Genomic DNA, 144,179 nt, shown 5'->3' on the forward strand with positions numbered 1-144,179 from the left:
TACTATAATCTATAATATAATATATAATATTCATTTAATAACATATACATATATGAATATATATATATGCCTATGTGAAGAATGGACCGCAGGAATCCAGGAATCTATGTTCAGGCCAGTTTTCTCAGCCAATGAAGCATCAATACCCTGGGGCACAAGGAGTGATCTTTGGAAAGATCTTCTGGATCTTGCCTAGTAGAAACTGAGACTCATCCCCACCTTTGGGTGGGTCCTTGGTGGGACCAGTGTTGTAAAGGAACTGAGCTACTCCTCACCGGGGACTGAGGTGGTATAGGGTAAAATAATGTCCTGGAGATGTTGGGGGAAATGTTTTTCTATTAGGTCTGGCTACATCTTTGAAGTAAATATCCTTTTATAGAAGTTAATCAATGTTAACTGATTAAAATTAACAGGGTGCTAGTCACAGGCTCCCTAATAATAGGGGAATATACACAATGAGGGCTCAAGTCAGTGGCAGAAAAGAAAGAGCCTCCCCAAACCCCTCAGGGTACCCTGGAACTTTGAGGAGAGATGTAGCCAGGCTGCCCTTGTGAGAATAAACCAGAGTGTTCACACTACCATAGAATTGCAGATTTAGGTCTGGAGTGAACCTTAAAGGAAACTGAGTTTAATTTCTTCATTTTATACATGGAGAAACTGAGTCCCAAAGAGGTTCAGTCACTTGCCCATGGGGTCATACAGCTTGTGTGTGTGTGTTTGTATGTTGTGTGGTTTGCTCTTCATTCTCAAAGAGGACCATGACATCAGGGAGATGATGACATGACTTGCAATTCAATTTAATTTGAATGAGGTAGGGCTGTACAAAGCCACTAGCCTCACTTTCTCCTCCAAAGCCATTTGGGTCCAGTGTCCAGGTATTGATCAGGATGACTGGAGATGGCCCAGGATGCAGTGGGAGACCTTGTTTTTTTTTAAGATAAGGTCTTTTCAAGTTCTCACTTTGAATGAGGCAATGCCCAGTCAGTAAATAGGCCTGTTTAAGAAGTGAGTCAAGGGATGGCCCCTTTAAAAAAATCAAACTGGGAGGGGAAGACCCTCAGGGTTGCTGGCCAAAAGAGAAACAGTTACTATTTACATTCACTTGCCACATATCTAATTTAAATCCAGATTTTCCTGATTCCAAGGCCAGTGCCCTATCACTATACCAATAGTGTCAAACTCAAATGGAAATGAGGACCATTAGATTATATATGGGATCCTGTAGGCTACATATTGACTTAGAAAACCATTTATTAATATTCTCTATATTTTATTGTATTTTCATTTTGTTAAATATTTCCCAATTATATTTTAATTTGGTTCAGGCTATGCTCAGAAGCATTGTGGGTTCCATACTCCCAGTGGTTGTGTATTTGGCACCTCTATACCGTATAATAATACTATCTCTGAAAGGCCTGGATTTGAATTCTGCCTTAGATACTTACTGGCTGCGAATCCCTGGACAAGTAGCTTGTCCAGTTTCCTTGTATCTAAAATGAGGACAATAACAGCTTCTATTGTACAGGGTTGTTGTGAGGACCAAATACTATAATGTTCACCAAGCGCTTTGTAACCTTCAAGGCAAATATAAATGTGCGCAATTATTTTTCCAGTGTCCAAGTTCTACTTATCCATATAGACAAAGCAAAAAAGTAATGCTGAGTTTGATGATGGCCCCAAATTTCTACAAACACAGTAAAAACCAAGGGCATGAAATGTACTAGCGGTTCTAAGAAATACACCATGTAAAGCCCATTTCAAGTAGTTCTTCCAAACTTTGATTATAACCATTTGGGAGAGAAAAAAAATCAATGAAAAAATCTTTAGCTCATAATTAGGAAGAATTTAAGTTGATGAAAAATTTATCAATTTCTATAATGGTTTCATTCCCCAGACTTCTTAGGACCAAAGAATATAAGACATGTGTCTTTCTTTCCTCTCCTCCCCTTTTTTTCTTCCTGTTTTTCCATTTTTTAAACCTACTGTAAAGATTAATCCAAACTATTATATTTCTTCGGTAGTGGTCTAAGCTTTTATGGAAAATCTTTGGTATTTCAGAAAATATCCAACCAAAATAAACAGGTTTTTTTGGAGAGGGAGAGGGCATCTTGAATTGTAAATGTCAGATTTAGCCTGAGTTTTAGCTGGGGTATGGGGGGAAAGGCAGTTAGAGGAAAGCTGACCAATAGGAGCCCAATCCTTTGAGCATGGGTGGGGTGCTCTGCCTAATATTAGCCCACGGAAGACTTGGTAAGTATTTTCTGGATATGTATGATGGTGAATAATGGAGACCCTGCCCCCAATTTATCAGATCTTCTGTGACTACTTCCTTTCTACTGAACGCATCCTGATGAAAGTATCTTTTAAATGGCTACTGAGCTAAAACTAAGGGGACATACAAAAGGCATGAAAAGATGAAATCTCTCTATGGAAAGAAGAAATGCTCCATGGAAGAAAAAAATGCTATAAGCCTCTAGTTGTGGGAGACCCTTCCTGATCTGGTTGCCATGTGGACTAGAACACATGGTACTTTTTTCTTCTATTTCTGTTGTATTCATCTGTATTGGTTTTAGGCAAATGGGTATCAAAGAAAGTTTGGTCTTGTGAGCTTTGAAAGATTGGGAAAGTCCTAAGAGGTCCAGCAATGGGAGTCCAGATATATGCACTAGCAAAGCTAACTCTGAGGAGCAACCTTCATTTCCCACTGGCTTACACCTCTGGACTCCTACATTATGCCCTAGGAATCTCTTTACCCTGAAAGATCACTTCAGCCTTGGAACTCACCTTATTAGTACCCTCTGTCCCTGGAGCCCTCCCTATGATTGGAGAGTGCAGAGATCCTCCCTAAGTCTCTAAGGAGGTTGCCACTTTAGAATAAGCTTTCTCTCCTCACGGACTAACATGGTAGATAAGTGGGCTCTCAGTTTCAGAAGTTTTTGTACTTTGCTTCTCAGTAAATAACCCATTTCTAAAAGCTAATTCAGTCTGGCTGGTTAATTGATATCAACTGATAAACAATGGGAGAAGTTATAGAGCTCTGGGATCCCAACTTGGCAGAGCTATTTGTAATTAGGGGAGTAAGTCCAGAACCTATATATACTACATTAGAAAATTGTAAATCCTTGCTTACTGGAATAGTTAATGGAATTCTTATCTGTATTTTTGGCAATTATGTAAAACCTCAATAATTCGGATTTAATCATCTTACAATTTGTGATGATTCGATGCAGTGATGTGGTAAATATTACCTTTGAATTGTCCATTATTATGCCTGAGTCAGTAGAGGATTTGTCTCTAATGGGTCTCACAGTAGCCCGCCATAGAACTTGGCACTACTATCCCACACTATGTGTTTAGTCATAACATATCCCCTATAATGAGGGGACCCCCAATCAACTGGTTCTTCCTCTCTGCCATAACGGGAAGGTCTTTTCTCAAGCTAAACTGCCAAGTATTCAAACTCTACTGAAAAAAGCACAACTCTGATGGGCTGGCTACTTTGTTTGAATGCCAAACATACATCTGCCTAAGAGACTATTTTACAGAGAACTCACACAAGGCAAACACTCAGATGGAGGTCAGAAGAAGAGATACAAAGACACTCTCAAGGTCTCTCAGCAGAACTTTGGAATTGATTACATCACCTGGGAGACACACTGGCAAAGGATCGTCCAGCTTGGCATACTCATATCAAAGAAGGTGCCGTGGTCTTTGAGCAAAGTAGAATTGCAGTAGCTCAAAAGAAATGTGAGATGTGCAAATTTCAAGACATCACCATTCCAAATGCTCAAAACTATTTGTGCCTGACCTCTGGTAAAGCCTTGTAAGCTCAGTTGGTCTGATCAACCACAATTGGACACACTGTACCAGGAGTCCAACATAATGATGTCAATTTGGTCCTTTTCAAGAACAAAGAACAGCTAAGTAGCAAGCAAGTTCCCAACTCCTGTTACCTCTGATTCAGAGTTGATACCTTCTAAAGTGAAAGTCTTACACACACACACACACACACACACACACACACACACACACACACTCAGTGAGTCCCTGTTCTTTTTCTTTTCTACCCCATAGTCCATATCATCCTATTCCATTGTACCATTGGGAATTCAGTTCTGTTAACAAAAATTCCCTTTCCATTCTGAATTTCTTCCTTTAAATTTACCTCCACAAATCTTTATCAACAGGTCCAACTCTGCCACAGTCATCTACTGGCCTCTTGTTCATTCTTTTTCTTTCTCAAGATGTTTAAACTTCATGGAAAATCTTTCCTATTCCAAAAAACACCCAATCAAAACAAACAGTATTGGGGAGGGGACATCTTGAACTGTAAATGTCAGCTTTAGTCTGAATTTTAGTTGGGGAAGGGGGAAGGTAGAGGAAGGCTTTATTATTATGTAGTGAAGCAACCAGGCAAACTAAAACATATACACAAGTATGTGGCAACATAACAGAGGTTCATCTCCATGGATGTATGAAACTTATCCAATGTGAGGGAGAAGGAAATGTGTCAGGGAGGAAAAACACTCAAAGTTGGTATTCAAATGACAAAATTAAATACCCTAAGGATGAATTTGTTTGAGAACAGGTAATAGGTGCAAGATGTGGGAGGGTATTTTGAATCAGATCCAGATGTAGTAGAGAAGTTTTGGCGTCAGTTGTTGATATCAGGCTTGGGTGAGCATATGGAGAGTTTACTGGAGATACAAACAGAAGAGGAAGGGGCGGGGTGTCTAATATTGCCTAAGGCAGCCGAATAGAGGACCAGTTTAGATCTCTGCAGGCAGTCAAGTTTCATCAAGTCTAAAGCTGCTAGCCTTATCTGTCTGACACAGAGTTAACAGTGGAAAAGTACTATACACTATTCATGTTTGCCTATGTGCTTTTATGGGCATTAAAACCTCTTAGTCTAAGAGACTCCATATTGAAGTCCTATCATTATAACTCTAATGTAAACTTTATAATTATCATACTTTAATTTCTTTTACCATGAATTCCTGCCCTTCCAACTTGCCTCTTTTCTCCTTTACCCTATAAACCATATTCTAGATTCACTTTCTTCCCTTCACAGTCTTTATCCTATTATTGGCTGATTCTAATATGTATTATCCTCTACCTTTGAGTCCCTTGCCATTTTACCTTCTAGCGCTAAAATCTAGCTAAATCTCAACCCTGGATTACTTTCACCATCTACCTTTTTAACTTTGACTTGTGTTCTGTTAAACACTGCTGAAGACACACACTGTTGCTGACTGGGTTTAATACAAATTTATGCTATTTATTTTTGCCTGGGTGGATCTTTACTGCTATACATCAGCCTTAACTTGTTTTTGTTGAATAGTCATATTTGATAGTGCATGACCCCATTTGGCAAAGCTACTAGTGTGATTTTGCCATTTTCTTCTCCAGCATTTTACAGATGAGGAAACTGAGGCAAATAAGGTTAAGTGACTTAACCAGGGTGACACAGCTAGTAAGTGTCTGTGGCCATATTTTAATTCAGGTCCTTCTGACTCTAAAGGCAGTACTCTATCTACTGTGCTACCTATCTGCCCTTCAGTCTTAACTGCCAAACTCCAATCCTGAATAGCCCCCACCATCTAGTTTCTCTGCTCCTACTCATATTCTGATGAGTGGTACTGAACTGGATTCTCTTCAAATTTTTGTTGTTTATTCTTGACTGGGAGTTCACTGTAGCATAGCAATCTGGTTATTCTTCTCTGTGATTCTATTGCATTTTCTTCAGAGCCTATTTCAAATTTTCTTTTTATTCCCTTTCATTCATTCTATATTCCAACTAAACTGGCCTAGTAATTGTTCCCTACAATCAACATGGGTTTGTCCAGACTGTTCTCAGTACATGGAATGTGCTCCTACATTTTCTCTCCCTTAGAATCCCTGGTTTCCCAAAGACACATCTCAGGTTCTACCTCCTAAACTAAGCCTTTCCTAACTCTCCTCCCCTTCCTACTTGTATTAGTTGTACTTTCTTTCTCCTGAAGTTAGGTTGTGTTTACTTATCTGTGGTATGTGTTATAACCCCTCCCCTCAGTAGAATGTAAGTTCCTTAAGGGTAGAGACTGGAATCAGGAAGACTCATCTTGACTTGAACTTCGAAAAGTCATGTCCCAATCTCTTCCCAGTTAATTTAACATCTTCTTGTCAGCCTGTTTTCTGTGATTTGGTCCTGGGCATTCAAGAGCAGAAAGGTAGAGCAATGTATAGACTCCAAGCCTGGCCCTCTCTCCACTGTAAGATCTTGTTGTCAGACCATTACCACTGGACTCTGATGACTCAGGAAGAGAAAATGAGGCTGAAGACTTCTTGCAACTCTGCCTCACTTAAATCCAATTTATGTGTAAATCAAAAGGCGTCACCCATCCCATTTTACCATTTTTACCTCCAAGTCCTATGATGACAGGTAAGTAATGAAGCAGCACGTGGAGATGCACTGGGAGCTATAGTCACAACCCTGTATACAGGCAGAACAGGTGATAGGGTCATCTTCTCACTGGATTGAAGCAGCAGTGAGATTCAGCAGCCCCATGGGTATCTGAGCAGCCTTTTTAAAGGATCACAATGTTCATCTCCTGGTGTGAGGAAGGAGCTAGAAAAGGTGCCCTAAAAATTATCTGCTTCACCCAACGCTGGCCTGCTTACTGATATGGGTGGGGATCCTACTCTGTGATTGAAACACCAAAAAAACATACAAAATCTTTTGCAAAGATGATTCTGCTCACCATCAGTACATAGAATGGGCACACACTTATGGACAATGTGAAATCCAGTAGAACTGAAAGATGAATAGCTCTTGTTGTGAGAGAACTCAGCAGCTATTGCATCCAAATAGCAGCCCTGGGTAAAACAAGGCTGGCAAATGAAAGCCAGCATACTGAAGTCAGAGCTGGATACACATTTTACCAGAGTGGCCAAAGTGAAGGGGAGCACCTACTGGTGTAGGTTTTTCAATAAAAACTAATCTAGTCAACAAGCTTGTATGCCTTCCAAAAGGAATGAATGATAGACTCATGACAATGCAATTGCCATTTGCAGGAAAATTGATGCCATAATCATCAGTGTATATGCTCCTTGATGACGTCAAAGAAAATTTTATGAAGACCTGGAAACCCTCATCATCAGTGTGCTGAAATAGGACACGTTTATGATTCTGGATTACTTTACAGCAAGAATAGGCTAGACGTGACAGGGAATCCTTTGCGAGGAATGGAGTTAGAAACAGCAACAGCAATGATCACTTACTACTGAAGGCTCATTACCTTCTCATTACCAACACTGTCTTCTGTTTGCCTAAATACAACAAAACTTTGTGGATGACCCTTGCAGCAAACATTGGCATTTAATAGACTATGTCATTGTAAGGAGAAGAGACAGACAGGATGTGAGAGTGATGAAGGTGATGTGTGGCACAGAGTGCTGGACTGATCAAAGACTTATCCTCTCCAGTCTAAATATTTACTTTCACCAAAAATGGCAGCCACAAGGAAAAACCATTACCCAAAGACTTAATGTTAACGGATTATAGCACTTCTCTGAAGGGAAACCATTCATTGCTAACTTGGAGGGAAAGTTGAGGCAAAACAGAGTTGGCAAAAGTGAAGCAGAAAGGGAGTGGGCAGCTTTCAGAGATTTTGTGTATAGCATTGCATTTACTCATTTGGGCCAGAACACTCACAAATATCAAGACTGGTTTGACGAAAATGATGGGGAAATTCAGAAGCTGCTAAATGAAAAATGATAATTCCACAGGGTTTACCAGCAGGATAGTTCATCTGTCTCTAAGAAAGCAGCATTTAATTCCATCAAAAGTAAAGTGCAAGCAAAGCTTAGAAAGATGCAGGATTCTTGGCTCAGTAAGAAGGCAGATGAATTTCAGTTTTATGCCAAGAGTAACAATCAAAAGTATTTCTATAATGCCCTGAAAGCTATTTATGGGCCAAAAACCCATGGTACAGCTCAACCACTCAGCACTGATGGAGCCACATTGATTAGTGATAAGGACATGATCCTGGAGAAATGGGCTGAACACTTCTAAAGTGTTCTCAACAGACCATCATTAATCTATGCTGAAGCCATTGGCCATTTACCTCAGGTTGCAGTTAATTCCTTCCTAGCCAAATTTCTAATTGAAGAAGTTTTGAATGTCATTTGGCTCCTCTCATGTTGCAAAGTGTGCTGATTCTATGCTAGCTGAGATTTAGAATGCAGGGGATCCACTACTCTCACAAAATCTGACTGAAATCTTCTAGGTTATATTGCAAGAGGATGTTATCCCCCAGGATTCAAGGATGCCTGCATTGTCCTTCTCTATAAAGGAAAAGGAAAGGGTTGAGAGCAGGATGTCTCTCTTTTAGTCATTGCTGGCAAGATTCTTGCCAGAGTCCTCCTTTATAGACTGATCCTACACCTGGAAGACAGCCATCTACCCAAGAACCAGTGTGGCTTCAGAAAGGGCAAAGGAAAGGTCAACATGATGTTTGCTGCCTAACAATTCCAGGAGAAATGCCAGGAACAGAACAGAAGTCGAGGTCTGTACACAATATCCGTTGATCTGACAAAGGTCTTTGATACCGTCAGTTGTGAGAATTTGTGGAAAATTAGGTCAAAATGTGATTGCCTGGAGAACTTCATCAGTATTAAACATCAATTTCATTATGGCATACTTTCATGGGCTCTGGATAATGGACAATGCTCTCATGCTTTCCCGGTCACCAATGGAATGAAGCAAAACTGTATGCTTGCTTCAATGCTTTTTAGCATGACATTTTCAGCAATGTTGTCATATGCCTTCATCAAGGGCAAAAAATGGCATCAAGGTGAACTACCACACCGACAACAAATTATTTAACTTGACAAGGCTACAATCCAAGACTAAAGTAGAGGGAAAGTTGTTGCATGACTTTTCTTCACAGATGATTGAACACTCATTGAAGCCTCTTGAGATGCAGCAAAGTATGGATCAGTTCTCTGCTGCTTGTACTAATTTTGCCTAACAGTTAACACCAAGAAAACATAGGTTCTCCACCAGCCAGCACTACACCATCCATACATGGAGTCATTGGTTACAGCAAATGGAGAAATTTTGAATGCTGTGAATAAGTTTACTTACCTTGGCAGTATGTTTTCCAGGAATGTTCACATAGATGACAAGGTTGATGTACCCATTACTAGAGCTAGCTCAGTGTTTGGGAGGCTTCAAAGGAAAGTGTGGGAGAGAACAGGCATTATACAACCTACCAAACTGAAGGTCTACAGAGCCATTGTGCTGACTTAATCGTTGTATGCCTGCGAAACCTGGACAGTCTACCAGCACCATGCTAGGCAACTGAATCACTTCCGTTTGAATCATCTTAGGAAGATTCTGAAGATCACCTGGCAAGATAAGGTACCAGGTACTGAGGCCCTTTCTTGAGCTAAACCGCCAAGCATTCAAACTGTACTGCAGATAATGCAACTCTGATGGACTGGTCATGTTGTTCAAATGCAAAACCTACATCTGCCTAAAAGACAGAGAACCCACACTAGGCAAGTGTTTACATGGAAGTCAGAAGAAGTGATATAAGGACGCTCTCAAGGTCTCTCTGAAGAACTTTGAAATCAATTGTGTGACACGGGTAACTCTGGCAAAGGACCTCCCAGCGTGGTGTACCCACAGCAAAGAAGATGCTGTGCTCTGTAAGCAAAGCAGACTTTCAGTAGTTCAAAAGAATCATGAGGTACGCAAATTTAGAGACATTTTCACTCTAAATGTTCATTTAGACTATTTGTGCCTGATCTGTGGTAGAGCATTCCAAGCTCGTATCGGTCTGATCAGCCACAGTCGGACACACTATACCTTGACCCCAACACAGTGATGTCATTTTGATCCTCATAGAAAATGAAAGACAACAGCCAGCCAACCAGCTGCCTTAGAAAATACTTCTTTATAATAGCTGCATAATTTGATTGACTAAGGGCAGCTAGGTGACACAGTTAATAGAATGCCAGGCCTTAAGTCATCAAGACCTGAGTTCAAATCCGGCCTCAGATGCTTACTGGCCGTATGATTCTGAGCAAGTCACTTAATCCTGTTTGCCTCCATTTCCTCATCCATAAAATGAGCTGGAGAAAGAAACAGCAAATCATTCTAGTATCCACGAAAACCCCAAATGAAGTCACAAAAAGTCAGACGCATCTGAAATGATGACTAAAGGCTAACTAGATTGATTCTTGGCTAATGATCTTGAGTAAGCGCACCAGGGAGGCCTTGAACCAATCGCAAAAAAAAAAAAAAAAAAAAAAAATCAGCCCTGACCCTTGAGGGGTACTCCTAGAACTCTGAGAGGGAAAATGTAGCTAGCCAAATTCTGAGGGCCCAACTCCTCATCAGTAGAGTGAGAATTGGGATAAGGATCTTCAGAGCTTACATGGTCTACACACACACACACACACACACACACACACACTCTAGCCATTTTACCTCCTAAACTATAGTTTACTAGATAAATGTATTTATTGAATTTACTTTTCAGTATTTTAAAGTTTTGTTACAGAAAAGCTTCGAACAACTGAACTTTGTGCAAACCAACCACTCTTAGTTTTTGAGACTCATAACTGAAGAACTGAAGGAAACACTAACATTTCAGTAAAACAAAGATAATTATGATGTTTGCTGTATCGATCACCTTCCAGTGTGTAAAGCAAGTACAGAAAATTTGCATTTTCAGAAAAGGAACAAAGGAGAAAAAGGAAAAAGATAACCTACCTACCCCCCCGAAGTTTAAGGCAATTTTTATAATGGGAAAATTTGTTTTATTTTTAAATTTTATTTTTAATTCATTTCATTTTTAATGTCTCAGTCAGTAATTCCCATTTCTTCTGATGCTCAATATTCCATCTTTAAGTATCTTCACAGACTTATGAAAACTGAAAATTTGGCCAAAATGAGAAAAGTTCCTGTGTGCTTTCACGTGTTCATTTATTCCTTGATTTGGTGTCATTGTATTTGGAAGCTCCCTACAGAGAGCAGGTGCTCTACAGAGAGAGAAAGTAGCTATTTGTAGGCCTGCCTTATATGAACAGTAAAAAAGATTGCTGTTCTCCTTGGACACTTATTCAGACAGAGGCCTTCCAAAGATTTGCCAAACCTTATGGCCACTTTCTACTCCTGCCAACTCATATGGAGACAGAAGATACCACCAAAAGGAACCCTGAAAGCATTCCTAATGATTAAGAAGATTGAGAGTGGCCCTGGAGTCAGGAAAGCCTGGGTTCAAGTCTAGTCTCATACACCTACTAATTGTGTGATCTTGGATGGGTCACTTAGCCTGTCTCTGCCTCAGTTTCATTATTTGTAAAATGGGGATAATAATAGCAACTACATGAGGACAAAAAACCCAATATCAAATTAAGTATTTTTCAAATATTAGAAATTATATATAAATGCTATTATTATTATTATTATTATCATACCTCAGCCCAGGTGACAAGTTGTTGGGAATGTTGCAAAAGGGTTCCAGTATGGGTTGGATTAGATGACATTCAGGCTGCCTTCCAGCCCTGACATGCTGTGATTCTGGGGCTCTCACCCTTAAGCCTATTCTTTCTTCTAACTCCATAATTTCTATTTATGGCCTTACTAAGCACTATTTCTCCTGTGTTCAAAGTCTAGAGTTTATCTTTGACTTTTCTCTTAGCTTTCTCTTTCATACCCAATCAGTTACCAAATCCTATTGATCTGGGTTCCACCTTTGCCTTTCGTTTCCTCTTTTTTTTCCTCCAAGACTCACTGTCACTATGCGGGTACAAACCCTGATTACCACCTGGCTGGACAATTGGAATAACCCTTCTTGCATATATGTGTGTACACACACACACACACACACACACACACACACACATATTTGTGTATCTATGTATACTCGAGTTTGTGTATATATGTATCCATATATTTAACATGTATGTAATCAATATATACTAATAAAGATATATATTTTATTTCCATACAATACCAAAAAAATAGAAAAACAACAGATAAAAAAACTGTCATCAAACTAACACACATTTATAAAAGTAATATTCATAGGATTGGGGTTTTTTTGTTTTTGTTTTGTTTTGTTTTGTTTTGTTTTTTGGAGCTGCAAAGGATTTTAGAGTCTCTTTCCTCATTTTGTAAATGAGAAAACTGAGGCTCAGAGAAGTAAAGCTTTGTCCAAGGCCACAGAGGTAGTACCAGAAGCAGGATTTAAACCCAGGTCCTCTGATTCCAAACCCAGTGTTTTTTCATCATGTTGCCCAGAATGGATAAATAATCAAGGGCCATAAAGAGACAATTTACAAAAGAGGAAGCACGAACTGTGAAAGCATTAATTATTTTACCATCTTTAATAGAGAAAAGTTCATAAATACAACTTCAATGTACTCTTCCAGCCTCACCTTGAAACTGACAAAAATATTTTTAAAATAATAAAACCTGGTGCTTATGAAACTTTGGAGAGCCAGAACTATTTTAAAAAATGTTCTCCCCATATTCCAGTGCTTCGCCCAATGCCTGGTACCTAATAGCCACTTAATAATGACTTTGTTGGTTAATGATTTGAAGAATCTAACATTTGTAGATAAAAAGGACAAAGATCAGAACAAAGCAGAAAACATATCATGTTACTAGTATGTTTGAATATATATCCATTGTAAATAGCTCTGGTTATATGGTCATTTAGGCACATGAGAGATTTTCTTTCTTTTGGTTTTTGTTGAGATGGCAAAATTTATAATAGAAACTACTTAATTGAAAAATCCCAAATGTCAACATAAAAATAAAATATGGGCCATCTTGAAAAATTTTACCACATACATGCAGTTATGATTTGTATTATACAAGAATCATTTATTTTGCTGGAATTGAGTAGCATACTAATTTCAGGACCCACCCTCTTTAAATGTTTTTTTTTCCTTCTTTCCCTATCATTTGTTTTGTTTTTATGATATGTGATTTTAACTATATAGGGAACTCCTACCATAAACTTCTTCCACTGAAGCAATTCTGAAATTCCTTAGCAACTAAAAGTATAAGAGACTTACCTGGGCCACTGGGAAGTTAGTTGACTTGCCTGTGACCATACAGCTTCTACGTGTCAAACATAATATTTGATGCCATGATTTCCTAATTCCAAAATCTGCCCTCTGTCTCTTCAGCCATACTGCTCCTCCCTTCAGAGGGTACTCATCTTTAATTTTAACATGAATGGTTTTTAGGCATTTCACTTTCCTACTCATCATCATGGTGTTGGCTGCTTTATTTATGAACACTGGCAGTTGTAGTCTTTCTCACACACACGGAGCTGGAAAGTTACCCTCTGACATTTCTTCAGCAACAATTCTGTGACTGGGCCAGTGTGTTATTATGCACTCTGTGCCTCCATGATTCTTGTTCTGCAAAAATTACACCGCATAGATTACTAAAATGTCAGAAATATCATGTAACCTCTCTTTTATTAAAAGTAAGTCTACATGCACTTCCAACACTGGGTAATAATTTGCATTTCTATTATTTTTTCTCATGCTTATTTCCACTAACCTGCTTCATTCTCCCTTTATAGCTCATTCACCTTTTCTACTCTTTTCTCCACTCTACACTGTATTTGAAAAAGGATATGTTAGAAAACAATTTCTGCAATAACAACTACATACAATAACAGCAATTGGAAAGCAAATAACTTTGAAAGTCTTAAGAACTCTGAACAATGCAAAAATAACCATTACTCCAGAAGATTAATGATGAAGCACGCTACTTGGCCTTCTGACAGAGAAGTGATGGACTAAAGGTACAAAATACATTTTCCAGTATGGCCAAGGAGTGAAAATGTTTGTTTGATTACACTTCCTTGTTAGTTTTTTTAGTTTGTTGGTTTGTTTTACCTTGGTTTTGAGTAGATGAATGGGCACAGAAGGAGTAGAAATAACAATACCAAAAAAAATTTTAAGAGTTCCTGAACATATTAACTACATAGAAGAGAACAAAAGGAAATTCAGAAAGAGAAACAGACAAGCAGGAAAATATTGGAATCACAATGTTAAATTTATTTTACACTTAAAAAACAAGCTGTATATGATTGAGATTCATAGTTCCATATGCAATCTCTCTTTCTGTGCTTCAAGGATATGATCATGTTTGTAGATGGCTGTACAAGTTTATAATAAAACTTGTTTTATTATATTTTTATCATATTATATATCTTTATATATCATATTATATATATCACATATATATTTTATCATATTATAATATGATAAAAAAGAAAAAAGATGTGAAGTTTTTTTCAGAAAAGAAGCATTTTTTTAACATGTTTATCAAAGTTTCTGAGAATGTAATTTCTTTCACTGTGCAACTACCATAACTTGTGCAAACAGAATAATCCAAGACCAGTTCCACCTTCTGGGCAGTCATTAGATCTATTCTGATTATATTTAGCAGTCTTCATTTAACAAATAGATCCTGAGCAAAATAACTCAATGTACCCAAAACAAAAGTATTTGTGGCCTTTCTTGCTTATAAACATAAATATAATGCTGCCCTTTCCCCTAAAAATACTTGAATGAATAAATAGAATAAACCTTTTTCAGTAACCCCCAAATGATCCTGCTACCTGAGGGAGAAACCTTGCAGAAGGTTTGCTAATCATAAGTATAAATTCCCTCCACTTAAAGAAACTCACAGGACAGCTAGGTGGCACATTGGATAGAGCAGGGCCTGGAGTCAAATCTGGCCTCAGACACTTGCTAGCTGTGTGACCCTGGGCAAGTTACTTAAACCCTATTTGCCTCTGTTTCCTCATCTGTAAAATGAGCTAGAGAAGGAAATGGCAAACCACTCCAGTATCTTTGTCAAGAAAACCCAGGGGCAGCTAGGTGGTGCAGGAGAGCTCTGGTCTTGGAGTCAGGAGGATCTGAGTTCAAATGTGATCTCAGACACTTGACACTTACTAGCTGTGTGACTCTGGGCAAGTCACTTAACCCTGATTGCCTCACCAAAAAAAAAAAAAAAGAAAAAAGAAAGAAAACCCTAAAAAGGGTCACAAAGAGCAGGACATGACTGAAATAACTCAAGAACAACAATAGTAAAACTCACAGGAAAGCAGGGGCCTCTCGATGTTGTAGATCCCTTTATTTTGAAATTAACAAAGGACTCTTTTAGAAGTGTTCTAGGGGAGGTCCACATTTAAATTCACCTCTATTGCTATCGGTTTTATTACAATGAATACTTACTTGCAAAGTGAATTCTGAATTCTGATCATCCTGGGAAATAGCAAAAGGATATGCCCTTAGAAGTCTGGGCATTGAATAAATCTCACTGTGTGCTTTTCCAAGGGTTTCATATTGTTTCTTCTCCCACACTGTTCAAATTTTTATCTTTTTGAAATCTGGCTAAAATGAACAATCAAGAGTAATATTGAGGCAGAAATAGAGGAGACAGCTAGCTCTTCACTCACAGGGAATTTTGATCTTGTCAGTAATGTGACTATTCTTTTCCATAATGCAGTTCATATCAAGCTCATTCTGGAAGATGCTAGCTCAGGTTCCCCCATAAATTTGGCACAGGGTGTCCAGAGCCTTTTTGGTGTCCTCTAGACATCTTAAATATACAAAAAGAGCACAAAGAACTGTTCTCTTGTTATCCCTCAATCTCACAATTTAACTTTTTTGGGGGGGCTTCTTACATCTCCTTGAGTTTAGAACAAAATACCAAAATTTAGACTGAGCATAATGTGGGGGGGGGGGGAAAGCAAGTATGGTCTAGCTCCAAATTGCTGACTATTCTAAGTATATAGGCGTCTCAGGTATTTTTAGTATTATGTGGTCTAGCCAGCAAAGACTCCTCCCTTGCCCATGACTTCTGGAATCATAAGGCTGGGCCAGTAAGTCATTCCTCTCCCCAGAATCCATCCCCTCCTGTCTTCTTCCTAAACCTGATGTCTGAGATGATTATCTTGATTTCCAGAGCCTAGGAATAGCTCCAGGCCTAGCTTTCGCTTCTGAAAATCCCAAATGCACTTCTGGAATATTGCTTAATAATCTTTGATTGACATTGGAAACCACTTATAGCTGAAAACATGCAACCATTATCAAATTAACTGAGAGAGCGATCTAATATTTCACTCAGTGAACAGATGTTAGCATAATTGAGTGCTTCACTCAGGTGAATCCATGTTAAGATAATAGCAGCAAACCTCTTATTGTTGTACTATCAATTTAACTCTTTTCAGGAGCCACCTTAACTGTGAAGCACCCATCCCACTAGAAACTGCAGATGCCAAGACAAATAGAGTCCTTCCCTCAAGGGACTTGTTACCTGATGGAACTTGTTACATGTGCCTAGATAAGTAAATTTAAAGTATATGCAAAACAAGTACAATTTCAAAAGTGCTGACAACTGGGAGGGACAGGAAAGGCCCAGTCACGGGGGTGGGGAACCTGTGGCCATGAGGCCATCCTGGATAGTGTATGAGGTAACAGCTGAACTATGCTGCAAGGGAAAGTAAGGTTTCTACGAGGTGGAGGTGAGGAGCTGAAGGCTTCTCAGGCTTGTGTAAAATTTCTGAGGCAGGAGACTCAGTGTCTGTTTGGTCAGCGACAGAGCGACAGCATGGGTAATAATATGAAATGAGACTGGAAAGGTAAGTAGGAGTCATACTGTAGAGGGCTGAGGAATTTGCCTTTTGTTGTAGAGGAAAGAGGAAGACATGGAAGACTTTTGAGCAGAAATGTGACTTGGTCAGAGCTATGTTTTAGGAATATCAATTTGGCAATGATGTGGAGCACGGGTTGAAGAGAAGAGAGTAGAAGAAAGAAATCCAGTAAAGATATTATTTCAGTAGTCTAGATGAAGGCATGAGCTAGAGGCTGTGTGAATGGAAAGAGAAAAGGGAGAGAGGGAGGATAGGAGGAGGAAGGAAGGAGAGAGACAGAGAGAGTGTGCAATGGGGGTGGGGAAGGAAATGGATATTGTGAAAATAGAAATGAAGCGATTGGACAACTGAATGTGAAGGTCTATCAAAAGGTGGAAAAGTCAGGAAGGACTCCAAGGTTATGAATTTGGAGGCAATTCATTAATCTTCATGAGCTGGCAAGGAAGTTACATAATCTTTTTCTTAAACAGGCTGAGCCCACCAAACTAAATTTTTGCATTTTGCATTTTGTATTTTTTTGCATTATCTCCAACTTTAATATTTCTGCAGTTTAATAACATTTATTTGATAATTAGATTTATGGTTAAGTGTGTTATGATTATTAGAATTTTCCAAAATTCTTCAGTATGCTAATTCTAAATAATTCCTCAGCCCATCTCATTAAGTTGTGATTTTGAAATGCTGTCGATTAAAGCAGCCAAAACACTGATTGTAAGACATTAATGTACAATAAGAAATGAGGATTAAAGAGGTTAAAAATATTTGGGGGGGGGGGAAACTGTTCCTTGGTATGCACTCTGGGATGGCAATTACTGTTGAATTGTATCTATACATGTATCTCTAAAGGGAATCGACTGATCTTTGTTATATGAATGTGCCAAAGTAATCGAAATAACAGCTACTGTGGAGTCAGATAAACCTCCAGACTAAGCATCTTCAGGACCCTGTGGTGGAAGGAAATTTGCCACCTGGTTTCCAGGTGACTTGACTTAGAAGTGGATTTATAGGCCATCTCGCCTACATAGTGTTATTATAAAGAATCAATACACTGTAAGTGAAAATATCTGCTTGAACAGTGTAACTAAGTTTTAATAAAAGGCACCTGGGATTTGAGAACAGGAAAAGCTTCTATTGATTAAAACTGACTTTTGGGCCAGACACAATGTGTTCCTGAATGGGGTGATAGGAGGAGGAGGAGTAAAGTTATGTATTGCAGGGATTCTACCTTTATAAAATTCCAGGGTGATGAAGAGAGCAATGTGGATAAACAATGGGTGTCATAGATGATGTTTCCTTTTTTATTTTTAAATGTCTTATTGTTGTTCTTTTCTTTTTTCTTTTATATTTTTCTCTTCCCAATGACTATTTCTGCTGGTAAAGCCCCTCTTTGGAGAGGGAAGGGGAGTGGGAAGGAGAAAGAGAATGAGAACATTTCAACCCAGGCTCTAGGCTGTCTAGGGCTATTTATCCAATAGTTCTTGTTTGTGATTCCCTATTGTAGTGGTCTACCCACTCAGAATGCAATAAAAATAACTCATCTTTTTTTTTAATAAAATTTATTTATTTATTTTTAGTTTCCAAAATTAACTTCCTTAAGATTTTGAGTTCCAAATTTCCTCCCCATCTCTCCCCTTCCTGCACCCCAAGACAGCGTGTAATTTGATATAGGCTCAATATATACATTCATATTAAACATATTTTCACATTAGTCATGTTGTAAAAGAGAATTAGAACCAATGGGAGAAACCATGAGAAAGAAGAAACCAAAGACAGCAAGAGCAAGGGGGTAAATAATATGCTTCAGTCTGCATTTAGACTCCATAGTTCTTTTGCTGGATGTGGATAGTATTTTCCACCATGAGTCTTTTGGAGTGTCTTAGATCCTTGCATTGCTAAGAAGAGATAAGTCTATCAAAGTAGGTCATTGCACACTGTGGCTGTTACTGTGTACAATGTTGTCCTGTTTCTATTCACTTTACTCGGCATCAGTTTATATAAGTCTTTCCAGTTTTTTCTGAAGTCTGTCTGCTCATCATTTCTTATAGCACAATAGTATCCCATTACATTCATATACCACAATTTGTTCAGCCATTCCCCAATTGATGGGCATCCCCTCAATTTCCAATTCTTTGCCATCACAAAAAGAGCTGCTATAAATATTTTTGTACATGTGGGTCCTTTTCCCATTTGTATTCCCATTTATATTTCTTTGGGATATAGACCTAGAAGTGGTATTGCTGAGTTAAAGGGTATGCACATTTTTATAGCCCTTTGGGCATAGTTCTAAATTGCTCTCCAAAATGGTTGGATCAATTCACAACTCTACCAACAATGCATTAGTGTTTCAATTTTCCCATATCTTCTCCAACATTTATCATTTTCCTGTTTTGTCATGTTAGCCAATCTGATAGGTGTAATGGGGTACCTCAAGTTGTTTTGATTTCTGTTTCTCTAGTCAATAGTGATTTAGAGCATTTTTTCATATTACTATAGATATTTTTAATTTCTTCATCTGAAAACTGCCTATTCATATCCTTTGACCATCAAAATAGCTTATCTTTATCTGGAAACAAAACCTATTATAAAAATACATATAAATGAGGAGGAGGTAGAAAAAGATAAATTTACTCTATCCTAATGTGGCCACAGGGCAGTTAAATGGTGTAGTAGATAAATGTCAGGCCTGTAGTCAGGAAGACTCCTCTTCCAGAGTTAAAATCTTACCTCAGACACTTATTAGTTATGTGACCCCAGCCAAGTCACTTAACCCTCTTTGCCTCAGTTTCCTCATCTGTAAAATGAGCTAGAGAAGGAAAGGGCAAACTACTCCAGTATATTTGCCAAGAAAACCTCAAAAAGAGTCACGAAGAGTCGGACATGACTGAAAAACGAGTAAACAGCAAACAGTGGGGCCACAAGTTCTGTCCTGTCAGGTCGTTCCTTAAGGTTGGCCACTGGTGCTGACATGTATCAAAACAACCTGGGCCCATGTCCTCTCCTTGGGAACCTAAACTTCCCAGACTTCTCCTTCCTGTGCAACTTTTGACACCAATGACCCCTCTTGTCAGTTGAGTAAAAACTACATCTCCTATCAGCCCCCTTGCCAATAAGGGCTACATTTGTTTGTTTGGTTTTTTTAAGGTATACTCAAGCAACACAAATCAATACATTAGCTGTTTCTGAAAAAATGACTCATTCCTCCTACAGTCCACCACTTTTTTAAGGGTAGGTGGAAAATATCTTTAACTTGATGATGTTTCTAGTTCTCTTAATTTCCCCACTCTCTTGGGAACCAGGCAAGAGAGCTAAGCTGATGGCCCTTGAGACTACTAAGGTTTTCATTGTACTAGACAGGCTGGAATGAACAATGGTGCTGAATTGTAATAAATGGTGATTAAAGTGCATCAGAGCAATAGGCGAGTTAAACAGCTGTTTGGTAGCCTTTGACTCAGAAATTTCACATGAATATTTACTCCAAGGAGGTTAGGCAGAAAGTCCCCATAAATGCAAAAATAGCACTGCTATAGAATTAAAGAATTGGAAATGAAGCATGCATTCCTTGCTTGGGAGGTTTTGAAACAAAATATGGTACATGCATGCAATGAAATATTATTGTACCACAGGAAACAACAAATATGAGGAAGTCAGAGAAATAGGGGAAGACTTTTATGAACCTGTGCTGAAAAGTAAGCAGAGCCAGGAAAGCAATATATACTATAGCATAAATGAAAAGGACAAAATAATAAAGCTGAATTCTGTGTAGTTGTGGTGACCAATATCTGCCCAAGAGCAGAAACAAGAAAATGTACCATTGTCCTATCACTGGAGATTATGGATGGATATGTAATGTGGCACACTGTAAGATATAGTAGATGGAGTTGCTGTATTGGTTAGTTTTGCTTAAATGCTTTTTGATGTTAAAGGGGAAGGTTTACTGAAGATGGGATTGGGGTAGTGTTATATCTTGCTTGACTGTGTTATAAAAATACAAGCTGTCAATAAAAGTTTTTTTAAAGGATTCATAGCTGCTTGGTAAAAGTGACAAATGGCCAGGAGTTGTAAGTAGTTAAAAGGGATATAGATTTCTTATGTGAGACAAAAGGCAGAGGACTCTAGGTTAAAGAAGACTTGGAAGTAGTTTAATATCCCGGATAGCTTTGAGGGTTAGGATTTGATTTTTCATGGTGATGTTGAGTCATTTTTCAGTTGTGTCTTCATGACCCCATTTGCGGTTTTCTTGGCAAAGATACTGGAGTGGTTGACTATTTCCTTTTCCAGCTCATTTTACAGACGAAGAAACAGGCAAACAGGGTTAAGTGACTTGCCCAAGCTCTTACAGCTAGTAAATACCTGAGGAAGGATTTGAATTTGGGTCCTCCTGACTCCAAGGCCAGTGCTCTATCCATCACACCACCTAACTGCCCCAGTTTTTCATGGTGCAGTGAAGTTAATGCTTGCTCTGGAGTCAGAAGACCTGGGTTCCAATCCTGTTTCTGATACATACTACCTATGTGATTTTGGGTAAGTCATAACTTTCTTAGGCATCAGTTTACTTAGTGGTACAATGGGTGGTCTCTAGGGCCCCTTGAGCCTTAGATCTATAATCCTACAGTTTGATCTGATTTTAGGTCTTTTATCCCAGACCCCCAAGGCTATCCAAATAGACCAGACTTCTAGATGAAACTCTGGATATATATGGGATCCCATACAGTTTTGAGGGGATTGGTCTATCTGGTAAAGGAAAATTATCTTGAATGATGAATGATAAAGAATTTATTAAGTATTTTATCATGTGCCAAGTGTTATGCTACATGCTGGGGTTATAAATACAAACAAGCAAGGAAATTCCTGCCCTCAATGAGTTTACATTCTAATGGGGGAAGACAACATATAAAAGGGGTAGAACATGGTGTAAAAATGGTTGGGAAGTGATATGGAGGCCAGGTTCTGGGGGAAAGAAGGTGTAAGTTCAAATATCCATCAGGTGTAGAATCCAAGGTTCAAGTTGGGGGCGGGGATAAGGAGGACAGAGGAAGGCTGAATCTTCTAGCCTGATTGCCTGTGTAGAAAGGCTTGTTCCATGTCTTCGATGGTCCAGAAAGATGATCAAGGTAACCTTATCTTGCTCTTCAGTGAACAGTTCATCTTCTATCTTTCCTGTTCTCTTTTGGCAAAGATCACTGGGTCATGAATTTAGAGCTGGAAGGAAGAAGCCCAACTCCTTCATTTTACTCATGAGGAAACTGAGGCCCAGATAGGTGAAGTGCATTGCCCAAGGTCATGAAGCTAAGAGTCTGAGGCAGGATTAAAATCCAGTTTTTCCTAACTCAAAGGGAAGGGACAGCATCATAATTAGCAATTTCTGTTCATGGCACAAGGTGTACACCCAGTACAAAAACCATGAAAGGAACCACTGAATCATTTTTTATAATTCATGATATAAAATATTAAGTAATTAAGACAAATTCAGTTGTGTAGGATGGATATTTTGTTTCTAGAGAAACCTCACAAAATGAATTATATAAGCAAACTTTGCTGTCTGATCGTTTCCTATTTTAACCAGTTCTTTCTAACTTGGTGCTGAGCTCAGTTGTTTCTGATGCTCAAGGAGTGCATTTGTAAACTTCATTTTCAAGTTTTCTTGTCTCTAGCATTCATTCCATAAAATTTCCTCCATTTAAACTTTGGGGTCCTGAGGCCATGAGGGTCTAGTTCTATGCAGGGGGCCTTCCAACATTTCAGATTCTAGCATTCTCCTCGCATTCTCAAAACCATGCTGAAGGTTCTAAGTACAATTTAATGGTGCCCAAAATTAACTGAATGAGTTGGGCACAGTCAGCTCTGCTTTGTAACATGTTGAAAACTTGCTTTGTTTGCATATAGTTACCTCTTTTCGTTAAAATTTGTACTCTTCTGTGTTCTGTAAAGACCCTGATGTTTCAGAATAGATTATAATTCTGGGCAGAAGACTCCCTGCCCATCGTCCCTTTTCCATCTCTTGCATCCTTCTGCACATCTAACTTTTCCCTCAGTCATAAACATAGAAGCAAAGAATGCATATGAAACATCATGATTTAATAAGCATTTGTATCCAGGTTTTGTGGCTTGCCTCACTAAAGGTAACTAAAGTCACTGAAAAGGTGAGGTTGATTGGACTCTTAACCAAACACAAAGCAAAATTGCCAAAAAGAAAGAACAGCAATACCTTTTAAAATATTTTTCATTTTTGGCTTTTTCGTGGACTGTGGCAAAATTCAAAATGCCAGTTCCTACCAAAGATGACTGAAAGGATACTGCTGGGAATTTTCTCCAAATAGGGATCACAGAGTATGCAGTCTTGTTCTCCTACGTTTCAAGGACTATCACTGACTTTCTGATCCTCTTACGCTATACTGTGAAGATCAATAAAAGTTTGCAAGTCAGTTCAAAATATGGCCCTCTATGGTGCTTCATGATTGAACTAAAAGGTCTGAAGAAACAGAGAAAGAAGAGAAAGCTGCAAGTGATAGAAAAGGGTAGAGTGCTGCTCATAATTCCTTTAGGGGTCCCGTGTGCCCTAAGTTGTCCACCTGTCCTACAACATAACTCCTTATAAAACCTCGGGTTGATCTCGTCTGGATTCCTGCAGGCATTTACCTTCCATTCACTGGATCATAATAGAGTCATTCAGTTTGATTCATGAAGAATTTATTAAAATACTCTGTCGGGCATTGTGCTGGGCATTAGGATACAAAGAAAAAGTACTTAAGAGACTTATTTTGGCAGGAGAAGGGCACAGATAAATATTATATATTACTGAATATAAATTATATATACTATAATAAGACATACTATATAGATACTGTACTATATATACTATTAAATAGAGTATGTTGTATGTTATATGACATATATAACACATGGGTATATAAATACATCTATATATTCTACATGCTACTTCTGTGAACTTGCATAAGATCATAGGATATACCCATACTTGGAATACGTTGTCTTCTCAGCTTTATGTCTTGGAATCCCTAGCCTCCTTCAAGGCTCAGTTTAAGAACCTCTACTACAAGGCTTTTTCTGATCTCCTAGTTGTCAGTGTTTAGCCTGTCTGTGTATATGTATGTGCATATATATATATGTGTGTGTATGTATGTATATGTATGTATGTATGTATGTATATGTATATGTATGTATGTGTGTGTATATATGTATATATTATATATACATGCACATGTGTGTTATATGAATGTGTATATATGCATGCATGTGTGAGTATGCGTGTGTCTATAAATATATACATATACATACACATACAAATTAAGGAGGCACTTAAACCAATCCTTGAAAGAACACTTGATATTTCATAAGTGAAGCTGAGAAGGAAAAACATTCTAGGTATGGAAAAACATCCTCTGCCGGGTCACAGAGGTAGGCCATGGAATATAATTTAAGAGAAATAGCAAGTAGGCCAATTTGGCTAGAATATACATGACTAAGAGGAAATCACATGAAATCACATGGGAAAGACAGAGGAAGCTAGATATACTAGAGGCCATAAAGAGCCTCTAAAGCTTCTTGATCAGGGGGTGGTTAAGGTCAGACCTGTGCTCTACTCCCATGTGCACGGCTTTAGGCTCTAATTCTGATTTGTATTTTGAACAAAAAGCCAGCCAGAACTAAAGGGTCAAAAAAGTATTAGGAGAATCCTGGAGAAGTCAGTCTTTAAAAAAAATATCATGAGTTATATAATTCTTCACTTTCAGCTAGTTTCATTTAGGACCATTCTATGATTGATGTGTTGCCCTAGACTTGAGGAATCCTAAGAACAGACCAAATGCACAAGTAGTAAAAGTTGTCTTTCAGAAGGGCCTTCGTAAATTCAGTGACTTATTGAATTATGAGAGGGAGAAACAAAGATGGAGAGAAACAGAGATAGAGAGAGATTCAGGGAAAGAGGAGGCAGATGGTAGTGAGGAGTGATGGTGAAGAATAAGGAACTGGAAGCAATTCAGTTGTGTCATGGACAGAGGTAGACAGACCCCTGGTACTCTATAAACATTCTAGCTTTTTTTTTTCCTGAGTTTGCTGAGCTGGGGGAAAAATGATGAAGCTTCCTGCAGTACAAGAGTGATTCTGAGACGTTTTTCTTTCTATTGCTACACTTAAGAATTCATTTATTTATCATCCCTCTAATCTGAATAGCTGAGTGCCTCTCTGAAGTATTCAGAAAGTCTGTGTGAGAATTAAAGATATGCTATACCAATAATCATGTGGTCTCAAGGAATTTCCACACTGTTCAATTTTATTAGAGCTTGATAAAGTGCTTCCCAAGAGGCAAGCAACATCTAAATTATTGAAGCCGTAAGTAGAAATCTAATCTTCTACTCTTTCTTAACAACAAAAAAATCAGTCATGAAATTGGAAGTTTTGTGCAGATAAGTAAAACGAGGTCCAGTGTTCTATTAGCTGCCCTACTTAGCTGCCTTATCTAATGACCTTATTTTTGGCCCCAATGAGTAGAGGAAACCCACTGAAGCAGCCCATTTTGCCTTGGAATGGCTTTAATTGTTGGGAAATTTATTCTAAATATTGAGCCTAAATCTCCATCTCTTACAATAATGGCACCTAGTTGTTCTTTCATAGGCCAATCAAGATTAAGTCTAGTTTTTTTTTCAACATAACTCATATTTGAACTTATGTGCTCCCTAAGTTGTGTCTTCTGTAGGCTAAATATCCCAAATTCCTTTAGGCAGTGAATGGTCTCTAGCCTTCCCGACTTCTTTTCAATGTGCTAAAGCTGGCCTGTCCCAAAATGTGACACTTAGAACTAAACACAGTATACCAAGTGTTGCCTGAACAAAGTGTAACAGGAGATTGATATGTATGCTTTTGAATGCAACCTAGGATAGCATTTGTTGTTTTTACTACCATGTTAGACTATCAACTCTCACTGAACTCATATTCCACTAAAGTCCCCATATCACTTTCATAGTGGCATCTCCCTAATCTGTATGAATTAATGACTATTTGAAGAGTAGATTTTACATTTATTCCAATTAAAATTCACCTTATTCAGTTTATGCTTTTTATAACTTGTCTGTATCCTTTTATATGCTAACTCTGTCATTGTGTGATTTACAGATTTTACAGACGTGCCATCTATGCCTTCATCAAAGTCACTGATTAAAATATTGAGCAGCACAGGTCCAACAGCTTGGAAGTCCACTAGAGTTCCCCTCTCAACCAAGTCATCAATGAACCATTAACATCTACCCTTTAAATCTAGTTATTGAACCATCTTGTAATCCACCAAACTGTACTATTATCTAACTAGTATTTCTCCATCTTGTCCACGAGGATAGCATAAGAACATGCCAAATGCTTGCTGAGATCCTAGTGAATTATTTTTGTCTAGTTTATTCCCCTAATATGCTGATTTCTTGTTTGCTCATTTGTTTTTGTCTGGATCTGTGATTTCTTTGGGGTGAGAAACTCTCAATGAGGAAAACCCTTCTACCAATTCAGAACATAAACTTGCTTTCAATTTATAAGCTTAGTTGCTTAGGGACAGTGAGAGCTTAATTGACTTGCCTAGTGTTACCCTGTCAAAAAAAAGCAAATAGGGTTAATTTGGCATCACCTGTACTTGAAGAAACCATTCCAGTGCCTAGTCATTACTGCTTTCCTCTCTAAGAGCTCACAAACCATTCATTAATAAGGTCTTCTAGGAATTTGCTAGGAATTGAACTCAAGCTTCTTTCCTCATTTGCAGACTTGATCCTGTTCCCACCTCGTTTGCCTTTCTCCAATCTTACAGCATTTCTCTTAGGTTTTTTTTTAAGATTACCATGAGTAGCTCGGCAGTTGTATCCTCCAGGACTTTTTGTGTTCTAGGACACAATTACTCTGGGTCTTGTAAATTGTATTTACAGAGGACAGGAAGATGCTTTCTAACCATATCCTCAATTATTTTGTTTTTTCTCTCTCTGCTAACTACTTTTTTATGTTCCCCAGCCTAAAGACCATTATCCTTGGAAGAGTAAAAAGGAAACAAAATGGGAATTAAGTAGTTCATCCCTCTCTCCACCATCTGTTAACACCAACCTGTCTATCCTCAAGCAAAAGCCCTATGCCTTCTTTGATCCATTTCTTTTTTCTAATATAATTTTAAAATACCCTTGTTTGCTGTCCTTAGCTCTCCCTGACAGCACCAGTTAATTCTGAGCTCCAGCAAACTCCTGAAATTGTTTTGACCTTTTCTTAGGTACTATCTCTGGATTACTACTTCTTTCCATCAGTTCTTCCTACTGCTCCCTATGGGACCAATCTGGACAGGACAGTATGGATAGTTTTTTTTTTTCTCTTTCTCTTTCTCTACCTCACATTTAAGTTTAATACTGTTTTCATTAAGTTCCAAAGATTTCAAGTAGATATCCATTTTCTGGCCATTATTACCTGTATTTCATTCATGGACAATAGTCTTTGATTACCATCTTTTAAGTTGTGGTTCAAAAAATCCAAATGCCGTCTTATCCAGCTGTTCATCTCTTAAATCTTCCTCTCATTACTGAATGTTGTTGTTCAGTCATTTCAGTCATGTCCAACTTATCGTGACCCTATTTGGGGTTTTTCTGGCAAAGATCCTAGAGTGGTTTTCCATTTCCTTCTTATTACTGCATGACCTATAGTCAATTGGTAGTAGTTTTGAAAACACCACCTGTGCCCCTAAAGTCTTTAGTTTTTGCCTAAGACTTAAAATCCTTAGCAATACTTCCTAAATTTTCTAGTCGCATCACAGAATTACTAATCTAAGTATTAGAAGCACCATTTGTTACAAACTATACTTGATCAAGAATCCTGCAGCATTATCAAAGAGGTAATTTTCCAACCTCTATGGTAAGATCTTCAGTAAGGGAGAATTTGTAGTGCACTGGAAAGGGTCAGGGGACCTCAGATTGAATTCTCCTTCTACCTGTGCTTCCTGTGTCACCTTAGGCAATATAGGCCTCAGTTGTTTCATTTGTAAAATGAGAAGGAATGGACTAAATGACCTTTAAGTCCTCTTCTAGATCTGAATGTTTAATCCTATAATATCTAAGATTACTTAAGAAAACACACACATGTAACCTTAGGATGTGTTAGGAAGAGTGCTAATTCAATGTCCCCCTATACTAATTTTTCAAGCAAATAGTGAGTTTAGAGTGCATTATAGTTCACATGGAGTCTGACAGCTGAAAAAGAGGTTCCTGTATTTATTCAGGTACTTTGAAAAAATCAAAATGTCTGAGGCTGGAAACATACCATGGTTATCTTAATTTCTGGGCTGCTGTATATTGCATCACTCTGCCCAGCATGCATTTTTAAAAGTTATAAAACATTTCAAAAAGAAGCCTTGTAGAAACACAAAGAAAAACTCTTTACCAATATCTATATGGCAGACAGAATCAGGGTCCTAGCTCCGTTTTCCTAAGCAGCATAGTAGTTGTAAGTAGCTCCTAATGATGATAGATTTGTTGTCTAAATTTGCTTAGGCCTATATCTGGGAGACAAACTGAGGAATGCCAACACTAAAGCTATTATAATCTCTTTTTTAGCAATATAATCTCAATTTTAGCAATTGAAGGAACATATAACAGTAGTCAAAAAAGAAAAGCTTTTAAGGTTTAAACAATGTATTAGAAGGACACCTATTGCTTTATCAGAAAAATGGCTAAGTAGAAACCCTAAATGGGATTTTCAAAATGAAATTCACAATCAATCATACTTTGAGTTAGGCATTCGAGGAGGCACAGTAGTTAGAGAGCTGGACGTGGAGTCAGAAAGATGAAGTTCAAATCTTATCCCCAACACTTTCTAGTTGTGTGACCCTGGGCAAGCCCCCTTGACTTCTCTCACCCTCAGTTTCTTCATCTGTAAAATGTGTATTATAATAATAGCACCTACTGCAGAGGATTGTTGTGAGGATCAAATGTGATAACATATGTGAAGTACTTTGCAAATCTTAAAGTGCTATATAAATGCTAGATATTTTTTAAAAATTATTATTTTATATTTACATTTTACTATATATGTCTATAGTTAAAATTTTCATAGACTCCCTTAGCTTCATGACAATAAACTATCTATACATACAATCAAAAAAGTGGGATAAAGGGGAAGTGAGACTTCAGAAGTGTGGTAGTCATTTGGTTAATATTGTGAATATAGTGCTCCTTTAGACAGGGGAAGAATGGCCTGCACCTTCGTAGACTTTCTGGAATTTCAAGTTTTTGTTCATCTCCTGAGGCAAGTAAATACTACTGCATGTTTGGTTCAGCCACAAGAGTTTATGAAGATTAAAATTAATTCTATAAACTACAATTGATAACAGAATAAAGAAATTCTCTTGGAAATAGGCATCAGTCATAGGGTAGGGAATAGCAATAGCTCAGTAAGTGATGGATATAATTAATTGCAGTACTTTTCCTCTTTGACTGTCCCCTCTAGTCTTACCTTCATTTCCCTGTGGCCTGGAAGGAGAGAAACTACATCTCTGGCTGCAGTTAAAACTGCGACATCGGGTCATGCCTCATGGGCTTTGTTAGGGCCTCTTTAGCCTCACTTTCTGTCTCTTGTTCCTACCCCTGGGATGCTGGAGGGAAAGGCTCTGGGAGAAGTGCTATTTCTCTCCTCTCAGTGTTTCCTTTTTTTCTCCCTTCCCAGGTTCTTTCTCAGTCCAGTCAAAACAACATCATATTTCCTTGCCTCAGGAAATTAGTGAAAACTCCAAACCCCAACAGTCTATGCAGGTCTGGGCAATTTCCCCCCACCTTCCCCACGAGGTTGAATTACATGAACAAGGTTATCGGACCCTCATGAATAGACAGTTGTAGCAGAAGGTATACTTTCTTCCTCCACCTCCCACACAACTGAAGTAGAGATCGGCGCACGAGACAGTTTTTAAGAGGAAAACCAACAAACAGATTTGAAAGGCGTGGGTGTTGAGGAGGGATGATTTCTTGAGATGCTCAGATTTGTGGAAGAAGATTGGGTGGATGATGAAAATGTGCTGATGGAGCCCTGCAGGTTCAGGCACAGATACACAGTGAGTAAGTACTTAGTGAAATTGCTTCTATTATCTAGACTAGAAGTGATCACAAAAGAGATACATGTATTTAGAGTGACAAAGCTTACCTGTAAGTGACTGTCAAGCTAAAATAAAAGCCACCATTTATCTTGAGTAGGAGGACAGAGGCTTTTGTTTAGGAGTGCCCTGTGAAAGTCAAAGTTAGGTCCTGACCGAATGTGGGTTGGAACCTGGCATACTGAACATGATGCCACCACAAAGTTCTGGAAAATGTATTTGATTTAATTCAATTCTACAAGAATTTGTTCTATGTTCTAAGCTATGAGCCTACAAAGTTCCTGGCCTCATGGAGATTATGTTTTACTGGTGAGGGGTGAGGTGAAGAACTGGTAGTGTGGCATGTACACAGAGTAAGTACAAATCAATTTTAGGTAGGGAGGTGCCTTGGAGAGTACTAATGAGAGGAGGAACCTCAAAGGGCCTCACAAAAGAGTTAACACTTGAACTATTTTCTTTTTCAATTCAATTTTATTTTCAGGATGAATTTTTTCCCTCCCACCAAGAAAGCAAGAACAAAACAAAACCCATTCCGAACATGTATAATTAAGCAAAACAAATTCCTACATTAGCCATATCAAAAAAAAAAAAAGAAACAAAAACAATGTGCCTCAACTTGCAATGAGTCCCATACTTCTCTATCTGGAAGAGGGTAGTATGTTTCATCATGAGTTCTCTGGAATTACAGCTGTCCATTGTTGATCAGACTAAACTGCTTTAAAGGAAGCTAGGGATTTTAGGAGGAAGAAGTGAGGAGGGAGAGCATTCCAAGTATGGGGGAGAGCCCATACAAAGGCAAAGAGGGAGGAGATAGGTTTTCACATGTAGGGAATAAGAAATGGCTACTTCGTCTGATATAGAGTTCACAAGGGGCTACAATGTGTAAATAGTCTAGAAAGATAGGTAAGAGGCAAGAGACAGGTAAGAATCTAGAAGTAATTGTGAAGGGTCATAATTCCAGGCAGAGGATTTAATATTTTATCCTAGATACAATAAAGAACCAGTGAAACTTCTTAAGCAGGGGAGTAACATGTTCATACCTATCCTTTAGGAATATCAATTTGGCAGCTGTATAGAGGATGGTTTGGGAGAGGGGAGAGGCTGGAGATAGGGAGTCCAATTGGGAGGCTATAATCTAGGTAAGAAATGAAGAGTGACTGAACTTGGGTGATAGCTATGTGAGAGAAAAGAAGGGAAGGAAACAAGAATTTATTAAGTACCTACTATGTGCTAGACACTGTGCTAAATACTTTATAAATATTCTCTCATTTGATTATCACAACCACCCTGAGAGGCAGATGTTCTTATTATTCCCATTTCATGCCTAAGGCAACTGAGACAGACAGAAGTAACTTGCCTAGGGTCACAAAGTTAATATGTGTTTGAGGCCTTTCTGACTCTAGGCCTAGCACTCTATCCAAAGTGCTACCTAGCTGTTTGTAAAGAAGAGAATAGACATGGGAGATGTTGTGGAGTAAGAATCCACATGACTTTGCAACTGATTGTATAAGAGGATGAGGAAGAGTGAAGAGTTGAGGATGATTCCTAGGTTGCCAACCTGGGTAACTGGAAGAATGGTAGTACCTTCAATAGAAATGGGGAATTTAGGAAAAGTCATGAGTGTGCTAGAGAGGATGATGAGTTCTGTTTGAGCTATGTTGAGTTGGAGATGTCTATGGGATGTCCAGGTAGATAAGATATTAGTGGTAGTGTGGGATTGGAAATTAGGAGAGAGATCATAGGATCACAGATTCAGATCTGGAAGGAAACTTAGGAGTCACGTCTTTAAACTGCTTCATTTCACAAATGAGGTGATGAGGCCCAGAGATTTTAAGTGATGTGCCCAGGATCATAGTCCAGAGCTGGATTTCAAACCAGGTTCTCAGACTCTAAATCCAGTACTCTTTCCACTATACCACAAGGACTAGATATTTAGATTTGGGAGTCATGAGTATGGAGATGATAATTGAACCCATAGGATCTGATAAGATCCCTTGGAGAAACCAAGATAGAATCTTGAAGTATTATCATGAAAAGGGGGTGGGACATGAATAATGATCCAGCAAAGAAAAGTGAAGAGAATAGTCAGGGAGGTTAGAGGAGAACCAGGAAATGTATCAGAAAACCCAGGGAGAAAAGATTATTTATAAAAAGAAAATGATCAGCCATCTCAGAAACTGCCTAGAGGTAAAAAAGGATGAGACTTGAGAATGCCCATTACTGGCTTTGGGGACAAAGTAGGGAATACGAATGTAATGTAATTTACTTGGGCCATAAAAAATTATGAAAAGTCAGTTTTGGAGAAACCTGGGAAGTCATGTATGTATTGATACAGAGTAAAATGAGAAGAACTAGGAGAACAATTTATACAATGGCAATAGTATAAAGACAAACAACTTTAAAAAACTCATTAAGAACTCTGATCAATGCAATGAACAATCATGATTCCAGAGGACATGATAATAAAGAATTAAGAGAGTTGATGGACTAAATGTACATTTTTATATATAACCCAAGTGGAAATTTGTTTCGCTTGACTATGCATATTTGTTTAAAAAGGGCTTGGATTTACTTTTTTCAATAGGGATCAAGGGTTGGTATTGATAAATAAAATAAATGCTTATAAATTGAAAAAAATTAACAAAAAATAGAAAAGACCTTTAGATTTAGCAGTGAGGAGATTATTGATATCCTGGATAGAGAGCAGTTTCAATTGAGGTTGGGGATCACAAACCAAATTGCAAAGGTTTAACAACTGAGTGGGAGGTAAGGAAATATAGGTGAATAGTGTACCAGAACTTCTTAAACTGTGGGTCACAACCCCATATGGGGTCACAAAAAATTTGACAATAGTAATGCACAATGACAAAAAATTAATTCAAAATCAAACACAGAATGTATCTGAGGTAATTCTGGCAGCGTTTGCCCATATTGCATCAGGCAACTTCACTGTAGCCTTAGTTCTGAACACAAAGCATGCACACTTTGCATTAATTGCACATGCCATCAGGCCACACGACACCAACAATTGCTGCAGAAACATGAAAAGGGGTCACGAGTAGAAAAAGTTTAAGAAGCCCTGGTGTAGACAGCTGTTTCTAGGAGTTTGACAGTGGAAAAAGAGGAGGATAAGGTGATTGCTTGAGTGAATGCAGGGTCAGGAGATGGGTTTTTTAAGTATAAGGGAGATTTGTAGGCAAATAGGGAAAAAAGAACTAGATAAAGAAAAATTGAAGCTTATGAGAGAGAGAGAGAGAGAAAGAGAGTATGATTAAAGGGGCAGAGGAGATCAGAGAGGATGGAATCAAGGGAATAGGCTGAGGGGTTGAACTTAAAAGGAAGGGCTGCTTCCTCCTCTGAGGCTGAAGCAAAGGATGAGTGTGGTGGAAAGATGTTAAATATGCTCAGAGTGTAGACAGGGGGAGAAAAGGGAACTCCTGTCAGATGACTTAGATGTTCTCAGTAAAGTGAGATGAAAACTTTTGCTGAGGAAGAAGAGAGGAGGCACCACAGGTGCCTCCAGGAGAAAAGAGAATTTTCTAAATGGATGCCTGTGAACAGTGTGCTAGGGAAAATAGGAAATATGAAGACTGCAGTGCAGTAGGGAGGGCCCAACTGAATTAGATTGCATTAATGTCTAGTGGATCCAGCTACTGGGATTTTGTGATTTGTGCCAGCAGTTTAGCAGCACACCAGTAGAAGGCAGAGAAGACAGATACTGGGGGCAACCATGAGTTGGACTTTAGAAAGGGATAGATGTAAAATAAAAGGTCAAGGCTTCAAAAATTTAAAGGGTGAAGAAGACAATAGAACTTAACTGTGAAAATGTCCAAGGGTATCCTACTAGAGAACAGATGTTGGCCTTGGAGTCGGGAAGAACTGAGCTCAAATCCAGCCTCTCATACACATTTGCTAAATGATCTTGAGCAAGTCATTCGACCTCCCTGAATGGTTGATTTAGCCAATCTAGGTAACTCCCTAGGACTTATCTATTAAATCATTATCAGATTTATTCTGCTTTGGTGGAGGGAAATCCCCAATATTCTCTACTTGTGAAAATGGTCATAGAATAGTTTCTGCCATAAAGACTATAGCTATGGTTCTTCTCTCTTAAAGATGCAAAAGAAATAAAATCTTGAGATACTGGCAGTTTAACTGTCATTCTGGATGGACTAGTATCTGACATGGCAGAAGTACAAATAAAGGGCAGTAAAGATAAAAAGAAGATAAAAAGAACCTGTCTCCTGAAAAGTGTTTTAACTCTTATGAAGGAACATTATAAAGAGAATATTTGAAAGACTTGTCCTAGTATCCTGTGAAAGCTAAATGGTGGGACTGTATTCCCAGAATTGAAAAGTCAGCATATGCAGTATATGTAGTGATGATTAATAGTGATTTGGGCTGTGATCTCAGCTCATACATTGTAATTTTTCATATCTATTGTAAAGGTTGTTATATTGTTAATCATTCACATAGCCAATAACCCTAAAGATTAAACCCAAAAAGAGACTCGATATATGTGTGTATATATGTATATATACATATATGTACATATATATTCACACATATGTATATATACAGAGAGAGAGAGAGAAACGGAAAGAAATTAATGAAAGTTTATGGGACACAACCCCCATTGCCTGCAAAATTAAAAAAAAAAACACAAAAAAGTTTAAGGAAAAAGAAGTTTTTCCAGTTTAGTAAAGAATATGTTTAAGGTAGAATTCAGAACTAATGTGAGGTATTTGAAATTATAGTAATTAATAAGAGATTATCAAGAACATACCTTGTGATTTTCTTAGAACTAAGTATAAGAATGAATTTGAAAATGGACCAGTAACAGGTAAAGAGAGGGGTGATTATGTTATTTAGGTATATGTGAGGGGGTTGATCCCAAACTCCCATTATACTTGTATACCTGAATCTAAAAATGTGTTAATCCTTATGTAGAGAGTATTTTAAAACTTTTGTTTTTTTCAATTAACATTGATTTGATTGCTGTCCTCTCTCATCACCCTTTGGAAAGGAAGAAAGGGAGAAAAAAGAGAGGGACCAAAATCTTGTAACAAATATCTTAAACAAAACAAACTCCTGCATTGACCATGTCCAAAAAAAATGTATATAAATGTATGTCGCATCCTCTATCTTAAGGTCACAATTCTCTTATTAAGAGGTGGGTAGTATGCCTCTGAAATGGTTGCTCATTGCATTGATCAGCATTCTTAAGTCTTTCAAAGTTATTTTTACAAGATGGTACTGTATAAATTGTTTTCCTGGTCCTGTAGGGTGTATATTAAATGAATTGTCCAATCATTTCTGATATATGCAGCAAGTATTAAGATGTAGCAAGAGAATTCTCTAGACCATTTGAATGTATTTGGCAAAGTGGTGTTAATTTCCCTGTACTGTGTATTTGGTAGCACTTGGGAGTAATTTAGAAAAATTGCTCAAGCTGAAAAGTTGGCATTATTTTTCTTGAGCAAAACTAAACTGCTTATTATAATTGGGAAAGTTATTTTTATTACAATGGAATATGCATCAAGCCACAAACGTAGTAGTAAAAGGAATGATTAGAAAAAAAGACAGAATTATAATAAATAGTGCAGGTCATAAATAAATTAGTTTACCACATACTTAGGGTGGTGAAATGAATGTTTGACTGGAGTTTTTGTGAAATGTTTCCATGAAGCCACTGAAGACTGATATACTCAGGAATTTTGTAAAAACTGATTTATTTTTCTATGAATACATTGATAATCCTTACACAAGATGCATGGAGATAAATACTAAATATTTAAAATGTATATCTTAAAAATCCCTTAAATATATTGTACAACAAAATATCCACTCACCCACATGTAATTTTACTAATAATTCTAGAGTAATTTTTATTTTTATAAGACCAAGCCTAAAAAAAGTACTTTTGATAAGAACCATAAAAATTTAAAATAGACAAGTAATGGTCAAAGTTGTCCTTTTTTTTACTTTCCCTAAATGGTTTCATAGTATTAGAGTTGTTTAATTATTCCTTACCTCTCATGAATTATTTTAGTCGCTGCACTTATCCCCTTCAACAATTTAGTCATCAAAAGCCAATCTTGACCTTTCTCTTGGACCTTGCTTCTTGCTTACCTTTCTCATTTTACATGATATCATTTGACCTATTTTTCCTTTATTCATCTTGAACTTTATTCCTTTTCCTCTCCCACTTGCTATACCTTCCCTTCTTACTTTATGCCTAGGTCTGTGTAGCTAGTGAGACCTTAAATTCTGTCTCAGTTTTTTCATCTGTAAAAAAGTGAGTATAGGGCAGGTTGGGGAAAAACAAAGTATATGCAATTTTAAATAGTGATTATACCAACGATGAATTATTTTTGTTTGTTTTTTTTTTCCTCCATTGGTGTATATACTATACTAGTGGACAAAATCATACTAAACCTTATTGTCCACACATTTGTAAAATGCATTCCTCAATATTGATTAAAGATATGGATTACGTTAAATTCATTTAACCATGTTTGAAGAGAACAAGAATTGAATCCCCATTGTTTCATGGGTTCAGTTTTCATGTCAGGATGATGGTCAATATAACACTCCCTTTATACATTTTTTTTCTTCAAATAAAGTGCAGGCATTTTAAAACAATATGAAAGTTTATAACTTCATGTCATGCCTCATGTCATGACTAAAACCCAAAATGATGATAAAGTAAGTTGACTGATATCTTTGGAAGACTGAAGAGTAAATACAGTACAAAGTAATTAGTAAATAACCCAAGTCCAATATTGATCATGGGTTGCTTGATGATACTTGGTATAATAATGAAGGAATTACATTGCTTTCATCCCAAAGGGGTTGTGGATCCTGCTGAAGTGATCATAGTAAGCAAATACTCAAAGAATCTATAATTTCTTTAGTATAGGGAATCTCCCTAGTTTCAATATTGAAACTCCATCAACATGAAATTTAACCCTCTTAGTAGAAAACTCCTAGGGTGCTCACTAAGGTACAAAAAGTCCTTTTATCCAGAGTTATACAGCTAATAGTTGACAGTTGGCATTGGATTCCAGGTCTTTTTGACCCCAAATGCAACATTTTACCATGCTTTCTTGAGAGTAAATATAGTAAATGAAGGAATACCTGCAATGTGCTCTAGAATAACAACTGTAATTTGGAGGGCTTGCACTTTGTCTTGACACTTTAAATATTCTTCAATTTAACCATTTATTGTCCAGTCTTATGATGTACTCTTAATGTTTCTCAAAATGTCCTACTCAACAATTAGAAGATCCATGCTGGTCGATAGTCACGGCAATGTACGATTAGTAATTTCAGGAGCCCAACTAGGATATGTATGGAGGTCAAACATGGGTACCATCCATGTGAAGATGCCAAGCATCACTACAGCAACACCTACAATATTAATGCCCAAACCAGCTTTAACCTTAAACAAAAATAAAATACAAAAGTTAATCCCTTGTAAGGTAAACCAAGATGATTTGAATATCATTTTATGATTTTCCATATTGGGTTTGTACATAGCCTCAAGGAGAAATGAGTCACTGTTCTTCAAATAAAAGAGAGTTTCTTCCTCCATTGATACAGGATGTTCTAATCTGTTCTAAAGAAATCATCATGGAGTTGGAAGTGACCTGAAAATGATATCTGGGACTTTGGCTAAGTCATCTCTGAACCTTTCTTAAAGAAATTCAACAACCTTTCCTGGTAACTCATTCTAATGTTTAATAGCTATTGTCATTAGGAAATTTTTCTTTTCCTTTTATAACCACATTCATAATAAGTGTTTGTGGCCTTTTGTTAATATATTTAATGGGATATAATTTAAAGGCATAGTCAACCAAAGTCATGACATAATTAGCTGTAATATAACTTGGTTCTATAATATTTGATAAATGTTATTTAGGGAAATATGGGGCTTCAATGTTCCTTTCTCCATGCTTAGTAATGCCAATTGCACTAATCTTTTTAAATGATGGTTATATTTTTAATCTTTACATCATCTTTAAAACTTCTCTAAATTGTTTATTTAGTGACCCAAACCAGACATAGTAGGAATGTGACTATTACTTACTATTCAAACTTGCCTTGTAGTTATTGCTTGCATCCCTCCCAAATGTTCCCACACATAATGCTCATTTTAAAAAATGTATAGGAGTAATATAGATCAAGGGCTAGTAAATTACTGTGGAAAGTGGTTTTTTACATTTCTTCATCTGAGAATGTTTTTTCCATCTTTAAATACAATTTTAAAATACAATAACCATTCAAGCAAAAGGCTGGCCTGATTTGATCCTTGGATAATATTCTGTTGACCTCTGGTGTAGATGGTGATAAAGTGGCTCTTTTACATTTGTGGTCCATTGTGACACCTACATCAACTTATGGTACATAGATACATAAGATATTTCCTGTATTGCACACCTGCAACTTTTCTTGTTTTCTTAAGCATAAAACTTTTTTAATGTTAGACCATTCTGTCTTTTGCATTTAATGAATGCAAATATGTACATATTTCCTTTAAAATCATTCATTGTTATTGGCCTAAGTGTCTGGATCACTGTGCCAACTCTTAGAATGAGAGCTTCAAGAGGCAAGAAAAAATATTCTTCATTTTATTTACTCTGAAAACATGCAGAGCATCCCTTAATGAATGTAGATTAACAGCATATATCCTTTACTTTTAAAAGTTCTCCATTTTTAAAAATTTAAGTATCTTTCCAGGTTTTATCAGCCATTCAGAGGATGTATGTAATACCTAATCTGTAAATTCTATTCCAAACTCCATGAAATCATTTACAATATTAAATAGCTGTGACTTGAGGTCTGAGAACTCAATAAAATAAGTTCTTCTCAGGCCATCACCTTAAAAAAAACAATCTAGTAGTTTTATCAACTAATAATGGAATAAGAATCACATCCCCCCCCAAAAAATAGAGAAATAAAAACATCCCAAGTGTATGTCAAGATCTTATTCTTTGTAATCACTTACCATGTCAATGACTTTCAGATGGCCATAGGAAAAGACAATAGCATTAGGTGGATTAGATATTGGTAAAAGGAATGCAAATGAAGTACTTAGAGTAGAAGGTATCAAAATATAGAGGGGGTTCACATGAATAGCTTCAGCCTATTGAATAAGAAAAATGAAGGGATATGAAGGACATATCTCAGACAAAACAATGAAGCAAAAACTAAAATGAATAAATTCACCAAAATAATCTTTCCTGAAAGCAGGTTAAATATATATTTATAAAATAATACATGTACATTTTACAGTTATAACTTTAAAAAATAAAAAAAGATTTAATCTGTACAGAAGGTTCCTTCCTTTCTCAGTAACAGTTTGACCAATGCAAAAATAATTTGCCATCACATTTTGCTTAGTTTTTTGTCCTTTTCTAGATCAGTGAGCTGCTTTCTAACTTTTTCAGGCAATGGGCCACTTGGGCATAGGACTCAACTACTCTCCTTTGTCACTACAAAAAAATAAATAAAATGATCACACAGTTGTGCCCCCTTGGTAAGACAATATAGCAATATCTCTTTGGATCTTAGTTGTTGTCGTTCAGTTGTTTCAGTTGTGTGTGACTCTCTGTGACCCTATTCGGAGTTTTCTTGGCAAAGATACTAGAGTGATTTGACATTTCTTCTCTGGCTCATTTTACAAATGAGGAAACTGAGGCAACCAGGGTTACGTGACTTGCCCAGGGTCACACAGCTAGTAGGCCAGATTTAAACTCAGAAAGATGGGTCTTCTTGACTCTAGGCCCAGGACTCTATGCACTGCACCACCTAGCTGCCCCATCATAACAACGAGATTATTTCAAATCAGAAACCAAAGTTGAGGTCACTTTCTAATTCATAAATAGGATGTATTCCCAAAAGTTTGCCAGTCATTTGTTTCAAATTCAGACTACATTTTCCCTCAGCAATAGTGTTTTAAATGGTCATTTGGTTTATTGAACACACTTCTCCCCGCATTAAAAACCTATTTAACTCATTATGTACATTTTACATTGGTAATATTTTATTGGTAACCAGAACAAATTACTTAATAATTACTAAATAATTACTAAATAATACATTAATAAATTTTATTATTTTCCTGTGGAAAAATTCAAATTTTAAATAGGGTCACAAACACTGGAAGTTGAAACCTTACTGGGCTTCAGTTTTCTTATTTGTATAATGTGGGAATTGAACTGGATATTCTGTGACATTCCTTACACCTCTGAATCTGGTGATTATTTTTTAATCTCACCTCCCACCAATGTGGCATGGAAGTAGGGAGAAAGAGACGTATAAAGATTAAATTCAATTAAATAAATCTTTGGTTACTGCCTGCTATATGCAGGGTGCCAGTAACTTGTTGAATATATTTCTGTATCTTAATAAAAGAATGCGTATTTTTAAATGAGTCATTCCCCAACTGTTCTAAATTGGGGCACAAATGACAGTTGTCTTCTCTCCCCCATCCAATACTTGGTGAAGGCTCCAGGCCATGGCTTCCCTTATTTGTAAGGACAAGTTGTTTGTAAGTCAAATGTTCATAAGTTAGGGACTGATTATAGAAGAATTGTCATGGCAATATATTCACCCATATTATTTTGTTCCCCACATAACTCTCCCTTCCAATTTTGAGAAGAAAATCAATAAAACTATTTTACTCACATAATTTTTCCCTGATTTGACATAGTAACATAGCAGCTACCAGACACTGGTGGGCAGTTTTAAGAATACCAATCAATTTTCACAACTAGAGGAAGAGGACTCCCCATGTAAAATACTTCTTTTCACTGTAACCCACTTGTCACACTAGGAAACATGTTTCAGATACAAATGAGTGCAGTTTGTGCTTGGCAAAGGGTTAAGTGAAAGTAAGTTGTACCTAGTTACATGTTGGGGAAGAAATGAGGAAGGGCAAGTGAGCATCTTGCATCTGTTCCTAAGGTATTCACCCTTTCTTTCTTACGCCTTTCTTCCTTGTTTCTTTTCATCTTCCTTTCCTCCTTATTATCTCCTCTGGACTAGCAAAAACTTCACTGTTTTCTCTGGACCAAAAGGTTTAAACACAAAATATATGCTCCTTTCAGTCACTTGGCAATCACTTTATATTCTCCTTCAGAGAAGGAGGGAGGGAGAGAGAAATGTGGATTAAGGTACATTTGAGTGAGAGATTTTAGTGTTAGATCTAAATTCCAATTAACCTGGTCACTGAATGCTAGATAACTTTTAGACTCTGATAAAAGCTTGTGAGAAACCTGGAAGATTAAGATTTCTTATTGTAGCAATAAAACTAAAAACCAGGTGTTCCCATAATCTCCCCCTACTTGTTGTGGTGGACATGAAAATAAGGATATACAATGAGAAAATAACAGATCATTATGTTATATGTGTGTGTTATATTAAACTCCACATGTATAATTTAGCAAATATATAACATGTTTACATATGTGATAAATATATAATATATTTAATAGATATAAATAGTATCATTACTACTAAAGACAAGTGGGCAGATCACCCAGAGTATCTATGAGTACCACAGTGGTTCCACACTATGAATTAATAAATGAATGAACCAGTGAAGGAACAAAAGAAAAAACATTTATAAAAGATTTAACATGTACCAACCTCTATAGTATATATAAGGATAAAAAATATGAAGACATACCAGTCTTCAAAGAACTTACATTCTAATATGTTGAGACAAAACATATGTGGGAATAGTAACTAGGAAAGGGCATTTTGATTCAGAAACTTACAGGGATGTTGAATGGAGGCACAGGAGAGTAGATTGGCATCCACTTTCCAGTAGCAATGGCTACTTGCTTTGATTATAATCTTTTCTTTCACAAGGTCTTTCAAAATAAATCAAATACTCACCAATGGTGCTAGTATAGGTAGGAGAAGGGTGATGGTAGCTGGATTGCTGACTACTTCTGTTAAAGAAGTGACAAGCAAAGAAGATATAAGGATGATTGACCAAGCTGGTAATGAGCCCAGAGGTGTTAGTTGTTGGCCAATCCACAAAGATAATCCCGAATGCTACAAAACAAATAAAATTGTTAATATTTAGTCCTTATTAATAATTCCTCTTTACATCCTTAGGAACATTGCTTTGCTGGGGAACTTACTGTCTATAAAAATAAGTATATTTTTCCTATCTTGTAGTAACCTCCCAGAACACCTAGATCTGTGGAATAACCATAGTTCTCTGTGGTTTGACCCTTCTGAAGGAGAAAAAGGAGAACTCATTGACTCTTATTCTAACTGTACCAATAGGTTTCATTTTTCATTTGTTTGTAAAAATAAGTCAGTTTGTGGGAGCAGTTTATGGAAGGAGATTTTGGATGCTACCCCAGACTGTGGAAGATTAGGTTAAAAGAAAGCAAAAGGGTAATAAAAAAAAACTTCGAAAGCCATATAGTGGCAGTGGGTATTGAGGAGTGCCCATAGAGGCTGTGTAAGTACAGCTGTGTAAGTAGAGAAATAATTATAATTTGGGAGGCTGTCTCTTAGAATCTGCAATCATATACATTTCTTTTGGAAAGGTTACATGGGCAAATTTCCTTCAAAGCTTGGTAAAGGGGCTATCCTAGAAATGTGGAAATTTGGTTCTATCTTGGGATTCTTATACCAAACTAGAATCTCTAAGTCTGGCCAAGAGAGAAAGTAAAATTCAAGAACCCATCCAGTTCCTTAGAGTTCCTCCCAGATTGAATGTTCTAGGTCTAGGTCAAACAGTCAGCTCATATGATTAGAATATGATTGAACCAGGCTCATTTCCACAGTTTAAGAAGTGAGGGAAGTTCACTACATCACATTTAGGATGATACCTCAGTAGCTGGAAAGAACACTAGAGGTCATCTAATCCAACCCCCTCATTTCACAAATGAGGAAACTGAGGCCCAGGCAAGTTCAGTGACACACTCACACATACAGAGGAACTTTTAGGAATTTCAAAATCCAAATATGAGGATGCTCTAGAATTGGTACCCAGAAGAAAACTGCTCCTCAGCATAGACTACAAAGCAACATTTCTAATACCTGTACTAGTAGAAATTTTTCTTCCTGCTTGATCAATATCCAGTTACTCTATAGAGAAGCTAAAAAGTAAGTGGAAATCATATTGACCCCTTATTGATTACCATGAGTATTGAACGATAGAATCGGTATTCTTAAGGGGTTTTAATTTATCCCCAAAGTAAAATAATACCATTTTAAACTCACTTGTGTAAAATGAATTCCATCATTTTGCACACATTTATTCATTCTGTTAGAGTGAAGCCTCCCTACCTTGAAGACAAACCTGCCTCAAGAGAAGGTCCCTTTTTATATCTTATTTTCCTATGAACTGAGTATATTTTTCCTATGTCTTCACTATACTAATATTATTTCATGGAGTGAGACTTTTAATCTCAACTGAGTTATTTCCTTTTGTCATGCTGGAACACTGTAAAATAAATGTGTTATGCTTATAGTCTGTAAAAATCCTTGAACTCTGATCTCCTCTGTGTTGTACACTAGGTATGCGGCTATTGAAATCTACATTATGAAAATGACAGGATGTCCTTGAATGTGGTGAACAATTGAGTCTCTGTGCTTTTTTTCTTTCTTTTTTTTGGAAAGGCAAAATTTGCCCAGAATCTACTACAAAGTTTATTACCTCACAGCCGTCAGCCAGAGCAAACCCACCACCCACAAGAATAGCTATGTCCCAGGGCATGAATGACTGGAATTCTTTCCAAGTAATCAGCGGCGAGTAATCAAAAGCAACTAGAAAAAAAAAAAAAAGAATTTGACGTTCAAATATTGTTTGAAAAATAAACATGACATGACACTTAAAGGTAACCTTGTTTTCAGCACTGGAAGAAGTCATAACAGCTACTGTCCAACAAATATAGAAGGCTTCTCTTCTATTAATAAAGAATACTCAAGGGGAAATGTGATTTGTATTTCTAGAGTAGGGAAAAGGCTTGGATTTTGAGCATGTTGTATGAACCGTGCTTAGTTAGGAAGCTGTATTCTAAAAGGTAAAAATGGCATAAGTTGGGGCTTGGGGCAGGAAGACTGAAATCCCTTGAATGTTATTTCTGAAGAAATCCAAAATCACCATGTATGATTAAATTCCAAAACTATACTGTAGTGTTTGTTATGCGACTTTCCAATGGATATTCTAAGCAAAATGACCTTGCTTAGGATGCCTCACATGTCTTGATTTAATAGCTAACTAACATTTGTCTCTAAGGTTCTACTCTAGGTATATTTTGTACATATCTATTGATATGCATGCTGTCTTCCCCATTCAAGTGTAAGCTGCTTTAAAAGGCAGGTACTGTTGTTGTTTTTGCTTTTTTCTTTTTTCCCTCACAGTTTAGCACAGTGCCTAGTACATAATAATGGCTGAATAATGCTTGCTGATTGATCTAGGAAAAGTTCTGCTCTCTTCTGAAGGATAGCATGGAAAGGGTCAGTGCCACATGTGTCATATTTACCAGAATTCCAGTTAAAGGAAAGCATGGAGAAAAGAAAAAATTAATGCATTCTAGTTACAAGTAATCAGAGAAGACAATAAGAATGTTTAGAAAACTTTTGGCATGCAACATGCATCTGCTCTCTGATACCTATTGCCTCAGTGTGTCAAACACTAGCTTCACTCAGCATAAAGTGGTATGCCTATTTGTCCGTATGACTATAATGGCACAGGTGATCATGTAGGTAGGCACACATTTACCTTGTAACCAACATTGCTGCATTCTGATGAATAAGGAGGAACTTCTGACCAAAGAAGAAGGAATTAGTTGTTGAAACAAATGATATGCATCTTGGGAGGAAGCATCATCTCAGAAACCAAGGTAAATAAGGAGGTTGCTCAGGGAAGAAGGTGATTGTTAAATTTCATATTTTAAATTGCATCCTAGATTTTAGGACAGATGATTTCAAAACCACCAGAGTAAGGAATAGATTGGATCCCATAGTCAAAAATTCTATGGGAGAAATCAACTCAAGGGGAAAGAAATACTCTAAAGAGAATAAAATTTTTTTTTAAAATAAATTTATTTATTTTTAGTTTCCAACATTTACTTCACAAGATTTTGAGTTCCGAATTTTCACCCCATCTTGTCCCTCCCCCCACCCCAAGATGGCATGCATTCTGAATATCCCTTCCCCTAGTCTGCTTTCCCTGCTATCTCTCCCCCCTTTTTTTATCCCCTTCCCCTTCCATTTTCCTATAGGGCAGGATAGATTTCTGTATCCCATTTCCTATATTTCTTATTTCCCAGTTGCATGTGAAAACATTTTTTTAAAACATGTGTTTTTAAAACTTTGGGTTCCAAATTTTCTCCCTCCCTCCCTCCCCACCCACCCTCATTGAAAAGGCAAGCAACTCAATATAGGTTATACATGTGCAGTTATGCAAAACACTTCCATAGTAGACATGCTGTGAAAAACTAACTCTATTTCCCTTAATCCTATCCTGCCCCCCCATTTATTCTATTCTTTCTTTTGACTCTGTTCCTCCTAAGAAGTATTTGCTTCTGATTACCCCCTTTCCCAATCTGCCCTCCTCTCTATCATCCCCCTACTCTTTTGTCCCCTTCCCCCCCCCATTTTCCTGTAGGGTAAGACAGATTTCCATACCCAATTGAGTGTGTATGTTATTCTCTCCTTAAGTCAAATCCTATGAGAATAATATTCACTCATTCCCTCTCACCTTCCCTGTTTCCCCTCCACTGTAAGAGCCTTTTCTGTTTTTTTTTTGTGAGATAATTTACCCCATTCTATCTCTCCCTTTCTCCTTCTCCTAGTATAATCCTCCCTCACACCTTAATTTTATTCTCCAGATATAACCCCTTCACCTTCAATTCACCCTTTGTCCTCTATCTATTTATCTATCTATATCTATATCTATATATCTATATCTATCTGCATATATATACATACATATAATTTTTTCCCTCCAACTACCCTAATACTGACAAAGGTCTCATGAGTTACAAATATCATCTTTCCATGTAGGAAAGTAAACAGTTCAACCTTAATAAGTCTCTTATGATTTCTCTTTCCTATTTACCTCTTCATGTTCTACTTGAGTCTTGTATTGGAAAGTCAAATTTTCTATTCAGCTCTGGTCTTTTCATCAAGAATGCTTGAAAGTCCTCTATGTCAGTGAATGACCTTTTTTTCCCCTGAAGGATTATACTCAGTTTTTCTGGGTAGGTAATTCTTGGTTGTAATCCTATCTCCTTTGCCCTCCAGAATATTATATTCCATGCCCTATGGTCCCTTAATGTAGAAGCTGCTAAATCTTATGTTATCCTTATTGTGTTTCTACAATACTTGAATTGTTTCTTTCTGGCTGCTTGTAATATTTTTTCCTGGACCTCGGAACTCTGGTATTTGGCTACAATATTCCTAGGAGTTTTCCTTTGGGGATCTCTTTCAGGAAGAGATCGGTGGATTCTTTCAATTTCTATTTTGCCCTCTGGTTCTAGAATATCAGGGCAGTTTTCCTCGATAATTTCTTGAAAGATGATGTCTAGGCTCTTTTTCTGATCATGGCTTTCAGATAGTCCAATAATTTTTAAGTTCTCTCTCCTGGATCTATTTTCCAGGTCAGTTGTTTTTCCAATGAGATATTTCACATTGTTTTCTAATTTTTCATTCTTTTGGATTTGTTTTACAGTGTCTTGATTTCTCATAAAGTCACTAGCTTCCAATTGCTCTATTTTCATTTCTAAGGAAGTATTTTCTTTAGTAATCTTTTGGACTTCCTTTTCCATTTGGCCAATTTTGCTTTTTAGGGCATTCTTCTCCTCATTGGCTTTTTGGATCTCTTTTGCCATTTGGGTTAGGCTATTTTTTAAGGTGTTATTTTCTTCAGTATTTTTTTGGGTCTCCTTTAGCAAGTTGTTGACTTGTTTTTCATGATTTTGTTGCATCACTCTCATTTCTCTTCCCAGTTTTTCCTCTACTTCTCTTACTTGCTTCTCAAAATCCCTTTTGAGCTCTTCCAAGGCCTGGGATTGATTCATATTTTTCTTAGAGACTTTGGATGTAGGAGCTTTGACTTTGTTGTCTTCTTCTGGTTGTATGTTTTGATCTTCTTTGTCACCAAAGTAAGATAATATAGTCTGACTCTTTTTGCGCTGTGTACTCATGATCCCAGTCAATTACTTGAGTTCTAAACTCTTTGTTAAGGTAAGAGTCTGCTTTCAATGTGGAGAATGTACTGTCCCCAGCTTTGGGGGTTTGTACAGCTGTTTTCAGAGGTACTTGTAGGGACCTGTAAATTTTCAGTTCTTCCAAGGTGGTATGATAAGGGGCAAGGTGTTTCCTCTCCACTGCCACAGCAAGCTCCACCAGGCCAGTGCTCCTCCTCACCCCAGAACTGCCCCTCAGAACTGTGACCCAGATCCAAGCACTGGTAAAGCAAGAGATTCCTGCCTCAGCACTGGCAGAGAGATCCCTGCAATCCCCCTCTGATCAGCCACTTGATTTCCCCTCAGTCTGTGGGCCAGAAGCTCAGGAGGCAGTCGCTGCCCCAAAGGCCATGCTCAGGACTTGTGGCTGAGACCTAGCTTCTTCTCTCACCACAGTCACAGACTTTTCTCACTGACCTTCTAAGTTGTCTTTGGCGTTCCTGGGTTGAGAAGTCTGGAAACCACCACAGCTTCCTGCAGTTCAGTCCTCTGAGGCCTGCTTCAGGGTCGCTGTGGCCTGCCGCACTGTGCTCCTGTCCCCACCCGGTGAGACATACCTTTCCAATCAACCATCCAGGTTGTCTTGGGCTGGAAATTTGTTTCACTCTGTCTTTTTGTGGGTCCTGCTGCTTTAGAATTTGTTTAGAGCCATTTTTTACAGGTATTTGGAGGGGTTTGGGGGAGAGCTCAAGCAAGTCACTGCTTTCACTCTGCCATCTTGGCTCCACCCCCCCACCTCCCCACCCCCTAAAATTCTAATGAAACTAAACACCAGTGAGTCAGAAGCAGAGGGTAGGGAAGGATTGTTTAAAGAATCGATTGTATGTGTTCAGGAACTTCGATAAACAATTTAAAGTTTTAAAAGAAATGTATAGATGATGGGAACAACAGTAGGAAACTGAGGGTGAATACAAAGTAGTAGCATGATCCTGTAAGAACAAAGTCATGAATGTTAAAACCCAGGAAAAAACCCCGAAGCTTGGGCATACTAAGGAAAGAAAAAAAAGTTAGGGATAGGACCATGACTCAAGATAAATGAAACGATAACAGACAATGGAGTGAAAACAAAACTACACTACTTAAATGAGTTGAATATAAGATATGGAAATTTAATAGAGATAAATGTAAAGTCCTATATTTTGGTTCAAATATCAACTGTGATGTGAGAAATATGACTAGGAGATAGTTCATGTGGGGAAATGGCCAGAAGAAACATCAATATGCTAAGTAGAGATGTGAATTGGCCCAACCATGTTAATTAGGGATTTAGCAAGAAAAATGACTAAACTTTTCATATCCTTTGACTAGAGTGGTGGTTCTGTGAGTGGATAGAAATGACACTGAAGATATGTCTCTTCAGAGAAGAGACTAAAAGAGAAAAGAGACTACAGAAATGATAAAATGTGGATATTCTTTGCAAATGTGAAGTAAGTGAGATAGAGGAGTTAGAGATGCCATTGAGATAAGTCTGAGAGTACATTTTAGGTTTTGTTTGTTCCCTAAGGAACTAGGAGCAAGGCGTCAGGTGTCAGAGGGGCAGGTTTTAGTTCAGCATTAGGGGAAAGTTCGTAAAAGCCGGATCTCTCCAAAATGTGGAACATGCTCATTTGGGAGGTAGCAAATCCCCATTCACTGGAAGCTTTGCAGCAGAAGCTCATTAACTATTTGTCGGGGATGCCATAAAGGGCATTACTGTCCATGGATATGGTCCCTTTCCAAATCTGAGAGACCTCTTTCCCTACAAGAAACCTGTACCTCAAGCATTTGTAAGAAGGATCTCCTCCAAAAAATGCAGATGACAGCACTTTGGTTCCCCTGCAACCTGTGAGAATGATAATAACCTGGTTGTGGGGGATGACTGTGAGCTTAATATAATCACTTAGTTAAAAATTCCCCATGAAAGATCTACTTTTCATTTCCCAAAGATAAAAGATTCTGGATCAGAGATGAGGATTGGCCGCAGCAGGGGTGGGGAACCTGTGGCCTTGAGGCCACATGTGGCCCTCTAGGTCCTCAAGTGTGCCTCTTTGAATCCAAACGTCAAGTTTGTGAAGAGGCCACATGTGGTCTCAAGCCCGCAGGTTTCCTACCCCTGGGCCAAAGTGTTTGAGTCTGTATTGGAGGGGCTCTGCCGATAAAGAAGCACATCTTCCTTACCAACATCCCCTGGGTATTTACTTCACTTCCCATGAGAAAGAAGCCAGTTTGGTAGCCTTTGAAAGCACAGGAAATGTCTGTGAGCCTGAGAAAGAAGACACTGCAGTAGCTTCTGGGGGGTCCATCAACCTGATTGGGAACCCCGACCCAAAGAATTAACTACAAGATAACTTGCCACGTGGGGTGAATTATGACCTCTCTTTGGTAAATTAATATTTAACAAGGGATCCAAGAAGTGATAAGCTAACAAAATCACCATGTCTGCCCTTCCCCAATCACCTGCCATAGCATCAGAGGAGTGAAATGTGTAGCCCTGCTTCTTTCTGACTCCTCTACTCAATAGCATATCTGAATTTCTTCTTCATCCATAGTTCTAATAAGTACTCTGACGAGTGACTTGCTGGCCACCACCGGGATGACAAACAGCAACATGCTTTTAGATTATGCTGCTGATGAGGATGCCTCAAAGCTGAAGTTTTCATCTCTGCTGAAGATCCCCCTGTTTATACTAATCCTAGAGTCCTTATTACTCAACCACTCATTTAGCAGATGCCTAGAGTGCACTTTTTGGCAACCTATGGCAGCCAGGGAACTACTTATTTGTAGGACTGGAATGTCAAGATAAATATGTGTGTATGTATATATATATATATGTGTGTACATATATGTGTGTATATATGTACATATATATAATATGCAATGACCATCTTAAAAAAATACCTTTCAGTGGAACTGAACTCTGAGTAATTAGTCTTGATTTCAGATAAGAGATGATGAAATGTGTCTCCCTCCTTTTAGCAAAGTGGGTGACTACCGTTTTGGAACTTTGAATGTCCTGTCAGATGCAGCTACTGTGGAAGCCAGTTTGACTTGACTGTTCTTCTTTGGTTCAAAGGAGAGTTCAAGTGTTCAATGTGTGTGGTGGAAAGTTGGCAGGGGGAGAGAGGGTTGGTTGGTAGAAATGACTGATATAAAAGCAAAGGCATAAAAAAAAGTTTAAATATTTAAACAGCACTTGTGCACATGTAAAAATGTTATACTAAAGAGGTATATGTATATATGTGTGTATGTACATACACACATATGCATATTTATATATATATATATATATATACACATATTTCTAATTTGAAAAAAAGAACTACTCCTTCTCCCTAAACTCCTATGCCTGCCCCTCCTCCATATACCTATAGGTTTTTAATATTTAAATATTTACCTTGGCTTCTGTTTTTTTTCTTCATTTTATTTCTTTATACACACATATATACATGTGTATATATACACAGATATACATTTATATGCACTTCACCTTCGTGTGCCTACTGAGACTTGTTGGGCCTACGTATTTTTATTTTTTTGACAAAATAGATTAGATTATCCATAAACATGACACTGATATAATTCAGAATTTAAATAATACTCAACTGATTTCTCCATTAGGTGCAGTTTTAGTCAATTTCTTGGCTGGAATCAAGAAGAAAAAGATGCCTATGGATAAGGCAACAGTTGAATCTGTAGCAAAGCCTGAATACCTAAGAGAAAGTTATTAATGCATTTATTAAACATAGCATTCTAAATTTACAGGAACCAAATGCCAAATGAATTATCCTCTAAGTAATTGTGAAGTTATTTGTGACTTTATGAACCCTGCCATAAAAATCATTTGCATCCCACCAAATCATTTGCATACAAATGGGCACCCCAAAGTCTCAGAATTACTGCTTAATGTTAGTGTACCAGTTTTGGTTGGAGTTAGGAACACACTGGATTCAAGCTTTGCTTCTGACACATTATAGCTGTGTGACAAATGACATGACTTTTTAACTTTTCAGTCCAAAACAAGTGACCAGCCTGCATCAGTAAAGGGAGTTTCTACACTGAAATTTCCCTGCATCGATGAAATCAATGGTCTAGACTAACCCCTAACCCCCAAATCAGCTTGTTTGTGTGTGTGTTCTGGAGTATTATGTCAAAGTGGATGACTTTGTGGATCTCTGGGAATGTTGGTGTGGAAAGACAGATTTGTAGGAGGAAGGTGTCTGGGGCAGGCATCTGCCTACAGTTCTTAGTTATGTCTTCAAATTCCCTATTTAAATAATCAATATTTGGTGATCCAGTGATGTGTAGCATGACGGTGCAAAATCCATCCCGTAGATCTGTTTCCCATTTCACACCAAATATATTTAGATTCAGTGAATTAGGACCATGATGTTAGGGAGTATAAACACTGTATTTTAGTGCCTGTGGATAAGGAAAAATAGCTGGATACAACAGACAGTGTGAAAACATAATTGGTGTACGGTTTAGCATTTAGAAGCTTGTCTCTGGATTTGTGGAATGGGTAAATAATGGGGCCAACATGCTCTGCTGGTACTTTCAGCTGAAATTAGTTTTAGCTTTGGCTCTGGTCTCTTCTCCCACCCTATCCCCTCCATGTAGCTGTATCAGCATCAGGGGAGAGTAATTCAGAGCCCTGATGGAAGGGAAATTTGAATGACACAGTTCATAACCCATTCATACTCTCCTGTATCTAGTCTGTAGGCAAGCACATGAGGGACAAATGGTGGTATGCTTATGAGGGTAAGTGGGCCCATGTCAAATTTCAATCTTGAATTACATAGCTGAATACTTTCTCCTTTGAACTATTGCTATCTTTTCTTAATTATGGTGTCAGCAGATTGAAGTTGGAGCACGTGTAGACAAGGCCTGGCAACCTGTTTTATAACCATCACCTGCCTTCCTGCCAGACTCCAGTGGAAGCAAAATATGAACATTTTTAGAGGCACTGAAAATAGCCTCCTCTCCAAAGTAGACTCCTACTTTTATAGGGACCATAGTTTAATCATTTCAACTGGTGCCTGGCTTAGTTGCTTTTGGTCTCAATTGGTGATTTCAACAGTATAGGGAGCTCTAGTAACTGGAATATCAAAAAGTTTAGTGAGTTAGAAGCAAAATTTGAACCAGATGTTTCTAACTCAAAGGCTGACATTCTAAGCACTTTATACTCTCAGTTGCTATTAACTCATAGAAATTCATTTCCCCTTATAAAAAAGGCACTGGATTTGGAGTTAGAGGACATAGATTCAAGTTCACCTATTACTTAATACCTGTGTGACTATGGGTAAGTCATTTAATCTCCCTCAATCTCAGCCTCTTGGTAAAATGAGGGGATAGTTCTAGATGGCCTCTGAGGATCTTTCAAGCTCTGAGTCTATGATTCTATGAAATACTATTTTAAATATAAACTACAGGGGTGATTTTACGTGGCTGTAATACAAATGAAGGAAGGGGGTGGTATGTACAATGGAAAGACCACTGTGTCTAGAATCAAGTGAACCTGGGTTCAAATCCTGTCTCTGACACTATTTATATAATCTTGGGAAAAATCACAACCTCCCTTAGGCTAACTTTCCCCATCTACAAAATGAAGAGGTTGGACTAGATGCATCTGTGGCCCTTTCTAGCTCTACATGATACCCTTAAGAAAGCAGATCCCAAAACAGATATACCTTTAGAGCTATTTGGCAGTGCCAGCAGCATGGCAATCTCCAAAGACCCTCAACTCTTTGAAAACCAGAAAGCGACATAGTAGAAAGTCATGTGTAATAAGCATAGGTCCCAACATCGATACCTTTTCACGATGCTACCTTTAAGTGTGTATCTAATTACATATAGGTTAGGGAAATAGTACGGCCAACCTTCAAGTCAGGAGGACCTGGGTTCAAGTCTTGCCTATGATACATATTGACCCGGTGACCAAGAGCAAATTGCGTAACTGCTTAATGCCCTAGACAGCTCTATAAGACTGCAATTTGCCAGTGAATGGAGGTTACACACTGAGAGTTACCTACACAGATGAAATCATAGGCCCAAACCATATACTTGTGTGTGTGTGTGTATGTGTATATAGGGAGGGTGAGGGAAAGAGATGGAAGAGATATTATTTCACTATCCCATAACGTGGCAATCCTCAGTACCTATTTTATCATCTAGATGAAAATCATAGTCATCCAGATAAAGCATTTTCTTTTTCACTATAATACATTTTCAAAAACAAGTCTGACTTGCTTGAAAACAAATTTATTTTCTTTATTGGCTGAGCAAAAAGTCATCATGGAGTGAGTCACTCTATTGAAGTCACCAGCATCTACAGCAATAGTCATGCTGGGTTTCTTTATTTCAGTTGTAATTGCTGGTTCTGTATTTTGCCAAGATAGACTAGGTTTCCCTGTAACCTCATTTCGTTTAATATGAAGTGACACATTGAGTTCTATCCAGGTCCACACAGATGGGATGGAAACACTAGGAGGTACCCAATAAGACACAGTATTTGGATTCTGGATAACCTATGAATAGCTCCAAACTCTATATAGAGAAGTTATGTCATTTTTAAATAATCATATATAATGAAATTACCTTATTTTACAATATGTTTATGTCCATGTGTATATATGTATATATAAAGCTATCATTATATTTCCTATGACTATCATATTGATAGGATTGTTTTAATATAGCACAAATAGACATCAAACCCTATGAGGTTTGCAAGAAGTTTATTTGAGTCACCGAATTGATTTCGGCTCATCTTCATTTACAAATTATTTTGTATTCTTGACCTTTTCTTCCTTACGTGTCTCCATCTCGTATCGTTGTCCTAGGTCAATAGTCTTAACACATGGGTCAGGAAGCAATACCCTGTGATCCCAATCCAGCCTGCCATTTGTTTTTGAACAGTCCACATATGTGGGCCATTGTTTACCAACCCCTGGTCTGAGACTAGATCATATTCTGACACAGAATCGGGAAACTATTTGAATCCCAGCTCCAACACTAACTAGCTATATGGTATTAAGTAAGTTACTTCCCCTCTCTGAGAATCTATTGCTTTCTCTTTAAAATGGGAATCTTAGGATCATTAATGTAAAAGGTAAAGGGACTATAGGGGTTTAAATCCTTCAATTTAAAGATAAAGACACTACAGCCTAGAAATCAAATGATTTGTGTAAGGTCATAAACTAAGCGGTAGAGCAAAGGTTCCAGTCTAGATTCTGAATCCAAAGCCAACATTTCTACTGTACCATCCTACTATAAAAAAAAAAGAGGAAAGAAAAAGAGATGGACTGACATTCATATAGAAATTTACAAGCACTAGATGTAAATTCTCATTTGATCATCACAACTACCCTGTGAAGTTATACTTAAATGGATTTATGATCTCATTAATGTGGGTATTCCCTTTTATTATGCAAATTATAACCCACCTATGCCTACCCATTCTGTGTGACATCTATACATGTCACTTAAACTCTCTGAACCTCAGCTTTTCAACTGTAAAATGTCATTCTTCGCACCTATGCGACTTAACACAGTGCCTGGCTCATAGCAGCACTTCAAGAAATGCTTGTTGACTTATTGATAAGTAATCTTGTATTTTGAACTAATCAACAAGATTTATGCTTTAAGTGAAGTTTAGATTAGGTGATTCCTAAGGTTCCTTTGAACTCTGAGATTCCAGTTCTTTCATAGGTACTAAAAATCACAAAGAGTTTAGCTAAATTCACGCATGTGTATTTCTAATAGGTTATCAAGGTGTCTTTAAAAGAATTTGGAGTAGAACTCGGAATGTTAGAGTTAGAATGCACCTTGGAGAATCTACCCCAATACACTCTCATTTTGTAGATGAGTAAGGCTCCTTCATATAGAGAGTGAGTAAATGGCAGAACCAGGACAGGAACCCAGATCCTCCACCTCCATAACCACCTCTTTTCATTATCCAATGACCTTTTTTTTTTTATTGGAGATGTCAGCAGTAGTGAAGTGAAGAGGAATTAAGACCTGTATTCTAGTCCAGGTTCTTGAGAGAATCATCAGTGATGAATCAAAAAAGACAATTTGACAAAACGTGGCACTTACTGTGAAAAAAGTGAAGACCAACCAGGAATAAAACCAGGATCTCGGCTAAACCATAACAGGGCCATTATGATGAAGAGGATCAAGGTTATAATTTCTTGAAACCTGTTGATAAAGTCCAATATTTGACTTAATTGTAACATGTGTACACTGCTCCTGAGTTATCATCAGGTTCTGTGGTATTCTCAAAAAAAGTTAAAAACACTGGGAGAGAGGGTTTTTTGTTATTCATCAGCCTAGTTAAGCTCTAGAATGAAAAGCCCATAAGGCCATAGACTTTGTCTGAAAGTGCTCCCTCATAGAGTGCTTAATAAATAGTTGCTGAAATGATCAGGGTCTGTGTACATTAATCAGCACATTGTCGGTTCACCTTTGGATTAAGATCTATAATGTCATTGGTGTCAGGAACTCCTGAGTAGCTACACCCTCTACCAATGCTGAATGGAAACTTTGCTATAGTTGTAGTTTCAGTGGTTCTCAAAGTGTGGTCCAGGGACCTCTTGAGGTTCCCTTTCTGGGGGTCTTTGAGGTAAAAACTATCTCATAATAATACTAACATGTTTTAATTTCTAATATAGTGGTTGTCATTTTCAGTTGTGTCCAACTCTCTGTGACCCTTTTTTGGGGTTTTCTTGGCAAAGATACTGGAGTGGTTTTCCATTTCCTTCTCCAGCTCATTTTATAGATGAGAAAACTGAGACAAACAGGACTAAGTAACTTGCCCTAGAGTCACAGAGCTGGTAAGTGTCTGAGGCCAGATTTGAACTCAGGAAGATGAGACTTCCTGACTCTAGGCCTGGCTCTCTAACCACTGCACCACTTAGTTGCTTTCTAATATGGTAAATATCTATGTCTATATATCTGTATCTACTGCTATACACAAATCTAATATATAGAGACATAACCTTACATAAAACAAGAGTTTTAGAGGGCAGGATCCTCAATAACTTTAAAGAATGCAAATGGATCCTGAGACAAAAAAGTTGGAGAACCACTTTGCTAACATAGTCTTAGAGAGCTGCATGAGTCACTGAGAGGTTATGATTTGCCCAAGTATTCGTGATTCTAAGGCCATTCTTCCACCCCAGGGTTCCATCCTTAGCTTTATCCTATCATAGACTCTTTGGTATTCTGGTGAAACCTATAGACTCCTCAGAATAGTGTTTTAAATTATGTAAAATAAAATACTTCAGATAAAAAGTAAACCAATTATATTGAAATAGAATTTGTTTTAGAAAAGTTTGCAGACCCCTGGTTAAGAGAGGTTTTCTATATGCCTCTTTTGAGTGCATATAGAAATACATCCTTGCAGGCATATATACACGCCATGAATTTCTTTTCTTTCCTGCTACATAAACAATAACACATCTTACCTCATTGGTCCAAGTTTTTGGTACTCTTCCTTAATAACATTAGCACAGGCTTGTTCTTTCACTGTTTTGGTCTTGCCACACTTGAACATTTCTTTTAAACTAGAATTAAAGAAGTATTTTTTAAAGCACCAACAAAACAAGGACAGGGTTCTTTTACCCATACCGCTGTCATCTGAAAACACCTTTGTGAGCTTTGTAAAATAAGACTCTACTCCCCTGTTATTGATCGAAGAAAGTCCACATCCTCCCCACTAAATCACCCCTCTACTGACCTCTCATCTATCTACAAGGCCCACTTCCAATCCTAGCTCCTCTGTGAAGCTTTCCTTGATCACTGTGAAGCATTTTCTTTTTTAATGATTTTTTTTGGACAATGAACACCTTGTTCTATACTTTCTAGTTTTCTAATTCAGTATTTTATTGTGGATTGCTTGTCCCTAATTGTTTCCTGTGTACATATGTCTTACCACTGAAGCATGACTGTAAAGTCCTCAAGGGCAGGGATTTCTTCGCAAACTTTTTATTCCCTAGACCATATTACTTGACATAATGCTGCAATGTATCTAGAGGGCACAGTCCATATTTGTTTGACTTATTGCTCCTTAGACCAGATAGAAGGGAGGAAATAAACATTTATATAGCACCTATTACAAGTCAGGCACTGTGCCAAGTGTTTTACTATTATTATCTCATTTGATCCTCACAACAACCCTGAAAAATAGGTACTGTTATTATCCCCATTTTATAGCTGAGGAAACCAAGGCAAGCAGCTGTTAAGTGACTAGCCTAGAGTCATACACCTAGTAAGTATCTAAGGTTAGATTCGATCTATCAGGCATTCTTGACCCTAGACCAGCTAGCTGGACCTTACATGATGATACAAAGTACACAGATGGCGTAGGCCATACTTACTTGATAAATACAGCAGCAATCCTGCTGAATTAACCAGTCCAAATTCTGCTACAGAGTTGTTCTGCTCCACAAACCTTGTCCAAAACATGGTAAACTCTCAAATCCAGTAAATATGCCCCCCAGAGCATCAACACAAATTAAAGTTTTATCCTATAAGCTAGATAGTCAGGAAAAAAAGATGTATCCTAACAGATAAGTTCGACTCTGATTAACCTCAAAAGCAACACCACTACCAGGTCTGTACACCAAAATTCAAAATCAAACAAAGAACAAAAGAATTTCTATGAACAAAAATATTTATAGCAGCTCTTTTCATGGTAGTCCACAATGGGAAACTAAGGGAGAATAATCTAATTTGGGAATGGCTAAACCATTGTTCTTTGGGTGCAGCCTTTTGACTGAGTCCAAGTTTTACAGCACAAGTACTTTTATTAAAGGGATTTGTTCTGTGAAGTTTGGGTTCAGTCAAAGGGCCACATTTGTTATTATAACTGCCTGAGGTCACAGGTTCCCTACCCCTGGGCTAAACAAATTGTAGTATATGGATTTAATGAAACCTTATTGTGCTATAAGCAATGATGAAATGGACAAGTTGAGGGGAAAGCGGTAAGAACTTCTGTGAAACAATGCAGAGCAAACATAACTAGGAGAAAAAAATTTACACAATGATAACAATATTATGGAGAAAAGCAATTTTGAAAAACTCCAGAACTATGGTCAACACAATGATAAAGCACAAATCCAAAAAAAATGGAGATGAAATATACCACTTATCTTCCAACAGAGAAGTGATGAACTTAACATAGAAAAAGAGACATACATTTTCAGACATGGCTAATGTGGGAATTTATTTTGCTGGATTATGTAGATTAGTATTGAAGAATTTATTTTACAGGGTTTAAAAAATTATTTAATTGGGTGAGTGTAGTGGGAAGAATTGATTAATAAAAATACTTGCTAGTTGAAAAAAAGTTTTAAATTACTGTACAAAAATCAAAAGCATTCCTATTGTATTTCATCTCAAAATACCCCGTCCTATGAGGTCTCAATCACAGTATCTCTTGATCTTAGCTCGTACCCTATTTTGTCCCTAATGATGATGTGTCCAATGGGGCCAGGTGGTTGGTGAGGCAATGATCAGAACACTAGAGAATAGGGAGTAAAGAGGTCACTTACTCTATACTCCTTCCAATTTCTAACATATTACCCCTTCCAAAAAAAAAAAGAGTCTTTAAACTATAATTAGTGGGCATAATTGACCATGGAGTTGCTTTTGATTAAAAACCATTTGGGAGATGTTGAATTTTTATTATTATAAATAATGAAAATAATATATAGCATGTCATCACAAAGATGAGCCTGTCACATGGCACAACTGAGAGATAATCAATGAATGGCCATTGTGTTCTATTGGTATCCACACAATACCGAGAGACTTAGAAGAAGGCCCCCTAGTAACTTGGATGAACCACCCTGTGGAGGATTTATGGGAGGAATTAGAGAAAGGTTGTTCAGGATAAACAGATATGAATGACTTGTGATTTGTATCATTGCACAGAGTACCCACATCTACTGAATCACAAATATATTAAAAGAGTGAAGTTAAATCAATAACAAAAAATTGTACGTTGTCATATGACAAATACTTATATTGCTAGAAAACAATTCATAGACCACTTGAAAAGACAACTTGTGATAAACCTCATTTTGATATTCATATCTCTGTAGGGAAAATACAGCTAAAAAACAAGCATTCTTCCTGTGAACAGTTATCTGAACATGAACTTTGTTGCTTTATTCTGGGGCAACACAGAGTTAAGTCAAAAACCAAGTTGGCTCTCCTGAAAATGAAGGTTAATGCCTTCACAAAGGAACTGATGAAGCAAATGACAATACGTCAGCCTCTCCATTTAAATAACTTCAGTGGCACTGATGAACGAGATTCCTTTCCCAAATATGTTTGAGTCATTTATAATGGGTGAGTTAACTGTGTTAACAGCCAACCCACTAATCAGGATGTATGGTACCCTGCCAAAAGAGCAGCTTATCATTTCTGTTTTTCGATCTTTTGCCTCTGGAGGTGAGAACCCTGGCAGGCTGAAAAGGACACTGAAAAATTAGCTTAAGAATGAAACTGTGCATCATCCAACCAATAGTGGACAGTGAGGGGAACTATTTAAACATGCCACTGATCATGATTTATGGACTTTAATTTATGTACTTCATGAGACATTTTTTACTCCATCACAGTGAATACGTTTCAATGCATCTGCTCTTTAGGTCTTCTTCATTTCCCCTCCTAGCACTACGTTATTTTTAAATGACAATTGCATTCATATTTTGTAAAGTTGTCGATTGCCATACCAAACATATGAAATTATTGTGGCTCTTAGGTGAGACATATTCACCCCTGAATTGGGATTCTTATTCCATCTACCTCTTATAACACTTACTATAAAATTATATAGGCTCACCAAAGAGCCAGATTTCCAGTAGAGCCATTTAGTATGTAGATGTCCTCTCCCTGCTGTTGCTCACCTGCTGATCTCAGTGACATGCCACACACTTGCTTCCTTGGGGGAGGTTGCTACATACTGTGTACACAATCTGGACAAATACATTTTTAATTTTTCCAGCGCTATCCCCCACCCTCTGATAGAAACTGGCGGCTCCGGAAAGAACCCGGGAAGGGGAGGAGGGAAAGAAGAATGTCAGCAGGCAGGCAAGCCATGAAAATCTGGGCGAGGGGCTGCCTTGTGCCAAGGCCTTTGTGAACACAACTGTTTGCAAAAAATATTGCTACACACCAATGGGCAGCCCCTACAATCAAGTTCCTACACTACTGGTTTAGAGTTTCATATGCCGTTTTATTGATGAGCCTTGAAATAATTTGAATATAATACTATTCTCAAAATGATTTTTAAATGTTAATTCACTTAAAATAATTTATGAAAGTGTAGGATGGTTATTTTTTTCTTTTACTAAAAATGTGTTTACAACTTAGGTCTTTCTGAAAAAAGATTCCTCATTATATATTAAACAGGAATAACTTTGATCCATTTAATAGAGCTTGAAGTTCTCCCTATGTTAAACTCGGTGTGTTTGATGTTATATTGGATTATTTTAAAAATGTTTTTTCCCCAGGAATTATGGAATGGACAGTTCTTTGTTAATATGGAATGGCTTATCTTGGGAAGTAGTGAGCTCCCCCATCATTGGAAGCGAGGAAGTCTTCAAGCAAAAGTGATCATTTATTAAGTATGTTGTGGAGGGGATTTTTGCTTAAATATAGGTTGAGCCAAACAGCTTCTGGGGTCCTTTAAAACTATATCATGCTGTGACTCTTATCATAATTAGCCATCCTACCTTATCCATAAGTAATATATATTCATTTCTTCTTCTATTGAAATGATATGCCAAGTGGGAGGCTGACACAGCTTACATAGCATATTTCTTACCTAATTTTCCAGAAACAGCATATATGACATTTGATAAATTAAATTCTCATATAACAAACAGAATTAAAAATTCTCTTAATTTTTTTAAATGACAATATGTCTAGTTTCATAATGTCAAGACAAAGTAGATGTATGCTTAAACCTCTCTATAATAAATGGTAATGCTATGAGACTTCTTTATAGAAAAGAGCAGCATAAAAAGAGGGTATTTGGTTATTTTGATAAAAAAAATATTCCTTAAGATGAGGTCCAAGATTGACTGTACTTAGACCAGAATGCACTCTACAATAAATAGTGTTAATGCAAGATTCCTGTGTGTATTTGCATGTGTCCATGCTTTGTCGGTGATTCATTCACCTTTTGTTATGCCATAAATAGCAAATATTAACTTACTTGAAACCAAGGAAAAACCACTGAAGCCAGATCCAGGATAGGAATAGAAGAATAATTGCAACAGGAAAGGAAAGCAAAAACCAAGATCCAAAATTGATGCACTGACATCCTGGGTAGCGCCTTGGGAAAAAAAAAAAAAGACATGTGCAAGATTAACATCATAAGAGAAACAAAGGTGAAACCTCAAGGATTAATACCAGTGGACAGCTGGTCTACCATTTTCTCCTTTGTTGCTAGCCAAGGGAGGCCCCCTTGTCCCTTAGACTATCACTGAGAACAGCCTGGCACAAAATTATTGCTATGCCCCAGTAAAATTGGGTCTTCGTAGAATTTGATTTTTGTATCTGTACCTAAGATTATGAGAACAGCTCCCATAGTATATGATGAAATAAAACAGAGGAGAGGAGATTTGAGTAGTTACTTATACAGGATGCCTGTCCTCATTAGACAACAAACATCTAGTTCTACTTTAGCTACAAACAGATCCTGAGAAGTTTTATTCATATTATCCATTATCCCTTCTTTATCCTCTTCATCCTCTTCCTTTCTCTTCACTTGTCCATAGAAGCAACTTTCACTCTCCTGTCAAGCAAAAGTCAAACTCTTTCTTTTATTTCTCTCCAGAATAACTGGGGAAGGAACACAGAAATTATATATACATGTCAGTAGATAAACAGATGTGCTTACACACATATATATACACACATGTATATATGTATGTATGTATAGATATACATATGCATATATAATACACATATATACACACTTATGCCTGTGTGTATGCATATGTATTTATTCAGTTGTTTTTCAGTTATGTCTGACTCTTTATGACTCCATCTGGGGTTTTCTTGAAAAAGATACTGGAGTAGTTTTGCCATTTCCTTCTCCAGCTCATTTTACAGATAAGGAACTGAGGCCAGTAGGGTTAAGTGATTTGCCCAGGATCACAGGTAGTAAATGTCTGAGGCGAGACTTGAACTCAAGAAAATGAGTCTTACCTGACCCCAAACCCAGAACCCTATCCATTGAGCTACCTAGCTGCCCAATGCATCTGTATATGCCAATATATATATACATACACATATGTGAACACATACCTATGCAGGGATACATCTATGCACACTCATGAATAGATACTTATGAAAACACATGTATACATATCAAAATATACGTATACATGCGTGCATGCATATATAATTTCTGTGTTTCAATAGTAACCTCATATCCATTGTCCCAAAGAAAATATTCATAACAATAAATATAACTTCCTATTACTGCTCTGTTTTATAGAGCTAGGAAGATAAGTGTTAGGATATCTGTGAAACTCATCTTTTTATGAAGACTTTTAACTATAAATTAAAGAACCTAAGACTTTATTTACATCCAATATCTCTTCATCTCTTGTGGGCTGGTCCCCGCATGGTACAAAGACCTTGAAAGCTAAAGATAAGGAGTTAGGAACTCTAGATTTCTACTTTTCACAGCTGTTTTCTATGCATTTATGAGAAAGTCATTTATCTCTGGGATCAAGACCTCTCATTAAAAAATGAATAGAGAAGTCGGGAGCCAAGATGGTGGATTGGAGGCAAACCAGCTGAATTCTCTAAACATCTCCCTCCAAACAACTTTAAAATAATACCTCAAATTAAATGTTGGAGTGGCAATAGTAACAAAAGGTCAGGGTGAGACATTTTTCTAGTCTAAGAAAACTTAGGTCAGCAAGAGAAGTTTTTGACACCAGGGCGGAAGCCTGTTTGGAGGACCATGTGGAAGCATCAACATTGGCTGCAGCAGCGGCTTCAGGAGCTCTCAGCCTAGAGATGGCAAAGGAGTTGGCCAATTAGTCAGAAAGAGATTACAAGACACCTTTTGTTGGCACTAGTTGCATCTGGCACTTACTGGCAACTCTATTGCCCACATTCTGTTACTGGTCACAGTTCCATGACAGAGAAGAGCACTGGGGGTCAGTCACAAGGGAGCAGAGGCACTGGTCACAGTTCCAAGGCAAAGAGAGTGCTAGTACTTGTGACCGTAGGGGACCAGAGGCCTTTCCTAGGTAAAGATAGAATGGAGATCAAGAGAGCAGCGACCATACCTCTCCCAGATTCACATCACATTGGAAGCACCAAAAACTTGCAGACCCTCAGAACTATCTCTGAAAACAGCAGCATGACAAAGCCTGAAGCTTGGCATAGTGCCCCCCAATCCCAAGTGAGAAGATCCCTTTAACAGGAAATTCATAGTGAAGAAATAGACTGAGAAAATGAGTAAACAAAAACAACAAAAGAATTTGACCATAAAAAGCTGGCAGGGAAGACCAAGACATAAACTCAGAAGAGGACAACAATGCAAAAAATGGCTACAAAAAAGCCTCATAGAAAAATGCTGATTGGACCCAAGCCCAACAAGAATTCCTGGAAGAGTTAGAGAAAGAGATAAGAGTGGTAGAAGAAAAATTGGGAAAAGAAATGAGTGATGCAAGAAAATTGTAAAGATAACAAACAGCTTGGGAAAAGAGGCAAAAAAAAAAAAAATACTGAAGAAAATAACACCTAAAAAATGGAATTGACCTAATACCAAAAGACACTCAATAATTCACTAGAGAAAAAAAGTCCTTAAAAAACAAAATTGGCAAATGGGAAGAGAGTTACAAAAACTCACTAAAGAAAATAATTCCTTGGGGCAGCTAGGTGGCGCAGTGGATAGAGCACCGACCCTGGAGTCAGGAGGACCTGAGTTCAAATCCGGCCTCATACACTTGATACTTACTAGCTGTGTGACCCTGGGCAAGTCACTTAACCCCATTGCCTAGCCCCCCCCTGCCAAAAAAAACCCAGAAAATAATTCCTTAAAAATTAGAATTAGACAAGTGGAAGCTAATGACTCCATGAGACATCAAAAAACAATAAAACAAAGTAAAAAATGAAAATAAAAAATAAAAAATGTATATTTCATTAGAAAAACAATTGACTTTGAAAATAGATAAGACAGATAATTTAAGAATTATTGGATTTCCTGAAAGCCAAGATCAAAGAAGGAACCTAGACATTATATTTCAAGACATTGCCTGGTAAAATAGAAATTGAAAGAATCCACTGATCACCTCCTGAAAAAGATCCCAAAATGCAAACACACAGGAATATTATAGCCAAATTCCTGAGATCCCAGGTCAAAAAGAAACTATTGTAAGTATCCAGAAAGAAACAATACAAATATTGTGGAGCCACAGCCAGGATCACAAAAGATTTCATGGCTTCTACATTAAAGGAGCAGAGAGCTTGAAATATGATATTCTGGAAGACAAAGTAGCTAAGATTACAATCAAGCAAAACCTAGCCAGAAAAAAAAAAAACTCAAACTAAGTATAATCTGTCAGGGGGAGAAATGAATATTTAATGAAATACAGGACTTCTAAGCATTCCTGACGACAGAACTAAAGTTGAATAGACAATGTGATATTTAAACACAAAACTCAAGAGAAGCATAAAAAAGGTAAACATAAAAGAGTAATCATAAGGGTCTCATTTTTAGGGCAATTAAAAGGAGTTTACATAGACAGGGGGCATAGGTGTGAATCAATTATACTGGAATGATCTCCAAAAAAATAAAGGGATGAAAAAGAGGGATGTACTGGGAGAAGGGGGAAGGGAGAAGTAGGATGGGGAAATTTTTCTCACATAAAAGAGGCATACAAAAAAGAGCTTTTATAGTGGAAGGGGAAATGGGGATGAGGGGTAGAGGACAATGCTTGAACCTCACTCTCATTGGAATTGGTTCAAAGAGGGAAGAATATTTAAATACACTCAGGTATATATAGAAATGTAACTTACCCAACTGGGAAATGGGAGGAAAAGGGAATAAGAGAGGGGAGCAGTAAAGGGGAGGACAGATTAAGGGAAGGAATGGTTAGAAGCAAAACAGACTTTTGAGGAGGGACAAGATAAAAAGAGACAAAGAAAAAAATGGAATGGAGGGAAATACCTAGTTACTAATCATAACTGTGAATGTGAATGGGGTGAGCTCACAAAACAGAAGTGGATAGCAGAATGGATTAGAAATCAGAATCCAACAATATTTTGTTTACAAGAGGAACACTTAAACCAGAAAGACATATGGAGAGTTAATAAAGAGCTGGAGCAGAATCTAATATTTATTAGAATCAAATATTCGACTTCAGCTAAACTTAAAAAAAAGGCAGGAGTAATAATCAAGATCTCAGACAAAGCAAATGCAAAAGTCAACCTAATTAAAATGGATACTTAGGGAAACTGCATTTTGCTAAAAGGTACTATAGACAATGGAGCACTATCAAAAATTTTTACAGCAAGTTTTTCTGATAAAGGTCTCATTTCTCAAATATATACTGACTATAGAACTGAGTCAAATCTATAAAAATAGGAGCGCAATTGACAAATGGTCAAAGGATATAAACAGTTTTCAAAAGAAATCAAAGTCATCTACAGTTGCATGAACAAATCATCTAAATCACAATTGGTTAGAGAAAGGCTAATTAAAACAACTGTGAGGTACTACCTCACACCTATCAGAAATAACAAAGGCTTGAGGGAAAAATTAGTCACACTAATGAACTGTTGGTGGAGTAATGAACTGGTCCCATCATTCTGGAGAACAATCAGGAACTAGACCCAAAAGGCTATAAAACTGCACACCCTTTGACCCAACAATACTAGTACCAGGTCTATGTCCCAAAGAGATCAAAGAAAAAGAAGAAGGATCTTTATGTACAAAAATATTTATAGCAACTCTTTTTGCAGTGGCAAAGAATTGGAAATCAAGATAATACTCATCCGTTGGGGAATGGCTGAACAAGCTGTGGCATGTGATTGTGACAGAGTACTATCGTGCTGTGAGAAATGACAAGGGGAGTGGTTTCAGAAAAAAACATGGCAAGAACTATATGAACTGATGCAAAGTGAAATGAGAACTGGGAGATCATTGTGCACAGTAACAATTTATAATGATGGTCAACTGTGTGAAAGACTTAGCTGCTCTGATCAGTATAATGATCCAAGACAATTCCCAAAGGACACATGATAAAAAAAAAATGCTATCCACCTCCAGAGAGAGAAAAGATGAACTCTGAGTGCAAATTGAAGTACCATATTCTCACTTGATTTTTCTTGCTTTTTAAAAGTACGGCTAATATAGAAATATATTTTGCATGATTTTACATGTATAATTGATATCATATTGCTTGCCTTCTCAGTGGGTGGGGAAGTGGTGGGAGGGAGAGAATCTGGAACCCAAAATTTAAAAAGAAAAGAATGTTAAAAAATAATGATGAATTAGAAAAATATTTTTTTAAAAAATGAGTAGAATGTTGACCTGAGAAAGATGAAAAGATTAACTTGCAGCTTTATAAAAAGCAAGAATTACTAAAGGAATAGTTAAGATATACATAGCACATTAAGGAAAATAAACTTTCAGAAACCTCACCTGAGAACTGCTTATATTTAAACAAAGTAATTTTGCTTGTGTTTGGTATATTGCATCATTTACCTTACTTGGAAACTTCAATAATCTCTGATTTTGCCCCTTCCTCTATGCATATCACAACCTTCTACAAATTGGTAGACAATCTTCAACCATAACTGCAGTAAAAAAATTTACTATCCTGGTGGGGTTTTTTGTTTGTTTAAAAGTGGACCTGTGCTTCCATTAGTGTAAGGAAACTCTCTCTTCCAACGGCAACTAGTCTGGTCAGTGAGAGGATAAGACACTTGACTAAGGTCACACAGCTAGTATTTGTCAAAGAAGGGACTAACCCCCAGTTCCCTGACTTTGAGGTTGGCTCTCAAACTTTTGCACCATGACACTGCAGCTGAAACTAGAATAATACTCCAAATTCAAATAAGCTAGTTATTTGGATCAACAAAGATACAATTTGTCACCAAGTTCCTAGTTAAATTCTCGGTTAGATCTACCAAACCTTATGTTTAGCTAGTATACACTCTAGGGACCTAGTTACTTCCATTCAGTAGTAAAGCAAAGGAGCAGGCCAGTATTCCAACTTTAGTTTGGGGATGGTGGGGTGTTGTGAAGGGAAAAAAAAAAAAGAAAAGAAAAGCTCTGGTTTGACTCCAAGGGGTTTATTGGAGTTTACTGGAATAGGATAAGAACTAAATCTATTCTGTTTTGTTTAGCTAACAGAACTGCCTAAAAATGCCACTATTGTGTACATCAGTATCCCTAAACACAGTTTCCCTTATCCTTTCTTCTCTCTCTCCCTTCTTTCCTCCCTCCTTTCTTCCATTTGTAGATTCTACCTTGATACCAGTCTGTAAGCTATACTACAAAGTTATTCTCACCTGTCAGAACCATGTAGGATTTGGTAGACTCAAAAGAAATATTTCAGAACCATTACCTTCACGGATAGTCCATCAAAAAGCTCAAAACAAAAAAAAAACTAAACTAAACTTGCTCCCTCCCTTTAATCCCAGACTTGAGGAATAGGAAAATTAGCTAGACTGTGTTAACAGTTCCCAGTTCTTAGAGAAGGGTGCCAATTCTGGGTCCCATGTTAAACACTACAAGTTTCATTTCATTAACAAATCATAATGTGTACATCCAAAATAAATCATAGGACTCATGAATATCAGTAAATTATAGAATCTCATTATAAATATATATATATATATATAAATCCCATTATATATAAACTAGATGCCAGGGACAAACATATTGCTCATTTTTTCCACAATAAGAAAAAAGATTCACTATATATCACTGAGTACACAACAGATATGATTTGGCCTGCAATATAACTGAATCAATGGTGCAGGGCAGTGCTTTCTAACAGGAGTTTTCTATATTGAAGCCAAGACAATAATCCCTTTCAGAGGAAGTATGGAATAACAGCTTGGCTGTCACAACTTTCAGGTCTGACATTAAAATGATGAGGGACTTTAATACCAACCAAATCCCAGGAAATGATCCCTTAAGAAAGTATATGATCATGGAATATTTCAGCTTGATGTCGGATTCTGGCCATTTGGTTCACTATAAGCACATGTCCATACTGATTACCATCCTACTGATTAATGTGTATGTTGACTATTTCTGGGCCAAAGAGACTTTCTAGCTTTGTTTTTCTGCAGTTTCAAAGGTTTGTTTTCAGGATATTAACAAAGATTTGAATGGGTCTTGTTTATACATACACACACACAAATATGTATATGTATATACACAGGTATAGATATAGATAGGAAGGGGATGGATGCTTCAAAGATACTTCCCTGGATTGGGGAAGGGGAAAAAAATAAAAACAAACAAACAAACAAACAAATAAAAAGATATTTCCCTGAGACCTCTGTCTGGCCTATTGCATACGTACATGTATACACACACATACCCTTCTTATCCATTTCTCCTGTACCTTGTAGACTTTCATGTGACGTAATTCTTAAAACAGTATCCCCACAAACAATTGTTTTCCCTTAAACTACAGTTATATGAAATCAAAATGGTCTTATCTGGAATGGAATACAATCTGCTGATAATATGTAAATGCCCAACTATTTTATGGCAGCTAGATGGTGCAGTGGATAGAGCACTGGACCTGTAGTCAGGAAGGCCTCAGACACTTAATAGCTGTATGACCCTGGGCAAGTCACTTAATCCTGTTTGCCTTAGTTTCCTCATCTGTAAAATGAGCTGGAGAAGGAAATGGCAAACTACTCCAATATCTTTTCCAAGAAAAACCCAAATGGGGTCACAAAGAGTCAGACATGTCTGAAATGACCAAATAACAATTCAATTTTGATACAATAACTTCTCTCCAGTGTATTTTATACTCATGGATGTCACAGTTAAAGTTCACTTATTGGCAAAAAAATCATAAATGTGCGGTAACTTATTAAGTTATGTCTGCATTGGTATTTCTTTTTTTCAACCTAATGCCTTACTTGCTTAATGGATGCCTTTTGTTAGAGACATTGAATATTCAGAATTTTAAGCAATGCTTCTTTCTACTAATAGACTCTTTTTCTTTTATTAGTTTTGTTCTGATAACAAAACGAACATGTAGGATAAGATTCAGACCTGGAGAATATCTTATCAATATGGCCACCTCTCTACTTTAGGCCTTTGTCATCTCTCATCTGCACTATGACAATAGTCTCCTGGAAGAAAGTTTAGAAGCCATCTTGTCCAATCCCCTCATTTTACAGATGAGAAAACTTGTCCACAGTCACACAGGTAGTAAACAGCAGATCCATGCTTCCTGTATATAAAAAATCTTGCCAACACCAGAGCCCCATCTATTTTATAGCTTTCTAAAAAATTTAGGCTCCCCAGATATGAGCTGACTCAAACCCCCCCAAACAATACAGATAAAAAGTATTGCCTACACAAACTGGGACCTATAGAGAGAACATAGAAGACTTTTTCAATAAACTCAGATAATTCACTCCTATTAATGTTATACAGAAATGCAGCTGTCTCTACTGATTTTCTCGTTACACATCAACAGATGGGATACACAACCAGTAACTATGGTTTGGTTTAACCAGTTATACCCTGATCTTTTCATTCATAACTAAGGTCATTTTTTTTCCTTACTTGAGCTGAATCTATCAAAGAAAAAAATTCATGGAAAAATGTGTTTCTCCCCCTCCCAATGAATTGTCAGGCTTATCTTAACTGGAAACAACTAGCCTATTTGAGACATTATTTAATAAATTCTGTGTATTTGTATTTGACTTTTCCATAAAGCAATTTCACCATCTACTGTAAAGATTAAATAAATAAAAGGTTTTCAGAGTTCCTCTAGTTCCCAAAGAACAGTGTGGTTTCTGTGAGATAGCTAATCATTAATTTAAGCAGATAGTTTATCTATAAATCTGGGGGAGAAAAGTCCATGTGGGAATTCCTCCCCACCCAACTCCCTAACTAGATTATGAATTTCTGAAGGGCCCTTGCTTAATATTTCTTGATCTCCACTTTAAGTGCCATGGATGTAGTAGATCATAGGATCATAGATTTTTATCTGGCAGGAACCTGGCAGCCCACTGAGTCCAACTCTCTCATTTGGTAGATAAGGAAACCAAAGAGAAGAGTGGTTAAGGGATTTTCCCAAGGTCGCACAGCTAGAGTATGAGGTAGGATTTTAACTCAGGTCTTCTGAACTACAAGCTCTATACTCTTTCTACCGTACCATTTATGTGCTGTGTTCAATAAGCATTAGTTGAGTGAGTGAAGTAGGTACCAACTATTTTGAATCTGAGCAAATTGATAGCCACTTTGAGTCCAAAGGGAAGCAACAGATTCCTCTATCTGGTTTATGTGTCAAGAATGAGGTATCTCATCTCTCCCATTTTTGACTCTTTTTAAATAATGGCCCTTTTTGACTAAATGCAGATGGGAGAGAGAGACATTGAATCTGAACACTGAAAAACCACGTGGATCCTCTGGAGACATGGGACACTCAAAATGAAAACCAACTAAATGGGCATTGGTGTTGCTGAAAAAGATGTCAAGCAATATGAAGAGGACAAGATGGTGATGCGGCAGCTGCTTTGGAATAAGGGGTAATCCATTTTAATCTTCAGAAGACAGAACAAGTTTCACTTTTCTTGTCATAGTTTTAAGCCCCTACAGTTTTTCCTAGTGAAGTTAACTTCACTGGGATCAACTTGCCATGGCATTTTATTTGTATGTTGTGACATGGACAGCTAACAAAAAGTTATAACAAATATTCTTGTCACTAAAGAGCATAATAATAATTCAACATTCACATGGCACTTGAAAGTTTGCAAGGCAAGCAGTACAAGTATTAGTATCTTCATTTTACAAATTAAGAAACTGAGGCTGTGAGAAATTTAAGTGACCTGCAAGTAGTCACCCAAGCTAGTCTAAGGCAAGATTCCAGCCCAGGTCTCCTAAGTTAAACCACTACCTCATGATCTCTCTCTGCATTAATGTAGGCTAACACTACTTCTCTTACTTTCAGAGTTAGTTGGCTTTTCTCATTTTAGTTTTTGTTTAGCCTTTTATATGTCAGAAGAGAATTTGTTTATTTCAAGTTGTACATTATCCTTTATGGTGAAAGTGAAAATAGCAAAGAAATAAACACTATAGAATTCTAAAAGTTTCAACTCGCTACCCCAATATTCTTATCATTGTGGAGACCTTTGGTCTTTTGACAGATCCCCATGGTTAGGATAATTTCTGGACTGTTCTTTTCTTTAGAAAACCCAACCCACTATCTTTAGCTCTGGGTGATAAAAATCTTTTACTAATAGCATAGGATCAAATATTTAAAGACAAAGTGAACCTCAGAGATCATCTAGTCCCACCCCCTCACTTTACAGAGGAGGGAAACTAAATTCCAGCGAGATTAAGTGACCTAAGATCGTACAGGTAGTAAATGTCCCATCCAGGGTCTGAATTGGCCTCTTGGCTCCAAAACCCATTGTTCTTTCCACTAAGTCCAATTGCTTTGTCTGTAAAATGCCTATAATCCTACTCTACTTGGCCAATATTATCTCATACCACTCCTTTTCACCCACCCAATGCCAAACCAGTTTAGTTACCTTTCCTTAAACTGCTAATCCCTATTCCTAAAATATTCTACTTCATCTTTCTGCCACTTCAATGCCTACTTATCTCTCCAGGCACCATTCAGAGGTCTCTTCCTTCAGGTAGCTCTTCCTGATCCTCCCGAGCCAGAAGTGATTCTTCCTTCTTTTGAATGACCACAATGCTTTTCTGTACCTCTTGAGTACTTTTAGATGCTGTTTTATACTATATAGTTTTGTGTGTATCTACCCACCTAGATTTAAAGCTGCTAGGACCTTAGAGATCATCTAGTTATATTCTCTTCTTTTTTAAATGAAGAAATTAAGTGACTAGCCAAAGATCACATGAGTAGTAAGTTGCAGAGCTAGGATTTAAACTCAGGTCCTCTGACTCAAAAATAAAGTACTCTTTCCATTATGCTGCACAACTACTACTAGAGCATAAGCTCCCTGAGGGCAATGATTTTGTCTTCGTCTTTGTGTCTTCATATAGCACTTTTCACAATGCCTTGCTCATATTAAGTAATGGTCAATAAATGTTTGTTGAATTGAATTTAATATGCATTTTATATAGAGGCAGTGTAGTAGTATAGAGAGAGACTGCCTTGAGGCAAGGGAGACCTGAAATAAAAAATCACCTCTGACACATGCTTGCTTTGTTACCTCGAGCAAGTCTTAATCTCTCCATGTACTAGGTAGTTGTCTAGCACTATACAAGTTGCAGAGAAGGTGGCAACCTGCATTAGTAAAGGATGGGAGTTCCATATACAAAACCAATGAAATCATAACTCTAGTTCTTATTCATATTGAATATTAAACTGAATTAACTGAATCAATGCCTTAGTTCAAGTTGCCTAGACATTAAGTGTTGTCCTTCATTTCTCCTCCGAGTCTTTCATTCAGTAATTGCATGTTGCTGTTAAGTTTATGTTATTGAGTCTCTGCCTTTTTCTAATTCCCCCATAAGCTGAATTTCCTACACCTGAATTCCTATCTTCCCAAGACTGTATCCTGATATTCCTAATTTTGATCTGGGAAGTCAGCTCTGATCTTAATCTGGTTTAGACCTTTGACCTTCATATAACCCAGTGGATCTCCCTGGAATTCTGATCATTCCTTTCCCACATCTGGCACCTATTGCCACTGTCCAAGGTACCAAAGCTTGCTTAGTCCATAATAATCCTGAAGTAGAAGAATAATAATATTATTTCAATTATACCTAACCAGGTTTTTAAAAGGAAAATAAATTTGTAATGATGAGAACACACTTCTCACTCTAAATTTTGGTGGGTGAATGCTCTGGGGCACCAGTAGTAACTTGGTAACTATTTACATAAAAATGGTCCCAGACAAATCACTTTCCACTTCTGAATTAGAAAGGGTAATAGGTCTAGACTTAGGATTCAAGGCTACCCATTTATATTTACACGTCATTACTGAGTTAGTCAGGGACTTCCTACATGTAGACTCACAGACTCATACTCTACTTACAAATTGAAATGTTCAGCAAAGATCAAGTTGGTGGATGTGCCTGTGATAGTGGTCAGCCCTCCAATGGTAGAAGAGTAAGTAATGGACAAACACATTAGTTTGCACATCATGTGATCTTTCCGTGTCCGATATCTTCCACCTTCTGAGTTCTGTCCAAGAATAACAACAAAAAATTTCCATGAGAGAAGCCTTTATTATATTCTTGAACAATAAGGGCACATCTTTCTCACAGAGATGTGGGGAAAATGCAAGTTCTCTCATTTATCTTTCCACCAATATCACTGTATCAGTGCTAATAACATTCTGCTTAAGACCATCTAATATGTCAGATGAATATAAAAGCTAACCAGCCTAGTATTCTAGTCTTTAACTATAATGACAAAGAAGGGACATTCTATTGGGGTAGAACAGTCCTGCCAAAAGTCATGATGGATATGGTGACGTTCGTGCTGGCATGGAGACACAGGAACACTCAACTATCTTAACCTTTTAATTTCTACTTAATTGGAAGACTGGCCCAGAGGCAACATCTCTCCTAAAATAAAATTCATTTATTTTGCAATACGTACTCTACTTAAGATAACTTTTAGTTTCCATATTTGATACAAGTTTTCCCTGAAAAAAACTTTACAATGGAAAATATTAGAAATTAAATAAAATTTAAAATAACCCCTGATAAGAAGTAGAAATAAAGCCAATATTCAGTATCCACTGAGTGAAACAGCATTTTATCATAGAATTATGAAATAAGAAATAGATATGAATGTATCTATATTTATACATTAAAATATTCATGATGTGTGTGTCTGTGTGTGTGAATATGAAAAAGATCTGTGATTTTGTCACCAGGGAAACTTTCAAGTCTGGCAACTTCCTCCATCAATGCAGATTCCAACCCAACCCACTAGCAGATGACATTGTGGTTATTACACCAAATCCCAGGATGTTACAGATTACGGGAAGAGTTGTGTGATCACTTAAAGGAGTTTGGCCTGTGCATTCACCCAGCAAAGACCAAAGGGATGAAGAATTGCTATTGCCCATATATGAATATTTGCCTGCATGAATACCCTATAGAGTTTGTCAAATAGCATGTATATATGGGATGGAGAATACAGATGGACAATAAACTAGACCTAGGATTAAAAAGGAGGAGAAGAGCAGGCTGTATTGCTTTTGGGGAATTGAAAAGTACTTTTACTGATCCCAAGCTTTCAATAACAGCAAAGGTACATATTTCCAGTTCAAACATTTTATCAGTGTTACTGTATGGGAATGAGACCCAGAATACCATGGCCTCTGAAAAACTAAAATTGAGCAAAGAAGGCAATGGAAAGATGAACCATTGATGGAAGCAGACTGCAACATATAACCAACAAGGAACACCTAAGAAAAAATCGAATTGTATGATAGAAAGAGAAGATAGGTTAGCCATGTGGTGAGAGTGAGGGATGATAGGTAAATGACCAGAATGCTCCACTGGCACTGTTACGAAATCAAAAGAAAGCAAGGAAGGCCTCCAGCATGTTGAGTGGACCACTTGTGCTGGACTGTTGGTAAGACATACATGAGAGTTGCACAAGATGGACAGACATGGATGGATTATAATCTGCATCAATACAGGGGACTCCTGAATTGATGAGATCACAGATTCATTTGAACATTTAAGTGTACTATTTCAATTATACCCGCTTTCTCATTTAGTCACTTCTCTATCTTCCAACTGAAAGCAACCCTAATATACTCCTTCTCCATGAAGATGACACCAAAATCTACACATTCAGCTCACATTTGTCTCCAGTCCCACATCACCAACTGCCTATTAGTAATTAATATTAGTAGTAATTAAGAAATTAGTAAGTAATATTAGTAATTTTCCAACTAGGTATCTCATAGGTTTTTCAGACTAAACACATCCCAAACATAACACGTTATCTTTCATACATACACACATATTCACACCTATTCTTCTAACTTTCCTGTTTCTGTCAAGGACAATCATTATCCTTCCAGTGACCCCAATTGTGACCTCAGAATAATCCCTGATTCTTCCTTCTCCTCAATCTCCCACATCCAGTTAGTTGCTTATTATTGTTGCTTTTATCTCCACAATATCTCTGACATCTGTTCCTTTCTCTCCACTTGTACAACTCTTATTCTAGTTCAAGTCAATACCTCCCACGTAGATAATTATAAAAACGTCCTAGTATCCCTGCCTCAAATTTCTTCCTTGTCTGATCAATCTTCCACATAACTGCCAAAGTGATATTCCCTAAAGTATAAGATTGACTGTGTCACTCCCCTGTTCAAGAAGCTTCAATGTCTTCCAATTTTTAGAATCAAACACAAATTCCTGTTTTTATCAGTTAAAGCCCTCTACCTGGCTCCAACCTACTTGCTAACCCCTCTTACCCCATGAAGCATTAATTTCCTGTATGGACTATATGCCAGCCGAAAGGGTGTTAGTTATTTTTTCTCACACATGACAACCCATTTCCCTTCTTGGTGACTATGCACAGGTTGTCCCCTTGGCCAAGAAAGCCTAGAATGCATTTACTTTGCCTCTTAAAATTCCTAATTTCCTTCAAAGCTTGCCGCACCTCTTATATAAGGCCTCTTCTGATCTCCACACACATACCCTACTGATAGTGACTCTCCCAAAAGATTAATTAATTTTGTATAATTTTTTGTGTGTCGATGTTATTTTTCCAATAGAATATAAGCTCCTGGAGGGTAGGGACTATTTTTTTATCCTTTCATAATGTTGGTACAAAGTATAATGCCTGACAGTGGATGTGTAAGAAATCCCCAATGAATGAATAAATTACCTAATTACCATTCCCTGCAGGACCTCATTTAGAACTTTCTGCAAACTTCTCATGTATTACATTGCGTGATAATTATTTATGTAGGTATTATATTTCCATAATATGTTAATAATTCCATAAGGGCAGAAGTCAGATTTTATTTAAACTTTATATCTCCCCTAATGTCTAGCACAGTGTTTTATACATAGTAGCTGTTAAGAAATATGAAATTTAATTAAATGAATAAATTGGGAAAAAAGTTGCTGAATTAGAAATGTGGGAATAAAAACAAAAATAGCTTATTTCTTACATCTATGGCTCCCACAGTTCATTATGTATGCTTTGTGCCTCCATATTATAAGGTCAGTTTGCATTAGCAAAAGCAAGATGGTGACAGGAGGAGGTAGGGCAGCAAACTAAAACCTAGAGGGTACCAGTCACATAGGAAGTGAGAACCACTGGATAAATTGTCCTCTTTCCCTATCTTATGCCAGCCACTGAGATTGTACTGTGGCATGAAGTAATGGAATTTGTCTCATTGGCCAGAACTCATGATAGTCTTCACCCATATCATAAATTCTCTTCTTCTTGAATGTTGTTCTTTGCATGATATTCTTTGAAGATCTGGGGAATGTGAGTCAGTAAACTATAATGGATGAAACAACTGACCAGGATTCAAGAGACCTAGATTATGGACCTGGATTTCCCATGAACTAGCCATGTGACCCTGAATAAGTCATTTAGCGTCTGAGGCTTGAATTTTTCTCATATGGAAAAGGAGGGGGTTGGTTTTGATGATTTTAAGGCTCTTTCCAACCTATTCTACAGTTGCTAATAGATAATAATCTCCTAATAATCTTCCTGAGTTCAAATCAGGCCTCAGACACTTACTAGCTGTGTGACCCTGGGCAAATCACTTAACCCTGTTTGCCTTGGTTCTTTTCATCTGTAAAAAAGAGCTGGGGAAGAAATGGCAAACCACTCCACTATCTTTGCCAAGAAAAGCCCAAATAGAATCACAAAGAGTTGGATATGACTAAAATAACTGAACAGCAACAAAGGAATTTCAGGAATCTGAGAGTTTCTGAAAAAAATATATGTACCTCTTACCCCTTTACATTTAAAGATGGCTAGGATGGTCAGAACAAAGCAATTGGGATTTAGCATTTTGTATATGCATAGCTATTTGTTTGGAAGGACTAGGTTTTATAATATAGAGAGCTGAAAGGCAGCTAGGTGGCACAGTGGTTAGAAAGGTCAACAATCAGGAAGACCCGAGTTCAAATCTGCCTCAGACATTTCCTATCCATAGGCAAATCCCCTAACCTCTTTCAGCCTCAGTTTCTAATCTGTAAAATGGGCATAATAAATATCACCTCCTTCCCAGGGTTCTTATGAGGATCAAATGAGACAAAATTTGTAAAATGCTTTGCAAACTTTAAAGTGCTATAAAAATGTTAGCTGTAACTATTATTAATTATTATTATTAGCAGAAAAGGACTTCTGAGATCACAACCTTCTAATTTACGAATGAGAAAACTGAGGCTCAGATCCCAGTAACTGACCCAATTTTATTCAGGTAATAAGTAGGAGACTTAAGATTCAGGTACAGGTACTCTCCCAATCCAGTGTACTCTTCACTACTCCTTCCTCACGCTGAAACTGTAATTTAATTAGACTTTTTATCTCTATTTTGGCTGCTTCAAATTCTTAATATTTAGAGTAAGGAAATCATGATACAAACAGTCGTGTCGCTTGCAGTAATACTCTCACTTGTTTCACTGGGGGGCATTTAGACCCATAATATGACCAAAAAATTAGCCATCAATATAACCTTTTCTGCTCTATTCACTACTTTTTCTTTTTTTCTCTCTTCCTCCTCCTCCCATGATGGTTCTACTATGACTAGGCTTTCATGGAATAGTCTAGGAACCTACCATCCCACTTTAACATTGCTTCAATGAGGAAATACAGTCTGCTATGAGAAAGGAATATGGGGTCTTTTTATTGTTATTGTTGTTCAGTCATTTTTCAGTCATGGCTGACTCTTTGTGACCCCCATTTGGGCCATTTCCTCCTCCAATTCATTTTATGATGAAGAAACTGAGGCAAACAGGGTTAAGTGACTTATACAGGGTCACACAGCTAGTTAAGTATCTAAAGCCAGATTTGAATTCAGGAAGATAAGTCTTCCTAACTCCAGGCCCAACACTCTGTCTACTGAACCAACTAACTGCCCCTGTAGTATCTTAGAGAAAGCTTATGTTCTCAGTTGTCATGGCATCCAAGAAGATATCAATAATCTGTACGTCCACTTTACTGTATCTACAAAATCTTCATAAGAATAATCTAAATGCAGACATACTGAGGGCATATCTACCCTGCTATTTCTCTTTTTTCCACCTATATCAGGATCCTACAGATTATACCTCCAGAGGTCCTTTTTTCTCCTATATTTGGAACTGCATCCTTGGGCTGAGCAACCCTAATAGGTGAGTGTAAAATAGATTGAGTGTAAACTCACCTAATCCATAAACCTAGCGTGAATCATAGTCATCCAACTATCTACCTTGGACATCTTGCCATTTGCCCTGCCACCAAGGTACATAATCTATATCTGTCACACCTTTCCCTTCTTCTACCACCACCACGTTCAACCTCTTGCTCTGGGAACCATAATCCAATCAATGCTAAGATTGCTTCTGCAAAAGGTATGACAACTAACTGCCCTATAGCTCTGTTTACTAATTCCTGTGGTTCCTCAGAACAAAACTTCCTTCTCTGTTCACTATATTGGAATATAAGCTTCTTAAGAGCTATTTCCTTTTGGGGCAACTAGGTGGCGCAGTGGATAAAGCACCGACCCTGAAGTCAGGAAGACCTGAGTTCAAATCCAGACTCCGACCAAACACTTGACACTTACTAGCTGTGTGACCTTGGGCAAGTCACTTAACCCCAATTGCCTAAAAAAAAAAAAATAACAAAAAATTAACCAAAAAAAAAGAGCTATTCCCTTTTGTACTTCTATCATCAATGGCTATTACAGTGTTTATCACATAATGTTGTTGTTGTTGTTGTTGTTCAGTTGTTTACTGGACTCTTCATGACCCTATTTGGGGTTTTCTGGGCAAAGATACTGGAATAGTTTGCCATTTCCTTCATCAGCTCATTTTACAGATGAAAAAAACCGACAAGTGTCACCGTTAAGTGACAAACAGGGTTACACAGCTAGTGAGTGTCTGAAGCCAGATTTGAACTCAGGAAGAAGAGTCTTGATGAATCCAGGCTCAGAACTCTGTCTACTGTGCCTCCTACCTGCCCCTTTGTCACATAGTAGGTGCTCAATAAATACTTTTGCATTCATTCTTTCATTTACTGCTTTACTCTTTTTTTGATGTAGCCTAATGTCACATTAGCTTTCTTTCATTTTCTTCTCCAGGGAGAATCTGTGGGTCATCCTTCCATTTAGTTTCATTTTCCTTTTGTTTTTTTTTAAATTGGATTCTGATTTAATAAATATGTTCACTAGGACACTAGACGAAGACTACATATTTAAAGTAATATCAATAGTTAATTTTTTCACAGACTATCTAAAAATTAGGTGATTCTTAGCATCCTCTGACCCCTTTCTCACCATTCTGACACTGTTATTATAGAAGTGAAAATGGTCACATAGGACTGAGAGCTATTTTGTGATTTTCTTTGTTTCACAAGTCTCCATGGCCAAAGAATCCATTACCAAGGTCTGGCCCTACTGGTGAAAAGTCTTTTCATACCCACCTAGGCTAGTCCTCAAAAAGCATATGTGACCTTTTATCTGGAATGTACTTGAAGACTTTTCAGTATAGTAGGATGTCAGAATTTTTGTTCTCTTAACATAGCCTTCAAGAACCCTGGGCAACCTTAACATCACAGTAGGGCATCGGAGTAGAACACTGGAAGAATGAGTTTCCTAACTGGGAATTTTATCAAACCAATGAAATCATAGACTTAGGTTAAAAAAAAACAACTCTTCTGTTAATGTTTTATGACTGTGAGTAATGGAAGTCACTAAGGAATTAAAGTTTCAGATTGCCCAAAAGGCAAGATGTAGGCACATGGGTGTGAGTAGATAGACATATTGTTGACAAAAAAAAAATAAACAGGAAAAACAACATAAAAGATACCATCAGGAAGGAAGATATATATCTAAAAAAGGAGTTGGCTTGTAGTACAAGTGTAGTAAGAACAAGGAAGCTAATACAGTCTGCAATTTCAAGGGTAACTATGTACCATCAAGAGCTCTAGAGGGCCTTCATCCCCCAGCACAATGGCTGAACTTTTTGGAAAGGATTTACTGAAAGCCGTGGACAAAAGGTGTTTGGCTTGAGTAGATGGATTATAACTTTAACCTTTAGAGGAACTAGTCACATAGAGGAGATCAGGGATCTATGAAAGTATCAAATGATTACATTCAATGTTTCACACTAGTGGAAGAGAAATAGAGTAGACAGACACCTCCACTAAGACACCAGCTCAGCACTAGGTAAGCTTCTGGACCCCTACAGCCTCTAGCAACACCACCTTCCTCCCACCTTACCCCCTCAGTACAGCACCAGACACAAGGATTCCCTGTGGGCCTCAGGGCAACATCAGAGTAACACCAGGTAAATAGCCAGGGCCTGCAGCCACTGGCACAAGAAGCCTGAGCCCCTTCCACCTGGGGAGCAGAGATCGAATTTGAAAGAAAGGAAAAAGGCCCAAAAAATGAGTAAAAAACAACAAAAAAATCTGCCCACAGAAAGTTATTATGGTGACAGGGAAAACCAAGACACAAACTCAGAAGAGAACAATGTCAAAACACCTATAGGCAAAACCCCAAAGAAAAACTGGAAGTGTTCTCAAGCCCAGAAAGAGCTCAAAAAGGAGCCTAAAAATCATGAGAGAGAGAAGAAAAATTAGGAAAATAAATGATAAGAATGCAAAAGAATTATGAAAAAAAGAGTTAACAGCTTGAAAAACTGCTAAAAAAGTAGAATTGGCCAAATGAAAAAGGATATTCAAAAATCTACTCAAGAAAACAACTCCTTAAAGAGTACAATTGGCCAAATATAAAAGAATGTACAAAAGCAAACAAATTCAAAAGAATGAAAAAAATGGAAGAAAATGGGAAAAACAACTTAACCTGGAAAATAGATCCAAGAGAGACAATATCAGAATCATTGGACTACCTGAAAGCTATAATCATAAGGAGGACCTCGACAGCATCTTTCAAGTAATTATCAAGAAAAACTGCCCTGATGTCCTGGAACCAGAGGGCAAAATAGGCATTAAAAGAATCCATTGATCACTTCAGGAAAGAGATCCCAAAATAAAAACTCCAAGGAATATTATAGCCAAATTTAAGAACAATCAGGTCAAGGAAAAAATAATGCAGGTGGCCAGAAAGAAATAATCCAAATATTAAGGAGTCACAATCAAGATTACATAGGACTTGGCAGCTGCAACATTAAAGGATCAGAGGTCATGGAGCATGATATTCTAGAAGGCAAAGGAGCTAGGACCACAATCAAGAATCACTCACCCAGCAAAATTAAGCATAATACATCAAGGGGAAAATGGCTATTCAATGAAGCAGAAGGTTTCATAAGGAGAAGACCAGAATTAAACCAAAAAATTGACCTCCAATATGAAGATCCAAGAGAAGCATAAATGAGTATAAAGGGAAAAGAAAACAAGGGATTCAACAGAGCTAAACTATTTACATCCCTACGTGGGAAGAAGATACTTGTAATTCTTAAAAATTGCATCACTAATAGTACAGCTAGAAGGAATATACATAGAGGGCATGGTTATAAGGAGAATTTGAGGGAATGATTTAAACATAAGGGTGATACCATAAAAGTGAGGAATAGTCTACCTGTCAGATCTATGGGTAGAGGAAGAATTCATGACCAACCAAGAGATAGAGAACATTACAAAGTGTAAAATAGATAATTTTGATTATATTAAATTAAAAAACTTTTGCACAAACAAAACCAATGCAACCAAGAAAGCTGGGAAATAATCTGTACAGCAAGTGTCTCTGATAAAAGCCTTATTTCTGAAATATATAGAGAACTAAGTCAAATTTATAAGAATACAAGTCATTCCCCCAATTGATAAATGGTCAAACTATGTGAAGAGGCAGTTTTCAGATGAAGAAATCAAAGCTATCCATAGGCATATGAAGAAGTACTCTAAATCACTTTTGATCAGAGAAATGCAAATTAAAATAACTGAGATACCACCTCACTCCCATTAGGTTGGCTACTATGACAAAAAAGGAAACCAATAAATGTTGGAGAGGATGTAACACAATTGGGACATGCATGCACTGTTGGTGGAATTGTGAACTGATCCAGCCATTCTGGAGAGCAATTTGGAACTATGCTCAAACTTGCATACCCTTTGATCCAGCAATATCACTACTAGATCATGAAAAAAGGGAAAAGGGCCTACATGTGCAAAAATATTTATAAGCAGCCCTTTTTGTTGTGGCAAAATATTGGAAACTGAGGGGATGCCCATCAAATGGTGAATGACTGAATAAGCTGTGGTATATGAATATAATGGAATACTATTGCACAATAAGAAATCATGAGCAGACAGATTTCAGAAAATCCTGGAAAGAGATGTATGAATTGATGCAAAGTGAAATGAGCAGAACTAGGAAAACATTGTACACAGTATCAGCAGCATTGTGTGATGATCAACTATATATGATTCAGATCTTCTCAGCAATACAATGATCCAAGACAAGTAAAAAAGAATCACAAAGGAAAATATATCCATATCCAGATAAAGAACTGATGGACTCCGAATGCAGATCAAAGCATATTTTTTTCACTTACTTTATTCTTTCTCATGTTTTTTTTTCCTTTTTGATCTGTTTCTTCTTTCACAACTGTAACTAATATGGAAATATTTTTGACCTGATAGCACATGTATAAACTATATCAAACTACCTACCATTTTCAGGAGAGGGGAGGGGAGGGAGTGTATAAAATTTGGAACTCAAAATCTTGTAAAAATTAATACTAAAAAATTTCTTGACATGTAAGATAAAAGAAAGCAAAGAGAGAGTTACACAACCTCAGCATAAAGAATAATGTTTTTATTCTTATATGTGTTCATGTACTCACATCACTAATGAATGGTTCATTCACCCAGCATGTAAGCCTTGTTAAAATCAGTAAAAAAACAAAACAAAACAAAAAAACATAATTTGCTCAAGTGAGTTTTTATAAAGTTGAATACAATTTTATGTGTTGTATACTAAATATGTATATGTATATGATGTATATATGTATATATGTATTCATTAGGTAGAGTATCATTAAAATCATGTAATAAAAAAAAAAGAAGAGGATGTTAACCTCTCAGTTCCAGTAAGAAAGTCATGAAAACTAAGTTTCAGATGACTTAGCAGTCTGCATTGATGGAGGGATTTTCTATACCAGGACTTCCAAAAAGATTGAAGAAATCCCAAGTCAGGACCAAATGGGTGTGTCTATCTTTGTATAGTGTGTACATATTGTGAGTATACACATACACATATAGTGTACATATGCATATATAAACACTATACATACTATATATGTGTGCATGTATACACACACTATATATAGTGTGTATATACATATAGTGTATATGTGTACATACATACATATATACACACATGCATATATAGTCACACACATATACACACAAATTAATGCAAAATGCAGCATGCCTTATTTTTTCAACCCCTCCCTAATTACATGAGCTCCTAAAGTATTTTAAAGATTCTTAGCTCAAAACCTTGAAGACCTCTTCACCCTCTCCTCCTTTCTTGCTCCACATGGTTATTAAATTCTGTCACTTCTTCCTTTGTAGTGTTTCCCAAATCCTTCTATCATTTCCCATCTTACAGCCCCAAGGCTTGTTCAAAATTTTCTCAGCTTATACCTGGCCCATTGCAGTAGCCTCCAACTCATCTTCCTTTTCTGCTCTCTCCTTTTCCAAAATGTAGCTCCTTCCCTAGCTGCCAAATGTAAGCTATAAGAACATTGTTTGAAAAGAATTTCTAATTCAACATTTTGTAGACCATCTAGATGTCTGAAAAAAGTTTATAAAAATTATTGAAATTGGGTAAGTGGTATCTCAATGCCCAAGACACTTCTTTAAAACTAAATTGCAGAGAAGGTGCCAATTTGCATTGATGGAGAATGTGTCTCACATGGAGCTCCCTACGCTGATGAAATCTCAGGTCCATTTTTTAAAGTGATATAACCCTTCAGTGTTAAATGATTTTACATCTATGTAGTTGTTAATTTTTTCATGATATTTAGATATCTTTTAGATTCAAAAAAAATTTCAGTTTATATAACTTTGGGTACAAAAGTTTTCAGTTTATCTTTTCTTTATAACGGAAGGGGAAAAAAAACTGCTGTTCTTTAAGATTTTTATAAGCAACAATTATTTCCCCTTATCACATTGACTTATATAGTAAAGCATTATCGTCTGGAAGAAACTAATATCCCCCCTACTCCTACTTCCAATACCATGGTTACCACAGCTCTATTTCTATGCAATATTATTTTTCAGTGGTCTTAGAATATATTGTTTCCTGAGAAACCTAGTGGAGTATTTTTATATTATATATAGCATATTGATTTATTTTGAGAACTGAATTTGCTGGGATAAATTCCTAGGTTTTCTTTCTTCCTTTCTTCACTATCTAAATATATTTTAAGCAATTCTTCCATTTTATATTTGACAGTAGGTACTTCTTTAAACCTAGATATACTCTATTATATCATAAATAAAACTCTCTAGTAACTATAGAAACATTTTCCATCATTAGACTCATAATTAGGCCTTATAACCTGCAATGAAGATTAACAACACTCTCCACCCTCAAAACAGAAAAGAAGTGAATGAAAGCTTAATTAAATTGAGACTGCTTAACAAGCAAAATCTCAGTTAAAAAAAAGGAAAAGAAAATGCTGGTCATGGACTTAATACTATATTTCTTTTTTAGTTTCTCATTGCCGTCATTATGATGCTGCTGAGTGTGTAAAAGACTAATGACACTTTTTTCTGAGGCAGAAAAAAAAGTTGCTGGCTGGGAAATTTTTTTAAATTTACTTTTAGGGCTTTATGGGGCCTCAAGACACCAGCCTGACTTAGGGAAGAAAAACAACTCAATTTGCTCTGTGGATTTACCCAACTACCTGCCTACCTAGCATACTGACTTCACACAAACTTGTTTAGAAAAGAATCAAGTTTAACGTACCTTTTCCGACTCCATCTTGCCTGAGCTTTTCTTTGCATCATTACTGTATCTGAAAAAATAAATTGGTATAGGTCATAATTTTATTAAAATATGATTTGAAAAATATGAATCAAAGAATTTCTATTATTTACCCTGAAACTGGAGTGGCTTTCTCTTTCAGGTCATTTTTTTCAGAGCAATTATCACCTTCTACAAATATTAATTGAAAGAAAGACAACTTAAATAAAGCAGGCATCTGTGAGGGAAGGAGGGGTTGTAGAGAGGCTTAAGAAAGGAGAATTGATAGGAGAATGAAAATAAACTTTATCTAGGAACAAAATAATTTTATCCAGCAATTTAATAAAGCAATCAACTTCTATAAACATAAATTTCCTTCCATATTTTCCTTGGTTTTTGGGAGGAGGCAGATACAAATGTCAGTAAGTAATGTTTTTGTGAGGACATCCCATCATTCAGAAGCAGCCATGGTAATGGCTGCACTGAATGCAAAGAGATTATAAAACCCTACATATAATACTGGGGTAAGTTTAACTCAGGATAGGGGAAGAAGTGTGAGGGAAGGACAATGTTAAAGATCTGCAGATGAAGTGAGGGCATTCCATTAGAAGAATGGGTAGTAGTGATGAGAGTCAAACTGTCTTGCTCCTATAATGGCAATTGTTCCTAATAATTGTCCTTTCTTATGCCTGGAATGCCCCTGCTTTACCTTTTGTTTGCTGAATTTTACTGATTCTTTAAAGCCCAACTCTAATACCACTTCTCTCTCTCTCTCTCTCTCTGTCTCTCTCTCTCTGTCTGTCTCTCTCTGTCTGTCTCTCTCTGTCTGTCTCTCTGTCTCTCTGTCTCTCTGTCTCTCTCTCTCTCTCTGTCTCTCTCTCTCTGTCTCTCTGTCTCTCTGTCTCTCTGTCTCTCTGTCTCTCTGTCTCTCTGTCTCTGTCTCTCTCTCTCTCTCTCTCTCTCTCTCTCTCTCTCTCTCTCTCTCTCTCTCTCTCTCTCTCTCTTTTTCTAGGCAATTGGGGTTAAGTGACTTGCCCAGAGTCACACAGCTAGTAAGTGTCAAGTGTTTGGTCTGAGGCTGATTTGAACTCAGGTCCTCCTGACTTCAGGGCTGGTGCTTTATCCACTGCACCACCTACCTGCCCCTTCTAATGCCACTTCTTTTATGTGACCTTTCCTGCTTCCCCAAGTTAGTAAGAACTTTACCTTTTACTCTCCATCTAGCACTTTATTTTGCTACTCTTTAACGCGCTTACCATATAATGCATATTTTAGTTTCCTTACTTTCTTGCCTTATACACTCATGAAAGCAGGGAAAATATTTTATCTAAACTTTATATTTCCCCCAGTGCCTAGCATGGTGCTTTGCACACACTAGGCAATTAATAAATTATTGATGAATGCATACTGAATGAAACAGTTATGTACAATGGAAAGAATTCTGAATTTGGAGTCACAAGACCTGAGTTCCAATCCCTACTCTGCTATTGCCACCTGTGTAACCTTGGATAAGTTGCTTAACTTCTCTGAGGTTCAATATCCTCATTTGTAAAATGAGAGGTTCAAATAGATGAATTCTAGGGTCCCATCTAATTCTAAATGTGTTGACCTGATCCTGAATAAGAAGATCTTACTTTCATATAGCAATTTACAAAAGTACTTTCTTCACAAGTTTCTAAAGTAGTGAAAGTAACAATAGACCCATCTCAGAGAAGAGGAAACAAAGGCTAAGACATTAAATGACTTCTGCAGATTCCCACTAATAGTAAATGCCAGAGCCAGGATTTGAATCTGCCTCCTGATTGAATATTCTTTCAACTACATATATTATAATTATTTCTATGGCATAAATAAAAGCATTGATTGGCAGTAGAATCTGTTGTACATAAATACAGTATTATTCCTTTTGTATAGATAAGGAGGGTGAATGTAGAAAGTTTAAAGTGACAGAGTCCAATGACAGCTTAACTGGGAATGCACCCCAGAATTCCTGGGTTTAAGGTACCTTGCCCTATTAGATCTTACTGTGGCCATATTGAAACTTGATACCATCAATTTCCAATCCATGGTTGGTAGGTCCACTGAAATCAGTCATCTGTATGGCCTCAATCTCTGCTTCAGCACTGATGACCTGCTGAGCTACAGCCTCTACGATGGGCATCACCATGGCAGTAGTAGAGGTGTTGCTAAGCCACATAGACAAGAAGGCAGTGCTGATCATGAACCCCAGTGCAAGCCTGAAATGAAAGGGCCTTTAGTCTGTCATTGTTCCATCAGGATTGGCTAGCCAGATATTATTTCATTATAAGGAATGCTGGATGTGCATTGAAAAGTAGCATTTCAAAATCGGGAACTGAGAATCCAGTCAAACCTGTGCAGAAACCAAAGCAATGTACAGCACAATGTCACAAGGATCCCTTTTCTAGCGGAGCTCAGAAATGTCATTTCTTTTCAGCGCCTCATGAATCTGAAGTAGAGAGGCATGTTTAATCAAATTACACATGTATCTGAATACCTCTGAACACAGACCATCCCTACCTCTAGTTAGTACTGCCCATGACAACAAAGAACTCAACTTGTGAATTGGGGAAACTGATCACACTGGTCCATTGCTTGTTGTTATTGCTCATCCTTTTCAAAGAGGACCAATGACATCATGGGGTGGTGTCTTGACTCACTCATGAACTGGATTTAAGTGAGTCAGAGTTGCGCAGTCATCAGCCTCACTCTCTCTTCCACAGTCATCGAAGTCCAGTGGTGAGACAAAAGTCAAGACGACTGGCGATGGCCTGCGATGCAGTGGATGGCCTTGGCATCTTCAATGTCCCTTACTTAGAGTAATTAAAATGGAAAGTGAACTCAAAGACCAGCAAGCCAAGATCTCTCATTGTATAGATACAAGAACAGAGTGCCAGAGAGATTAAAAGACTTGTCCATGGTCACACAGGAGAAAGTAGCAGAGTCGGGGGATCCGAACTCTGGTTAGCTGCTTCCAAATCTACTTTTCTATCTGCCATACTGCATTGCTTCTCATTCTTTCTCTTTACCTCTTGGGCATTCCTCTGCTTATTAAAACCTCTAACGAGAATGGACAAGAAAAGGGAGGATCCGGGAAAACAATTCAGTTGTTGTTTGTTAACAATTCTGGCACAAAGTTTGGTAGTGGAAAAGGGTAGGATTTATGATCAAAAAGTAATTTTGGAGTTGTCTGTGAATTCCAGTTATTCTTGTTCTCCCAATTCTCCCTTATGGTGGATAGTCAAAAAGGTCCTATTCTACTTTTTTCAATAGTTTTCCCCCTTCCTTTAAAACATTGTTACACACATTTCTTTAGAATGCTCTATATAGATTTTAATAATAAAATAACACACACACACACACACACACACACACACACACACACACACCTAGCCAAGATCTAACCTCTCACTAGGTAGGCTGTTCCAAAAAAAAAAAAAATCATTTGAAGCACAACCTTGCATAATCTTAGGAAATTGTCTATATGGCTTACAAATCCATGCACATGAAGTAGCCATGCCCTCTTGGATGTGCTGATTACTACACTTGGTGCATAACAGTCTGGCACGATGAAATACAAAATGATACTTCATAATGAAAATGTAAGCCAAAAAATATTAGTGCATTTCACTCGCGATGCTGGCAAGCCATTAATAGACCCTTCAGCAAATGGCATTGAAGAGGAACAATAGCTCTAGTTAAAACTCTTGGTGGTAGAAAAACCCTCCAATTAAGTACTTCTCAGCCACGTAGCTAATGGGGCTCCCCCTGGCAATCAATTAAAACATCTCTGAGTTAGGGTGGGACAAGGAAAAGGGACACTGGTGACAACTCCTTTTTTCTCAGTGGTATTTCACCTGTCCTTTGGGCTACTGCCATTTTCATAGCAACACAAGAAATCCTCAAGAGTATTTCCTTTTGATGGGGAAAATTTCCATTTGAAAAAAAAACAACCATTTTTAAAATTTCAGGGAACAGAGCTGACACAAGTATTTTTCCTTTGAAGAGCACCAATAAAACACATGAACCACAAATGATCCCCTTTGAGCTATTTTAGGGAAGTTACTTTGCTTCATAATTGATAGCACACCAGTGGATCCTAACCTAAAATGGATTTTTGCATTAAATTCAATACCATTTTATGACATTCAAATAAAGAATTAGACTGGCTAAAGAGTATCTTAGAACATAAAGGTATTCCTCCTATGCATTTGAGATTAGAAGCTCTGCTTTCCTTGTAACCATGACCTTCCCAAGGTACGGGCTGTGTTTGTGTATGACTTGCTAATTCAATGAAGGAAAAATAAATAAATTAGCCCATTCAGTGAAGAAAACTGTATTATTTCACATTCTGCAGATGCAACCTGGTTGACCAAGTGTTTCACTTTTCACCTTGGCTTTAAAAAAAGGGAAATTTTGAGCTAAGACTTACTTAACCACTGTTGATCTCTTTCATTTCTTTTGGTCATGATAGCCTAACTGAGTATGATCAGGGACATTCAGTGTTATACCTGCCATGAGTACAGTATAACCAGTCAACAAACAAGGTCTACTTGGTAACAAATTTGAAGGATATCAATCTTGTCTGTTGTGGTTCAGTACTTTTCTCAGATATGGCTTTCAATGAGAGAGAAAAGGTGAGGCAGAGGTGGGCATTTATCCCAACTCCTCTATAATTAGAACTGCAGCGAAAGGAAAAAAGTTGTCTCTCTTTTAGCTCAAATGTATCATATATCAGTTTCATTTCAGCAGAGGGAAAGAAAAAGGGTCAGGAATTATACTGTGACACAAACAATTCTCCGGCTCTACGTTACTTTATGGGCTTATTTGTTTTGCACAAAATGTTCTGTTCAAAATATAGACCTGGGAATAGCAAATGGAGGACTTACCATGCAGGGTTCACACCCACCATCATCACCATTCTTAAAGCTATTCTCTTGTGTAAATTCCATTTTTCTATTGATGTTGCCAAACAGATGACTCCAATTAGCAGTAGGTGAAAATCTTTGAAATAAGCTGATGCCACCTGAAATTACAATTAAGTCTATTATTAGTGTTATCATTTTCTTTGACAATAGCTATATTTAAAAACTCAGTTCAAGAGTGAGTTTTGCATCCCATTTTGTATGATGTTGGAGAGTTTTGTTTTCTCTTTTTACTTTTCACAGTAATTTTGTTTAATTAGATAGACTGCAAATGTCATCACATTGTACAAGAGAAAAGCTCTCACTCACCTCTTTACCTTGACCTTCAATTACAAAATCTTTTGGTTTGATTGGGGCAGAATGGGTATGTGTTTTCATTTTTAAAAATATTGAGTTTGTTCAAAGAGATAATATGGTACAGAGGAAAGAATACTAAACTAGCAATTAAGAAACTTGGCTTCCACCTCTGTCATCAACTAGTACGACTTTTGAGAAATCATTCCTGCTACTTCATTTCCCAATCTTTAAAATAGCTAGAGTGTTTGGGAGTTAGTAAGATGGTTCCAAATCCCACTTCAGAGACTAGCTGTGTGACTTTGGTTAAGTGACTTAACCTCAGTTTCCTTATCTGTCCCACACCTCCTTCCACCAACTTGTCCAGTCTTTTTATATCTTTTACCTCTTCTCTCTGTAATCTGTGATCCAGTGATCCTGGCTTACTGTTGTTCTTTGAACAAGGCACTCAAGATTCTGGACATTTTCAGTGGCTCTTCCCTTTGCCTGGAATGCTCTTCTTCCTTAGTTTTACCTCCTGGTTTCTTTCAAGTCACAGCTAAAATCCAGCCTTCTACAAGAGGCTTTTCTCCATCATCCTTAATTTTATTGCCTTCCCTATTTCTAAGGTATTTTTGTATGTATATGTGAGAGAGTTGTCTGCATATTGTCTTCCTTATTAGATTGTGAATCCCTTGAGAGCAGGGACTGTCTTTGTGTCCCCAGCCCTTAGCACAGTGTCCAACACAACGTAGGTACTCAGTAAATGTTTATGAACTAACTGATTTGGCCCAGATAAATTCCTTAAAACTGTAATATTATGACACCTTCTATCAGAGTTAACCTCATAGGTAGGCAGATTGGGCAGCACCAATAGATGTGATTTATGAGCATGCTCTGCAGGAGACAGTGTCCCAAATATATCCACTCTCCCATGCTCCTTCTTACCTCTCACCCTACCACTGGAGATAGGACAAGAACAATTCTTTGGAAATTTGAAAGTTGTTTTTGTTTTAGAATTCTCTATTAAAATATAAATATTATTTGGATGTATCACACCTTAAGCTATTATCAACCAATACCTTAGCAAGGTAGCTTACTTATCAGTAAAATGGGTGGGAGGTTAGAAGAGAAGGTTGCATCAGAGATTCCTAACCTTAAGTCTGTGAACTTGTTTTCTCAATATTTTGCTAACTGCATTTCAATATAATTGGTTTCCTATGTAATTCAATGTCTTTTATTTTATTTATTTAAAAACATGATTCTAAGAAGGGGCCCATAGGTTTCCCCACACTTCCCAAGGGTTCCATGATGAAAAAAAATGTGAAGAACAGTGAGTTCTTCCATCTCTAGAGATCTAGGGATCCACATAAACCTGAAAATGGGTACCATCCTTTGAGAATAAGAGTTTCAACAAAATGAGCACCAGATAGGAAGCTAGGGGAGAGTTAGACTGGGGTGAGGTTTCAGGAGGGAGAAAAATCTGAAGAGAATTGATTGGAATGACAACAAACATTATTCCTACCTCACAATTTTTTTCAAGAGTTGGCTCTGCCTGGACTACCTTCCCCACCACTATTAGAATCAAATTGATGATATTATATTAAAACAAACTTTTAAAAAATCTAAAGCTGCATAGAAATGCAAGTTATAATTATATCCCAAGACAATGGCTAGCCAAAAACAAATATTTGGTCTGTTAAAAGCCCTGCTACTAATTTCTCTAGGTAATTAAACCATGCAAATAAGCCTTGGCCCATAGCCCAAGATCCTAACAGGAATCAGGTGCCAGAGATAATGGAGAAATTTAATTTCTTCTACCTTCCATTCCATCCCTTATCATATGGTTTTCATTGCAACCTGAGTCAGTAAAATAAAATTAGCCATAGGCAGATGCACTTATTTTCTTAGCCTAAAAGTAAAAGAAGTATTCTGGAAAGTACAAGAAGTAAAAGAAGATAGTGTTCTTTTTCAATTTTCTATGATGGCTTAAATCAGGGGCTCTTAACCTTTTTAATGTATCATGCATCTCTTTGACAGACTGGTTAAACTTATGGTTTAACCTTTTCAGAATAATGTTTGTAAATGAATAAAATAAAATATATGGATTACAAAGGAAACCATAGGTTGGTGAAAATAAGGATGTGATTTTTTTTCTCATCCAAGTTCATGGACTCTATAAAATCTTGGAATCCCAGGTTAGGAACCCCCAGCATTTACATTGAAAAATATATGACAAATGAAAATTTGACGTGCCAAATAAAATTTCTAATATTTTTAAAATTCTTTTTTTAAGATTACCTCCACAAAAGTACTTCACCAATGCATTGTAATCATTCAGATGTATGATATTATGTACAAAAAAAGTTTTGAAAAAGACAAGTCATTTTATAAATGCAAGTTATAATTACATCATAATAGGGAAGTGACTCCTTTTCTTTCAAGTCTAGGCCAGTGGAATATAAACTCTGGTAGGTTCAAACATATTGAAAAGGCTTCAAGTATGATTCCAGAAATAGGGAGGTGTTATCTGAATACCTGCCTAGCTAATTGGGTAGAGATAGAACCAGAAGGGTGGCTGCTAGGAGATGAACTTTGGTCCACAGTGACCCATGAAACAAATAAAAGTACAAAATTCCCCTCACTATTGTATGACCTCTTCTTTTGTGGGATGGCAGAAAAGGGAACTGAAAGTGCTAAGAATCACACATTTTTAAATAACCTATAAAGATGAATTCAATTGATGGTAATCTAAATGTGCAATCTTTGTTCAATAACTAACTGAATATATGCCTGGAGGAACTAAATCACATCCATTTGAATATTCTCTCTACAAAAGAAACCACAAAACACAAGTAAATTAAAGGATGGGTAGCTAGGTAGCATAGTGGATAGAGTGCTGGCCCTGGAATCAAAAGGCCCCAAATTCAAATCCTTCTCCAGATACTTACTAGCTATGATACTCTAAGCAAGTCACTTAACCCCAATTGCCTCAGTTCCTCATCTGTAAAATGAGCTGGGGAAGAAAATAGCAAACCACTCCAGTATCTTTGCCTAGAAAACCCCAACTGAGTTCCCAAAGAGTCAGACATAACTAAAATGATTCAACAATAATAAAATTAAAAGATCATATGTTCTCCCCCTGCCCCAAAAAATGATGAAAAGGAAATGGAGGAACTGGATCATATATCCAAAGGCATCAAGTAATATCTTCTGTATCATCTCATGGCACATTGAAACATCTTTTCTTACATTCATGATACATTCATGATAAGAGAGCTGGACCATAGGATGATAATTGCAATTTAGTAATGTCTTTTGTAGGCAAATGTTTCTGCCTACAAATGACATTGTGTTTATTGTATTGAGTATGGCAACACTATAAAACCTTCTTAATAGTATCTGCAGTTGCTCAGCCAAGACTGCCTATGTAAGAATACTAAAGGACCTTACTAGGAGCACAGACAGTACTAGCCAACTGAAGCAGATAACAAACTTAATGTAGAGATTATAATATTCAATGGAATGAGAAATCCTTGAGTTAGGCCCGAGTCAGGGAGACTTGAGTTCAAATCCAGCCTTGTTAACCTTTGCTATATACAAATTCCCTCTACTTGGAGCTATATATCAATTGGAGGTACTAGAGAAACTTCTTGAATTATAGATCCTGGGTTTCTTATCTAAGTAAGGATCAAAGAAAGGAAAAAACAAAACTAATAAGGTATCCCCCAAATATACAACTTACCTCATTTTCTCATCCCTTTCCCTTCTACCTGGGAATGTAAGGGTTCCAGGATAGAAATGACCAAGGGATAGGGAATGGATAGAGGAAGGGAGGTACAATACTCACCTAAAGTAAAATTGAAGCCTCAAAAACAAGTACCCCTCCCCAACCCATCCCACAAGACACACATCCAGCACTATGTGAGAGGGTTTGTTACAAAAGAAAACAAAAAGTCCAGATATACTAAAGAAGAGATGAGAGGCTGCTGATTACAACCCTGAGTTCAGGCAGAACTCCAAAGGTAATGAATTTCAGAGACTATCGTCTTGAACTTTGATCACTCTCTCCCTCGCCTGCTGTAGCTACACTGTTTAGACAGCTGTCATGCCCTGGTTGACTCTCAGAGACTGCAAGGAGACAGATATATACTGGTACCAACGAATTTCATGCTTTTAATGGGAGACTGAATCCATTTTCTTCAGACGGGTACCCTTAAATTGTACACCTCTCAGCATGAATAAACTCCTCTCAGCAAGAACAAAATAGAAGTACATGTGAAACTTAATTTGCCTTTATCTTGTGAAATGGCAGGTTTCTGGGGAAGAAAATGGGGAAGGTTTTTCTTCATTTAGAAAAAAAAATTGTTTTTCCAACACTGTGTAAGGCAAAATGCTGCTGAATAGAAATGGCTTGTTCAGAATGCAAGAAGGGGCTGTACCTTTTAGTGACCTGTAGGGAGTGACAAGTAACTAATGTCAATCAGCAAATAAGTGTGTGACTCACATTTCCCCTTGCTGACTAAGATGGCTACAGAGGTACAACTCACTCCTCTTTGTTTTAGAGGAGTGAATCTAGCTGCAGTGTGTGAGGCTGGGGGAATAGATAGGGTGGTTTGAGGACTCATATGGGAAACTTTTCAATGCTTCACGTAATCATAATAGGAGAATTAGGTGACTCAGTGTATAGAGGGCCAGGTCTGGAGTCAGGAAGACTCATCTTCCTGAGTTTAAATCTGACTTCAGACACTTGCTAGCTGTATGACCCTAGGCAAGTCACTTAGCCCTGTTTGCCTCAGTTTCCTCATCTGTAAAATGAGCTGGAGAAGTAAATGGCAAACCAGTCCAATATCTTTGACAGGAAAAACTTGTCAAAAAATTGACAAGTTGACCCAAAAAAAATTGACCCAAAAAATTGGGTCGCAAGGAATCGTACAAGACTGAAAACGACTCCACAACAACAAATAGTGAATAGGGATGGGATCTTTGATTACTTTATTACAGAGGACTCCTTCTACCAAAGCAAGCTGGAAACTTCTCCACAAATTATAGTCTTAGAGAGTTATCTAGAGCCTGCAGAGGTTAAATAACTTGCCCAAAGTTACCTAGTCAGAATGTGTCAGAGGTTGGATTAAGTGTTCCTGGCTCTAAGACTAGTTATCTAGCCACTACATCGTGTTGCCTAATAGCTTATAATTATATAGGGATTTACAGGTTACAAATTGCTTCTTGACAGCAATCCTGGAGAGCAAGTAGAACAAACGTACTATTATCCCCATTTCAAGGATGAGGAAACTGTGGTTCAGAGAGGTGAAGTGATTTACCTGAGGTCACATAGTAACTATGCAGGGCTGTGACTTGCCAGAACTAGTTTCTTATTCAATTCTAGCTTCTTTCTTAACTCCATCATTCTATGTCCTACAAATGCTAACAGCAAATAGAGGAAGCAGGAGATGACAGAAAGGGCAGTGGATGGAAAGTAAGGAAATGTTGGTTCTAGCCATGGCGTTTCCATTTATTAGCTGTGATTTAGTTGCATTTATTAGCTATTTGTTAGCCTAGAAAGTCATAACCAACATTAAGATCAATGAAGGATAAATGGGATTGGGGAAGGAGGAGGGCCGGAAACTTCTAGTCTCATACTATTATTCATTGGACCTTACTAGCTGGTGTCTACCTATCTTTGACATTAGAGCGGGGAATTCAGTAAGATAAATCTAAATAAGATCCCATGTTTCACTACAAAACCCCTCATCCTGCTGGCCTGAGGACCGGCAAATGTGTGAAGGAAATAACCCAGGCATACATACACCAAACTTACAGGAGTTTTGTACAATCCAGTTGTGCCAAGCCCAGAGGTGAGCCTCTCTCAGGACCATTGCTGACATCTCTTCTTCCTCCTGCCATAGCCAGAGGTTCTGGCAACCTCCCTGCTTATATCCCAAAATGTTTCCTAGGTCCTCCTTCTTCCCCAATCCCATTTACCCTTCAATGACCTTGACATTGGTTATGCTTCATGACCTGTGACCACCCTCAGGGTTTGTATTTGGAGACTTATGAACTACCAAGTGTGACTCACTATAAATCTATGATAAAAGCCTATTGCTTTTAGCATCACCATATGACTCTGTAGATTTGCTACAGTGGATAGAGACAACAAACTCCAAGGTCCCTTCCAGCTGATATTCCATGATTACTGAATATATGGCATATGAAATAACAACATAATTGGAGATGGGGAGGGAGAATTTACATAAGAACTTACCTGCTTAGAAGGCATGATTCCAAACAAAGGGAACATTAAGCCAGGAAGCAAAGCTGTTACAGACAGAGGTAAAGCTTCTGTGATCCAAAAGACGGCAACCACAAAGAGGGTATATGCACATTCTGCTTCCTAGAATAAATCAAGGTAAAAACATAAAGTGAGAATGGGATTGAGAAATAAAAACACACAAACTACATTACTGGGTTAAGATGCAGATATTTCTAACACTTTTATGTCTATTTGATTTATGAAAAATCCAGTGTGTTTAAACAGAAATCATTGATAAAAAATATCAAGGGAGAGAAAAATCTCTAATGATTTCTCCATAAAAGGAAAAAAATCATGATCAATTTCTTATATTGATATCAAGGTTTATGGTGTACCTTCACTCTCTTTAGCATAGATTATCCTATTGAAACCTAGAAAATTCAGCAACGGTTTTCTAATTTATGGTCAGTGTCAAAGTTAGCCTCTTTACATGGGGTAGCTTATTCTCAACCCTTTAATTTAGTTCCTTTGTTTACTCTGAGTGTGTCTGGGTGGGTTTGTCTTTTTAAAAATGTTTTATTTCTATCATCACATCTCAATTATTTGAATTCCTCTTCCCCCGAATGAACCCTACTTTATGACAAAAACAATAAAGCACATGATATAATGTAAATATATCTCATATATACAATATTGTCTCATAAGAGTAAATGATTCTTTCTCTCCTTTCCACAAGAAGGGAGACGTGTTTTATTTTCTATTGTCTAAGATCTTAGCTGGTTTTTTTCTTTTTTCTTTTTAATTAATTATTTTATTTTTAGTTTTCAACATTCAACACTTTCATAAGCTTTTGAGCTTTAAATTTTCTCCCCCTCCCTCTCAAGACAGTGTGCAATCTAATATAGGCTCTACATATACATTCATATTAAACATTTTCATATTAGTCATGTTGTAAAGAAGAATTAAAACCAATGGGAGGAACCATGAGAAAGAATAAAACAAAACAAAAGAGCAAATAATATGCCTTGATTTGCATTCAGACTCCAAAGTTCTTTTTCTGGATGTGGACAGCATTTTCCATCATGAATTTTTTGGAGTTGTCTTAGATCCTTGCATTGCTGAGAAGAGCTAAGTCTATCAAAGTTAGTCATCACAAAATGTGATTGTTACTGTGTACAATGTTCTCTTGGTCCTGCTTATTTCACTCCGTATCAGTTCATATAAGTCTTTCCAGGTTTTTCTGAAGTCCACCTGCTCATCATTTCTTATAGCACAATAGTATTCCATTACATTCATATACCACAAACTTGTTCAGCTATTCCCCATGTGTGATGTGGTACCTCAGAGTTGTTTTGATTTGTATTTCTCTAATCAGTAGTGATTTGGAGCATTTTTTTTCATATGACTACAGAGAGCTCTAATTTCTTCATCTGAAAACTGCCCATTCGTATCCTTTGACCATTTATCAATTGGGGAATGACTTAGTTAGTTTTTAATTTGCTGATCCTTTCATTTATATTTTTGCAATTATTGTGCGCACAGTTCTCTTGGTTCTGCTCATTTTATTGTGCATCGGTTCATATGAATCTTTCTATATTTTCTAAATTCCTCATATTCATAATTTCTTACTCCTTAATTTTATAAGGCAGATAGGTGGCACGGGGTATAAAATCCTAGCCCTAGAGTCAGGGGATGAGTTCAAATACAGCCTCAGACACTTACAAGCTGTGTGGCTAGGCACATAATTGCTCCCTGCCACAGTTTCCTCAACTGTAAAAATAATGACAATAATAGCATCTACCTATTGTAAAGATCAAATGAGATATCTGTAAAATGCTTACACAGTGCCTGGCACACAGTAGGTGCTTAATAAATATTTGTTCTCTCCCCCCATCCCTACATACATATACTGTAGCTTCATCATTCCTTCCCCCATCAATGGACATTCACTTTGTACCTAGTCCTTTGCTACCACAAAGAAGTATTTGGAATTTTGTTTCTGCCTTTGACTTACTTAGAGTTTATATCCAGTAGTGAGATTGTGAAATAATTGTCATTTATTCAAAGTACAAGTTTTATCTATGATTTCTACTTAAATCTGGGGTTGCTCAACAAGCATTATTGAATCTTCAGTGTTTCTTTTAATAGGGTTCTAAGATTGAAATGATGGATTGTCATATGATTTTATGAAGAGCCAACCAGCTAGGACTGGTATCAAACCTGAAATGTTGACCTTAGCACCAGACTCTGGCCAGTGGAGCTGGGACAGCAAAAAAAAAAAAAGAAGAAGAAGAAGAAGAAGCATGTTCATTCATTCATTCAATTCATTCAAGATGCTTTTATTGAGCACTTACTGTGTAATGATCATGTTAAGTACCTTGTGCAGAACAATACATGTTCCCTGTCCTCAAGGAACTTATATTCTAGTATACAAATACTCTTCTGTCAGCCAGCATGTTGCCCTTTTATGATTTCTTTCCATGCAGTGATATTGATATTCATTTTAAACCTATCTTCCTTTGTATTAAAGTGTCAGGGTGGGGCAGCTAGGTGGCACAGTGGATAGAGCATGGGGCCTGGAGTAAGGAGGACCTGAGTTCAAACCAACCTCAGACCAGACACTTGACACTTACTAGCTGTGTGACCCTGGGCAAATCACTTAACACCAACTGCCTCACCCAAAAATAAATAAATAAATCAAGTGTGGGGGGATTGGGAGAAAAGATGGAAGGACACATAGCATCATTTGCCAGAAAGCTTGGACTCCACTAGAAAGATCCTGTTCAAATTAGTTAGCTTTATTTCTCCAAGCACATACCCCTTCCCAGGCAATATTTAAATGATTGTTGTTGAGTCATTTAAGTCCTATCTGATTCTTTGTGTCCCCATTTGAGATTTTCTTGACAAAGATACTGGAATGGCTTGTCATTGCCTTCTTCAGCTCCTTTTACAGATGAGGAAACTGAGGCAAACAAGGTTAAATAATTTGCCCAGGGTCACACAGCTAGTAAGTGTCTGAGCCCAGATTTGAATTCAGGTCCTCCTGACTCCAGGCCTGGTACTCTATCCACTGTGCGACCTAGACTCTCCATTTAAATGGTACTGTGAGGCTAACAAGATTATTATAACAGGCAGAGGGTATTTATAACTCCCTTCCCTAACAACCACCTTTAGTTTGTTTGGTTGGTTTACCTAGAAGTACATTTAAATGATCTCTACCCCACCCTCATGTGTCCATCTCCCCACCAAAAGTAAAAATTTCTTTCTGGGCTTTTGCCTCTTGTAATGAAGGTAGCTCCATGTAGCCCAAAGTAGATGAAGCTGGGGAGTCAACTCTTATAGAGACTCTGGCACGTATGAATTCCAGAATTTGAAGCAGTATAGAGCCCCTGTGATTACAAAGCTTAGGGTGTAACCCCAATTTACCATGCCAGAGTATTCTGGGTATCAGAGAGAAAGAAAGCAGGTAGGTTTCTTCAAACTATCTCCTTTCCCCTACTTCTCTCTGAGTTCCAGACCCTTTCTCCTTTTGCATACTGTGTTGGAAAATTTAAAGTGTCCCTTGGAGTCACTGTTTTCTCTGCCATCTTGTCTCTCACAGTTAATTATGAAGTAAGAACAACAATAAACATTGGGATGAGAACCTTTGCTCTGAAGATAAAAAGCCACTTTACTCTTTTGGGTTTATATTAATCCTGACAACATCTGTAAGAATTTCTTTTAAATAAAAACAAGCATTATAGTTTGTTTGTTTTTTCCTGACCAGACCTATGATTTTATTGGTGTTTTGAACACCTAGAGAGGAAATTGACCAATGCAGACTGGCACTTTCTAGTCTTAGAAAGTTGCCTGGGGGCACTGAGATGTTAAGTCACTTGCCCAAGGGCATACAATCAGAATGAGACAAAGACAACTGGAACCCAGGTCTGTCTGTATTCAAGACTGGCCCTCTAACTGCTATATTATGCTGCTTTTACTTCAAATAAAATTCAATATTAAATTCAATTGAGAAAGCCAGTTGAGTTGGGACCTTTCTTACTCTAAGGCCATCTCTCTATCCACTTCACCACTTGATTGTTAGTATTATAGATATTAGATTGAATAACTGAGCAGCTGCACTGTCCCTTCCCAGACCCAGTTAAGAAATTAACCTACAGCCATTCTAGGCAGGAGTTCTTGCTTTCAGTCTGAGCCACTTCATTCCCAACCTATTTCTACAATTCTTTCTTTTCCCTGCTTTGTATCTCTTTTTTCTTTACCCTTAATTTGATTCTTTCCTTCCCATGTCTTCCACTGCCTCACTTCTCCTGCTCTTTCACTCATCTCACTAAGTGGCTATGGGCTAAACTCAGTAAACCTCTTCTGGCCTTATTTTGTGCCTGTCCACACCAGAGCTCAAGCTCCTAGCAACTCCTGGAAGTAATTTTTCCACCCAGCCCAACTCTCCACATCTGACCTATCTGCCACTCCACAGCCTTCTTCCCACTCTCAGCTTAACAATACACTAGCTAAATTGGCTTACCTTTCTCACCGAACCTGTCACAGAGGTAAGGAAAGAATGCTATGACTAGGCAGATCAGAGACTGGGGGACATTTCAATAGAATTCTAACTGACTGAAATTACCACGGGAAACATGGTTGATTATGTTTTAAAAATCCCTTTCGTTCTCTTTTAAATTATAGCCCCAAATGGAAATGAAAGGTAAATTACAGTTTAAAAAAGAAGTTTTCTCCCTCCCCCTCCTCTTTATGACACAGTGACTGATATTAGAGAGAGTAATTTGGCTGATGAATTAAGACCCAAGTGGGCATGATCTCATCGAAGCACAGTTTGAGAAAACCTGGGCCAATCACAGGCCTCCCTCACTGCAGTTCATTTTTAAAAGAGAACATGAAGCAATTAAGAAAGGGGAAAAAATAATGCATTCTGAAACCGTGGGCTACAAGAAAAACACTCTTATTATTTGACAGAGGGCCATGAAGAGCCGAGTGGCTCAGGATACATGCCTACTGCTGCAGTGGTTTGAAACCACTCAAATTCAGATGAATAGAAAAGCATTAAGTGTCTCAAAATGTCTCCATCCACAAAGATATGGAGAAAAATGAGCCTAACTACAGAGGAAGAGAAAGAACAGCGAGCTTTTCTTTTGTTTCCTCACTAAAAAGGGGATAGTGAATAGCAGGAAAATTATTTCAGTGGTCCTGCCTTTTATCAGCAGCTGGGCTCAAAAAGCTCTCATTCATTTTGGACTTCTTCTCCCCCTCACTCCCCAGTGAATAGTCAGTCACCAAATCCTTCCAACTCTTCCTTTGTAATAGGTTTGACACTGGACTCGTATTTAATAGGCCCATTGCCAACCCCCCAATACCCCAACCCAGGCAGGCATGGGTCAGCCAAGTCAGTCAACAAGCATTTAAGGGCTTACACGGTATGCTATGTACTAGGCCTTCCTCTTCTTGAGATTAATTTTCCTAAACAAAACCACCCCTTTCATTGTGTCACTCCCCTACTCAGGAAGTATGACCCCTGTGAATTCCATCGCTTTCAAAATAAAGTCCGGGGGGGGTGGAGCCAAGATGGTGGAGGGAAAGCAGTGACTTGCTTGATCGCTCTCCCAAAGCCCCCCAAATACCTAAAAATGGCTCTAAACAAATTCTAAAGCAGCGGAACCCACAAAAAGACAGAGTGAAACAAATTTCCAGCCAAACAGCCTAGATGGTCGATTGGAAAGGTATATCGCGTCGGGTGGGGAGAGGAGGACAGTTTGGCATGGGCACAGGCCGCAGCAACCCTGGAGCAGGCCTCAGAGGACTGAATCGCAGGCAGCTGTGGCAGTTTCCAGACTTCTCAACCCCTGAACACCAAAGACAACTTAGGTCAGTGGGAAAAGTCTGAGGTGAGAGAGAAGCTAAGTCTCAGCCACAAGTCCCAAGCACAGCCTCTGGGGCAGCAGCTGCCTCCTGAGCTTCAGGCCCACAGACTCAGGGGAAATCGAGTGGCTGATCAGAGGGGGATTGCAGGGATGTCTTTGCCAGTGCTGAGGCAGGAATCTCTTGCTTTACCAGTGCTTGGATCTGGGTCACAGTTCTGAGGGGTGGTCCTGGGGCGAGAAGGAACGCTGATGCGGTGGAGCTTGTTGTGGTGGTGGAGAGAAAACACCTCACCCCTTATCATAACACCTTGGCAGAACTGAAAATTTACAGGTCCCTGGAAGTACCTCTGAAAACAGCTGTACAAACCCCCAAAACTTGGGACAGTACATTCTTCACATTGGAAGCAGACTCTTACCTTAACAAAGAGTTTAAAACTCAAGTAATTGTCTGGGATCATGAGTAAGCAGCGCAAAAAGAGTCAGACTATATTATCTTACTTTGGTGACAAAGAAGATCAAAACATACAACCAGAAGAAGACAACAAAGCCAAACCTCCTACATCCAAAGCCTCCAAGAAAAATATGAATCAGTCCCAGGCCTTGGAAGAGCTCAAAAGGGATTTTGAGAAGCAAGTAAGAGAAGTAGAGGAAAAACTGAGAGTGATGCAAGAAAATCATGAAAAACAAGTCAACAGCTTGCTAAAGGAGGCCCCCAAAAATACTGAAGAAAATAACACCTTAAAAAATAGACTAACCCAAATGGCAAAAGAGGTCCAAAAAGCCAATGAGGAGAAGAATGCCCTAAAAAGCAAAATTGGCCAAATGGAAAAGGAAGTCCAAAAGATTACTAAAGAAAATACTTCTTTAAAAATTAGAATAGAGCAATTAGAAACTAGTGACTTTATGAGAAATCAAGACACTGTAAAACAAATCCAAAAGAATGAAAAATTAGAAAACAATGTGAAATATCTCATTGGAAAAACAACTGACCTGGAAAATAGATCCAGGAGAGAGAACTTAAAAATTATTGGACTATCTGAAAGCCATGATCAGAAAAAGAGCCTAGACATCATCTTTCAAGAAATTATCAAGGAAAACTGTCCTGATATTTTAGAACCAGAGGGCAAAATAGAAATGGAAAGAATCCACTGATCTCCTCCTGAAAGAGATCCCCAAAGAAAAACTCCTAGGAATATTGTAGCCAAATTCCAGAGTTCCCAGGTCAAGGAGAAAATATTACAAGCAGCCAGAAAGAAACAATTCAAGTATTGTGGAAACACAATCAGGATAACACAAGATTTAGCTGCTTCTACATTAAGGGACCACAAGGCATGGAATATAACATTCCAGAGAGCAAAGGAGATAGGATTACAACCAAGAATCACCAGCAAAACTGAGTATAATCCTGCAGGGGGAAAAATGGTCATTCAGTAAAATGGAGGACTTTCAAGCATTCTTGATGAAAAGACCAGAGTTGAATAGAAAATTTGATTTTCAAATACAAGACTCGAGTGGAACATGAAGAGGTAAACAGGAAAGAGAAAATCATAAGAGACTTATTAAGATTGAACTGTTTACATTCCTGCATGGAAAGATGATATCTGTAACTCATGAGACCTTTGTCAGTATTAGGGTAGTTGGAGGGGAAAAAATTATATGTATGTACATATAGATATAGATAGATAGATAGTGGGCACAGGGTGAATTGAAAAGGAAAGGATCATTTCTGGAGAATAAAATTAAGGGGTGAGAGAGGAATATACTAGGAGAAGGAGAAAGGGAGAGGTAGAATGGGGTAAATTATCCCACAAAAAAAAAAACAGAAAAGAAAAGACTCTTCCCAGTGGAGGGGAAATGGGGGAAGGTAAGAGGGAATGAGTGAATCTTATTCTCGTAGGATTTGACTTAAGGAGGGAATAACATGCACACTCACTTGGGTCTTACCCTACAGGAAAATAGTGGGGAAGGGGACAAGAGAGTAGGGGAATGATAGAGAGGAGGGCAGATTGGGAAAGGGAATAATCAGAAGCAAATACTTCTGAGGAGGGACAGGGTCAAAAGTAAGACTAGAATAAATGGGTGGGCAGGATAGGATTAAGGGAAATAGAGTTAGTTTTTCACAGCATGTCTACTATGGAAGTGTTTTGCATAACTGTACATATATAACCTACATTTAGTTGCTTGCCTTATCAATGAGGGTGGGTGGGGAGGAAGGAAGGGAGAAAATTTGGAACCCAAAGTTTTAAAAACACACGTTTAAAAAAATGTTTTCACGTGCAACTGGGAAATAAGAAATACAGGAAATGGGGTACAGAAATCCATCCTCCCCTACAGGAAAATTGAAGGGGAAGAGGATAAGAGAAGGGGGGAGAAATAGAAGGGAAGGCAAACTAGGGGAAGGGGTATTTAGAATGCATGCCGTCTTGGGGTGGGGGGAGGGACGAGATGGGGTGAAAATTTGGAACTCAAAATCTTGTGGAAGTAAATGTTGAAAACAAAAAAATGAATAAAAATTACCATTAAAAAAAAAGTAAAGTCCAGAGCAGACTCCTAAGCATGATACCCAAGACCCTCCAGAATCTGGCTCCAACTTTACTTTACAAATTTATATCCCACTGTTCTGCAATATAACCCCCATACTCCACTCAGGCTGGTCTACTGTGTCTATGCAGCTATTAGAGTGATATTCCTAATGCAAAGGAGTGTCTATGCTTCCTCCCCTCAAGAAGCTGTACTGCCTCCCAGTTGCCTCTAGGAGAAAATATGTTCCCTGGCATTGAAAGCCCTATATTTAAATTCCAGCTCCAGCCAGTCTTTCCTAGCTAATAGCACATTAGTACTACCTCTTCTACAGGTGGTGGAGTGGATAGAGTACTGGGCCTGGAGTCAGAAAGAGCTGAGTTCAAATCTAGCCTTGGACACTTACTAGCTGTGGAATCCTAGGCAAATTTCCTCATCTGTAAAATGAGCTGGAGAAGGAAATGGCAAATCACTCCAGAATCTTTGCCAAAACAAAAAAACAAACAAACAAAAAACACCGAATGGGGTCACAAAAGGTCAGAAATGACTGAAAACTGAAAATGACTGAACAGCACTACCTCCTACACACCCCATTTTCCAGCCAAAATAGACAATTTGCTGATACCAATCCACTACCTTCTATCTCCTGTCTGTTTACCTTTGAACAGAGTCCTACCTCCTTATGCTGCTTCTTGGAACTCCAAACTCCTCTTTAAGACAACTCAAGTTCAGTTAGGTGGCCTACAGTGCAGGATTTGGAGTCAGGAAGACCTGAGTCCAAATCCTGCCTCAGATAGTTACTAATTATATGATCCTAGACAAGTCATTTAACCTCTCAGCCTCAGTTTTCTCATTTGTAAAATGGGGATAATATTACCACCAACTTCATAGGATTATTGTGAGGATCAGATGAAATTAATGCTGAATCATTATATTTAATAATTAATATTGAATCATTATATAATGATTATTATTTTTCCACATCCTATATTTACTTATCTGTGACTATTTTATATCCTCAATAAAATGTAAGATCCTAGAGAAAAGGAACTATTTCATTTAGGTTTTTCTATCACCAGAGTCTAACAGAGGGCTTACATAGCATCCATTAGGCACTTAATAAATGTTTGTTGATTGACTAATTGATTCATCCTGCAGAGAAACCCCCAATTTTATTTTATATGTTTTATATTTCTAAATGGAAATAAAAAGCAAATTGGCCATCAAAAAAAAAGGTTTATGTCCCCACTTCTTCACCTTTTTATGGCATACTAATATTAGATTAAGTAATTTCATGTTCATTCAAATATAGACTCCACCTGTTCTTTAAAATCCCTCTCAAGCACTATTTTCATCCAATATGCTGGGTGAGAAACAGCACCCTCTGTCTGTCTGTCTGTCTCTCCTCATGTAGCATATTAGTCTTACCCACATGGTATTTTGTCATACCTTGAATTGTCATTAAATTTCTGTGTGCATGTCTTATTTCTTCATCATAATTATAAACTCCTGGAGGGAAGAAACCATGACTTATTCTCCTTCTCAGATTCCAAAGTGTTTCCAGTACCATTCTAGGCAGTTGCTCAATGAATATTTGTTTAATAAATGAACAAACAACAGTTTATTTCATCTCTCTGGGCCATATCTTTCACACCTGCAAAATGAGGGTGTTGAAATTAACCTCAAAGATCCTTAGAGCTCTAAATCCTATGATCCTATATAAAATACAATAAAATTTGTACCTTCCCCAGGCAAAATTTTGAAGACTTTTTTTTTGGTCATTAGATAAAGCACTGGGTCTGGAATCAGGAAGAACTGTGTTAAAATCCAACCTGAAATACTTACTAGATGTGTAACCCTGGGCCAGTCATTTAACTTCCCTGTGACTTAGTTTCATCAAGTGTAAAATGAGGGTCATAATAGCATCCTACCTCCTAAGGTTGTTGTGAGTGTCAAATGAGATGGTATTGGTAAAGCACTTAGCATAATGCCTAGAAGAAAGTAAGTGCTTAATAAATGCTTCTTTTCCTCCCCACCACCATCTTCCTCTTTGCTTTCACACTCTCTCTCTGTGTCTCTCTCTCTCTCTCTCTCTCTCTCTCTGTCTCTCTCTCTTACTCTCTCTCTTTTTGCCTTGTACCTTATTTTTTTTTTAAAGACTTATAGGCATATTTGGCTTCTACCTTACAAACATTTACAAAATACCCCCCACTTCCTTAGAGGTCTCTTTTAACAAAGTAAGACAGTTAAGTAAAACTAACAACACAATGACCTTATCTAAAAGTGCATAAACATTCTACATCTATAGCATGCTCCTTTCTTAAAATAATTAACAGAAATTATATTCTCTCACTCATCTCCCACCCCAATGGAGAAAAAAAGAAAGAAAAAAAAAGAAATTCCTTTGTAATAAATGTATAATTTCAAGTAAAACAAATAACCCCATTGTCTGTGTACAAAAATATTTACATCTCATTCTTCACCCTAAATCTTTCACCTATCAGGAGATACATAGCATGTTTCAGCATTGTACCTGTGGAATCACAAGTGGTCTTTTTATTGATCACATGCCTTATATTTTAGCTACCATCTGGCTTCTTAATGATCTCTTCAGTCTAATTTGGGGGGGGGGAGGAATTTTCCATTTCTTCCATTTTATAGGGGTGGGGAACCTGTGTTCCCCACCCTCGTATAGCCATTGTTCCCTTTTTCTTAGTGCTTTTTTTAATACTTTATATAAGCTATTATTATCATTTTAATTATTATTTGTTACTAGACATTTTGATTGCTACGATTCTTTAAAATGACATTTTGTCTTAAAAAGCTTTCTCTTCACTCCTCTAGTAGTCTCTCCTTTATGCTTTCCCTCTGATTTCCTTTTACTGAGTCTTCTTCAACCTTGTTTCTTCCCCTCCTAATTAAGCCTCTTCAAACTTTGAAAAACACTGCCATCTCTGAGCATCTCCCAACATTTACCATTTTCCTGTCTTGTCTCATTTTCCTTATCTTTCCACACCTATTCTTGACTTTATTCTTCTCACATTGTTAGTTCAGTGTCTCTAAATTTCCTCTCATTATATGCCTGTGCTTCCATCTATTATGTTCTCTGGTCTCTTTAACCTCAAAAACCCTGTATCAAGAGAATTTATTGTGAGGGGAAAAAATAATCAGCACAAAACAGCTTGCATGTTAACTAGGACTGGCCCATGACATCAGGCTGTTTTTCCCAGCTCAGTGATGCTTTTCAGGCTCCATCACTTTATTTCTTCTTGCTGTTAACATGTATTCTCTTTACTTTAATACCACCATGTTAATTTCTTGGTTTCAATTGTTATATCTTTAGTGCAAGCCCCCAATATTAGTGCCTCTCTGTTGCAGATCTCTCATTACAACCCTCAGAAGAATTCCTAGAAGCAGCTCAGTCTAAGAAAACATACATTATAACCCTAGATCTACCACATCAATTGATTTGACATAAATTCTTTGATTTTTGAGTGTCTACTTTTGTCATCTGTAAAATGAACTCAGAATCGAGGCAACTGGTAAACTAGTCCAAATCTGAAACATATTTAAGAGAAAAAAAAAACTAGGATATAAAATAATTTTCACTTTCCTTGTAGTTCCACTCTAGAAACTATCCTGATGCCCTTTTTTATTTTTCTTTCATTAGCAGAAGTACAAAGAAAAGCCAGGTAATAAAAAGGAAACAAGAAAAAGCACAGAATAGTGGGGAAATAAATAAAACAAATGCTGAGGAAAGTATGTTTTATTTCTTTTTTTTTTAATGCCAAAGAGAATAATCTTTGGTTTGGAAAGGGCAGAACAAAAATGACTGATAGGAAATCTAAAACCAATATAAATAGTGAGATAGTAATGTAACACACAGCTAGATACCCTTGAAGAGTTCAGGTCATCAGGCCCAGATGAGTCACACCATAAAGGAGCAAAGGAATTGTCAAATGTGCTGAGTAAAGGATCTTTGAAAGACCAAGGTGAATTGAAGGGTACTGCAAGACTGGAGAAAAGCAAATTTTGCCCTATTTTTTTTAAAGAGAGAACAAACAGCATTTTTTTTCTTTCCCACTCCCCATATCTAGAATCCATGTCCTCGTCTGTCCCTGACTTTCAGAATCCTTATCGTCCTTCAAGACAGCATCTCAAGTTCCATCTCTTCCCTAAAGCCTTCTCCAATTTGCTCAAAGTTATTACTCTCTCCCCTCAACTTGCCTTGAGGGCAGAGATCGTTTCATTTTTGTCTTTGTACACTCAACACTTATGCTAGCATAGGGCAGACTGTAGACATTGTTTCTTTCCCCCTCATTCCTCATTTCCTTGATGCCTGGCATGATGCATTGAACACAATGGGTATTCAATATGCTGATTGTTATTATTGTCTCATGACACACTTTTTAAAAATTTTCTTCAATTAACAAGTATTTGTTTACTCTCCTATATATCCTTCCTCTCCCCACACACACCAAAAAAAAGAAAGAAAGAAAAACAAGACCCTCTTAGCAAATATCCAGAGTAGAACACAACAAATTCCCTCATTGGCAAGAGTGCAGACATCATACAATTATCAAGGAGAAACAAATAGTTTCAAGGTCATTACACAGGTTCACAGAGAGGTAACCCACCATATTGGAGAGTTAAGCCAAGCTCCCAGATTGGTATCCAGGCTGGTTGCTCCATCACAACTATAGTGGCTACCCTTGGTACCAAATTATTTTGTGCAATATAGGATTTGAGGAAATTGTGAGTACTAAAGAAAAGAATTGAAGGTGTTAATTAATTAAACACTTTTTGGGAATTTTGCATGTGATGAGCATCTATTTGTTTTCACTCAGGACTAGATGAAAGAGTATGGACTTTGTCGTTGGAGGAGTATAGGCCAAATAGGAGAAAAGGTTGTCTAAATATTGAAAGAATAAATATTTAAAAAAATGTTCTAAATATAAGAATAGGAAGGCAGTAGCATCCACTATGAAATCATTGGATTATCTTCTCTAAATATTTTAGGAGAAGGATTTATAGCATCCTTATGAGGATGATTTCAGTGCAGTATTCCTCAGAGACAGGGAATTGGGCAAGATCAGTGTTTCTCAACTGCTGATCCATAGCAAAATTTTACCAGTAGATAGAGTGTTTCCTTCCAAAGGTCTCTACATTTCAAAACCCATAAACTTGAAAAACTGATTCTCCACAGACAAGGTCAATTACACCCAGACTCAATGTGGACAGGCATTAATTCTCAATTAATGTCTTGGGTTAAAGGTAGCTGTGACCACATATTTTGGCAGGAAAGGTCTGCACACTGAACCATAGCATGTTTACAACCAGGAGTCAATGAAAGATATTATTTTTAGTGGTATCCCACAGTTATTTTCAATTCAATTAAATATTGATTAAATACCTATGGCGTGCAGAGCATTACCTTGGTGCTAAAGGAAATAAAAAGATTAGATACAACAAAATCACTGCACTCGTGGTCCTTTCCACCTAATAGTCAAATAAGAAACATACACAAATAAGTGCACTACAAAATAATACACAAGTGTACCAGAGAGCTATAGAAAGTGCTATGTAAGGTCTAATGGGGATAAAAAGTATCATTCACCTGTAGCTGAGTATTACTTCAGAATAAGGAGGGAGGGTATACATGCTTGAGGTATTTTGTAGGTAGTGTTGATAGGACTTGATAACAGTTGAATAAGAAGTGAGAGAGGCAAGAGTCAATGAACACCAAGGAGAGACTGAAAATAATAGAAAAGAAAAAAGTAGATATGGAATAAAGAAAACAAGTGGAAAGGTTGGCCTTTGCAAGAAGGGCCACCTTTTGAGAGACTAGAACAAAGGAGACCACAAGGAATGAGAAGGTTTCCTGAGGTATGGATTAAGGGAGAAGAAACAGTTCATGGTTGATGAATTCTATTTTATCAGTAAAATAGGAGGTGAGGTCTTCTGCTGAGAAGAAGGAGGAGGAGGAGGAGGAGTTAGCAGGTAGGAAGATGGGTCTTAGGACAGTGGAGAGGGTTTGAAGTAGTTACTGTGGAGAGTATGATACAATATCAACCAGGGAAAAATAAAGTTTGTTGTATAGCAGTGAGGGCCCATTTGAAATTAGATAATAAATCTGCAGAAAACAATCAGCTTGATTTTCACCAGGATCATGCACGAGCATGAAAAGGAATGGAGAAAGCAGATAGAAGGGGAACCCAGGATTGAGGTTATCTTGAAATGACTAGGGACCAGAGTATTCAAAGGTAGTTGATAGTGTATGTTTAGATTGGTCAATGCTAGAATTAATATTTTTAAAAACGAAGTAAGACCAGAGCATATGAATTGTAATTATTTTGTTTTTAAGTAACATCTAAACAGATTAAGGTACCATTGGCCACCTCCCAAACCACCGCCTGTAAGAGTGGATCTAAAACCCCTTAGCAATTCAGCCAAGGAGAAAAATATGTTAAAATAAAATGCTTAAAATCTTGTACAACAAACAAGTGATTTTTGAACTTTCAAACCCAGTTGTTAATGGCATCATGTAGATCTAGCCATAATCTCTTTGATTCTTGATGCTTAGGAGACAGAAGTTTCCTTTTCCTGTTAATATGCCTGCTTCTCTCTTTCATCATTTGCAAATGAGTGTCTTCTGCATTTCCCATATCCTGATGACTGAAAAATTCTCCATCCTGATGTGCAAGGAAAGAAAGGTATCTTAATACTTAGTTCAGTCATTTTTAAGTCCTGTCTCATTTATCACGACCCCATTTGGGGTTTTCTTGGCAAAGATACTAGAGTGGTTTTCCATTTCCTTCTTTAGCTCATTTTATAGATTAGGAAACTGAAGCAAATAGGGTTAAATGACTTGCCCGGGGTCATACAACTGCCTGAGGTCAGATTTGAACTCAGGAAGAGATGTTTTGCTAACTCCTTGCCTGGTGCGCTATCTACTTTGCCACCTAGCTGCACCTAAATAAATTTTTGTTGTTGTTGTTGTTGAGTCATTTCAGTCATGTCCAACTTTTTCATGACCCCATTTGGGGTTTTCTTGGCAAAGATACTGGACAGGCTTGACATTTCCTTCTGTAGCCCTTTTTACAGATGAGGAGCTGAAGCAAACAGGGTTAAGTGATTTGCCCAGGGTCACACAGCTAGTAAGTGTCTGAGGCTGGACTGGAATTCATGAAGAGGAGTCTTCATGATTCAGAGCCAAATTCTCTAATCCACTGTACCACCTAGCTGCCCTTTAGGCACTAGACTGTGGCATCATTTGTCTGACAAATGTTACAAGTTAGCTGATGTTCTAAGTTTGTTATCCATATTTTTTCTCTTCACAAAACCCCCCAGAATCCCAAGGCAGTAGGAATCAGACCAGCATGTCTACTTTTACATTATTTGGGGAGAAGAGAAAAAAATGGGAAATAAGGCCTGTTAATTATTTCCTATTTGCCCTGTATATAGCTTGCTTCATATAGATTTATTTACATGTTGTCTTCCCTATAAGATTGTAATTTCCTTAAAGGGAGGGACTATTTTTTGCCTCTTTTTGTATCCTCAGCCCTTAGCACAGTATCCAGCATACAGTAGATGTTTAGTAAATATTTTATTATCTATTGATACAAGTAGGAGAGAGTTGAGAGGAAAACAACAGCCCTTTCTTAACTTGCTAATTATTCTACATGAAAAAGCTAGCTGGCCATCTGACATCCTGGAAACAGTACTGGAATTGTCATCAAGACACTGTTTTGTGGCTAAGTAGCTGTGTGACTTTAAGTTACTTAACTTCTCTGACTTTTTTTCCTCACCTGGAAAATTATGGACTTAGACTAGATAATCTCTAAAGTCTTTTCCAGCACCAAAATTCAAGAAAACATACTTCAGAGCAATCTCACTCTCTCAGTTTAGTAAAATTTTATTTTTTTCAGAATTTAATTTCATTCCTTCTCCTGATTAGCAAGTATTTATTTTCTTTCCCTCATACTTCCCCCCATCAATTGAATAAAAAAGGAAAACACAAATGGAGATTATTTACAAATGAAAGACACAGAAGAAAATGAATCTACTTTTAAAAAAAATTTTAACCTCACTTTTCAATTTTACTATAAGCCCTTTAGGTTGGGTCTGTCTTTTTCTTTCTGTCTCTTTTCTTTTTCTTTTTTTCTGCTTGTTGGATCGAGATTTCAAATAATACATGTAATGCAAAGAGTTGTGATAATAGGGGATAGAGAATTGGGCTTGGGGTCAATAAGTCCTGGCTCTGAGAGATACTGGCTGTGTCATATCGGGCAATCCACTTAACTTTTCTACCCCAAGCAACTCTCTAAGGCTTTAAATTGCAGACTAGGTGACCATATGCAGCAGTGGTGGGGATTTGACCATTGGATGAAATCATGAATTGGGTTTAAAAAATAGAAACATTCATATTCCCTAAAAATTCTCTGATTTTTCTTGAGAAACATATATACACGTGATATTCTCCACAAAGCCAAGAGCAGAGGTTCTTAACCTACTGTCCATGAACTTAAAAAATTTGTTGATACCTTTATTTCTACGTAATTGATTTCTTTTGTGATCCTATATATATCAAGCATTTAAAAAACCTTCTAAGAAGAGGGCCATAGGTTTCAACAGACTGCCAAAGAGATCCATCTCTCTCTAGAGAGAGAGAGAGAGAGAGAGAGAGAGAGAGGGAGAGATTGAGATTAAAAACCCTGGACATGTAAGAATTAGCAGCAAGGCCTATCTGTCTTGCCTCTGAACTCTTGGGGAGCCTGTTGGCATTTTTCAGCTTAGGAATGGATGACAGGATTTCTGACTGCCCTACTTTGCCTTTTAACAGCCTTGAGATTCTGATAGTACCAAAAGAATCCATGATATCTGTGGGCCCTGGGGACCAATTGTAAACAAAACTATGAAGAAGGTGAGGTTTTTCCTCATCATACCCCTCATGACTACTTCAAGCACTCCAGTATCTGGAGTAAGTCCTCCCCAGTCTTATGCTCCCCTAAGAAACTTATTTCTGTTGTGTTTCCCTCCCAGTCCGTCTGTGCCCTCCTATACCCATTAAAAACTTGACTATCTCTAATTACACCTCCTCCCCGCCTGAGACAACAAACAAGAGTGGGCCTTTTCCTTCCAAGTAATTATGATTTACTAATGTAATAAACTAATCCAAGCCAACACACTAATGGGAAAGGAATAGAGGAGAACTCTGGTGGCTTTCTTCACTTTTAAGTAATGAATATGCTTAAAATAGTGGTATACTAGTGCTAATATTCCAACTTTTATCTCTACAGAAAGTGACAAACAGCAACAGAAAGTGACAAACATGTAGGAAAGAAAGGTGATACCATGGTACCTGTATAGAGAAGATAGTTTTGGCAGGAGAGGGTCTTGCAATATTCAAGTTACATGACATAATTACCCTCCTTTTTAATAAGTTCAGGTCCATCTCTACAAGGCAACATCATCTCCCTTAGAGACTAGAAGCCTCTTATCTAAGCTGCTTGTACTTTCTAGGCTCCATGGTACTTCCATTAAAAAAGGTACAAGATTACTTGAGGACATGATGACAATGAATTTGACCTTACCTGCAAGTGAACCTGTATAAGCTATTTCCATTAAGTATAAAGTATTGGAAGTTGATCATTAACAAGGGAGAGCTTGCATAACTGTTCCAAAGAAGAATGAACCTTGATGAAGACATTTTTTTTTCTGACCCCTAAATAAGAGGCAACACAACATAGTGGAAAGAGCTTTGGAGTGGAGTAGAAGCAAGGATTTGAATCTTTGTGCTGTTACCTACTACCTATACAACCTTAGAACTGTCATCTCACCTCTCTTAATTATAGTTTTCTCATCTTTAAAATGGGGGCAACTATGTGGTGAAGTGGATAGAGCTCCAGGCTTGGAGTCAGGAAGACTTGAATTCAAATCTGGCCTCAGACACTAACTAGTTGTGGGACCCTGGGCAAGTCACTTAATCCTGTTTGCCTCAGTTTCCTCATCTATAAAATGAGCTGGAGAAGGAAATGGCAAACCACTCCATTATCTTTCCCAAGAAAATGCCAAAGAGGGGTCATGAAGAGTTGGATGTGACTGAAACTACTGAACATCTTTAAAATGAGATAGTTGTACTCAATTATTAGTAAGGTCCCTTCCAACTAGAAAACCTGATAATCCTCTCTGAAAGATAAGAAATTCTTAAATATTAAATAGCTAACCCCACTCCCGTCTCTTTCTTCAGAGGTAGAAGACTGTGGGTATGGAATATTATATATACTGTCAGGCATTATTAATGTATTGGTTGGTTTTGCTAACTTACTTTTTCATTCTCTCTTTAAAATTTTTTTTTAACCAAGAATGACTTGTAGGGCAGGGAAGAGGAGAGATGTAGTCATAAATGAAGGTGATATAAAAGCATAAGGTTTCAATAAAAATAATCTTAACATAGCCAAACAATTCAGTTTTTTTTTCATTGTAGTCCTGACTGTGATGTTAGATAGGGCTATTTCAGGCTGTTTTTACAACAGTACAGCTAGCAGTTGAAAAGTGGAAAAATCAGTAAACCAGTTGATTATTTAGTTTACATAAGTTTAGTTTCATGGCTATAGTTCTTGTTCTCTCTGTCTCTCTGTCTCTCTCTCTCTCTCTCTCTCTCTCTCTCCCTCTCCCTCTCTCTCGTCCCTCTCTCCCTCTCCCTTTCTCGTGCTCTCTCTCTTTCTCTGTCTCTGTCCCTCTCTGTCCCTCTCTTTCCCCCCTAGCTCTCTTCTTACCTCCTCCTCTCCTTCCTCTCCCTCTCTCATAATAAACCAAAGAGAAAGGATGTTTGAATTAGTATCTATGAACCTAAACTGGCCCTTAGAAAACCATCTAGTTTTGCTTGTACATGACTAGGAATCCCTTCTACAATGTCATTCACAAGCAGTCATCCAGCCGTAGGTGGAGGGAGCCCAGTCACTACCTTTGAGGGCAAGTCATCTCACTTTGGGTCAGCTCTAACCATTAGCAACTTTTTCATCACTCAAGCCTAAACATGCTTTCCCTACTTCCAGCCAATGATCTTAAGTCTGCCCAGTTGGGGTTCAGTTCCCAGTTCTGTATGATTTAGGTTATCAAAAAAGCCTGAGAGTTGTCTAGTTTGAGTCTGCTGAAATTTATATTAACTTGATCTACATCTACTTGAATGGCATATTTCCAATGTTACATTCTTTCTCATTTTTGAGACAAAGGATCTTTTTTTTAAATACACTAAAAAGGCACACTCTTTTTAAAAATGTACTGCTTTCCTTGTAAGTCACTGTAAAACAATATTCTTTGAGTTTAATTAGTGGCTGATTGAATGATTAAATATGCATTTAAAAGTAGCCAAAAATGAAATTACTTTATTGTACAAGGAAAAAGCCTTTCATTACCATTAATTGAGTTTTAACAAATGGCTTGATCGGAAGGGAAGGCAAAAGGAATGCTCCCTGATTTCGTGCCTTCACTTTCTACAAGAGCCATGTGCATCATAGCCAAGGTCCACAGAAAAGCCAATAGTACTCCATATACCAATTACACATTTTCTAAGAAAATAATTTTGCTTTAAAACAAGTACTTTTATTTACTTGTCTTCTTTTTCAAAGGGTTTGGATCAAATATCTCTCCAAATTACTTGATACTAAAAAGAGCAATAAATTTTTCAGACATATCAGTAATTCAAAGATTATAAGAAGTTGAATAAGGTCCAAGAGACAACTTTGCTTTATTGTGACTAGTTTTAGCTCTTGTTTACTTCTTTTAATCCAAAATAGGCGATATTGAAACAGACTTGAAAATAGGGAAGTATGGAGATAGTTCACTTTTTTCTTTAAAACTTTTTTTAATTAACCAGTATTTATTATCTCTCTCCCAACTTACTTAACCATCTTCCTAAAAAACAAAAACAAAACAAAAACAAAAACCCTTAAGAATATCAAAAGAAACATGGAGAAAAAAGTATGAAGGAGACTAAGCAATTTCAGATTTCATACTACAGTATAGATTTTATACTATTCTATAAAATAGTAATCCTCAAGATAATTTGGTACTGGTTAAAAGATAAAGAGGTTGATCGATGCCTAAAATTCAATAAATGCAAAGACCCCACTTACTGGATTAAGGATTCACTATTTGACAAAACTTCTGGGAAAAGTCAAAATCAGGCTGGCAGAAATTAGGTTTAGACTAATGCCTCATACCATACGTCAAGATAAGCTCCAAATAGATAATATGAACATTAAAAGGTGACATTATAAAAAAAATTAGAAAAATAAGGAAGAAATTACTTCTCAGATCTATGATGAAGGGATGAGCTCATGACCAAACAAGATAAAGAGAGGCTCGAAAAAGACAAAATGGATGATTTTATTTACATAACATTTTAAAAGTTTTTTTTTAACAAACAAAACCAATGCAGCTGATTAAAAAGGAAATAGTTAACTGAAGAAAAAAAAATCTTTGCAGTGTTTCTTTGATAAAAGCCTCAATTCCAAAATATACAAGCAACTTGTTCAAATTTATAACAATAAGGGACATTCCTCAATTGATAAAGGGTCACTAGAAATTTCTCAGTTTAGAATTCTCTTTTGATGAAAAGATTGCAGACATAAAAGACTGTATCTTACTTAACTTTCAAAAATAAATATAAAGTAAAATCCATGATTCTTTCAGTGCTGATTTTGACTATAATCTCTCTATCCCTTAACGGATATTTTTATGAGTTGCTAAAACCAAAAGAAATTCATTACATGGGGGGCAATCCCTCGGTAAGTGACCTTTCCAAATAACATCAGGTAGGTTCTCATAGTTTTCTCTGATCTTCAAATCTTTTCCAGCTTGAGAAGATGGGCCATCTGGCTGAGTTCAAAGAGGCTTATCTCCCCAAAGCTTAGCCAATTAGTACTAAATTATTTTGACCATTGCAACTCATGCCACCACCTACTCAAATGCAAAGAAGGTGTGATTGACATTGGTGAGAGGATCATGCACTCACAGGACTGCTCATCTAATCTAATCCCCTCACATTACAAATAAGCAACTACACACACACACACACACACACACACACACACACACAGAGTAAAGTGACCTAACTAACATCACATAAATATTAAGTAACAGAGCCAGGATTTGAACCTAGATCCTATGATGCCAGGAGGCAGCCAGTGGCTCAATGGATAGAACACTGAGCCTGGAGTTGGGAGGACCTGAATTCAAATCCAGCCTCACACACTTCCTAGGTGTGTGACCCTGGGCAAGTCACTTAACTTCTGATTGCCTGAGAAAATGGATCTACTAGAGAAGGAAATAGCAAACCACTCCAATATCTTTGCCAAGAAAACCCCAAATGAGGTCACAAAGAGTTGGACATAACTGAAACGACTGAACAACAATCTTTAACTCCAAAACTCATGCTTTTTCCACTATGCCACACTAATAAATGCCCACACTAATGATAGCATAGATTTTATTTACAACATATCTCTCTATGAAAGAGAGAGTGCTTTATGTTTATTTAGCATTTTCTCATTGAAAGAGAATTCTACTTCCAAAACTTCATTTTTATTTCTGCATGGATTTCAAAATCTCCTACTTTTGTTTGAGAAAGAAGACAAGAACTAAGTTGAGTCAGGACAAAACAAGATTGCCTCAGGCCTGCTGCTTTTTGTGTATCTGTGTCAATTTGATTATTCTTTTTATTTTCAAATAATTACACATAAAAAGAAAATAATGATAAGGAAGAATGTCCTATGAATTAGAGTGAAATCTAACTTAACTAGGATATGATATTGTGGTTAATTTAATTTTAAATAAGAAATAACACTATATTTTCCAAAGCAATTTCACTCCCAGTGTCTCATTTAGTCCTCACAATTGAATGCTATAATGTACTTGCTGTGCCCACTTGATATGTGAAAAACAGAGAATAACAATTCACATTTAAGCTTTATAAACATTTTCCTCACAACAGCCTTGTGAAATTGTATAATTATTAGTACCCCTATTTTACAAGTCATTATCCCCATTTTACAGATTAAGAAAAAGAGGCTCAGATAACTTGATTAACTTGGCGACGGTCACATAGGAACTAAGCATCAAAGCTAAGACTAGAATTTATATATCGACTCCAAAGCAGGCCATTTTCCTCAAAGTGTAGGAGATAAATCTGAGTAAAAGATATTTCCTGGAAGTCACCTTCTCAATTCATCCCTTCTTTTAGCTTATTGTCTCACTTTTTTTTTCTATGTTCTCACAAAATTTTAATGAAGACAAAATTCTGGTTAATTGAACCTTCCAATTAGTTGAGCTGCTATGAATTAAAATTGTCTTCTCATAGTGCTAATATTAATCACTAAGCAGCAAAAAATGGATAAAGCCCAATGATCCAAGCAAATCTTGACTTCAAACACTAACAATTTCAGCACATTCAAATTTGAGCCAGGTAGATCTTGCAATGAAAACACAGGGTAATTGAAACTAGCCAAGAAATTAATCGAACTGTTTTCTCATCATTTACTTACTTTAGTTTGGATTATTAGAGGCAGTGGCAATAAAAGCAGCGGAACGAGGATGATGAAGATAAGCCTTCGATACACCCAGATGATGTTAAGAAGCTTCATTGCTGTGAGCAAAGAATTTCAATTTCTCATATGAACTGTCTAAAAAAAAATGACAGCAGACATTAAATAACCAACCTGGATTAATATTTCTCTAGTCTATCACCTTGAGTCATTGAAACACTGTAGCCAACATTAGTTAACATTAAATCTGATTTTTTTATTGCTTTAGTGCCTCTCCTAACATGCAAAGAAAAACAAACAGTGTGTTGGTGAAGCTGAAGAATGGTCAGAACTAATAGTGACTATTAAAGGCCTTTAAAGAATGATAATGTTTTCTCCCTGCTCCTTTCCAGTCCCCCATGCCAGTGTAAAAATATTTTTGACACTAAGTAGAAAGCAGCCTTTCTACTAACATGAAAAACTAAGGTGTTAATGAATAGTCAATATGTGACCTCTTCCTCTGGGCAGCAAATTTAAATTTTAAAAGGAATTTTCTGTAGATAAAGTCTTTAGCATTCTATAACCAACATTCATTTAGCTAATATTTATTACAAACCTTTATTAATTGTCTGCTTCACGAGGAGCACTGAAAGACAGCTTTAAGGTTGAAAAATTTTAGAGATATTTGGAACAAGTAGGTTTGGTTTTGTGTGGGGGGAGGTATTTTTCTAGATTTTTTTTGGGGGGGGAGCCAATTGGTTCTCTTAAAATAATCCTTTTAGGCAGACAGTTTTGCCTACGTGTAAGTCTAGCTTTATGTATGGATTTCAGAGTTCTTCCTTTTAGGACAACAAACCTGACAAGTGGGTGCCATTATTATCCCCATTTTATGTATGAGGAAACTGAGGCAAAGTGATTTTCCAGGTTCACACAGCTGAGACCATATTTGACCTCGGGTCTTCCTGAATCCAAGTTCAATACTCTATCCACTGTGCCACCCTAACTCATAGTTCTTAAGCTCCAACTAATGTATTTACCTTTACTAGTCAGCAAAGAGGACACAATTAGCTCAAGTGAAGGCATTTAATGAAATAGGATAATGAGAAAAGTAGCAATAAAATATTTTCCTCGGAAGCCTGGGACATACATTCCCACAAATGTACACACCATTGATGGGAAGAGAAAATACACATGAACACATAAATAATAAAAGGTAGCATTTATATAGTGCCTACTGTTTGCCAGGCACAAAGCTAGGCATTTTACAAATATTATCTCATTTGAGCCTCACAACAACCCTGGGAGGTAGGTGCTATTATGACCTCCATTTTACAGATGAGAAAACTGAGGCAAGCAGAGGTTAAGTGACTTGCCCAAGGTCATATAGAGAGCAAGTATCTGAGGCTAAATTTGAACTTGGGTCTCTCTGACCCTAGCACTCTCTCCATTGTACCACCTAGCCGCCTACTCATATGTCCATATATGGAAGGGCAAACAATTCCATTAACACTGCAGGGCTGCTGAAGTCTTCAAGCTCTTTTCCTTTGTTTTTGTTTGTTTGTTTGTAGGCAACTGGGGTTAAGTGACTTGCCCAAGGTCACACAGCTAGTAAGTGTCAAATGTTTGGTCTGAGGCTGGATTTGAACTCAGGTCCTCCTGACTTCAGGGCCAGCACTCCATCCAGTTTGCCACCTAGCTGCCCCCATCAAGCTCTTTTCACTGGTCTCTGCTCAACCCTGCTCTGATAGCTATATGACTTCTGTTACAAACAATTACACAAACCTCCATTAGGCTTTAAATGGTATAATTTTCTCTATTTCTCACTTCTTGCTTCAGCTAGGGTCCTTGGCTATAGTGATCTTTCTTCCTTCGTAAGGAGAATGGACTCTGCTATGCTCTTTAGCTTAAAGACCTGAGGCTCTCCACAGTCACACTAGGCAGCAGATTGATAGAACTATAGAACTACAGCAGCTAAGATGGTGCAGTGGATAGAGTGCTATGCTTGTCTAGCTTCAGATGTTTTCTAGCTTTATGACCCTGGGCAAGTCACTTCACCTTAGTTTCCTCAACTGTAAAATAGGGATGATAATAATAAGAGCACCTACTTCCCAGGGTTGTTTTGAAGATCAAATGAGAAAATATTTTTAAAGTGTCTCGTCATGTAGCAGGAAATAAATAAGGACTTGTAGAAGTCTTCCCTAGGAAGAAAAAATAACCTTTCTGGTCCCCACCTCCCCGTGCTCTACCTCCCCTGCCAAGAAGTATTCTTATCAGAGTCTTGGCTAGAAGACCTTTCATCTTCAGCAGAATATTCTTTATCCTAAGTGCCAGCCCTTTACAACACTGAGAAGAGTCCAGTCTAAATAACTAGTACCTTTGAGCTTGTCTCATTGAATGGGTGTTGCCTCAGTCAAACTGAGACCTGGGAAAGATCTTAGCTTAAAAAGGCCAAGGTCTCCCACTGCATTAGGGGCCATTTCCAGTTGTCCTGATTTATTTCTTGCCACTGGCCCATATGGCTGCAGAGGGGACAGTGAGGCCGGTGACTTTGCCCAGCCCTCCCTCACTTAAATCCAATTCCCTTGTAAGTCATGGCATCATTTTCCTGATGTCATGGTCCTCTTTAAGAAGAAAGGACAAGCAACAACAATAACAATCTTTGCCATCAAATTCCTGGCCTTTAGGGGCTTGATTTTCTCCTAACTCTAGCTTAGGGTGGCCATTCCCTCTGCCTCCCTGTCTCAGATGGCTAGGCTCACCTAATCAGCTTTAGCTCTAAAGGCCAGACTCCTAACCACTTCCAGGGCTCTCAGGAGCCTCCCTCTGAACCCACCCTCAGTTTCTCAGTTCTAAAAGGCCTTCCAAACTGTTGAGTGGGCAGAAAGAAAAGCCTAGAAACAATACAGTCTTAAGGGGATTAAGTTAGTCACAGTTCTGCCTTTGTTATGTATTTGTGGCCACATAAGCCAAAAATGTTTTCAGGCTTTAAATTCCCAGATGAAACCATTGAGAATTTTTGTGAGGGTGTTGGTGTGAAGGTGGAATGGGGAGGGAACCTTTTGGACTGCTTGTAGAGAGATTCCTTACATTTACTAGGTGCTTTCTTCTTGGCCTCCTTACTTTGCTCTATGGCACTGAGTCAGGCTTAGCACTCTCAGCATCAATCAATCTGTCCTCTTCTCCCCTCTTCTTCCCCCACAACTTTGTTTTGGGTTAGTCCCCTTATCAGAGTCTAATTTCTAATTATAAGTGAACACTACCTGACTTTCTGAATTTGGAGAAAGTAAATTGAGTGATGTTTCAAACGCTGGCAAACTTTACATAAGGGAGCATTTTCTCTTAAAATTTAAATTTACAGTGAGTAGTCAGAGAAGCTGTGCTACATAATAGAAAGAAAGATCATTGGCTCTGGAGTCAGAGGGTCTGGGTTCAAATCCTACCTCAGGTCTTGAGTCAAGAGAGGAGGGGAATGAGAAAGATTAAGGCTTTGTTCTTTACACATTTTAATAGGAGATTATTAGCTTATAGGACTTCTATAAACCTGTCTACTTGGCCAGTTTTAATCTCTTCTGCAGAATCATGAAATCAGAATTGGTAGATGAATTCACAGAACTACAGAATTAGAACTCAAAGGTCATTTGGTCAAACCCCATGCTGAAAAGCATGAAACCCGGTTTGAATGGTCATCCAGCCTTTTTCTGAAGACCTGCACTGACTCACTGCTCCCCCAAGGTAGCCATATTGGAAAGCTCTAATTGCTAGGCTTTTTTTGTTGTTGTTTATTGAACCAAAAATGTCCACCCCAAATTTCTCCCCATTGGTCCAGTTCTGCCCTCCAGAGCCAGGTAAAACAAATCTAATTCATCTTCCACACAACAACCCTTTAAAAATTTGAAAAGAATTGTTATGTCATTCACTTGCCAAACCCTTCTTTAGATGACATATTCCTATATTCTTCAACACATCTTCACGAGACATTGTTTCCAGTCTCCTCAACCTTTTGATCACCTTATGACCACACCAGCTTGGCGTCATCCCTTCTAAAATGTACTGTTTATAAGAGGACCGGGCAATTTAGATGTGGTACCACTAGAGCAGAGGATAGCAGGCTCATCCCTTCTCTTCTGAGTATTATGCAGTTATCCCTTCCACATCATAACTTTCCCCATCGAAGTTTCAATATACCCTGGGTTGGCATAAGAAATTAAATAGGAATTGTTCGGGAGTTTTACGGAAGCTGCAAAACAACACACAAAGGCCAGCAGAGAACACAGAAAAAAAGTTTAGAAAATCAAAAATGCCTAAAATATATGTAAAGTATTATATAATATCAACCCAAATTTTACAATAAGATACTGTAAACTCCCCATAAAAGAAAAAGAAAAAATTCAGACTTCTTCTCTGATATGAAGGCAGGGCCAAAAAATTTTACATGGATTTTCCAGATCTCATGGGGTAGGGGAGGGATTCACCCCTAATCTCTGCTATGTGTAAGTGATAACTATATTTCTATCAGAGCAACCTCAAATGGCCACGCCTCCCACCTAGCTCATATAGAAAATACACTACATGACCTTCAGGTCCTTATCAGATAATTTTCTTTCTAGTGATATGTTGGCCATACTATAGTTATAAAATTGATATCTTGAACCCAAATATAGAACTTTTCCCTTTTTTTTAGTTGTTCCTCTGTGATAACAGCATAACATCTTGAGGTTTTGTTGTTGTTCAGTCATTTCAGTCATGTCTGACTTTCAGTGACCCAATTTGGGGTTTTCTTAGCAGAGATGCTAGGGTGGATTCCATTTCCTTCTCCAGCTCATTTTACAGATGAGGAAACTGATGCAAACTTGTTTAAGTGATTTGTCAGGGGTCACACAGCTAGTGTCAGAGGTCAGATTTGAACTCAGGTCCTGCACTCTATCCACTGTGACACCTAGTGGCCCATATATGTCAATACACTTTGTAAAAGTGAAGCCATATACAAGTACCTTACATCCCCATATCTTTGTATGGTTTCTAAAGCTATTTTCTCTCAACAATATGGCAAAGTAGGTATAGCAAATATTATTTTTACCTTACTGCTCTGGGCCTTAGTCTTCCTATCTGGAAAATGAAAGGGTTGGATGAGAAGACCTCCAAAATTGCTTCTGGTTCAGAGTGATCTTATAATACTTACCCTCTCTCCAAATGAAGTCATTTTTATGTATGAAATGAATACATGTTTTCATTGGTATAAGACTCTATCAACAAGAAAACTTCCTTTACCAATGCCAGTCAGAATCTGCTCTGCAACTTAAAGTCTTAGAAAGCTGCCTGGGGCACTGAAACATTAAGTGACTAATAATAATCATTGTTATTATTATAAGGCAGCTACATGGTATAGTGGACAGAGTGATGGACTTGAAGTCATGCAGACTCATCTTTCTGAGTTCAAATCCGGACTTAGGCACTTCCTAGCTGTTTGACCCTGGGCAAGTCACTTAACCCTACTTGCCTCAGTTTCCTCATCTGTAAAATGGGAAGAAAATGGCAAACCACTCCAGTATCTTTGCCAAGAAAACCCCCGATGGGGTCACCAATGAGGAAACAGACTGAGAGATATTAACTGACTTGCCCAGGGTCACACCGCTAGTAAGTGGCTGAGGCTAAATTTGAACACTCAGCTCTTCCTGACTCTAGGACCAGCAGCCTCTAAATCTTAACTAGCTTAGGCTAATAGAGCCAGGATTGGTCAGGGCTGTGTCTTAAGTGGCTAATTAAGTGGTTTTTCTGACTGATTTCTGCATTCTCTCCATGACAGCATGCTGGTTTTCTATCCAGCAAACCAAGCATCTGGCCTTGGGAGAGACCGAATCAGCTGCCCTGCCTCACACAAATCCAATTCACTCACAAGTCAAAACATCATATTCGTTTTGTCATTGGTCCTCTTCAGGAACGAAGGATGAACAACAACAACAACAATTATGAAAGGCAAAATTGAGACCATGGTTAAATGATTTACCTGAGTTCTTACCGCAGTGCCAGAATTCAGACTACAGTTTAAGCTGGGGCTATCTCCTATGACACATCAAACAGGTAAACAACAGCTATCATCCTTCATCCTGGACAGACTCCTTTCTGTCTGCTGCAAAGGACATTCTAATTTCCACCTCAGTGTTTTTGTTCTTCCTGGTCTTCTACAGGACACATCCTCCCTATCTAACCAAATTATGCTTTTAAAAAAAAAAAAAAACTTGTTTCAAATTTGCTTCATGAAGCCTTGCTGATACTTCCCACTCACACTGGTTCTGCTTGTCTTCATGTACTACATATTGTCTTTAAAATATGTTTTGGCCTGTATTTGGTGTTCTGTCTTGTTTCATTTTCTATTTCATGTGTGTAAGTATTAGGGCCTCAACTCCTTTTGTAGCTTTTCTATTCTTTAGTTTACAATGGAAGACAAATAGGCATTAAATAAAATGTGGATTGAATAAAAGTTCCCTATATACTTATCCTGTGACTAAAAAGTTTGGGCCACTTAGCCAAGTGGGTTAATATAAAGTAATATGCACTACCCATCTAGATTTCCACAAAGAAAAATGTTATTCTCTAGTTAAAGATGTCATATTGAGCCCCAGACAAGCTTTCTTTTGGATGAACACCACTGGTCCTCCATGTTTTCCTGCCTCTCTGGTCTCCATTCCTGACTCTCTGGACATCACAGTCCACTATATCACAGCATCCTTCCCTCCTAGGAAATTAATTGGCCACTGGGGCCTTCTCACTCTGGAATATCCCTAGGCCCTCGCAGTCTCTCCCTCTGATTGGTCGATTTCTCCTGTAGCCTTTATTTTAAAAGTGTCCAGGCCAGCCATGTTAATGCCTTCACCCTGTTCCAGGTTCCATTCCTTCTTTCCTCTTAGAACTTCTTTCTGCACCATGTATCCCTCTCCCTATATCACTACCTTCTCTCCACCTGTACTCCCCGCCCAGCTCCTTTTTTATGTATTACCTTCCTCTATTACAATGCAGCTCCTTGAAGACAGGAACTGACTTTATTTATTCCTAGTGCTTAGCACAGTGTCTAGCATTTAGTGTTTTAGTAAATACTTCTTAACTTGATTCTCAGAAAAATAAGAATTCCAAATCAGCTTCTACTACTCAAACCTCAATTAACTTTGTAATTTTGCTCTGAAATCATATGAGGAAATATTGGTTAAGTTACTTCAGTTCTGGGAAAATAGAAGTGTATATGTTAACCCTCTGCAGGCTAGCAGATTGTTGGCTAATTGCTAAACTCCCTGTAATCTGACTGATAAACAAGTCTGAGAAACAGGATTAAGAAAGTGACCATAGAACATTCTGTACATTTCTCAAGGCTGAGATTTCCTGTCCTTGAAGCAATGGTTTACACTCTTGTAAGTGTCTTAATAAAGCAGCAAGGTGGCGCAGCAGATAGACTGCCAGGTGTGGAGTCAGGAAGACTCCTTTTACTGAGTTCAAATTTGACCTCAGATACTTACTATCTATGTGACTCTAACCGAGTCACTTTACCCTATTTGCCTCAGTTTCCTCATCTGTAAATGAGCTAGAGAAGGAAATGGCAAACCATGCCAGTATCTTTGCCAAGAAAACCCCAAATGGGGTCATGAAAAGTCAGATACAACCGAAAAACAGCTGAACACAACAAAAGTTTCTTAATAATGGATCATTAGTCATTGGTTTATAATAAGTCACATGGGGATGCGCTAAGGCAAATCTTACCAATCAGTTTACTTCCCTATTCCTTTCATATATCCTTATTCTACAAATTCTATTAACATGTATTAATATTATGAGTATTATTAATCTCATGAATATATATTTTAATTAGTTCCTGTCTTTAGACTCTAAGAATGCTCTATATTCTGTCATGAATATCCTTGGCTACTAAGGAGCCTTGGATCCAATTTATTGGCAATTGATAGCTTTGCTAATAAATTGATAATGTTGGGAACTTTGTGCTTCAGTTTATCTTTATTTCTCACAGAACAGTAACCAGGTATAGATGACAATTCAGTACCACCTAACCTCACAGCTGGGGAAATGGATCAGAGTGCAGGTCCTACTAAAAGTGGGTCAGTAGTATTATTTCCATATATGAAATATAACTCAGTTACAAACTCCTATTTTCATCTCTTTAGATTCTTTGAGTTCAAATTATATACTAGGTTGGCCGAATAGCTAGTAAAGAATAAAATTAATTTAATAGATCAGAGTAGATAGAAAACAAGAGATGTCATTGCAAAATGGATGGAGAGCTAGTCTTAGAGACAGAAAGACCAACTTTAAGCCCTATCTCTTATATATATTGTGACCCTCAACAAGTCACAACCTCTCAGGAGGCAGCTCTCTACAAATATGAATTACAGAGCAGGTGGCCCAATCTGAATTAATAGAGAGAATTCCCTACAATAAGGATATCACAGATAGGTCCAGTCCCCCCAAAAAGAGCAGAAAAGATTTTTCTCCTGACAGTCCTATGGCAAAAGTCACTCAAGGCAGTTCCCAGAAATAAATTTTATATTCTAATAAATTCCATGAATCTCATATATTTCAGATATTCATCTATAAAAAGGAAACAAGTTTCACATGTGGGGTGCGTTCAATAACTGTTTTTTTTATAATAACACAACTAACATTGGTTTCCTTTTCTTGTACTGTGACATCTGATCTTAGCTTTGGACTGGTAACATAATTGATCAAAAGATCTCACATTTCACCTTTATAGCTCTACATCTTTAGCCTCTAGAGGGGCCCCTGAACTTGTTCTCTAAAACCACGAAATGCAGAATGACATGAAATCAATAGCAAGGATTTATTAAGTATGTACTATGTACCAGGCATTGTGCTAAGATCTCTGAGTACAAAAAAAAACAAAAGACAATCCTTGCCCTAAAAGCTTGCAGACTAATGGGAAAAATGCTAAGTAGAAATTCCCTGGGCAGAACTGAAATATCTTTCAAGATACTGTCATCAAGTACTATATGTTGTTATAAAGATTGCAAAGGCCTTTTCATCTATATAAGGTGTGACTTTGGGGATATCCTGCAATCTCATTTGAGCCTCACAACTAACCTGTGAGGTCAGTAGCACAAATGTCATTACTCCCATTTTACACATGAGGAATCTATGGTTAAGAGAGGTTAAATGACTTGCCAGTCAATGGTCATGAAACCAGTAAGTATAAGAGATAGGATTTGAATACTGAAATGTTAGGTTTTTCGAGTCCAAGTCAGTAAATCTTAATCTTTTTTTCTTCTAAAATAACTTTAAGAGGCTGCTACTTAGTAACTAGGGTCATACATAAATTGTAAGAAACTAAATTTCAATTATTTATTAACCATAGCTTCATTGGTCATTCTTCCCCTGCCAAGAAGTAAATAACTGACTGAAGACATGATGAGGCCTGAACTGTGTCCTAGGAGGTAGCTGACCCAAACTCCCCTTAAACCAAGATGGGAAGAAAATTCCAGAGGTCTTAAATATCTGGGGGGGGGGGGGGTGGGGGTGGGAGAGAACATTCCTCCAACACCCTAACATTGAAACATGGATGCTACTTGTTACATTCATGACTCGTGGTGAGCAAAATCAAGTGTGGATGCTCCTCTGCTAATAAACATGTTTTGCATTAGGTGGAAGAGGGGAAAGAGAATAAGAAGAGAAAGAAGAAAAATAGAGGTTAGAGAGGGAAGAACATTCTAGGTCTGTTACCTACCCATACTCATTACCTCCTTAGAAACTGGGAATGGAATGAAAGTCATTAAAAAAAAAAACCTAGGAAACTTCTTAACCTCAGTCCTTTCCACCCAGCCCCTTCCTGTCCAGATTCAACAAATGTAATATTCTACCCAACCATAAAAATATTTTGCTTTCTGATTTGTACAGTATTATAACAATAGTTAGCATCTAAAGCCAGGAATATCCTTAGTAACCATCTCATCCAATACTCTTATTTCACAGATTTACCTAGATAGGTAAAATCCTTTGCTCAATTTTACACAGGTCCTACTAAAAGCACAAAGTTGAAATTCAAATCCAGGACTTTTTGAGGTACACCATGCCTCTTCCTTCAGTTTACTGTAATACAGAAATGAGAAGTAAATGGATGAGGGCTGCATCTAGACTCAAAGGTCCTGAGTTCAAAGCTCACCTCTGACACTTTACCACCTGTGTAGCCTTGGAAAAGTCACTTAACCACCCTGGGCCTCAGCCTCCCCATTTGTAAAATGACAGAGGTTTTTGAGACACTAATGCACTGTTGGTGGAGTTGTGAACTAATTCAAGCAATCTGGAGAGCAATGCCCAAAGAGCTATAAAACTGCATATCCTTTAACTCAACAATACCACTACTAGATCTGTATCCCAAAGAGATCAAAGAAAAAAAGACCTATATATACACAAATATTTACAGTAGCTCTTTTTTATGGTGGCAAAGAATTAGAAACTGAGGGGATGCCCATCAATTTGGGGAATGGCTGAACAAGTTGTGGAATATGATTGTGATGGAATACTTTTATGCTATAAGAAATGACTAGCAAGATGCTCTCAAAAAAACCTGGAAAGATTTAAATGAACTGATGCAAAGTGAAATAAGCAGAACCAGGAGAACAATGTACAGGGTAACAGCAATATTGTAGGATGATCAACTGTGAATGACTTAGCTATTCTCAGCAATACAATGATCCAAGATAATTCTGAAGGACTTATAATGAAAAATGCTATCCATCTCCAGAAAAAGAACTGATAGGGTTTGAATGCAGATATAAGCATACTTTTTTAAAAACTTTATTTTTCTTGGATTTTTGGGGGGGATCCGTGTTTTCTTCCAAATGATTAATATGGAAATACGTTTTGCATGACTGCACACATATAATCTATATCAAATAGCTTGTCTTCTCAATGACGGGGGAGAGAGGGAGTGAGGAAATTTAGAACTCAAAATTTTAAAAAACAAAGCCTACGATCTTAAGTCAGAAGTAATTTTCTCAGACTATCTTTGATTTCATCAGCTTAGAGCATTAGGCAGAATGACTTTTACCAAGTCAGCACCCCTGTGGGACAAGAGGGGGAGAAAATGGTATACTGGGAATTCTTGTCTTGACCTTTGGCTTTCCTTGGATTAATGCTGGGGATTTACAGGATTGAGGCCAGAGTCCTTAGGGTGTCTTTCAGGCTATTATATCACCCCTACAATAATCAGTTCAGCAGAATCTGAGAAATATCTCATATCCTTACCTAGCCAGTCAATTTTACTGTCCATATAATGGAAAAGAAATATTTTAGTTAGAGGCCTGTCCTGAACACAGCACAAGAGATCGATTCAAAAAAAATGCCCAACCCAGTTCTATTAAGTCATTTTCACTGACAAACACAAATTTCAGGAGTTCCTTGTTTTAACTTGTCTTTGCCACCTGGAAGACCTACTTCCCTCAGGAGAATGTAAGGTCCTTGAGAGCAGGAATAATGCCATTTTTGCCTTTGTTTCTTCTGAGCCTAACACAGTAAACTTGCATATGAAAAGTACTTGATAACATATTTGTTAAATTTGAAACATGTCCTATAAAATCATTGGTATTTCTAGTACTGCATTTTTCACACAAAAGCAATGGCCCTGTTGGATTTGGAACACCCCTGGCCCAGACAAAAACTAAAGATGGGCTTTGTTAACAAAGTTTCTAATTGTGATTTCTTTTTAAGGTATAATACATCGGGTTAACACAATCAAACCTACTGTCAAGCTGACCCTTCTTTCTTGAAATTTTTTTTCCCAGTAAATGTGGACTATTTCACAATTTGTTATTAACATGAATAAAGAAAGCAAGCTAGGTTGACCTCTCTCAGTAATTTTCTGTTGGCATAGCTACAGAACTCAATGTTCTTTAACCACAGGCTTCTTTTGTCATTGGGGTTAGGTGCATGTTGAAAACTTTTGTTTTAGAAGTGAATTTAGCAGGGGTTGAAGGAAACAAATGGGTTTCTTGACTTCCCTTCCATTTTCCACAAAAGTATTCATTGTCTTTGAGAAAGGAGACATCATCTTTAGTAGTAGCTTTGCAGTTTTTTTTTTGCTTCATTTTCTTTATTATAAATTTATAGAAGCATTTTTCTAGGATCAGTGTAGTTTCTATATTTTTTAAGAAAAAAAGGCCAAAGTTTTTTTTTTCCTAATTTATTTTATCTTAAGAGTAAGACTTCATTAATTGGCACTATTCTGGTCACATAGAGGGTACTTGATAAATGCATGAATCTGTATTGGATAAAGTAATGAATGATTGTATGTGGAACAGTGGGAATTCTAGATTATTTTTTAAGAAATGCAATTTTCTGGAAAATGGATAAAAACGTAGTATGTGAATGCAATGGAAATTTATCGTATCATAAAAATGTCAAATATTAATAACACAAAGACATACAGGACTGACTACATGCAGAGTAGAGGGAGCAGAATTAGAACAAAAGTATATACACACTGACTAAAACTATATAAAAAAGAATCATAAGGATAATATCAAAAATTAAGGTGATTTGTTGCATGACGTTGTTGCTATCTTGCTAATGATGATAGCGTATAATTACCACTTTAAGGCTTCCAAACTGCTTTATATATGTTAACCCATTTGATCCTCCTGACACTCCTATGAAGTAAGTGCTATTATTATCATCCCCATTTTACAGATGTGAAAACTGAAGCTGAGTTCTTAAGTGACTTGCCCAGGACTGCACAGCTATTCAGTGTCTAAGGCAGGCTTTGAAGTCAGTTCTTCCTGATTCCAAGTGCCTCTCTCTATTCACTATGTTTCTAGCTGCCAATCCCATATATACACAACATATAGCTTTTTTTGTTTCATATTTAACTATAGGTCATAGTTTATGTTTCCTTATGTACAATGGTTTTTATATCTTCTTGAGTATTTGACTGGTGTTCATAAAGATTGCTGTTTAGAATTTTAAAGATAGAAAAGCAGTATTTTCCATTACAAGTACATATGGCCACTCAAACTATTAACTAACACAGTACCTAATCCATATCTTTGTCCACTAAGTAAATGTCTGTTGAATAAACGAAAGAAATTAGGCTAACAAAGTATTACATAGTAGACTTTCTTAGAAGATGTGCTTTAATAAATGGACAATAAATTATTTATAATTAGCATTCTTGGTGTGTATATTTGATATTACTAAAATACTTGAAAATTATTTTCAGATACATTAAAGATTTCCACACCATCTCTTAAATCTTACTCACATTGTTAATTTGGTTAATAAACTCCTTTTTTCCACAGATAATCTAAAGGTAAGCTTCCACTTGCCCTCATCAGAATTGTCCCAAAGTCCCCAGACAGGAATGTTTTAGTCAGAGGCCTCCCTTAAACAGAGCAAAAAAAGATTGGTTCAAGGAACCAATTCAGGGAATTTTGGACTAATGAGGTATTTCTATATTATTAGTTCCCTTGGCAGGAGTGGTTTCCTAAACGTTGGGGAGTGAAGAGGAGTTTAAGGGAGGGGAGGAGAGGAAGGATTTATTAAGTGCCTACTATGTGCGAAATACTGTCCAAAGCACTTTACAAATATTTTATTTGATCCTCACAATCATTCTGGGAGGGAGGTGTTATTATTATTTTCACTTTACAGATGAGGAAACTAAGGCTGAGAGCAGTAAAATGACTTGCCTAGGGTCACAGAACTCATGTCTGAGGCCAGATTTTAACTCAGGTCTTCCTAATTCCAGGCCCAGTGCTCTATCAACTGTGCCAACTAGCTGCTTCTAATAATGACATGGACAATTTGGCTCATTACAAATAAAGAAAGAGAAGAAGAGAAGGAGGGAGGGATGGAGGGAGAGAGAGATAGGGAAGGAGGAAGGGAGAGAGACAGAGACAGAAACAAAGACAAAGCTAGAGAGACAGAAAGAGACAGAGAAGTGACAGAGACAGAGAGAAGCAACCACAGCTCATATCAATAAGAAGTCCAATATTTCCAGACAGAAAAGAACAAATTGGCTATAGATAATTCCAATCCACCCACTCTAGGAAACCCAGTCTACACAGTATAAAACTAAGTTCTGAACATTTCTCCAAGAAGTATTCATCTTTGAGAGCAAAATATTCTTATGGCCTGTAAACTTAGTGAATGTTTTCATATATATTAAGATAAATTAAAGTTTCTAGTACGTGTTTTTCATTTTTATCATTTCATAGGCTTTTGAAGTTAAAGGAAACTTCAAAGATCACTGATTCTACTGGCCTCTTCATCTTACAGACAAGGACACTGAGACCCAAAGAAATTAAATGATTTGCCCAAGATTACATAGCTAGAAAGTGACAGATCCATGAATGAAACCCAGATCTCTCCACTTCCAGTCCAATGCTGTTTCCTGTAAAGCATGTCGCTGCATAATGTTTTCATTATCAAGGATTGCCTTTTGGACTGACTTCACTGTTGCATGCTTTCAAAAAACATTTGGCAGCCACTGTATAAGTTAGCAAAGAGTCTGCTGACTTGGATGAATGTTTCACTGACGCTAAAATAACGATCTCTGTAAATCATCTAGAAGTTATACTGAGGGAGAATCACAGTCTGTAGATAGTAGTAATTAAAGTAAAATTACTTTTAATACAGTAATAATCTATAATTTTGTGGCTGTGGGCACTACTTCCAGCGATACAAACCACAATCCAACTATGATTTAGCAGATTATTTTTGAGTTTCTATGACAAAAATAATTGTCACCATTTGACCAATCAGGGAATAAACTTCTTCAAACTAGACTTTCCCAAAGACTTTCCCTTGAGCTTGATGGACCTGCCAGAAGTCACGTTATGCTGTCATTGCCTTAGAGAATTCAAAGTTACCTTCCTACCTCATGAGTTGACTAAACAGTTCTTTAGTAGAAAAAGGTAAAACTAACTACAGCCAAAAATAGAGATAATGATGATGATAACAATAAAAATAGCAAGCATTTCTATAGGCTTAAAGGTTTGAAAAGCACTTTATAAATATTATCTTATTTTATCCTCACAATTACCATAGGAGGTAGGTGCTATTATTATCCACATTTTACAGAAGAAAAAAATGAGACAGCCAAAGATTAAGTGACTTGTCCAGAGTCATACAGCTAAGAAAGTATCTGAGGCCATATTTGAACTCAGGTCTTTCTGACCCCAGGTCCACTGTTCTTATCCACTATGCCATCTGTTCTACAGATTTACTATGCTTATTAAAATAACAAACCGTATTTGGGTCTAAGAGGGTAACAACAGCCTCCCAGTCCTGAGGTTCTCAATCTAGGAGTCACCCTGGATTCTTCAGTATCTCTCACCAGCCATATTCAAGTGTTGCAAGGAACTGCCAATTTTATCTTTGCAACAACTCTTGAATATGCCCCCTTACCTCTACTGACACTGCCACCACTCTGGTACAGGACTTCAACACCTCATGCCTGGATTATAGCAACAGCCTACTGGTGGGTCTGCCTACCTCAAGTCTCTCCCCGTTCCAATTCATCCTCCATTCAGCCACTAAAGTGATTTTCCTAAAATGAAGGTCTGATCATGATCCACCCCACCCCCATTCAACTCCTACTCAATAGGCAAACCTATTGCCTCCAGGAGTAAATACAAAATGCTCTGTTTGACATTCAAAGCCCTTCCTAACCTTAGCCCCCTCCTGCCTTTCTAGTTTTCTTATATCTTACTCCCCAACACAGTCTTCAATCCAGTGACATTGGCCTCCTGGCTGTTCTTTGAACAAGATGCTACATCATCTCTCATCTCCAGGCATTCTCTCTAGCTGTCCCCCATGCTTGGAACATTCTTCTTCCTCCGCTCCGACTACTGACCTACCTGGTTTCCTTTAAGTCCCAACTAAAATCCCACCTCCTATAGGAGGCTTTCTCCAACCCTTCATAATTCCAGTGCCTCTCTTCTGTTAATTATCTCCTATTTATCCTGTATATAGGTTGTTTTTTATGTATTTGTTTGTATGTTGTCTCCCCCCCCCCCCCCCCCCCCGTTAGGATGGAAGCTCCTTGAGGGCAAGTACTATCTTTTGTCATTGTTTGTATCCCCAGTACTTAGCTCAGTGTCTGGACCTTAGTAGGCCTTTAATAAATGTTTATTGAATTGCACTGAATTGAATTATCTCATACGTGTAGAGAACCACCTTCTTCCAATGCAGATCAGCAGAATTCCTTCTTCCAATGAAGATCAGCAAATGTTCTGCGTCTTGTATTCAGAGTTGCCTGGCCCCACTGAGAGACTGAAAGACTTGGTTAGGATCACGAGTCAAGTAGGTACCAGAAGTGGAACTTAACCCCAGCTCTTTTTGACTCCAAGGCCAGCCTTCTATTCACTACATCACACTACCCCTCAGAGATCTCGAAAACACTATAAACAAGCTATTGTTATTAATATAAAGAGGATCTGGGCAGACATAGGAAACAAGAAGTACTAAAAAAGTGACATTCAAGGTAGCAGCCTTGAAATAAAAAAACTATTTATTGTTTCTTGGAATGAATGAGAAAAAAATTTGGAATAGGGGAAATAGCCATGGATTGAAATTCAATCAGTCCTAGTTGAACTACTCCTTCCCTGGGCCTCAGTTTCCTCATTCGTAAAGGAAGGGTATTACATCAGATGACCTCAAACATTTCTTCCAGCTCTAAATGGCTATAGTCTAAAAGTCTATCAAGCACATTACTATGTATTCTGTACTATACAAAGCAAAGGATATTAAAGAAATAAAGTACAACCTTATCCTTAAGAAGCTTACAATCTAATATGTCTCTCATGTGTAACAAAGAACTAGAGAATAAAGACTCCCATTTACGTGGTACTTTGTAGTTTATAATATACTCTTCTCACAATAGCCCTATGAGGTAGATAGTATATGTATAATGATCCTTGTTTTTTATGAGAAAATTAAGGCTCCGAAAGTTAAAATGAACCATTATTCTAAGTTTTGGAGCCAATAAGAAACAGAACAGAGACTCACAGCAGGTTTTTAGTATTCTTTCTACTATACTATGGTCCAACAATAATAACAGAATGTCAAACTGAGTCATATATAAGTGGCACCAAAATTCAGAGAATCGGTGGGAAGGAATCAATATGGGCTGAGTAGAGAAGGAATACTTCTTAGACTAGGTGAGATATTAGTAATGTTTTGAAGCACAAGTAGCATTAGGATTCTCCAAGAAAGTAACATGTGCAAAGGCAATTGGGAGAATATAAAAAATGTAAACACCGAAAGGGAGATCACCTAAAACCAAACACCCTTGGGGAATTGACAGTTTATGACCTCATTCATAACCAATCACACTATTTAAGACCTCCTGAGGTATTCTACAGCACGGCTATGGAAAACAAATTTGTTTACTAAATGGCCTCTCTTTGAAGCATATTGATGGCATACAGATGTGCTCGAACTAAATTACAGATATGCTTTATATTATTGTATTTCGCTTTATTGCATTTTGCAGATATTGCGTTTTTTTACAAATTGAAGGTTGGTGGAAACCCTGCATTGAACAAGTCACAGGCACCATTTTTCAAATAGCATGTGTTCACATCATGTCTCCACGTCACATTTTGGCAATTCTCACAATATTTCAAACTTTTCCATTATTATTATATCTGTTATGATCATCTGTAATCAGTGATCTTTGATGTTACTATTGTAATTATTTTGGGGCACTACAAACCAGGCCTATATAAGATAGCAAACTTAATCGATAAATGTTGTATATGTTCTGACTACTCCAATGATCTGCTGTTCCCATCTCTCTCCCTCTCCTCCTGCCTCCAAATTCCTTGAGACCCAACAGTATTGAAATTAGGCCAATTAATAACCCTACAATGGCCTCCAAGTGTTCAAGTGGAAGGAAGAATCAATTGATGTGGCAAACTTCATTGCTGTCTTATTTTAAGAAATTGCCACAAGCACCTGCCTGGTCAGTCAGCAGCCATCAACATTGAGGTAAAACCCTCCATCAGCAAAAAGATTACTCACTGAAGGCTCAGATGATGGTTTGCATTTTTTTTAGCAATAAGGTATTTTTAAAGTAAGGTATGTACATTGTTTCTACACGTAATACTATTGCACACTTGAAAGACAACAGTATAGTATAAATATAACTTTTGTATGCACTGGAAAACCGAAAAATTCATGTGACTCGCTTTATTACAAATACACATTTGCTTTGTTGTGGTGGTCTGGAATCGAACCTGCAAGATCTCCAAGGTATGCATATAGTTAGTTTATAGGTTCCAAAATCATAGTCCTACTAAAAGTACGAGATTAATACAATTAGTTATTGACTTAGCTGTGAGTGCAATGGGTCAGTCAATCAGTCAATAAGCATTTATTAAACTCTTACTAAGTACTAGGAACTGTGGTGAGCACCGGGGATACAAAGAAAAGACAAAAATAATCCCAACCTTCAAGGGGCTTACATTCTAATAGGGGAGACAAACATGAATATAGGTACATACAAGATAGATACAGCATAGATGGATGGTAATCTCAGAGGGGAATGCACTGGCAGCTGGGAAGACCAAAAAAGAACCAGTCAAGTGACTCTTGAGATCCTTCTGCTCAGTCAACCAGATAAGCAGAAAGAAAGGAACCAAGTTCAGTTTCTCAGGTGTCAGATTAGACAATCGTTTACCAGTGGTTGCCAATGACCTGACAAAGACAGGGAACATTCTTGTACTCCTGCATTAGCTTTTATTGTGTGTTTGGAGTATGTGTGACATTGAGTTTTGACTGGATCTTTTAGTTAAAGCAATGTCCTCCAAATATTTTGATCACATACCCCAATCAGTAAAAAACTTTTGGAGTCTTTATCCCTAGGTGTGTGTGTATTTATAAATGGTACATATATATTTGTGTATGTATGTATGTTTAAAGGCCAAGATCTCCCACTGCATCCAGGGCTATATAAACATACAAAATACACATATACTGCTGTTTGCCTCATTTTGTTCTACCCAAAAATAATTAATAAAGAGGTGATCTGTCAGGCAGGGAGTGGATATGCTGGAGTAGGAATAAGGGGAGATTTTTCAATGTAACCTATTCAGCTGCTACTTACTATTGGTGCCTGGGTGCGAGGATATAACAGCCCTCAGGGGCCTACCATGAGGAAAGAAAGGGAAGGTTGGAAGCATGCACAGAAGTAGAAAGGGGTGATGTCAGAGAAGGAGGGCACATTGCAAGCTAACGGGTAAAGGAAAGGTATGGTTATGTTGGACATAGTCCTTATGACTGGCTATTGCTGGGAGGGTGGAATTCAATTCATCTTCCAATTCTAGTTAGGCACATACCTCTTGGAGTCATATCAGAGCCCCTAGGAATCATCCAGTCCATCTCCTACTTGAAATATGAATACAGTATCTCAGAGGTCATCCAGACACTGCTTGGGCACCTTGGGCAATGATGAGGAATTCAGTATGTCCCAAGAAAATACATTCCATTTTTGTACAGACCTAACCATCAATCCCAAACCCTCTCATCTTTCTCTGTACTCTTCACCTTCAAGAACTCATGATTGCTCATGACTTCAATTAAAGTTGCTATGCGAATGACCCCCACCCCCAGTTATAGCCATTGCCTGTCATCCAGCACCCAGTACATATTCCCAACTGCCTACTAGACATTTCTATTTGAATGATGTCCTGCTGGCAATTTTAATGACACCTCTGAAACTGAACATGTTTCTCTCCAAAGCAGCACCTCCTCCCAACTTCTCCATTTTTACTAATGGTGCCACCTTTATTTCAATCACTTAAATTTGCAAGTTGAGTTATCTCTGACTCATCTCCACTTCATTCCATATACTCAGTCTCCAAAGCCTATCAATTCTTCCTTTAAAATATCACTGAGATTCACCTTTCTCAATCTTCCTACATTGCAACCACCCTAGACTGTCTCATTGCCTCAGAAATACAGAATTTAGAGTTATAAGAGGAATCAGTCATCATATACTCTAAAGGACTTTCCACTACAATATGCCAGGCAAATAGACATCCAGAATCTGCTTGAAGACCTCTGGTGAGAGCAACCCATCACTCTCCAGGCAACCCCATTCCACTTTTGGATAGCTCTGATTGTAAGGACATTTTCCAAGTCTAAATTTACCTCTTTCCAACTTTCCCCCATTATTCCTATTTCCATCCTCTTGGGCCAATCAAAACAAAGGTAATCCTTCTTCCATGTAATAGCCCTTCAAATGCTTACTCTTCTCCCAGTGAAACATTTCCAGTTCCTTCCACTGATCACCATATGACTTGAATTCAAGGTCTTTCACAAATCTGGTTACTCCCCTCATTATTCTTTCCAGCTTATTATCACCCTTATTAACCCATGGCATCCAGAACTAAACATCATACTTCAGATATGGTCTGACTAGGGCAGAATACAAAAGGACAATCATCTATTCCTGAAGCTGTTCCTATTAAGGTAACCCAAGATTGCATGAACTGTTTTAGTTGGCACATGATTCACCTCACTCATATTTCACTTGAAATCCACTAAAACCCCCAGATCTTTTTCAGACTAACTGCTTTCTAACCATGCTTCTCTCATCTTATAATTGTGAAGTTGATTTTTTGAAACCTAGTGTAAGCTCTCACACTTGATTTGCTAGAAAAGACACAATAGCTTTTTCCCCCTTCAGTCTTTCTGTTACTCAATCTCTTTTATCCATAACTGCCAGACAAATTTTCCTAGAATTTTCTTCATGTTTTTTCCCTCTTAATAATCTAAAATGACTCCCTAATGACTGCTTATTTCAAGTCCAAAGTTCTCACTTTCTATTAAAAACCTTGGAAAACCTGACCTGATTACACAGCTACCTATGCAGTTATACCTGCTGTTACTCCCTATTAAGAGCATGCTTTCTCTAGACAAATGGTCTTCTCAACATCCATGGATAGATATGCTCATTCCTGCTCATCTACCTTTAATTCATGAACCATTTAGTTTCAAGCAGAAAACTCCATCCTGTATCTAAAGACTATTTTCAATATAATCTTATCCATTTCTATCTTGAATGTGTCATGGTAACAAGTGGCAAAATGAATACAGTAAATAGATTATTAGATCATAAATCTAGAGCTGAAAGAGACCTCAGAGGACATTTAATCTAACTTCCTCATTTTACAGGTAAAGAGACGGAGGCCTGGGGAGGTTAAGTGACTGGCCCATAATCACATAGGCAGTATCAGTGGTGGAATTTGAACCCATTTACTTGGCTTGTAGAGCTCGTGTTCTTTAAATGAATAAGGAGCATCAACTTTGGAAGAATCAAAGCTCATGTCTTCATTAACAAATAATGACCATTGCATTTTATGTGATACTCTAATGGATACTAATTTCTTCATTCTCAGAAACAAAAAATACATGACCTGGAAACCATCTGTGGATCAAAAAGTGATTAGCTATGTCCATGAAGGAGTGGTCACAACTTTTATAAACCTCAGTTTCCTCATTTGTAAAATATAGATAATATATGCACTGTATATGTGAAGGCTATTAGGAACAAAGTGCTTTATAAAACTTTATTAATATATTTTGTTGTTTAATCATTTCAGTCATGTCTGACTCTCCATGACCTTATTTGAGGTTTTCTTAGCAAAGGTCCTGGAGTGGTTTGCTATTTCCTTCTCCAACTCATTTTATAGATGAGGAAACTGAGCCAAATGAGATTAGATGACTTGTACTTTTATAAAGCACATCTATATAGTTTTAACTTTTGTAAAGCTATATGTAGCTTTATAAAACTATATGTGAATAATGTAATATGTACATATTACATATATCATATGGTACATATCCATATATATTATATACTGCATGTAATATATAAATATACATATATAGTATATAACTTAAAGCATAAAAGATGTACTTATTACATAAATTATATAGAATACATCCATGTTATATATATGTAACATGTACATATTACTTATATAATATATAGAGTTTTAAGTTTTATAAAGCACTTTGCTCCTAATAGTCTACACATTTGTAGCATATATATTATCTCTATTTACAAATGAGGAAACTGAGATTTTTAAAGTGATGTATATTTAACATGTATACATATTACATTACATACACACACACACACACACTCATACACACACATAAAATTTGGAAAGGCAAATGTGTGCCATTTGGAGTCATAGAATTTAACTGAAATGCAGAATTCTTAACCTGAAATCTATGGATAGATTTCTGTGGGTCTGTGAAAGGGGATGGGAAAAAATACATCTTTAATTTTACTAACTTCTAACTAAAATTCAGCATACCCTCCAATTAATTAAAATGTTATTAGGATCCAAAGGCTTTGACCAGATTGCCAAAGTGTCCCATAACACAAAAAGGTTAAGATGCCTTCCCTTATTTTACTGCTGGTAAATAGGTACGTGGAGGCCGAACGCCATATCCTGGGTCACACAGTTACTTAACAGCGGAATGGGGATTTAGAAACCCAGTTTCCTGGCTCCTGTCTCCTTTCTCAGAGCTTGCAGGGAAAGAATGCAGGAGCAGCAATCAGGTACGGGCACACACGTTCATACAGGGAACAGAAGCAAAGTGGTTATCAGACTCTATTAGATGGGTCAGTGACAGTGGACTGGAGAGCTAAACTGGAAGACTGGAATTGATATGGCTACCAGAGACCCATCTGAAGCATCTTTCTTCCCTTTCTCTCTAGTCCCTGCTCCCTCCCCTGGTGCACTGTCATTTGGCAGTTGGCCTCCATTTACCTGCCATACCATTTTCTTCTTGGTTCCCTTTTCAGCTTGGGGGGTGGAAGTCGAAGAGGCTGTGGAGCTGAGTGAAAGAGATTCAATCTCCTCTCCCCCCCCCACTGCCCCAAGTATGTGGCTATTTAACATCATTTTAATGTGACTTTAAGCAACTTGAAATTTTAAGAAAGCTAACCTAGAGATCATAGAAGAGGATATTTTCCCCAACCCAGGCCAGGGCAAAGTGTTATGTGCCTATTAAAGAGAAAGTTTCTGCAATTATAGTAATCACCGTCCTGTTGCTAAATTGACAAGGGAGGGGAAACTCAGCAAGAATCAAAGTAACCAGTCTCAAAGGGGAAGAAAAAGGGAGAGAGAGAAGGAAAAAAAAAACAAAACCTCAGCTGTAGCACTATCCAACTAAATTGTTACACTGAAGCCCTCTGCAGATGCATACACACTCTCTGTTTGGAGCTCCCAGTAGAATTCCACAAAACAGCACAAAATGAATCAGTGGCCAAACAAACCCTGCATCGATGCTTCCCTGTAAATCCACGTCATCAGCACCCAGTGCTCAACCACTGTGGATTTCTACTGGGAAGGGAGAAGGAGAGAGCATTTTGTTGGACTTAAACTGGGGATGAAAAACTACTTGGCTATTTCAGCACTCTGGAAGAAATGGTTGCTGAGGGGGAGGAAGGGACAACTGGTCTGATAAACTAAACATTGGAAGGAAAGGGGAAGTGATGTGAAGAGCTAGAAAGCCTACATTTCCTGAATAAGTAGCTGTATCTGTTGTCCCTGATTCTATTGCTTTTGCTTCCTTCCATTTAATTATTTCCTTTATCTTCTGTAATCCACTTTATGGCTCTCTTTCCCTTATACCCATTTCTAGCTAATCTCATTTGCTCTTGTGACTTAACCTTCTCTCCAAACACAAATGACTGCAAAATCTGTCTCCCTCTACTTGCCTGAAGGGAGGGGGTTGATTAGATGATCTTTGGAGGTTATTTCTTCCTCGACTCTGATCCTTTGACTTTGCCTCTAGCTAATCTGTTAGACACAATGATTTTCAGCCAGCGTAAAACAATAAAACCCAACCTGACTTTTTCCCCAGACCTTTATTTCCTAAGCTAGTTCTCCAGGTGCTATGCCTTATTCATTCCCACCCCCTCTTCGCCTGTTGTCAAATCTGCCAGCTCTCCAATGATCTGTCTCAGGCCCGGTCGCTCTTCCACATTGTCACTATTAAATTCCTTCTTTATTCATTTTTAATTCCACTCTGCCATGATTTAAATCCACTTTCCCCCAGTCCAATACTACAAACCATATTTCTTACCTGTAAGAGGTATCTCAGCGGAAGGCAATGGGGCAGAGTAGAATGAGCATCATTTTTGGACTCAAGAGGACCTGGGATCAGTTCTGCTACTTAACACTTACCTTATCTTAGCAAGTCCTTCTACCTCTCTGGGCCTCAGTTTCCTCAACTATAAAATTGGGGGAGGGTAGACTAGATGGCCACTGATATCCCTTCCTTCATTAAATCTGTGATTCTTTAGTATAAAAATAACCTTTCCCTAACTTGTCCAGTTCTCTCCTCTCATCCCCACTCACTGTCTGCAGCAAATACAAACTGCCCAGTTTCTGAATTCT

At 37.5% G+C, this 144,179-nt stretch overlaps 1 protein-coding gene across 1 annotated transcript; it reads right to left on the minus strand.

Moving 5' to 3' along the window:
• Positions 1-37,099: 37,099 nt before the first annotated feature.
• Positions 37,100-119,895, minus strand: SLC13A1 (solute carrier family 13 member 1). Its single transcript, XM_027855152.1, is given in 15 exon segments — positions 37,100-37,237; positions 38,804-38,941; positions 41,701-41,862; positions 43,484-43,593; positions 50,604-50,710; positions 55,095-55,196; positions 56,465-56,563; positions 61,228-61,347; positions 73,257-73,405; positions 85,362-85,410; positions 85,493-85,550; positions 87,384-87,595; positions 90,266-90,402; positions 96,840-96,968; positions 119,767-119,895. Coding segments are annotated over 15 exon segments (1,839 nt in total).
• Positions 119,896-144,179: the final 24,284 nt, after the last annotated feature.

This window comes from Vombatus ursinus, unplaced genomic scaffold (genome assembly GCF_900497805.2).
Source record: "Vombatus ursinus unplaced genomic scaffold, bare-nosed wombat genome assembly UNPS02010788.1, whole genome shotgun sequence".
Lineage (NCBI taxonomy): Eukaryota > Metazoa > Chordata > Mammalia > Diprotodontia > Vombatidae > Vombatus > Vombatus ursinus.